A 113,829-nucleotide genomic window follows, 5' to 3' on the forward strand; every position below is an offset into this window, starting at 1 on the left:
GTCTGAGTCTGGGCTCTGTGCGCCTCTGGTTGCGTGTGTTTGTACTTGGTGTATGTATAATTGCAATGTTTGTGTGTGAATCCACGCGCCCATTTGCGCCCCGTAGGTGGAGGGGGTCTTAGACCCCCATCCCTCCCTTCCCAGTGAGATGCGCGCTGGTGGTCATTTCACCCGACTGCGTCCTGGTGACCTTGCTCCGAGGGCTTGGCGCCGCGAAGATTGCTGCGGCTGCTGAGACAGATCCCTGCTCTGAGCAAAGAGTTATTACTGCTTTTAGGAAAGGGCGAGGCCCGGGGGACGCGGGAAAGCGGAAGGGGTCACGCCTTTGCTAGGCTCGAAGGCCCCGCGCACGCCTGCCACCTCCAAGCACCGGCCCCGCGCGCCTGGGCGGGCCAGGCGTCCGCGGACCCTCCGCTCCCAACCTTCGCTTAAATGCCGGAGAGACCTGCTTCTTAGTTCAAGAATTTCTAGTTTCCCCGGCCGCTCCTACTAGCGTCGAGCGCCACCAGGAAGATTCCAGCAGTCCCGGGATGGGACGACCTGACCCGAATTGCTGCTTTCCTCCTCTCCACGCCGCCCGCCTAGAGAGGCCCGAGGTGTGACTGCTCCTCTTCCAAATGAACTTGAAACTTCTCTGGGTCTTGCGATACTCGGTCCCAGTGAAAATGTGGGGGAACTCTACTGCCCGGGCTAAAGCCCCCCTAGAGTTTCACTGGGAAAGTGGGGGAGGAAGGGGTGCCTCCTACTCCGCCCCCCCCCCAGCATCCCGACAGCCACCCCCAAGTACCCGCGGCCTAGCTCACTGCGCGCTCTTGCGTGGCTGAACCTGGCCGAGATAAGGCCTAATTTTACCTGAAATCAGATCGTTACAGTCCGTGGGCAATGACCTCCTTCACTTCTGAGAACAGCCCAGATGGAGAAAGGTGGAGGAAGTTTGGGGGCAGCAGGGGCGTGCTAGCTGCAGTGAATATAAAGCACCAACCTCTCCCATCTTCCTCCCCAGCGGCTCTTCTACCAGGTATATACGCTGCCAGGTTATTCTCCTTAACGCCAGAACTGGATTCAAGTACCTCGTACTTACATGTTCTTGGGAAATCCTGGTTTCAGAATTTCAATATGGGGGTGGGAGGAAACAGATTTCAGTACTAAAGGCACAACTGGGGTATGGAGAGCATCCTGCAGTTTGAGTAGCAGGGCTTGTGGAAGGAATGAAGGAACAACCCAGCCTGGGGCTGGAACACGGGTCAGGTGGGGAGGCTGCCCACCCTTCTTGTGTCACATTTAGGGCTAACAGCTGGCTCCTTTCCCCTTTAACTTGCGGTCCCTCCTGGGGCCTCTGCCTCTCTTCTCTTTCCTTCCTGGGACCACCCTGTTCTCCCCTCTCCACTGTGCACCCTCCTCTAGGGGTTCAGCTTGGTGGGTGGGGGCGTTGACAGGGTTGGAAATGGTCAGCTTTGCATCCTTGGGCTGTGCTCCCAGGTGCTGATGCGCCTGACCAGAGTATGCTAAATCTGGAGCATCTGCTTAGTCCCCGGGCCCATCAATCTGGAAAGAAGGTTTTTGAATGTGGTCAAGCAAATGGGTCATAGTGGAGAAGAAGCTAAGCTAGACCAGGGAGCCTTCCCACTCTGGCCAGAGGCTGACGGTGGTCCTACAAAGACCAGCTGACCTCACCATCCCTGCAGGAGCATCGGTCTCCATGAGAACCAGCTCCCCCAAATGGATGGTTGACTCTAAGAGGCCTTGTGCCCTTCCCACAGCTCAGTGGCAAATAGACCCAGGTGATCGGGTTTGTTGGGAACATCTATTTGCTTTTAAATTTGCCAGAAGAACTTTATACAAACTCTAGACATTTTGTAGTTTTGAAGGAAAGCAAGGACTGGTCTAGGAGAGATGTTTGACTCTTCAACCTTAAAAAAAAAGAATTAAAAAAAAAAAAAACAACTTTGAATGTCCCATCCCAGTAGCAGTGTGGAGGTAAAACCGCTTTCACTCTGTTCCAGCTGCAGCGTGTTGGTAAAATCACCTCTCATACCGTGGCAACGTGGCAACGTTTTCGTTTGCAGAGAAGGAGCTCATTGGGGCTCCTGCCATAGCCCAATTATGAAGAAAGATGGTGTAAGTGTGTGGACTGGGGTAGGGGTGCAGTTTCGTTAGACTCATCACTGACCAAATGCGAGCCAGGAGGTCCAAGTTCTGGTCTGGGCTCTGCCTTAGTGTGAACTGAACAAGGCACCACCCTGTCATACAACTGTTTGGGCAGCTTAAAAGCCATCCCAGGCTTGGCCTTCCAGCCCTAACTGCTGTGGTCTGCCTGTCCTTTCCTCCAGGACACTACTGACCACACCTGAGCAAGGGGCCAGCTGCACTGGAATTGCCTCAAAGCTCCAGGCCTGGCACTGAGTGGCCACTTGGGAGTGTGGTCTGTGGCCAGGCTGACCCGTCCTGGGGTCCACCGTCTTCTCCATCCCAATTCTGCGTCTGCGGGAAACCTGCGAGCACACTCATTGCACGCTCCTGGGGTCCTGGCTCTCCACGGGGAAGTGCATCTGCCCCTACCAGGTTCTATGGCCAACTCAACTCTCAGGGTCACCAAGCATGAGTTCAATGGCCATTGGCCGACTGCAGGCTAAGATGCCTCTGAACTGGTGGAACCACTAAGCCCCAGGCCGATCTCTGCAGCAAAGTGGCTCTGAGGTTTCAGCACTTACCCCCAAAACTCTGTTCCCACCACAGCTGCTAGGCCCTGCTGCACCGGTGGACTGAGGTCCAGCACAGAGATCCCTGACCGTACTGACCACATCACCCAGCCAGCCAAGCAGCCTTTCTTTACAAACCGTAGTAAACATTTTATTTACAAGTTTGTGGCAACCTAAGTGCAGCACGTCTTTGGACTGAGCAGTAGCCGGTCACTGTGTGAGCTGCTTGTATCCGGGGAGCAGTGTCGGCGGGCAGGAGCACTCAGACTCCCACCGCCACTGCGCTCTGCGGGCCAGCGGGGGCTAAGAAGCCAGCGTGCGGAAGGCGTCTCCTTCGCTGCTCTCTGGTCCTGTCCCCGCGGCCATCATAAAGTGGGCACAAGATCCAGCCACGCTGCGAGGCTGGGTGCCTGCACGCAGGACCCGGGTCCCCTCTGCCCTCCGTCCCGTCTATAGCCCTCCGAGGGGCGGCTGCGCGGGCTCGGGGCTTTTGGGAGCGCTGCTGAGGGTGGGCTGGGGCGCAGGGAGCAACTCCGGGGCGACGCCGCTGCCGCCGCCGAGACCGCTGAAGCTGACACTGCCGCTGCCCCCGCTCCCACCACTGCCGCCCGGGAGGAGCGAGCCCGGGACCGGCGCCTTGATAACCGTGGTTGGGTGCGGAGACCGCTCGGCCCCCTCAGTCCGCTCGGTGTCGCTGGGGGCCATGTCCAGAGACTCAGAGTCACTGCTGTCGCTCTCGGCCTCACCCTCCGAGCGGCTGGGGCTCTGCTCCTCCTGCTCGCCGTCAGCAGACGGTGCTCCGCCTGCCGGCTTCTCGCCGGCCTCCTTGTCTTTGTCCTTCTGGGCCTGGGCCTCCTTGGAGTGCCGCCACTTCATCCGCCGGTTCTGGAACCACACCTTCACCTGCTCCGCAAGGCAGACAGAAGCGACACCGAGATGAGACACAGGCTCGCTGCCATCCCACCCTCGCACCCGGAAGAAAAGGCTGGGAAAGCGGCGCTAATTGTTCCCAGCACCTCTAAGACAGGGCAGGCATTGTGCTAGGTGCAGGGGCCCGGAGGCTGCCCGGGGAAAGAACGAGGTCCCGGCCCAACGGATGCACCAGGCCTGTTTCTCAAAGTGTGGCTCTCCAGACCTCCAGCTGAAGTGATTTGGAGACTTGTTGAAAGGCAGCTTCTTGCACCCCACCTGCAAACCACAGAGGGTCTCAACTCTAAATGGATGCTTCCTTAACCCTACTTGAGTTAGGACCCAGGCAAGAATCTGATTATAAAAGTATTGACGCCTGGCCCTGGGTCGGGAGAGCACATCTTCCCAAGATTTTGCACACAATTTCAAGGTTTTGATGAACCAGTGTTAAGAATTCCTGCTAAGTTGGTTCGTCCTCTAATGCCACTAAGGCAAGTCCCTACAAAAGCTATTATTTGTAGGGAGGAACCATAGGAAACACAGGGAGGAAGCGGTTGAAATCACTGACCCCAGTGGGGCGGGGGGGGGGGGCACCACTGGACCTTCAGTAGAAGAGCATTCCAATCAGAAGCTGATTAGGACCCAGCTCCTGCCCAGGATAAATTAATCCTACTGTAGGCTCAGAAAACGTTGGGATTAAACCTGTGCATAAAGGAGGAAGGGGGGTAGGGATGGGGTGGGGACTCTATATAAATATATACGATCCCCTGGGGGACCCAATGCGTTCACACAAGTTCCAGCTTCCCTTTTAAAAATAACATCCACAGCTGGTGGAAAAACGGCTGGGCTCTTCCAGCCTGTATGCTGGGGAGGGGAGCTGTGCAATGGGGAACAGAAAGACAGAGATGGGGGTGCACCTAAGGAAACCCTTCAAAGAGCCTGCTTTGGGCTTCTGCCCTGCTCAGAACATTCAACACCCAGGGAGCAAGGGCCACTGCTGTGGGGTGTGGCAGAACGGCGACTTCCCTAGTTTCAAAACTCAAAAAAGAAAAAGTCCATCCAGCTCTTGAACTGGAGAAAAGAGAAAAAAAATTGAATTCAGACATTGAAGTCAGGCATGATCGATTTGCTATTTTCTTGAAAAGTATTCAAGTATGCAGAACCCAGAACCTGCTGGAATGCTCTTAAGCACCCTAAGAAATCTTTTTTTTCCTTTCTCTCCTTTGCTCCCTCCCCCCCCCCCCCACCTAAGATTTTTTTCCTTCGGAGTTTATGCCGTTAGAAAATCGGACTGTGGCCGCTCCAAGCGGGCTTCTTGCCCTACTGGGGCCAAGTAATTCCGTTTGAAATGATGTTTTCACTTCCTCACAACTGGGGATTTCACAATCCAGCAGCAGCAGCAAAAGGAGGTGGAGGGAGGGACGGTGGGAGGGGAAAAAAAGTCAACAACAATCTCTTGACTTTGGATTTTAATCTCTTCTGAAATAAACTGCTTCCTACAGCGAATTGCACTAGAGTGGAGTACATAATTATTGTCTCCCACAGTCTATTTGCTTTCTCAGCGGTTCTTTTGCCTGTTGGCCAAAATAAACAGACACTGCTTGTTGACATACATCTTTGGGGATGGGCTATGCCTTCCGTTCTTCTCCACCCCCACGCTCCTCTCTCCGGCCTCAAGTTGGGAAGTCCACAAAGTGTCCTGAAATTCAAGATCTCGTGTTTCCCCGGCGGGAAATGGGTCGGGTAGGAGGAGTCCTTGGACTGGGAGGCGACACGCAGGCTGCCCCCGAGGGCTGTGCGCTGGAGCGGTGGCCGGCTTACCTGCGCGTCGGTGAGGCCCAGCATCGCGGCCAGCTGCTTTCGGTCTGGTTTAGTCACGTACTTTTGAATCTCAAATCTCTTCTCCAGGCCTTTCCTCTGCAAGTTGGAGAAGACCGCCCGAGACCAGGAGCGCTTCCTCTTGTACGTCTGGGGCATAGTGTCCTTCGTGAGCACAGCATAGGGACCTGCGGGGAACGTGTCCGGGAGCAGGAGGACCGAGTTAGTGCCCTGTCTGCAGCCTGCCCGCCCGGGGCTTAAACGCTGCTTAAATCTAGTTGGCGTAACAGTCGGCCCGGCCGCACTCCCAGTGCTCTCGTCAGAGGAGGGATTATACAGCTTTTGAGAAAGGCCTAAAGCGAGTGTATAGTGAGTTGAAGCCCAGAGGCTTACAGGCTTGTCCAGGGATTCCAAAGGAAAAATGTAAACTCGACGCTTGGCCATCAGGCTTGTGAAAGGTCGGCGAAAATGTCCCTCGGGCCTGAAGTATCTAGAGATGTCAGAGAGAGAGAGAGACAGAGAGAGAGAGAGAGAGAGAGTGTGTGTGTGTGTGTGTGTGTGTGTGTTTTCACGTGCCCACGCGAGCAGCGTAGATGCTACCTCCTGAGGGAAAGGTTTGAGGTGTGGATGGTAATAAGCAGCCCGTCTTGCGGCCGTATTTTCAAAGCAACCTCTCGCGTGAAAGGACTAGGAAAAGCCCACCCCATCCCACCCGCCGACGCACACACGTTCTTGGCTCGCTGGGCCCCCACCCTTTCCTCCTGGCGCCCACCAGAGAGTGAGCCAGCTCGGGGAGAAGCCTTTCGCTTTCTGTCTCCCGACATAGTGGCCTCTGGCACCAACTCCGGGACGCTGCGCTGCTGTCGCCACCTGAGGCGTCAGTCCTGAGTTTGCTGTCGGGGGCCTCGTCTGTTCCGTACCTGGAAACGTATCTTGAAACTGGTGCTGAATTGAGTTTCTTGGGTTCGAGCTTAAGGGACTGAGGATGGCAGAAGCCTCGCTAATAGGATCTAGAGAAGCGAATAACTGGCCGGCGGAAGGCTGCAGGCCCGGGAGATGCAGCCCCGCCGGCCGCCCGCTCGTTAGCAGGGACGTGAGATCTGGGGACCAAGCAAAAGAAGAGCTGGTTACACTTCAGAGCAGACCCGCATTCTCTGGGCGGGTCTGTCCCTCCCCTTCCCGGAACCCTCTCTTCGGTCTTCCTGGAGCAAAGTCAAAAGGGACCCCTATCTCCACCCGAGACCCCTCGCTCCCCATTGCGGCCAAGGGGCGACACACGACGTGTCCCGTGTGTTTCCCGGTGCCCGTGTCCACGCTGGGAAGAGTGTACATAAAACAGCCAAAAACAAAGTCACTTTCAGGTGCCCTTTAAGAATCCCAAAGCCCTGAACCCTCCGCCGGAAGGAGCCCCCACTCGGCTCCCTCCTCTGGGGAATTGAGTAGATTTGTTTCGCTACATTCTTTGGGTGGAATTTCACTCGAAATCAGATAAGTGGACGGAAAAGTGTTCCCCAAAAGGGCTTTCCCTGACAAATAAATATAGTTTTTTCTCTAGATTTGTGATTAAAGACAAACAGGTAATAGTCATTTTATCAAAATGTTTTTACCCCAATCTTTTTTTATGAATATTGATTCTGTGAAGTGTTTTTAAGGCATTCCTGGAGAAAGCAGGTGCGTTTTAAACCTAGTTTTTCAAAGTCTTCTCACTATTTATTTCCTTCTCCCTCCTTTTACCAATTTGTCCTTAATTGTAAAAAAAAAAAACACTCAAAGGCACCCCAAACTCGCCCCGGGGCCAAGGGTGCCTCAGAGGCCTGCAGCCTCCCCCCCCCCCCCCCCCCCCCGGGACCTACCTCTCAGCGTGTTGCCTTCCTTGACTTTTGGGTCAAATTCTGCGGACAAAATGCGGTCAATTCCAAATTTAAGGTCCTTGCTGGAGGGGGCTGGGGCCGAGCCGCTGTGATGGGGGTTCGGAACCCCCCGTGCCCCGGAGGCTGGGGGCTGTAGGGCGCCGGCCCGGGGCGGAGGCTGCTGCTGCTGCTGCGGTTGTTGCTGCTGCGGCTGTGCGTGATGGTGGTGGTATGCGGCCGAGAGCGGCGACAGCCGCTGCGGGAAACCAGCCGGGACTTCGGAGGGCGCCACCACCGGGGTGGGTCGAAGCGGGGACCTGGCGGCCGCTTGGAAAGAGGCGTGCGGGTGAGCTGAGCCCAAGTGCGCGGTGAGGGCGGCGGCCGAGGCTCCCGCCAGGCCCTCCGGGGCTGCCCCCGGCTCCCCTACCCCGGCGTGCAGGATGTCTGCGATGCAGAAGGAGGGTTTCTTGACCGCGGCGGGGTCTAGGGGGAAGGAGCAGCCACCTGGGCCGGCCGAAGAGCAGTAAGCGGCCGACCAGAGGCTGAAGTTGGAGGCATAGAAGGGAGCCAGCCCGGCGGCGAACATCCTGGCGGGGTGCGCCTAGTGGCCGCCGCGGCCTGGCCGGGGCCGGGCCGGGCCGGGTGGATGGGTGGGTGGATGCGCGGGGAGGGTCGTGCTGAGTCCAGGAAGAGACGGCTGCCCAGCCGAGGACGATCCGCTTTCGCTTCTCCGTCCGCTCTGAAGAGAGGCCAGGGAGCCCTAGCGCCACCGAGGGAGCAGGCGAGGGCCAGATCCCGGCCGGTCACAGGCAGCCCTGACCTCACTTTGAAGGCGGCGCGGGACCCGCGTTCCCCGCGGACTAGAGACGAGCGAGCGCGCAGAAGCCGCTAGCGGCGGGCGCCGCGGCTTCGCACACTCAAGGGAAGCCGGGGAGACAGGGGCCGGGCACCGAAAGAAAAACCCAAACTGCTAAGCCCTAAAGAGCTAAATTTAAAACAACAACAATAATAATCCGTTAGTTAAAGAAAAAAAAAAAAAAGTATTAAGAAGAAAAAAAAAAAACTCCTCTCTAAAAACTCCCAAACTTTTGGCAGGAGCTTTCGAGTCAGACTCAGGGTAGGACCTCAATCTGAGCGCTCATTGGCCACCCTCATGACCAATGGGAGCGAGGAGTGGAGAGACATTGGCAGAGGGGCGTGGCCCCCGTCGGCCACGCCCCAGCCACGCCGAAGCGTTTCGCCGCTGCCGCGTGGGCCGTGCAGGGTCCCCAGCGTCCCTCTCCGCGGCTCCAGGGAATTCTGACCCTCCAGTAACTTCTCCAGCGTTGAACTGGCACCGGACGTGGAGAGTTGGTCATAAAGATACTGGATTACACGCCTGTGGAAACCGACGGTCCCGCGTAATTATCGCGGGTGCAAAGCCCGCCTCTCGGAACGCGCGGGGGGCCCCCCAAGTGTCCTCCTCTTTATATCGCTCGGGCCCGATTTTTCTCCAGACCCGGCCCTTATCGTGAAAATTGGTGTCCTCGCAAGACCCCATCTTTCGCACCTCACGCTGCCCAGCCCCAAGCTCTCCTGCGGGAATGTTGGAGCCCCGGGTACCCGCCCAAGTTAGCACCGCGCCCTCCTAACTGCCTCCGATATCCTCGGGCAAGAGAGGAGGGGCGGTCGCAAATTAGCTTTATTCTGAGCTGTCACACGGTGACAACTTGAACAAGTCACTTTTCAAACAAAATAAGATGGATGTCTCCCAACGACTGCCTTGGACGCAGCCAAACTTTCCCCAGAGCCTCAAAGACAACAAAGCAGGCCGCCGACCGAAACCCGGGAGAGCGGCACGCGCGTCCCCTCCTCGCTGCACCTTGTAGGAAATGTCACCCTCCCTCCTCCGCCACATCCCCGGATCACGTGGGCTCTGTTGTTTTGCAAGTGCCCGCAAGAGCAGATTTCCTCGGGGTTAAAAACTACTTTCAATTCACCGACAGCTTCCCTAGGAACCCCTTGGGCCTGGTCTCAGAGAGAAGCTGCAGGGACCGCCGGCGTGCACCTTTCGCACTTCGGCTCTTTGGAGTGCAGGGTGGGTGCAGTGGGGGGTTTTCTGCAACATCAACATCTCTATTTTAAGAATTCGTTCTCTTTTAAATTATAGTCAGAATGGATTTCCCCACCCCTCTCCCAAACAAACCACAGGCCACCCAGATGAGCTCTTCTTGCACATTTTCAGGAAGAAAATAAAATAATAATAATGAAACCACATAATCTTTTGTTTTCGATTGTCATAATAAGCACCTCTTAACAGAGCAGCTGTAGTTCTGTGGCCTTTTTTTCCCCCAGAAAGACCTTTCAATATAGTTGCAATAAAGCTTCTGTGGCATTTTTAAATTTCACTTCAGCACGAAGGTTTCTTACCAAATAAACCCGGGAAGGCAACTGAACTTGCCGTGCCTATTTCGAGTTTAGGATTTGAGCTAATTAAATTATTTTGTAATGGTTTCTGTCCCTTTGTTGCAGATGTTGTCATTTGAAGCTCTTTCAGTTGGAAAGTTATCGATCACTAATCAATCACTTCGGACCAGACAACACTAAGAACACCCCCGTCCCGTCTGTCCCCCCCCCCTTTTTTTTTTTTTTTTGTTTGTTTGTTTGTCTGCTAAAGGGTTTTCCTGCTCTGCTCTTTGCAGCCAGGGCAGAGGTGGTATTTCTAACGATGGAATGGAGGGATGTGCTGGGCGTAGGGCCCTGGTAACTGGGGCGAGAGACACAGGAAAACCAGCCCTTCTGTTTCTAGCCAGAGGACAAGGAGTGACAAGTATAAAGCCACTTGAGACGTTGGGCCCTCTCTGAAAGCCTCCAGGAGAGGCAATGCAAGCAAAGGCTAAGGATTCAGACGGGAGCCGGGTGGGAGGGAGAGGCCTCTGCACCTCCACAGGCCTCGGCGAAGTCACTAGCGCGAGTGCGTGTTGCTCTTTTCTAGGGTCACTTCCAATTCCGTTGCAATTCCAATTTGACTGCCAACACTCCATCCGCGGCCTAAGCCCAAACTCACGGTTCTAAGAGATGCATTTAAGACCCACCCCAGGACGGCTACCCTCCTTCCCCCCCCCCAATAAAACACGACCTTCAGGGGTGGGCGCGGGGTGCAGACTGGGCGAAATGCGGACCCCCGGGTTTCCCGTGGGACCCAGGACCCGCATCTGCAGCACTTAAAGGACAGATGAGCGGGTCAGGCCGGGCGAAGGTGAGGAAAGAAAGCCAGGTTTCCCCGCGAGATCCCAGCCGGGCCGCGCGCTTCTCTTTCCGCGGAAGGTCCGCGGCGTGACCGTAAATTGCACGTTGGCCTGTACACTCCTGGGCCCTCCCAGACCCTCGGCTTTATTGCAACCTCATTAGCGCCTCCGTGGCCGACACGGAGCTCCCTTTGGGAAATACGAAAAGGGAAACCTTTGGAAGGATCCCCTGCCTCCCCTTCCTCCTCGCCCCTATACACTCCTTCCCCGGGCCCAAGCCTGGTTTCTGCGGGCCCGTAGCCCTCTTCTGAGCCCGCAGGCTCCCCTCCTCCTGACTCCCCACCCTTCTGAACCAAGAAAGCAGCAGGAAACCCTGGGCTCGCCGGAGTTCAGGTCATCTCCTGTTTTTTGATGGGCTCAAACTCGTACCAAATGAGCGGATGTGCCTGCGAGATTGGTCTCAAAATAGACGCGGCCTTAGTATTTTAGGATACTGCAGAAATCCTTATTTCTTCCGGAGAAAAACTCTATAATGACTCCTAGCACTTCCCCTTTTAATATTTGTGCAACTTTATCTCCACCGACAAGTTGCTCGGGTGACGCAAATCCGCCTCTGTGTATTACAACTACCAAAATAAATGCGCGGAAATCAATTCCCTTCTAGCAATGAAAATATATACAGCTGCGACTTTCCCCTTTAATCTTTGCTTTCCGAGAGGCTCCGAGCTGTGGCGAAATGAGCTGGTCCAAGAGCAATTGAGCCTGGCGGGGAGGCTCTGGGGCAGGGACCAGGGTCCCCGGGGCCTGGTAACCACAGGCCCCAGGCTCCGTCCCGCAGGAGGGAAGAGGGCCCGGAGAAAACTAATGGACTTGCGCTTAAAGGTGGCCGCGCTATCTTTGAAGGAAGCTCATTTGTAAAGATGATTTTGTCTGAGACTGCAGAGTTGCCCCAGCAAATTACACTTGACAATGAGAGAGTTCTTTATACTGAAAGATTAAACAGATTTTCTGATCGATTCTGACGACCGTCTTTAATGCATATGACTCTTCCTTCTATATTCCTGGGTGGACACAGCCAAGCTACCTCACCATACTGAGGGTGCACAGTGCCATAGACTGTCCGTTTTATAACATAACAATGCGGTTTAAGGAAGTTTAGGATTGAAAAAAAGGGGCTCAAGTCAGAGGTTTATGCACTGATTGAAGCACGGGAAAGGTCCCATCACCCTTTGGTTGTCCCTGTCTTCAAAGCCTCCATACTTAAATCCCCAGTGCAAATTTTTGTCCTAAACGTGGAGACACAGATAATGCAGCAGTTGAACATAAAAGCTCAATGAGATTGGATGTTGATTTTTGTTTATTACAGTCACATAACTTGGCAAGGGCTCAAGCCATCCAGTTCTGCTATCTGCTTTGTCTTTTCTTATAGATTCTGGGCCAAGTAATGTGCAAGGCAGTTGCTTGTGTACCCCCTCCTCTACCCCACTTTCATTTTAAATATTCTTTCAAACATGGTAACTCCTGGCTTCCAAGGAAGAGAAACAAATATTCAGAGTGAGAAAAAGAAGAAAAGAAAGCATGCCCAGGCATCTGAGGAACTAGAAGATTTGCAGTGATGTTGGAGTCTGCATATAGTCTGCCTGTCATTTTGCCAGGTGAAAATTTATAGATGGCTGGGCCCAGTGCTCAAATTTAGTGGAGGTGTTGGACTTTGTTTGCTTGTTTTGTTTTGGTGGATGCTAGATACTATAGTTTATGACTCTGGAGACTCCTCTCTACACCACCCCCAACCATTGAATTATTCTGAGTAGGCTACAACTCTCTTCTGCTGGAAACTTTAGTATTCCAGAATTATACAGAGTTCCTGTGCCTTTTGAAAGTAGACTTCCATATGGGGTAAGAAAGGCAAGTAACCATGTGATAAGACCATGAGGTCCAAGTCACTTGACTTAGTTCTTTTGCTTTTTCTGACTTCTCACATGTGGCTGTCCCTTTATGTGGCCATAGCCCTGCCCATGACCTCTTGCCCACACATCTGGCTTTAGAGCCTCAGACACCCCTTTGGGTCTGGTCCCATTTGCCTTCCTTTTCCCCATTACTAGGATATACCATTTCACATGCAGGTACCCCTTCTTTCACTCTCTTTCCCTCCCTCTCTCTCTCTCTCTCTCTCTCTCTCTCTCTCTCTCTCTCACACACACACACACACACACGCACACACTGGAGAAGGGTAGGGTTTTCTCCTGCTGCAAACAGCTACCTCTCTCTCTCTCCAAGTCCCTTTCTACAGACCCAGCCAAGAAAGACCTCAGACCTCATAAAACTTAATGTGATACATTGTAACAGAGACTCACATATATTTGCCGTGAAATCATGTCCCTGTAAGACTAAAATATGAGAGCCCATTTTTAACACATGAGAGATTTAGTACTTATTGAACAGGCCTTCTATTTAGTAGTTGAATACAACCCTTTCCTACTCCCAACATATTAGCCACCTGCCTTGGGGAAGCTGGCTTTGTTGCCTGAATTACTGAACCTGAAAGTGGGAGGGGTGGTACCTCTAGTGAGTGAGTTCGATGTTAAGATAGGAGATGGAGGTGTAGGTCTGGCACTGAAAGAAAGAGAGGTAAGTCATTTCCAAAGTAATATTTATCTAAACAAACATAACCTGTCTTTCCTTTGAGACAAATTTCCCAAATTAGAGCACAGGTTTTGAGGACCAGAAGAATAGGGACTAAGAGGCAGAAATAGGAAGAGACCCTATGAAGGTAGAGGATTCCAGAGCCAAAGAGAGGGACTTCGTAGATAGAGCTGAAGGGTTCTCCCATCTCAGTGGTCCCCATCTGTCCACCTGCACCCTACCAAAACTGAGACATCTCTGGACTTAATGGCAGAATCTTGCTGGTCCTGACACAGCCCACTAGGCCCCAGCATCTCCTCCATCCCTTGATGAGCCCACTTAGTACCAAAAGTTGGTTCTCTGCTGACACCTGCTGGGCCATCTCTGCATTGCTGTCTGGCAGTGCTTGTCGGGTGCCAGCAACCTTGTTGTGATGAAAGCTGGCTCTTCCTTTCGGGAAAATGAAGGTTTCTAAAATTGGCTTGGGCCAGCAGCTGTTTCCTTCTATACTGCAGACAATATGGAAAGATCTTGTATTATGTGTTTAAAATCACCAAACAGGGTGAGGGAAGTCGTCACCCTTCAGTGATAACACCTTATATTTCACAGGTCTCGAGGTCAGTTTCCATGTATTAGCCCACGTATTCTTCAACGTAATCAGAGGAGGTATTATCATCCTGATTTGAGTTTAGGAAGTTGATCCTTAGAGAGGTTAAGTGGCTTGCCCAAGGTTACAGAGTTAGGAAATGGTGTTCCAGAAAGAAGAGGCAACATATTCTGACCTACCAACGAGAACTCTACCACTCAGTCAATTTCTTTAGGGGAAAGTTTATTCAAAGGAAAAACTCTCTACTCTCAATCAGAATGTGCATGGGTTTCAGGCATAGGGGCTGAAGAATAGAATTCTAACCTAGAATTGTCACAGGAACACTGGTAAACAAGGACAGATTGGTGGCTGCATCACTAGTTTGTGTTTCAGGGTATTAGGGAGACCCTAAATCACAGTGGGGTTTACCAGGTTTTTCTTTTTTTTTCCATTTGATAAGGGGAATACAGAAAGAGATTCTGCACAAGATACAATCAAGGACACAGGTCTCTTTGGGTCACAGAGGGATGGTGTGGGTATGTTGGGCACAGGTTCCCAGATGGGTGCTGAAGACGGAGAGTGGAGGATGGCATTTTAGAGTTTTTCTTGGGTCTGTGCCCTCTGTCCACAGTGTCATAAATGGTGAGAAGGGAGGAAAGATAGGTCCGCCACACCCTGGAGCTCTGCCATTCACTTCCCCCGACCAGCACCAAATGGCTTTGTAAGAGTTCAATGCCCTATTTGACTCCAAATAAGTAGTTTACTTTTGAAGTTCATAGCCATCCATCAGTATAACTGTATCGTAGCTATTTCGTATAGATACAGGTATTTTCATGGTTGGCGATGGCTCTTTTGTCTGAGTCTTACATATATAAATGCCCAAATACTAGTTTTCAAGGGTCTTGAGGGAGAATTAGACTTATAAAGAAGTAGAAAGGCAAGTCATGGGGTCACAAAGGACTTCAGTGGGACCAGGATCCTGCTAACCAGTGTCTACCTAGTTCAGCCTGGTTATCAAAACTTTGTTCTCTGGACAGAAGCAGGCGAGGTGGGGGTGGTATAGACAGAGACAAAAGTCAAGAATGTCAGCACTGTAGGGGCTGGAAGTGAGAGGATAATCAGTGATTTCATCTTGAAACAGTCCCTATTAGAGACAATATTGTATCAGAACATGCATCTAACTGTTTTCCATCAAAAACTTGTAGACAGAGCACCTGTTGAGAAGTTAGTGGCTCCCAGCTCTAGGGTTAGTTTTTCTCTGGTGTGGTTGCTGCCTTCACCCAGAGATGCTGAAAAAAGCACGCGATTCTTCAACGTGAACAATCATGTTTGACTTTTGAACTGAAGACTGAGAGCTGTGTCTATTTGTAACCGGGAACACATTTTTAAAAAAAGCTGTTAGGTTCAAAACAGAATAGGTATGGGTCATTTGGAATGGCAATAGCCTGTTGAAGAAGTGAAGGCTTGGAACACAAAAGGACTATCTCCATATCCTCACTTTGTAGAAAATAAAAGACAATCGGTACATTTACTCTTGGGGGGGGGTATCTTATTTTTCATTGAGTGGTTAGCTTTAACATTACTGTAACAAATTACATTTCCCTGTCAATTATGACATTACTCTTCCTTTCCACATCCCCACCAGCACTAAACGTTAGTGGTCCTTTAACTTCTACCAATCTGATATTATATTTCAATTGCATTTCCTGACTTCTGCTAAGAGTGCCTGCTTTGCCTACTCTCTGGTTGTAGACATTAATTTTTGCTGTTCTAGAGCACAGATAACTCTCCAAGTGCTCCTCATTTCCAACATGCCCAAGTCAGGAGGGACCCCAAACTCCATGAGCCCTCCACACAGACCTGCCACCTCTCTCCAGCAGTCAGTGAACACGCCACCTTTGGCATCAGGCTGGCCATGATCAGAATTCAATGAGTGGCACAAACTGTGTCCAATCTACATGTTCAAATGACAAGAAGTCACTCTGTTGATATTGAGGCATCTGTGCATTACTAAAAGGGAATCACCCTGAATGTTCATGCTATCCCAGCAACTACGTGTAGTTTGGAAACAGGCCTAGGGAGGCATTTATTCAAATTGTCTCCCCCTCCACTCTCACTCTGAGTCATAACATCCCTGTCACCTTTTTTCCATTGCAACCTGAGAGTGGTGTCTATTTTGGTTGTGGGCTAAGACCCAATGCAAGCTCCAGGACTCAGGCTCTGAGAGCAGCTTCAGATGTTTCCTCCTTTCCCCGCCCCACCCTTCTTTCCACCTCAGCCATGCGTGATAGAAAATTCCACAGGAACAAATTCCACAGGAATCTCGGGTTCTCAAGAGGCAGGAGCTCAAGACACCAGCCTGTTGATTTTAAGAGGCCTCTCTGCAGGTTCCCAAAGACAGCAGGAAGTTCGACACAGACAGTCTTGCCAACCTGCTGGCAAGTAGAAAGGTTTTAGCTACCCTCTCCCTTCTTTCTCCCTTCCTTTCCTCCCACCATGACATGTACAATGTTCACCATAGAGGTCACAGAGAATCTTATTCTGAAATTTCTCTTAGAATTTTCCAAACCAGTTGCCAACCTCCCTGGGTCAATCTCCCTGCCTCACACCTAAGATAAACAAAAATGGGGAGTAGGGGTCCCAGCTCCCTGCTCAGCACTGGCAGACATTATCACTTGTCCCTCTGATCAAGCCCTGGAATAGGCTGTCCTTAGCATTTCCAATTATCCCGGGGAAACCAAGTTTTAAACTGTTAGGTAACTAGGCTGAGGTCACAGTAAGTGATGCACACTGGACTCGAACTGGCTTTTTTTGGCCACTAGGGACCTCATTCATCTCTTCTCCAGTCTCTCTGTGTTCTTGTTCTTTCTATACTTCAAAAATGAATTAGAAATTAAGACATTTTTAGATAGATAAAAATAACTATGCATATAAATAACTATATATATGGATGACAGGAGAGCTAATATGATGTCCTAGAATATGCCTAACACAAAATAAGGCTAGAATAGAGGAACAGAGGAACAAAACCAACATGAGATTGAGACATGCAGAAAACAAAAACATAGGAGATGTAAATCTTACCTTATTCGTAATTATATTAAATGGAAATAGATTAAACATGCCCATCAAAAAGCAGAAATGAGCAGAATGGATTTTAAAAATATATGTTCTTATGCAATCTGCAAAAATCATACTAGACATTCAAAGACATTAACAGATTGCAAGTAAAAAAGTTGAGAATGATATATCTTTTTCAAGTTGCTATACTAATATCACACAAAACATACATTATGACCAAAATTGTTACTAGAGCCAAAGAAAGAATTTTATAATGACAAAAGGGTCAATCCATCAAGAAGACATAATTATAATCACATATGTACTTAACATCAGAGCCCCAAATACACATAGCAAGTAGGGACAGAATTTGAAGGAAAAAATAAATAATTCAGCAGTAATAGTAGAAGTATTCAATACCCCACTTTCAACAATGGATAGAATTAGATAAGAGATCAATGTGAAAAACAAAGACTGGAACAACATTATACATCAACCAGACCTAACAGACATCGATAAAACACTCAACCCAACAATAGAAGGATACGCACTCTTCTCAAGTGCACATGGCATAGTCTCCAGGATAGACCACATGTTAGGCCATAAAACAAGTCTCATAAATTCAGAAGGATTTAAGTCATAAGAAGTCTGTTCTCCTGCCACATGAAGCTAGAAATCAATAACAGAAATAAATTTGGGAAATACATTAATACGTGAAAGTTAAATAACACACCCCCAAATAACCAAAGGGCGAAAAAAGAAGAAAGAACAAAAAAATCACAAGGAAAAATATAGACTATTTTGAGATAAATGAACATAAAATAATATATAACAAACTTACGAGATACAGGAAAAGTGGTGCTTAGAGGAACATGCATAGATATAAACACCTATATCTTTTAAAAAAAAGAAAGATCTCAAATCAATAACCTAACCTTTCACCTTAAGACTGGAGAAAGAAGACAATATTAAATCCAAAGCTAGCAGAAGGAAAGAAATAAGAGCAGAAATAAATAAAATAGAAAATTTTAAAATAGGGGGAAAATCAATAAAACCAAACACTGGCTTTTTGAGAAGTTTGATAAAAACTGACAAACCTTTAGCTAGACTGACCAAGAAAAAGAGAAAAGTCTCAAATTACTAAAATCAAGACTGAAAGAGATGACATTACTACTGACCTTAAAGAATAAAAATAACTATAAGAGAATATTATGGACAATTGTATGACAAAAAATTAGATAAAAGTAGATGAACTGGAGAGAATTCTAGAAAGACACAACCACCAAAACTGATTCAGGAAAAAATAGAAAATTTGAAAAGATGTATAATGAATAAAATTAGTAATAAAAAATATCCCACAATAAAACCTTATGTCAAAGACCTAAATGGGGCCCTGGCCGGTTGGCTCAGTGGTAGAGCATCGGCCTGGCGTGCGGGGGACCCGGGTTCGATTCCCGGCCAGGGCACATAGGAGAAGCGCCCATTTGCTTCTCCACCCCCCCCCCTCCTTCCCCTCTGTCTCTCTCTTCCCCTCCCGCAGCCAAGGCTCCATTGGAGCAAAGATGGCCCGGGCACTGGGGATGGCTCCTTGGCCTCTGCCCCAGGCGCTAGAGTGGCTCTGGTCGTGGCAGAGCGACCCCCCGGAGGGGCAGAGCATCAGCCCCTGGTGGGCAAAGCATCGCCCCTGGTGGGCGTGCCGGGTGGATCCCGGTCGGGCGCATGCGGGAGTCTGTCTGACTATCTCTCCCCGTTTCCAGCTTCAGAAAAATACAAAAAATAAAATAAAATAAAAAAGACCCAAATGGCTTCATTAGTGGATTCTATCAACCCTTTAAAGAATTAACATGTGCTTCACAAACTTTTCCAAAAAATTAAAGGAAGAGATAACACTTCCCCACATGAGGCCATTATTATCTTAATATCTAAATCAGACAAAGACGTCACAAGAAAAGTACACTACAAAAGAAAAGTACACTACAATATCCCTTTAAATATAGATGCAAAAGTCATCAACAAGGGTGACTCTGTTGGTCTTATGAAAGTGTTATTGGGATAGTTTACAGGTTACTAAGATAGATAGATAGATATAGATAGATAGATAGATAGATAGATAGATAGATAGATAGATAGATGATAGATAGATATGTAGTTATAGATATATATATTAGCATTATAGAACTCATATGTGTGTATATCTATATGAATTTCACTGAACTTCAATCTTTTTTCTTATATAATATTTAGATTTCCTTTTTCCTGTACAGATTTCAATATTTATTAATACATGAGAAGCATAAAGTTATTTTAATAAATAATATTTAAGCAATGTATGAGTACTTTATATCTTAAGCAGGATTACTATTTTTCAATGTGCCCCTCATATCTTGAAACGAAGCATTCTTGGCCATTTCAGTGGTCGCCCCTTGCAAAGAGCACTTGGAAAACAGCCCCATGATGTTAATGGGAATTAAACCTGAAGCAGGATTCCTATTAAATGACCAAGTAGAGTTGATGAATATGTTTTTGTGCCACTGACAGAGAAGGACTCTTCTTTCATTTCTCACTCTATTCATTTGTCTGCCATTCTCCACCTTGTTGTGTCTTTTCTTGCTCTCTCTCCCACTCCCCTTCTGTTTTTTTCTCTACGATTCTCCGCCCTCCCCAGCAGGTCTGATGAAGTTATTCCCATCAGGTGCTCCGAACAGACCCTCCTTGGTGGGCCTCCCTCCTGAGAATGAGGTGGCTGTGTCAATGTTTCTGGTGCCTATTTTTACTCTTGTGTTTGTCCAGCGTCTGACGTGGTTCATCAGTCTCTCCAAAGACCCATTGTCCAGCACTTCAAGAAGAATGTTGTTATATTGACTGTTAGTGCGTCAGCCCGGCTCTCTCTGGAGGAACTCTTGGATGAAATTAGATAATTTCCATTAAGAGACTGTGCATTATTAGTCCCTGGTGCCAAACTGGAGAATAAGCCAAGATGACTATTTCTGGCTAGGCTCACCTCAGGAAGGACCTTCTCGGCTTTAATGGGATTTTGCTATTGTTGGTGGCCTTCTGTTTGACACCAGGCCAGCCCGGGGTTGGAAATTGTTTAGAAAGCTGCATGAAATATAATAGAACCCCAGCCATTTGCTGAGGCACATTCCTGCACAATGTTTATTTTGAAGAAGGGGAAAAAAATATATTGTCCTTGGCAGACAACAATTAAAAAAAACACAAAAACACACCGTAACTTGAATCTCTGACCATATGCTTCTTGTTACCAGTTGTGTTTAAAAACTCCCTGTTGGTATCAGAGAATTTCACACCGAAGTGATAAATCTCTTATAATATTTATAAGCATCTTCATTACAGACCCGGGAAGATATTTAAAGTCACCAACATCCTTCAAGGCTGAGGCTGTTTGGGACAGATAGGTGATGAGGAGAGGATCTGAAAGAATATTCCAGGCTCATGCTGGTCCCAGTCTGAGCCCAGATGTCCAGTCCACAAAAGTCCCTCTGCCCTGCTGTCTAGTTAAAACCTTTCTCATGCAGTAGTCGGAGCTGAGGCTCAGGATCCAGTTGTGTTCTGAGCAGAGGTTATTGTTGGAGCAGTAGATAATGGTAGGAATAAACTTCTCCCCAGCCTTGCATACTGGTGAGGGGTTTTGTTTTTTGTTTTTGTTTTTGTTCAATGAAAGTTTGTTCACTATTGGAATTGACTTTGAAGCAAAATTGTCTCAATTTTGCCAGTACTAGTACATGAACTGTCTAAGGATATTGAAATATTAGACATTTTTAAATGAGATTGAAATCCCTAAATTACTTTTTTTTTTTTTTTACAAATTTGTTTAATATCACAGGCTAAGGCCTTCTTTTTATTACAGTAATATTTTGGGCTAAGTGTGTACACATGAAAATGTAAACGGAATAAAACAAAACAAAAAACCTAAGGTAGGATTTCAATAGACAACCCTTGAAAAAGAAATCAGACTCCACTTATGAGTTGCTTGGCTGAATTAAAATGCCACTTCCCAAGTCTGTTTAAAGATCAAATCTTCCCGTCTAGAAGCCGATTCCATCTATTAGCATTTAGACGTCCTCAAACATGTTGCTTTCTTTCAATGATTTGGCATTAGCCTTGGCCTTTTCCTTTTTGGCTCTTTCAATAAATAACATGAACAACTAAGTCTTGAGTGTCAACGATAACAAGGAAGAGGGGAAGCAGAAATAATTAAAAGATAGTCACCAAAGCTAACCACCAAGTCAACTTTGAATGTAAATGTCATCTTTTTCCCATGAAACCTTTCATCAGAAATGCTGACCCGTGGCCAAGACGCACCAACGGGTGGTGGATAAATAATCCTTGCAAGGGGAAGTGGAGATGCACAATCCCGACTGTGTATAGCTCATACCCAGACTCTTCCCTGACCCTGCCTACATAATGAGGTCCTATCTTAACCCAAAGGTGGCCAACAAACACCTCCACAGGCACCAAAAATGAGATCCATGCTGTGGGTAGAATTCTAGGATGGCCCCCAAATTCCACTCCCCACGTATACAGGTCCTCTATTATCCTGGCCCCTTGAGTATGGACAGAACCTATCAATAGGGTAGGGTATCACTTGTGATTAGGGTACATTATACAGCAAAGATGAAGAGATTTTGTAGATGTAATTGAGATCTCAAATAAATTAATTTTGAGTCAATCCAGAGGGAGATTACCTTGAGTGGATCTTACTTAATCAAGTGAAAGATCTTAAAAGGAAGACTACGTCTTTTCTCAAGAAAGAAACATGTTGGGAACAGCTGATGAAAAGGGCAGCATCTCAAAGTTGAGAGGTCCCACAACAGCAAGGAACTGAATTCTGCCAATGACTGGATGAGCTTGGAAGCAAAGCCTGAGCTCCCAATCCAGCAGGCCAACACTCTGACTGCAGCCCATGGACTCTGAGCAGAGGACCCAGCTAGGCTGTGTCTGAATTCCTGACAAGTGAAAACTGTGAGATAACAATGGGTATTGTTTTAAGCCACTAAATTTGGGGTAATTTGTTATGCAGCAATAGATGAGTACAACTGCCCAATGGACTTGACCAGTTTTGAAATGCTAGAAGTCTTCAATTAATGCAGGTCTACAGGTGACAGTTCCTGTATAGGGACGTACCTACAGTGGGGTAGAAGACTTTCCAGGGTCCGTGCCTGAGATTCCCCCAATTGCCTTCAGCTGAACGTGACTGCCTTACTGGAGTTTTGAAACCCTGAGTGACCATTGGCCACTTTGTTCCTTGAAGCATCATTGTGGATAGTGGGAGGAGATGACATATTTTGAGACCACACTTGCCTGGGTTTGAATACCCCCTGCTGATATTCAGTAGCCATGTCACTTGGTCATTTAATCTCTTTGAGTCACTGATTTGGAAAATGGGGATAATAGTATTTTCAGAGTTAGCATGAGAAGTAAATGATATATCTATGGGAAACACCTTGCCCAGAGACTAGATTACATATGTACAAAATATGTTAATGTTCTTCAAGACTTAGCTTACCCTACATCCACTGCCAGCTTTGATTCTGTCCCTGTTGTTTGCTGGTTAAGTTATTTGATTTCTCTCCTCTTCCACAGTGTCATGAGTAAAAGGAACAGAGCATTAGCATTCATCGTATGCAGTTACTGTAAGGATTAAATAATATAGTCCAACTAAAGCATTTATTGCCTGCATGGCACATAGCAATGCTAGTTTGTATTATTATCATCACTCCTCCCCCAGTTCCCAAACTGGAATTCATCACTTCCAATGCCAGGGTCTCAGGAACTTCAATTGCATTTCTAACATAGCACTTCTCCTATTCTCAAATACCTGTGTTGTAAGAAGTCATATGCATCTCTTTCTGTTCCCTTCCATCTTTGACTTTTGAGGGTAGGGACCATGACCCATTCCTGTTGGCAGTCCACCAAAGCTTTGTCCATTACCTTCCACCTAGCAAATGATCAATAAGTATTGATGTGACTGAATTTTCAATGGGAGCTAATGTTGGATCCCACCCCCCCCCCCAAAAAAAAATAGCAGTAATGACCTTATGGGAAACCTCTCAGTCCTTCCTTCTTGGTAAATCAAGTCAGCCAAGATTCGTGTATGCTTAGTCTTGGTTGAAAGACGCCTACATGGGGAGTTGCCCATACTCTTCATCAATTTCTCTGATAATACATAAATCTAATGGATGCTGTGTACCCGAAAAGTAGAAGGCAGTTCCTACCCTCAGAAAGCCTCATGATATCACAGGGAACACTACCCCCTGGACCAGGGATATCACTGACATCCCTCCCTCCCTGCTGCTCTGCTCACACCCTCCCCTCTGAAGCCAGGAGAGCTCCTGAGGACAGCTGCTCCCCATCCTCAGCCACATGACCCTCACATAGTTCAGGCCCATGACGGAGCTGCCCCCCAGCCTGACTTAAGTTTTGCCTCTACAGCAGGGATATTGATGATGACCTGCCAGGAAGGGTGACGGTAAGAAATAACTCATTAAAAAAGGCTTGCTGGATGCAAGGACGGGCTGGAGGAGGCGGCCAAGCAGTGTTCCCCGCACTCCATTCATCTTCCAGGGAAAACAATCCTGGGTCCCAGCTATAGAAAGGACACCGAGGATAAAGTGCGCCCCATTCGCTGCTGCCTCAGGCTATTTGTTTTCAATGAGAACCACCGCCACCCCTTTCACAGCACACTTGTCCTCTGTCCTTTTATTCATGCTGGGTCATTTTCATTGTCTCCTGCTCAGAAATGTTTGATAAGCATCAAGCCTCGGCAGGGAGGAAAATCCGTTTTTCAACAAAGGAACCTGCCATTGTGCCCCCCAGCACTTCAAAGCTCTCACAATATCTTACTTTTATTATTTCTTCTTCTCTCCCCTCCCCCCTCCCCCAAAGAAGCACGAACAATGTGTTTTATATCCTATATTGTCTGTGGGAAAAAAATATTTCTCATTATTTGGATCCTGAGCAGCTGACAGCTAACCAAAAGATACAGTAATTCAAGCTAAGGTTTATAGAAAACGTTTGAAATTCCTTTTTCTTCTAGACAGCGTACAACAGCACTGAGTGGACCTTGTTGCAGACATCAGTGGGAACCAAGGGCCAGGATGTTACAAGGAGATTATTCCAGACTTAATGTTAGCACATCATTATTTAATTATTATTTTATTTTAGTATTTATTTTATTTAATTATTTTATTGATTGATTTTAGAAAGACAGAGAGAGGAAGAGAAAGAGAGAGAGAAGTATTCATCTTGTTGTTCCACTTAGATGTGCCTTGATGCATTCATTGGTGCCTTCCCGTGGGTGCCCTGACCAGGGATGGAACCCGCAACCTTGGTGTTTCGGGGTGATGCTCTGACTGAGCTGACCAGCTAGGGCCTCTTTGTTTGATTCTTTTTTTGTGTGTGACAGAGAAAGAGAGAAACAGATAGGGACAGACAGAAAGAGAGATGAGAAACATCAATTCTTCATTGTGGCACCTTAGTTGTTCACTGATTGTGTTCTCATATGTGCCTTGACCGAGGGGCTACAGCAGAGCCAGTGACCCCTTGCTCAAGCCAGTGACCTTGGCAAGGTCACAAGCTGGCAGGCCTTGCTCAAACCAGATGAGCCCATGCTCAAGCCAGTGACCTCGGGGTTTCAAACCTGAGTCCTCCGTGTCTCAGTCTGATGCTCTATTCACTGCGCCACTGCCCGTCAGGCTTTGATTCTTAACTCAATAGAACTGAGTATTACAAAAGGGGTGAAGAGAGTGGAAAGAGCCTACATGCTGAAAAGAAGGTCCTGACATATCTACCAGACACTATCGTGAAGTATCTGGTACTGGTAACAAGGGCCCTGGGAATGGGATGGACGATGAATGCCACGTTCAAGTGGACCTCAGACTGGCCTGACTCAATTCTCACAATTCTGCAAACCACTCTGACCAGGATAGAGGGCAAGTTGGCAGACCCAGGTAATCAAACAAAACTGCTAACGCATTGCAGATGCTAGGGATTCAGAGGGAGTCCTGCCAATGGCAAGGATGCAGAAATTGAGGGAAAATGATAGTCATTTCCTGGGATCCACTCACAGAAGTCGCACTAATAGTGCAAACTCAGCAAAAAGTGGTTATTCTGGACTTTTCATTTTCCCTGACATCACCCACGGAACTTAGATCCCCTTCGACAGAGCACAAGTCCTGAGGTGGCCCTGTCCCTACCTGTCATACTGTGTGGGCCCATGCACCTCGCCCAGACTTCTTCTCTAGCTTGTGTGACAGACATAGATCCTGGAGGGATTTCTTTCTTGGTCTGGACACTCACAGGCATGAAGATCCACATGGGCAGCCGTGGGCAAACCTGGGAAAACTAGGGAAGGATTTCTGGAGTCGCAAAGGCCTATAGGAGTGCAGCGTGGTGAGTGTGAGAAAGAGGAAGGCCTTGTGCCCCGAGAAAGAGAGTTTCAGTCTACATAGGCTTTTCCTGCGGGATCCGGGCCTATGAAATGAATTTACCTGTTTGTCGCAATTTTCCGAGAAGAAGCAAGGAATGTTTGAGTTTCCCCATGAGATCCATCCCTGCCTTTTCCATTTGAAAAAACTGAGGCTGATAGAGGGGAAGGGCCTTGGCCAATGTCACATAGCAAGGTCAGGAACAAGGTCAACTCCTTCTCTATCTGGCTTATTACTACACCGGAGAAATCAAGAGAATGAGAAAAAAGGCAGGTGTGGGGAAACAGTACAGAAATCCGGGACACGTGGTCGGCTTTTAGAATAATCAGAACTTTGAGATCACAGGGGTTCTTTTCTTCTTTTCCAAGAAAGAAATGTGTTTTTATAATCCTACTTCATGGCTGGTGGGAAAGATGTCCCCCCATCCCCAAGGACTGTTAGGAAAACCTCCATTAAATTCAAGTCTTCAATCTGGCTGAGTCATAATGACTATAATAAACTCTAGGTTTCTCTTCCAGCCCATCACTTAAGGGGGACGAGGGGTATTGGCAAAAAGGAACAGGCAGGTTTTCCAAATATAATAAAATGCACCAATTGGGATGGGTTTATAATAAGCAGAGCCTCTCGGTGTCTAGTCAAGAGACTGTCTTCTTCCAGGGGTGGGTCAGAGTGGGTTGGGGGTCGATAGGCTATTTATGGCATTATGTCCTTCCTGATGGAGGAATGGATACATGCATGCTCCCTTTGCTGGAACGGTGGTCCCCGCTGCTGACCCCGACCACCAGCGCCCCCTTCCCTGGGCTGGCATTACTGTTTAGGGCTCAGCTGAAATGTTGCCGTGGCTCCCTGCACTTCCCCTTTGTAACATTCCTCACCCTTGCAAATACAGATGTCCCCCACTTTTTGAAAGTTTGTACTATGCCTTTGTTTTTTTTTAACTTAGAACTTTTTAATTAAAGTAGAGTCAATATACAACATTACATTAGGTTCAGGTGAACATAGGGCTTCAACATTTATACAACTTACAATGGAATCATCCCAATCAGTCTAGTAAGCATCACACTTCCACTGTGTGTGTGTGAGAGAGAGAGAGAGAGAGAGAGACAGAGACAGAGACAGAGAGAGACAGAGAGTGTCAGGAGAGGGATAGAAAGAGACAGACAGACAGGAAGGGAGAGAGATGAGAAACATCAATTCTTCGTTGCGACACCTTAGTTGTTCATTGATTGCTTTCTCATATGTGCCTTGACCAAGGGGCTCCAGCAGACCAAGTAACCCCTTGCTCGAGCCAGCGACCTTAGGCTCAAGCTGGTGAGCCTTGCTCAAACCATATGAGCCCTCACTCAAGCTGGCGACGTCGGGGTCTTGAACCTGGGTCCTCCACATCCCAGTTCGACGCTCTATCCACTGCGCCACCACCTGGTCAGGCACACACCTCTACTTTTATGAAAAATCTACATTATCCTGTTTTCGGTAACTTTCAGATATCCATAGAGAATCTTCACTTTTACAAAAAAAGGCAAAAAGTGATAATAGTGTTCAGTGTTTGTTTTGCAATTTGCAAAGTGCTTTTAACATACACACCAGCATCCTCTGCATTGAATTCTTTCTCTGGGGATCTCTCTTGTTCTTTGTGGCGAGAATATGGAAAAAAGGGAACCCTCATGCCCTGCTTGTGGGAATGCAGACTGGTGCAGCCACTGTGGAAAATAGTATAAAGTTTTCTCAAAAAATTAAAATGGAAGCCAGCCATCCCACTTTTAGGGAATATATCCGAAGAACCCGAAACACTAATTTGAAAGAAGATATGCACCCCTATGTTCACTGCAGCATTATTTACAACAGCCAAAACCTGGAAACAACCCAAGTGCCCATCAGATGAGCAGAAAAAATATGTGATATACTTATACAATGAAATACTATTCAGCCAATAAAAAAAAAAAAGAAATCTTACCTTTTGCAACAGCATGGATAGGCCTGGAGATTATTAAGCTAAGTGAAATAAACCAGCCAGAGAAAGACAAGTACCACATGATCTCACTTAGATGTGGAATCTTATGAACAAAATAAACTGAGGAACAAAATAGAAACAGAGGCATGGATACTTGGAGCAGACTGACAGCTGTCAGAGGGCAGAGGGGTGAGGGGACTGGACAAAAAGGAGAAGGGATTAGGCAAAAAGCATATATACATAACACATAGACACAGACAGCAGTATGGTGACAGCCAGAGGGAGAGGCGGTGGGGGAGGTAGAGGTGGGCAGAGGGGGCATGAACCGGCACAGAGACTTTGCTTGAGGCGATGGGCACACGATGCCCTGGGCAGATGGTGTTTTGTGGAATTGTACACTTGAAACCTGTATGGTTTTGGGAACCAATGTCACCCCAATACATTCAATTAATAAAAAAACATACAAGCCAGCAGAGCCTCATGCACACATGAGGAACTATCGTTGTCATATGACACGTGTCATGTTACTATCATCATCTCTGTTCTATGGGTGCCTGGACGAAGTCCCAGGAGGGTTAGGAATCCTGTCCCTGATCACACAGCCAGAGCTGGGCTGGGACAGGTTCCTTTCCTGTCACCTGCCAGTTCCATCCTACCTGTCTCCCGAGGTCCAAAGTTTCTCCAAGGGAACTGGTTCATGTTGACACAGGAAGCTGGAGCACTGCCCTCTGGCAGGCAAGCAGACCTGGACATCAGTGTGGGACCAATGTCATCATTTCTGGGTGCGACCCAAGGAAAGAAAAGCTTCCTACAGGTCAACAACACTGCTACTGAGCACTCTTGACCTGTGACCCTATAGTGACCCCAACATTCAGCCTCTCAAGGCATGGGGGCGCTAGGCATGTAGCCTTGGCTCTTGGCACCAGTAGAGGTGGAGGCTTGTGGAAAGCCAACCAACTGTGGCAAGTTCACGGCCGAGGGGAAGGTGCAGGGCCAGCAGCTGGTTTTCAGAACCAGCCCCCAGGCTGTTGTCCCCAGAAGAGATCTCAGGGGAGACCTCATTCCTGAGCACAAAACAAAAGGGTGGTAAGGGAGGAAGCAAGTGAAAACGGCTTATATCATTTATTTATTCTTTCTCCCTCATTTCCGCTTAGGCTCCTTTATCCCAAGTCCCCCTGCCTCTGGTCCCCCCCCTCATCTGACTAATAGCCTCCCACGTGAGCAGCCCACCCCCCTCTGCCCCTAATCACTTCTCCAGGCTGGCTCAGGGCTGCATTTACCCCTACAGGGTTTCCGTAGGTGATGACTGCAGAGCAGTCCCTCCCGGCTGTCCCTGCTGTCCTGGGGGGTGCCTATTTACAGCTAGCCAAGAATTCTAAACTCTCCCAAGAATGTGAGTGTCCTGAGGTGTCTCACCTACCCCCACAGCTGACCCAGCCTCCTGGTAAGCAACACCTCACCCTCATGTTCCCCCTGCCCAGTCTTTTAAGCATGTGACTGTTCCAAATAGAAGGATGGGAGACAAGGTCCCAAGGTCATTTCTTCAAGGTGAGTCACTCACTGACAAATACCTCCTCTGAGGATTGCAGGGAGGGACCTCCAGAGGCCACCAATCCAGGTCTCCTTGACAGGCCTCGTCAAGCAAGGTCCCACAGGAAGGGGACACTGTGTCCCCTGGTAGCCCTCCTCACGGAGCACGCACCCACACCACCACATTCACACGCTGCAGGGCTGATAGTGTAACACTCAGAAAACGTCTCTACCTCATGGGGTGATTGTCTTTTGACTTTGTGTTGCTTTGGAGTGCACGTTCAGAAAAGTACACAAGTCACAAACTCAATAAAGGTTCACAAAGTGGACACACAGAGGTAACTACAATAGCTCAAACCAGTTCGAGAATCTCTCCTACATCCAGAAGGTCTGTCTGTCTTATATCTCAACCCAACCACTGTGCTCCTCCCTGACAGCAGCCCCTGGCCACCACTGTCCTGACGTCCACTGCCAGAGGCCAGCTGAGCCTGGTTTAAGATGCGGGGGTCCACAGGTGCACAGAAGAGACGCCAATTTTCCTTCCTCGACAGCATCTGGGAAGGCGGGGAGCTCACTGAGCCCAATCTGGGTGCTCTATTTTATTTCAAACTGCCAAGATCTCTGAGTACTTAACACCACATACCCAGTGAGGAATTTGGGGGAGTTATCTTGGAGGGGGGACTTAGCAGTGCAGAATGCCAAGTGTGCGGGGAAACGTGGAGTGAGATAAAAGGGCGGAGGCATTGGAGGGAGGCGGGGCTGCCCGGAGCTGAGGCCGCAGCAGGCTGAAACACGTGAGGGTATTTTGACCGTAAAGAGAGCTGAGCCGCCTTTTGCCCACACTCACCTCGCTCCACTTCTTCCCTAACATCTAGACACAGTTTTAAGCAAAGCCACACCTTTGACCCCTTGGCCTTAAACAGGCAGAGAACAGCATAAAGTATAATAATGTGAGCCTAGTGTGTAATTCCTATTTCTGGGGTGTGTTAGAATACACATGACATAAAATGTACGATTAGTGACATTTAGTATAGTCACAATATTCTGCACCACCACTGACTTGGTCCAGAGTATTTCTGTCACCCCAGAAGGCAAACTTGCAAATCAGTCACTCTCCTTTTTCAAAACAATGGTTTGATGTCACCAAGTCCGTGACAATGTCTTAACTGTGTGTTCTACAGGCCCGGGGGCTCTTTGCGCCCTTGTCGAGGGGCCGGCTAAGCTTCTCAATTTTTAAATTTTCTAGTGGCCCTGTTCAAAAGGTAAAAAAAGGAATGAATGAAATTAATTCTAATAATTAGTGTAACCCAATTTATTTCAAGGGTTATCATTGCAACATGTCATCATGACAAAAAATAATTGCTGATATAGCAGCCGCTTTTTTCTTTGTACAAGTCTTTGAAGTCTTGTGTGTATCTGACACACATAGCACGTCCGACTCAGCCCTGCCTCATTCAATGCCTCCATGTGGCTGACGGCCAGCGTGTGAGACAGTCACCCTAAATCACCTTCTCAAAAGGTGATTATTGCATCCATAAACGTTCCCAGGCTGTAGTCTTATTTTAAATATGAATTTATTTTCTTAATTATAAAAAATAATGTTTGGAAATAACAGGAAGAAAAAGTACCCATGACCGCCAACACTAGAAAAAAATTATGATGACTTTGCAACACTTGGTATGCTAGGACTTCTTCGTTGACCTTTTCGTGTCACTGTCTGCAGCATGTAGCGGCACAACCGTCACAGGAAGCTGGAGGACTGGGATCAATGGACCGGCTACCAGAGGAAAACGTGAAGTTTCTCCCAGGATCGAGGTTGTCATTACACAGGGCCACAGACATGACCTGGGTAATGAGAAAGTGGGTGAACTAGCTTTTGACTAAGATCTCTCCCAACCCAAACATTCCAGGGAGTTAGGATCCCATTCATCCCCTCCACCCGACAGACAGAGAGACAGATAGATACACACACACAGAGCCCAGGTCTCCACTGTCACCCCCAGAACAGCCTGCAAAGGAGCAAGACGGCCTCTACCAGCCTAGCAAGCTTGCTGGGCACACAGACAGCTCAACAGAACTTGAATTTAGCATAAATGGTCAGAAAGAAGAAAACCTAGCTAAAACCAGACTCAGTATCCAACACAATAAAAAGTTTTTTTGTTGTTTTTTTTACATTCCCAGCAGCTTCATGCCATCATGGCCCAAGCTGAAACAAATGTGCCATTTCATACATTTATAACAGCATCTGATTTAACGTTATACAGTTTTGCTTCATCCCAAACCAGAACAAATACTTTCAGATTTACGACATCCTTCTATTCGGAGACCTAAGGTATCATATAGTTAATACCATGGCCCTTCCAAAGCCCGGGGAAAAGCTTTATAATTCTTCGGGCCTGAAGATTCCTGAGAGACAGGTTATTTTAGAGAAGGATTTAAGGTTTTAAAGTGCTCGATGATGCCTGAAATTCATCTTTTCCAGTACACATACAAAGAGTTTCTCCTGAAGCTTGGCTGGGAGGTGGAAGGAGAGAAAAACCAGTGGGCACACAACCTCCCCGGCTCTTAGACAGCGGGCAATCACTCATCAGTGTTCTGAATCCTAACCTTGTCTTAAAAACAAAACAAAAAACCCCATACCATTGGCTGTCATGTTCTCTACGTTGTTGATGTTCTAGTTTGAGCTTCTTACTTATCGGTTGATTCATTAAAAGACACTAATTGATTTTTGAAAAGGAGCAGATATTATTACAAAGCATCCTTTCTCGTTTATCGATGCCTCTTATGCACATACAGGCATTTGGTACAAATTTTTACACAATTGTTATGCCCCAAGTATAACCCCTTTCTGGCTAAATTAAGTCAGGATTAGCTTATGATAGGGTCGTTAGCTCAACTGCTTGGAGGCCCAAGATAATAGGTACCCTGCCACCAAATCTTCGTTGTTTCAAGGCACAGATGGTCCCCCATACATCCCAAAATGGGCATGTTCTTACCCATGATATATTCGAGTGAGTTTTATTTTTCTAAGAGAGCCAGTATTTACACATCATTAAAGAGAATGTCAACACTACAGTGGGGTAAGAATGTGTGGAGAACTTGATCTACAGAAAGTCAGGTAAGTGTTTACAACAGTCAGGTCCTTATTAAAAAAAAAAAGAGAGAGAGAGAGTGAATTCCTGGGTCCCTCTGAAGACCCACTTTGGGATGTCTGAGTATCAGATACAGAAATATCCACTTGAAGCAAGGTTTCCAGGATATAGTACCGCTTACATACACCAGTTTTAAAATTTCTTTCATGACATCATTAGCAAAGTTTTCAAAACAAGATTGTAGGATTCAACCAGTTTTGGGAACTACCACTCTTTGGATTAATTCTTGCTAAACTCATTGACTGGCAAGATCAATTGCATTTAGCAGCATGTGGCCAGAAGGCAAAAGCCTTGAGTTCTAATTCTAACCCATCACCTTTAACTCCAGGCAAGTTACTTAACCTTATCAACCTCACTGACGGGATTTAGGCAATTAGGGAAGAGTGTGATTATCATTCTGAAGCAGCTTACAAAAGGCTTTTTACATGCATCTGACCTCCCTGGATTGTCAGAAAGAACAAACAGCACACGGGGTGGAAGCCCTCTACAGACTTCATGTGCTCTATGTATGCATGTAAAACACAATTAGAATTAGACGCACTTGTAGATTTTTTTAAAAGTCCTAATTATTTATTTTTTATATCAAAATATCTATTTATCACTGATAAAAGCTAGGCTGGAGAATATGACATAGGGCTATAGAAGCAATGGAATTTCTAAGATGGGTCAGTACAGTCCATTACATTCTTCAAGACCTTTCTGTAGTCAAGAAGAGAAACGTAGATCTTGTATTTTCCAAATCAAATTATTTCTAGCCACACTGATCAACACAATCTATCGAGGTTTATGCAGTGAAACCCAGTGATATACGGGCACCCTGACAATAAGATGTTCTGCACTTGAACTGAAATCCTCTCAAAATATCAAACTACCAGGGAGTCCCAAGGTTGAAAGTAAATCCCCTTACAAGTTAAGGTCCAAGGAATTAAAACAAACAAAAAATTAAAGCCTGAAGTTCAATGATCTCACCCTCAATCAAAATTGAGTTCTAAGACATTATGTTCCAATTTCTTATTCTCTTTAGTCTCAGCAAGAAAAGCTCTGGGTGTTCTGGGTGGGGTGGTGTTGTTTTCAATGGCTGAGGCCTGGACTCTCTTTCCAGGAAAGGCCCTTAAGAGTTTAGATTAGTTCAACTCCAAGTCTCTGATGTATCTCACTTGATTTTTTTTTCTTGTTTTTTAATTGTGGTTATATACACTTATAATATACCCTCTTCACCATTTTTAAATGGCATAATGCAGTGTACTACATACAGTCACATTGTTGTGCAACCATCACCATCATCCGTCTCCAGAACTCTTTTCATCTTGCAAAACTCCAACTATGTCCCCATTAAACAATAATTGCCATTCTCCTCTCCCCCAGCCCCTGGAAGTTACCATCCTACTTTCTGTCTCTATGAATCGGACTATTCTGGGCTCCTTGTATAAATGGAGTTATACAGTATTTGTCTTTTTGTGTCTGGCTTATTACCTTTAAGCATAATGTCCTCAAGGTACATCCATATTGTAACACGCATCACAATGAACTTCCTTTTTAAGTCTCGATTATATTCCATTGTACAGATGGACCACATTTTGTCTATTCCCTCATCTGTTGATAGACACTTAATTTGCTTCCATCTTTGGCTTTTGTGAATGGTGCTGCTATGAACATGGAAGTCTGTGCCTTACTTTTTTTTTTTTATTCAGTGAGAGGAGGGAGGCAGAAAGACAGATTCCCACATGTGCCCTGACAAAGATCCACCCAGCAAGCCTAGTAAGGGGTGATCTGGGGCGTTGCTTTGTTGCTCAGCAACCGAGCTCTTCTTAGCACCTAAGATGTAGGCTATGGAGCCATTCTCAGCTCCTCGAGCCAACTCACTCTCATCGAGCTGTGGCTGCAGGAGGGGAAGAGAGAGAGAGAGAGAGAGAGAGAGAGAGAGAGAAATGAAAGGAAGAGGGGTGGAGAAGCAGATGGGCGCTTCTCCTGTGTGCCCTGACTGGGAATTGAACCAGGACACCCACACGCCAGGCCAATGTTCTACCATTGAGCCAACTGGCCAGGACCCATGTCTCACTTTTTAAAGAGATCAAAACATTTAAACCACACAGGGTATCACCGACAAAATTTCAAAAATAATTCAACTCCTAGTCCCAGAGACATTCCAGGCAAAATCCTATTAATAACACCCAACATGTGTTGTTGGCAAAGGCCATACTGAGTCAGAAGGGAAGACTTATCTGAAAAGATTCTTCTTAGGGAAGAAGGGTAAATGGTCTTATTTGACGTGCTCATCACTCATTGCCAGGTGACTACAATCCCCAGGGAGGTCAACTGTGGCACTGTGTTTATCATATCCTGGGAGGCGAATTCACCCCTGCAACCAGTCTGCTTTCTCAGCGAGGAGCGGACACGTGACTGCCTGAAACACATTGCCATGGTTCAAAATCAAAACATAACTAACAAGGGTTTCTCAGACGAGGATTTATATCCTGCCTGAGAAGCTTAAAATATGGCCACCACGAATAAAGGCCAGTGCTTCTGAGTGTGACAGAACAAAGAGGAAGGCAGAGTGTTTGATCCGCCTGCAGCCCATGCCCAGAACACCAGCTGCCAGCACGTGGACTGCCAACTGGAATGATGCTCCGAGTCAAAAACATCTGAGGGAGGGAAAGGGATGCCTCCCACCCAAAGACCAATGTTGGGGTGAGGGAGGCTTAAGATAATTAAAACTCTAAGAAGCCATGGAATTCAAGGAAATGTGGTTGGGCAATACACCGCTAAGACTTGAAATCTTCATTTTGTTTCTTTTCAAAATCCCGGTGAGCATCCTGAGAAGAATGTCTTTAAGAACTAAGATTCACCCCACCATGCACTAATGGCGTCCAGAAACTGTGTGAACAATCTTACTCGACGTCCCAAGACGTTTATATCTGTCCAATGTGAAACCAGAGGGGGAGACGTTCATTTTCTCAGCCGTCTGATAGTAGGTATACAAGATGTCTCAGCCCCACAAAAAGCTCCAAATATATTCTCCAGGACTTCAACAGCCTTAAAATATAGACTTGCATTTATCTTGGCCACATTAACGAGATCTGTTTGACCAATACATTTATATTTATGACGACTAAGGGCAGATTACGGCTGTTAAAATTTGTCCCTGGGACATGAAAACACTCCTCTGTCATTAATACATTTTGTAATATAAACTATGATGTCAGGTCAACGTAAAGGGTAAAAACGTTCCGAAAGTATGCACACATCATTTTTTTAAAGCAATTGAGCCTAATGGAATAACAAAGGTCATCATAACAAACCATTACAGCCTTGGTCTTGGCAACTCTAGCCCCAGAAGAATCTCCAAGAAACGATCATCATTCCTCCAATGTTATGGCATCCAGACGACAGGAATGGCTCGCAAATGAGTCATACGGGCTCAGATCCTCGGTAGCTATGTGAGCGCTGGAAGATCAATTATTCATGTGTTTACAGAGAGCTTTCTTGGTTGATGTTAACCAGAGCCGCTTGCAAAGAAGAGTTCTCCAGCTGTCCTCGGCCGTCCCGGGCCTCCGACTAATGAGCCGCTCTAATTGCTAGGCAGGTCATCTGGAAGGTGCCCCTCCCCAAGACCAAGCAAATACAATCTGTCCAAGACTTTATGAGGTGTAAAAATAGGCATCTAAAATAAGGAGGACAGCAATGCTTGATTGACAATACTCCCAGCAGACCCCAGAGAGAGACAGGAGTCAGGCTTGACTAAGAGCCCACAGGGCCCCACTGGGACTGGGGTCTGGACTTGCAGACACAGGTCAGGGATGGGTGGAGGGGAGAGAGAAGGGAACCAAAGAGATAAATCAGGGCCTGTGGGCTTATGAGGGAGGTAGAAGGAAAAGCAGTCTAGAACATTCCATGAAGGTTAGGGACCAAGACTGAGGACCACCAAGGGCCATTAGATCAGGTTGGTTAATAACCAAACGTGAGTGAATTGGCCCCACCCATTAGCCTTGGAAGAAGTAGGATGGGAAGTCATTTCTCAGCCCCTCTGTTACTTAATACAACCTATAACCTGGCAGGCAGACTAATAATGTGATTAAGGCAGCTCCTTCTCCTCAGCTAGAGGCAGAGCGTGGAACCAGGGCACCACCCCCCCGGCCCCTATTGGCTATGTTTGAGGGACAGCTGGGTCAGTCAAAGCTGTGGCCTGGGCCTCCTCCCCCGAAGAGAGAGCCGACATTGAGATCCCTCAGATACATTTTTAAAAACATACATTTTTATTAACCCAGTTCCAAAAACATTTGTGGTGCCGAGCCAGATTCTTCCCCTTGCTGGAAACGGGGTAAGTCAAGATGCTATCATAACTCACTTGTCCATCTCTAAGAACATGGTGGAAGCAAATAGTGTCTGCTGTGGCTGATACGAGATCATAGCATAAAGTGCATGTTTATGTCCCGCCAGGGGCAATAGGAGCCCTGTGGTCATTGTGCTTCCTGTTGTGGGGGCAACTCTGTTTGGGAGGAGTTGCCCCAGGAGGTAAGGCTAGCAGACGAGAAGATGGTGCCCCCCCCCCAGCACACTGAGCATCCTGGACCACTTACCTTATGTGGTGTGGATGGAAGGCAAGAACAGAGAGTCAGTGCCCCACTTCTCACCCAAATCCATCCGATCCATCTCTGAATGCAGCTTAGAAAAGGAGACCAAAGAATAAGACTGCTTCTCCCTAAGACTAGGAGAGCTGGTCTAAGATACCCTCTCCACACCTCTCATCTGTCACCAAGGGAGAAGACGAGAGGAAGGACCTCAAGAGAGGCCTCCCCCATGTGACCTGGGGCCTTTTAACCTCCTCAGCTTTTCCATGGCCTCCTCTCCTGTGAACCACAATTCCTTGCCCTGGCCAGCTCCCCAGAGCCCACGGCAGTTTTCTCAAAGGGGATCAGAAACAGAACGCCCTCAGGGAGGGTGGTGGACATGCCGGCGGAACTCTTCCCCACAGGTCTCCTTTGCAGAGAGGAGTGAGGTGTGCAAGGCACCGAAAGTCACCGGCCTGCAGACTTCTTTGAGGGGCGTCCTTCCAGGCCAACTTCCATAACTGCACAGACCAATCAATTCAGGGGAGCGCACTGTCACACCTGGTCCAAGAGCCACTCTGGCACCTCTGAGTGACCCTTACTTCTCTGCTGTTCACTCTTCAGGATTGTTTGAACTTGTCACACTCTCAGAGTTCTGGGGGCACCTGCCTGGCATGCCAGCATGGTAGTAACAGCCCCACAGATGGTTTCCCAGTCACATTTGGCCAGGCAAGCTCCTGGCCTCCGCCCATAGTTCAACCAACCGGGCAGTCCGCCCACAGGCATAACCCCTTGCCCTAGCCCTAAATCACTAGAGGGGAGGGAAAGGAGAAAGATCTCATCGCTGGACCACTGCCCCACTTCCGGTAGCCCACCTGGGTTTCCTGCTTCTATTTCCTGGTTGCAAATTTCTAAATTCTTCTGCAGAGCCCCTCCACCGCCTGCCCAGGGCCCCCCACACTGTCCTTTGTAAGGTGTCCAGCTCTGGCTTTGTAACCTTGCGTGACTGTGACCAGAAGTCGCCACCCACAACGAAGCACCCATCTAGGCTGGAGGTTTGGACCTCGTCCATCCACCAGCTGCAGCTCGAAGACCTTTCTGAGAGGCCAGGATGGGCTATATCCCTGATCCTATACTTCAAGCACAACTGTGTGCAAATGTTCAGTATCCAGAATAAATGAGACATCAGCCCTGCCGTTAGCATTAACCAACTCATAAACATAAAATAAACACAAGTAAATGGTTTTCAAATCTCACTGGCAGAAAGCTTCGCAGATTCTAGAGGTCACTGGAACCTCTCTCTTTGATTCAGAATCAACTCCACACTCTGAGGAACAGAAGGTTCCCCCCAAAATGAGGAGAGTGTCCTAACACCTCCTCCAATTTGAGGATTATGCTGCAAGGCAGAGGACGATGGGGTCTGCATACAATGTGGTTTTGCACAGACCGGGTCACAGGGAAAGTGGGTTACAGTTCACAGGGGTTAAAAATTGACGTCTAAGACATTTAGCTTGCCACTGGTTACAGGTCTCGGAACAGCCACCAAAGTGACCTTGAGTTTCTCATTGGTTCCTAACTACCAGTTACTCTCACAAAGCCAACATTCACATGGTTTCTTAAATCCTGCGGGCTTTTCCTCGTGGGCTGCCGAGGTCCTGCTAGTGACAATGCTGGCTGAATTCTTATTTTTGCCTCCATCTAGGTGTAGTTTCAACATATAGTGGATTTCTTGGGAAAGCAGATGGGCCAGGTTATTGGGTTAATTCCTCACCTCATACCAAATGTGCAGAAAGCCAACTGCAACAATTCACCGTCCAGAAAACATATATATTGATACATATGGTAATGTTACCTCAGAGCTGGGCTCCATTCCAGTGATTTCTGACCCCGTTTACAAAACCTGTGAAAAATGCACAGCTTTTAGTAAGAGCACATTCACTGGACAGTCCTTCAAAATGGGTGGTTGGCCCAAGGAGGCTGTCTGTGGGCAAACCCATCTGTGGGAGACCCGGCATTGTCCATTCATCAGTCGGCTGTCCAAGGCTGCTTCTGCACCAAGAATTTAGTAAGATCGGAAACTAGCCAATGTAGCTTCGTTTTATTTACATTTTTTTGAAACATTTCTTTCATGACTTCATTAGCTTCCTAATACAATCAAAGGACAAAATGGCCATGGCATACTTCATCAGGATTTAGTTAGATAATTTCATCAACAGGAAAGATTAGGTAGTGGTTTTTAAATGAACGGATCTATGTGTCCCTTTCATTCTGTCAAAGGTCTTCGGTGGTTTGTTTCTAATCATGTGTCTTCTCCTCTGTGGATGTTCCTCACCCTGAACTTGAAGGGGAGCATCCAGTCATGAATTGATGAGACCAGCAAGGATCCAGGAGGACCCCATGACAGTACAGAGACCCTTTTAGGAAATCATATGACTCTAGCAGAGAAGCAGAAATCACCTGTAGGGTGCCTGCCAAGGAAGGAAGGAAGGAAGGAAGGAAGGGAGAGAGGGAGGGAGGGAGGGAAGGAAAGAGGATATTCTAAAATAGAAAACTAAAACTCATCCACAGGTATTTTTTCAATCTTTTCAACAGCATGGGCTGAGCTGCCCTTCAACACCACTAGATGGCACCATCTCCTTTCAAGAAGGTTCTTTTTTGCTCTTACCTGAAGTGTGTGTGTGTGTGGGGGGGGGGGGGGTGCGCCATCATTTATTACCTGGGCAACATCAAACAGCGTCTCAGACAGCATCAAACCAGGGCACTCCCCCTCTCCAGTGCAACTCTTCACTCTCAGGTCAGGAGATATATTTGCTATTCTGCCTCATGGCAAGGATGTTTTTGTTGTTTTGCTTCTCACATAGTTCGTATCAGAGTGTGACAGCAATGTTGCTCTCATGAGTTAATTGTCCAGTCTGACGTTCCTGCTGTCCCACAGCCCAGAGGCACTGTGTGCTGCGAAGGACTCATCAAATCCTCACAGACCCTGTCTGAGAAGCACTGCGCCAGACCCAATAAGGGCTATGGTCCTTATGTGTTTCCTGAAGGTCATGTTCTTTATGCCCTTACCAAAGCTAGCCTGGGGCGTGGGGAGAAAAGCAAAGTGACATTCCAGCCTTATCTGGGGAGCTATTTGGTTTCCATTGCATGCCCAGTGCATGTAGTAATATTAAAACCTTCCAGAACATTCCTCTCACTCACTCACTCTTCCTCTTTCTCTTCTCTTTCCCTAAGGAGTGGTAATGAGATGATGGAGGTTAGTGCTCTGGGTAGATTAACAAAGAAGAAGGAGAAAGAATTATTCAACAATCATACATAGTTAAACATGGAGCTTTCAGAATCTTGTCATTTAAGTGACTTCCTGAGGTCCGACTTAATTATTGACACTATATTTCTTTGTTTTGAGCACCAGGACACTGAAAGCCTGGTGAGACACAAAGAAGTCCAAAAGAGGAAGACTTGGAAATCCCAGGTCTAAAGAAAAGGCAGAGGTGTCCATTCTAAAACATTGTACGTCAAGTGTTGGCATTTCTGAGGATATTGTTTTAAAGGCATCTGATAGTCCAGGACCTGTGATTCCTCTTAGTGGCCCAGCAGGTACACAGGGTCTCCCACTCTGATGGTCCCTGGGTTTTCCAGAACAAAATACTGTCCAAAGAGAGGTGATTTTCCATATAATTTCTGCTCGGAAGGGTCACACAGGCGATAACTATAGTGGGAGAGAGATCATGATGAGTCACAGACACAAAGATGCAAGAAGAGCTCAACCAGCAGGTGGTTTCCTCTGGGCTAAGGCAAGAGTCCACCCCCAGCCCTGTTGCCCAGCTCCAGAGAGCGCCATTCCCATCCAAGTCTAACAGAACAGCGCCTCCTGGTGCACACACTACAGAAGTGCAATCAACCACCATATCCCTTCATCTTTTCTCTAGAAGTTGGTTCCCTGTACTTGGTATGTTTCGACATGCTATCATCCCCCCCTCCCAGACTTCTCTCCTCCTGACTCCTCATGTCTGTCACCAGAACCCTGTTCTATTAGTCATCTGGAGCCCATCTCCTGTACCTTTGCCCTGGCTGTCCACAGCTTGTCCATGCTTGCCAGTCCTGATGTTCTTCCTGCTCCCCACCATTTGAATTTGCTCCCATCTCCCACTAGCCCAAGCTTGCTTCAAGCATGCTCAGACAATGGGACTAACTTCTCACCCCCCTTCTCTTCTTCCTTCTCTCTCCCCCTCCCTTCTAGTTCATTGTTGACACTACACTATATTACTTTAATTCTGCTCTCTTCTGATCATTCTAGGCTCAGAAATTTTTAATGGCCCTCCAGTGCCTAAAGAGTAACATTCCAACTCTTCACCAAGCATGCAAGGGCCTCCACCTGGCCCTCGCCAGCCTTTTCAAACCTGTCACCCCCAGCTCCTTACGTGTTCCTAAGCAGCTCTGCCCTGGACTCCTTGATGTCCTGTCTGTCCCCTTTGCATTCTACTGGCTCGGTGATTGCTGAGATCCCCTCCCAGCTCCCCATGTGTTAGAATCCTACTTGTCCTCAAGGCCCAGCTCAAAGGGCACACCTCTCAGGGAGGAAGCCCAGGGAGGAACTGACAGGCAGAGTTCTATGCCCACGCTCTGACAGTTTATAAAGAACATCACACATATGCCTTCTTAATCTCTACCACAAGCCTTCATGGGAATTACTGCTGTCTCCATTTTACAGGTGGGTCTCGGAGGAGTCACCGACCTGCCAGATCTAAGTTGGTCAGGGCGAGGCTGGAACCCAGAACTGGCTGACTCTGTAGCCAGGATCTTCCCGCCAGGGATGTGACCTCTGGGCATCTACAGCCCTCCTGAGTGCATGCAGAGACCTGGGGAGAACTGAGATGGGGAGGCTTATCTAGAGGAAGGTGGAGCCACTCAGGGGTCTCCCCAAATCCTGCTCATCAACCACATACTTCACACTCACTCCCCCACCAGGTCACTCTGCGGTGGGGGACCCAACGAGCCCTTCACACTACATGGGGTTGGTTTGTACAAGCACAACTCTGATCATCTGGTTTGCAGGTGACGGTCCATGTGACAGTCCATCTCCCTATCTTGGAATAGAAATGGAAGTACTACGGGAGTACAGAAGTGGCTCTCGATGGCTCCGCCTGTCATGGCTTCCCTAGGAGTCATCTGGCCCTGCTCACCCTCCCGCACTCTTGCCCCACCTCCAGTTCCTCCTAAAACTACCCCTGCAGGGCTGCAGGTAGGAAGACTTCATAAACGCGATCAGCAGCGCCCTCTTGTGGGCATGAGGAGGCATGGTAAGCGGTTACAAATTGCTGTGCACACCAGGCTTTTGTTCAACAGACCAAACAGTATTTTCTCGTACATGGATCTTGTATGATTTTTTTCAAATATATTTTTTGGGGAGATTAATAAATTATAAATCATTTAAAAGCTTATTTCCTTGCATATTTTTTCTTACAGTGAATACAAAACAGACAACTACTCCAATGAGCAGGAGGCCCAAGCCATTTTGTTTAGCTTAGACAGAGGTCTCCACACATCAGGGGTGCAGTGTGAGCGGAATCCCTCTTACCTGGAGAGTGCTGTGCACCAGGAAGGCCTTCTCCTTACCTACAGTGCCTGGTTTACTCGATAACTGGTCAGTGCCCCGGCCTCTACTACGTAGGGCCTCTGGTCATTGTGGGGTCCCCGCCAGGGTCACAGGCCCCTGCTGAGACCTCATTACCTGCCTCCTCTATGGCCAGAAGACCTAACCAGTGCTGTGACAGTCTACGGAGAGAGGAGTGTCAGAGGCCAGGCCAGTTGGGGCTGGGCTCAGACAACTCCAAAAGGTGTCTCTGGGCTTCTACCCATACAAAGTGTCAAGTTCATCGATGACCATAGCCTACGGTCATGGTATACAATACTTTATCATCCATTTTTTAAAAGTCATATTTATTGCCTTGTTCAGATCAACCAGGACAGGTATTATTAGCCCAATTTTTGCAAATAAAGAAGCGGAGACTACGGGAAGCTAAGTGATCTGTCAATGGCCCACAATGGGCGGTGATGATGCGGCTCGGGGTCGGCTGTGTCACACACCACTCCCCCATCCACCTTGCACTCAACACAGCACAACCTAGCACAAGTGGCCAGTGCCATATGTACTTATTGTCACAGTAATCACTCATCCAACCAAACTGTTGCGCCCACAAAGCAAACGTGGTTCTTCCTTTCTATTCGGAGCAAGATGTTTTGGAAGCAAAGAATAACCTCCCAGATCTGCATGGTAGCCCCTGCTCGTTAAGAAAGAAAAGATTAATTCCATCTTCACAATTTCCTGCCAGTGATAGCCCTCCCCAGAGCCTCCCACCTGACTGCTTTACCAACAAAGGTTCCCCTGCGCCTGTGGCCGGTGGGTGACAAGAAACAGTAGGCCAGGCCAGCAGAGGGGCCTCCCTGCTGAGATCTTGCACTTGGAAGCAACACATCCCTTAGGCACCACAAGGACACAGAGGAGGGAAAACAGTGTGACCTTGGCTTCCTGCCCCCAAGCCGGGAGGGCGCTCTGGACACCACTGTTTGCTTCTCTTCCTGTGATTTATGTCACGCGGCCGGGCCTTGTTCTACCCAATTTATGACCACCTGTCCCAGGAGAACATAAATTACTACCTCTATGGCAGTGTAAACCTCAGTGAGAGACAGAAGACACCTAGGCTGACTGCTTTGTCTGCTGGGGCTCGGGGGCAATTAGGGGGGACTGTGGGGCTGCAGACGTCTGCAGGGGGCCAGAGAGCTGCCTTTTCCCCATGACCCCTGCGCGCCTGCCCTCACTCTGTGTTTGGGATCAATTATCCTCTATAAACACAGGCTCCCAGTGGGGGCAGGGGGGCACTGAAGATTCAGAAGAAGGCTCTCAGGAGGCTACTCCTGCCCAGGCAGACACTATCCCCATCCAGAGGGGAAGGTACCCAACACCAAGCGACGTGTTGGTGGCATAGAGAACAAGATGTATAAAAGGGATGACGGTCAATTCCCCCAGTCACTTGGCTGGTTTGACACAGAATCGTCCAGTCGTGTGGGGCAGAGCTGGGGTTCCCGACAGGAAGGGTCACTCACATCAGCTTCTGAGAGAGAGAGGATGGAAGGGGCGGCAGCAGGATTCACCTTCGGGGGGGGGGGGGTCTAGTCCCACAAACCCCACGTTTCGCTTCCCTCACCTAATGCGCCCTTTCATGGTGGTTCTGAGGCCAGGTTGCCACACTGCCACCTCGGTCCTTCCCCAAGTCCTCCAGGGAGTCAACCTAAGCTGAGGTCACTGCCCTCCATGCCTTCCCCCCACGCTCTACAAGTGACACACCAGGGCACAAGTCAGGGTCAAGGCTGAGGGTCTCAGAGGCTGCAGCGATGAGACCTGGCACTCTACCGTGACGCTGCGCTCAACATGGAGGGATCAATGAAAACGAGCATCCTTAGTTCACTTTCTGAGTCTCACCAATACCTCGTCCCAGATGTGACAGATAACAGCATAGAAGTGCGTGAACCCTGGATTGTACTAGCAAAGGCATGTGGGTTGGTTGTAGGACATTTAGAGATGACAGATAAAAACACGCATATTCTTTTCTCATAATTCTGTGACCCCGAGAGCACCTCCATTGACACTTTGGCTCATAGCCTTCCAGCCTTTTATCTATTCGTGTGCATTTATACAATTTAAAAAGTAAAATCAAAGAAACAAAAAAAGCAAATATGATATAGGCCATTTTGGGGCCAGCTTTTAAAAATTAATGTCATCCTAACTTTCTATGCATTAAGCGTTTTTTCTGTAATTGTCTCTCACTTAAAACATTTTTATTATGAAAATTGTAAAAGAAACATAAAAGTGGAAGAATTGTCATCCAGATTCTACTGATCAAGACTGACACATTTTTCCTGTGTCTTTTTTTTTTTCTTTTACCAAAATAATCTACAGCATGTCCCAAACATCAATGTCATTTCCTCTACATACTTCAAAACATACGGACATTTCTTATATCAACACAATACCATTATCACACCTAATACATTTTTGGTGTCATCTGATACTCATTCTATAATTTAATTTGCCAAAATAACTAAACAATGTTTTTAAAAAAAATTGGTTTGCTTGAATCATAAATTCTCAATGAAAACTAAGATCGTATGTGCGAGCAGGCATTCTAGGACCAAAGCATCCAGGAACATGTCCCAGATTATCAGTCACCAGGACCCTGTCAGCCCCAAGACTGTGTACATGGTGGCATGTCACTGCCTCCTCTTAGAGAAAATAAATGGTCTATTCCTACCTCTTCAGGGTGTCCAGGGGCTCCTTCCTGCTCATGACGCCAGTGTCCGGGTCCACTGTGGTTAAAATACACCTGGACACAGACCCACAGAGCATCATACAAGAGTCGGAGTGACCCTTTCCCGCACCCCCTCTTCCCCGCAGCAGCAGAAGCGCCTTACCTGGTGCAAGCCATCACCCTCTTCAGCTCCACGTCACCGATGAGAAGCTCGCTCCACAAATCCTAGGAGATAGAACACAAAATTCACCTGAGCCCTCACCCTGACTTGTCACATCAAAGATGGCAGACTCTACATTATCCAGAGCAGCCACACACCTTCCTGTCCCTTCTCTCTGTCTTTGATGTTTCCGTTCCTTCACATGTAATGAAATGCTCCCTCTCATCTCATTTGTCAAACTGGGATTGAGGCCCACCTCCTTCAGGAAGTCTCCCTGATTGATCCTGCCTCACTCAAAGGGGGCAGGGAAAAAGTGGGCAGAAGAAATGGAGTAGGTGAAAGGGAGTAGGGGGTATGGAGAGCTTGTCAGATCACATTGTGCATAATCAAGGTAGATTAAGACCCTTATGTCAGCCTGACCAGGCGGTGGCACAGTGGATAGAGCATTGGACTGGGATGCAGAGGACCCAGGTTCAAAACCCCAAGGTCACTGGCTTGAGCACGGGCTCCTCCAGCTTGAGCATGGGCTCACCAGCTTGAGCACGGGGTCACTGGCTTGAGTGTGGGATCATAGACATGACCCCATGGTCACTGGCTTGAGCTCATGGATCGCTGGCTTAAAGTCCCAGGTCACTGGCTTGAGCCCAGGGTCCCTGGCTTGAGTAGGTGGTCACTTACTCTGCTGCAGCCCCCCCCCCCGCCACCGTCAAGGCACATATGCGAAAGCAATCAATGAACAACTAAAGAGACTAAGAAGCAGCAACGAAGAATTGATGCTTCTCATCTCGCTCCCTTCCTGTATATCTCTGTCTCTGTCACAAAATGAATAAATAAATAAATAAATAAATTTAAAAAAAACCTACGTCATTGCACATGTGAGCCCGTGTTCCCCTGGCCAGATATGAACACACAACAGCGGGCCCAATAGCCATGTTCTCTGTGCACCTCCACTGGAGGCTCACAAACGCACCAGCTCAGGAGGCCCCCAGGCACCTCATCTGTCTACAGCTGGCCAGAGTCACTGGTGCCTAACTCTCAGGACAAATCAAATCAGCGAACTGCACCCCCACAATCCCAGCAGGGGTGATACAACATACATATATGACAGGTTAATGATCAATGTTGTTTTAAAAAGCCCCAGAAAAAAACTGAAGGTATCATGGCATGTCCTGGTTTAACTGTGTAGGAGAACACTGCTCGGGTGGGTTAGAGAGCAAATCTTCAGGCACAGTGCTCACAGGGGGTTTATGAAAAAGGAGGGATCTCAACTGTGTCTTGCAGGGCGGAGATTTTTTTGAAAGGCACAAAAGAGACATAAGGGAACTCTGAGATATCACTAGAAGGAAGGACAGTGGGGAGACAAGAGCATCTGACTATTCCTGACCTGAACCTCAAAAGAGCCGGGCCAGCAGCCTGTGGGCTGAACACAAAAACCGTGAGTTAAAACAAACCTTCTTTGTTGACCATAGACAGAGTTCCAGGCTCAGAATCTGAACTCTAATAGTGTGCATTACTCTCCATAATTGTATCCCAGACTTTTCTTTTAAATCGTTGGAATGGGTCTCTGAACCGCATTCGCTTCCCAACAGTCCAGAAAGGCGACACCTCCATTTAGAGCAGCCTCAGCCTGTTCTGTGGACATTTCTCCACCAGGGGGCACTGTCATCATATAAAAAAAAAATGGAAAAGATCCAAAAGAGAGAAATGCGAGTTCCAATTAGGAAGTTAATTTATGAAATCTTTCCAGTGCCCCTTGAATGTGTAATAAAAACTGCTAGAAATTGATTCACAGATAAACTAGGTAAAAAAAAGTGCACCGTATAAGGAAAGAATCTATTTGACAAAGGGGAAGGACAGGAGAAACTGCTGTATGTTCCATGCACGCTTTGGGCCCCAAACTGCATTAAACACTAGGGAAGAGCCTGCAAAAGTCTTCCTACCAGAACACGGCACCTGGAGGGGAAAGGAAATTTAAACAGGACAGGCTGGCTATGGGAGAGGGAGGCAACTCTTTTGGGTCTAGCAGTCAGAGACAACTTTTCAGGGGAAGAGGCTTGTAATCTGGGACTTTAAAGAAGGCCAGGGATTTCTAAGTAGGACAAGGGGCAAGATTCAAGGTGACCAGCAGGGAGTGAAAGAGGTAAGGGAGTGAGCCATGCAGATATGTGAGGAAGGTATGCCAAGCAGCAGCACCAGCAAGTGCAAAGGTCCTGGGGTGGAAAGGAAGCCAGTGTGGCTGGAGCAGAGTGAGAGAGCACAAAAAGAGGGTCAGGAAGGCCCTGGCCGGTTGGCTCAGCAGTAGAGCATTGGCCTGGTGTGTGGAAGTCCCGGGTTCAATTCCTGGCCAGGGCACACAGGAGAAGTGCCCATCTGCTTCTCCACCCTTCCACATCTCCTTCCTCTCTGTCTCTCTCTTCCCCTCCCACAGCCAAGGCTCTATTGGAGCAAAGTTGGCCCGGTCACTGAGGACGGCTCCATGGCCTCCGCCTGAGGCACTAGAATGGCTCTGGTTGCATCGGAGCAACACCCCAGAGGGGCAGAGCATCGCCCCCTGGTGGACATGCCGGGTGATCCTGGTCAGGCACATGCGGGAGTCTGTCTGACTGCCTCCCCACTTCTAACTTCTGAAAAATACAAAAAAGAGAGAGAGAGAGAGAGAGAGAGACAGGACATAAAGCCCAAGAGCCAGCAGAGTGCGGGGTCACGTAGGGCCTTGACAGTCATCAGGAAGGTCCCGTTTCTACTTGAAGAGAGATGGAAGATCATGAGAGGGTTCTGAGTAGGAGAATGACAATGTGACTCACAGGCTTACTTTCACCAATGTGTGGAGAACAAACTGTGCACAATGGTCAATCAAGTTGGTCAGGCTAGGTGCAGTGAGATCAGTGAAGAAAGGCTATTGCAATAAACCACACGACAGAGGAGGCGACATGACCCAGAGAGGGAGAGGAAGAGAATAGGAAGAGGACACAGCCACCAACATTTGTCCATCACTTGAACGAGAGAAGTGAGAGAAAGAAGCAAACTCGGGGAGTCGTCCTACACCAAGCCAGACAACAATGGGCAGAGCGGGCACCTGCATGCAAATTCAGCCCTCAGCCTTAAACATCTGGAAGGGGAGATTAAGCATCCACGTCAAAATATGGAGAAGGCAGTAAGGACAGTAGGAGGTCCTCAGGGTAAAGAAGCTTCTGAAGAACAGACCAGAAGCAGAGATTGCTACAGACTGACCATATGTGTCCTCCCCACATTCTCAGGTTAAAACTAAGCCTCGAGCAAGCACAGTGTGAATGCCTTCCCCAAAAGGGCCAGGACCACATAGAAAAAGCCATCTTTAATGAGACAGGAGCACACCCCGTCTCCATTCCATGGTTCGTACACCTTGTGTGCTCTCTGCTAAGGAAATTGGGCTCAAAAACTCATCTGCTTCCTGGGAGTTCCCCGAAAAGGCTCAGACCCTGACCTGCTCCTTAGAGCCCCAAGGAACATTCCTGCCTCACCAATAGCTGTATCCCCCATGCTGATCAGATGCTTAGGAAATGGAAATATTGCCTGCTGTGTCATTTAAATCAGTGGTCCCCAACCTTTTTTGGGCCACAGACCGGTTTAATGTCAGAAAATATTTTCACAGACCAGCCTTTAGGGTGGGACGGATAAATGTATCACGTGACCGAGACAAGCGTCAAGAGTGAGTCTTAGACGGATGTAACAGAGGGAATCTGGTCATTTTTAAAAAATAAAACATCGTTCAGACTTAAATATAAATAAAATGGAAATAATGTAAGTTATTTATTCTTTCTCTGTGTACCGGTACCAAATGGCCCACGGACTGGTATTGGTCCGCGGCCCGGGGGTTGGGGACCACTGGATAATGCAGCTTTAGAAATAATCTAGTCTAACACCAAAGACTCGTATACCTTTAAAGAAAAAAAATGAAATCTATGGGAAAGGGCAAGGGGGCATAGTGTTACCTCTGCATATACACCACACCCTGAAACTACGATATTGGGCCGGAAGTTAGTTGCTTTCACTTTCTTCTCTAGCCTGGAGTTCAGATCGGCCAGCGAAGCCTCGGAAAGGACCAAGAGGGGGCTGGCATCAGCGTACGCGATCTGTTAACGAGACAGACGGTTATACACACACGGCACACAAAGGAATTTCCCAGAGGGCCCATGGGTCTCGTTCTTGGGGCCCCTCCTCTCATACCCCTCCCCAGCCTTCATTATTTCTCTGGTTCTTTTTCTAGAAAAATCACAGTGATTCAGAAGCTGTAGAGAGCCTTGCAGAAAACAGGGATTATATGATGGAGTGAAGAGGAGGTGACCCTGGGATCCCAGAGCTGCCCAAAGTGGGACATCACTCCAACTTTTCCAGCCTCTCGTTTCTCATGTGTTCAGTGGGGCGGTTGGGTTCGATGACCTCATTATGTGTGAATAAAAAAATGATTCACTGATTCCCCGGATATTTAATTTTCACGCTACCTGAACATCAGGGTTAAGGACTTGTGCCGACCACAATTCTTTTCATGGCTCTACTAACTGAACTATGTAGCATTGTGCTACCAATCCTAGTGTTACAAAGAGGCCTTATTCCCGTAAAGGATAGCGGGTCATTTTGAGCCAGTGAATGACCGTACCCACACTCATCTGCCCCACTGTGATCTGAGCCCGATTGTGGTTCTATGGAATGGTCACAAGGCTGGACGCCATGTGCAATGGCAGAATGGAGTAGAAAAGACACGGCCACAGAACAGTTTGGAAACCCTAACAGCAGCAAGCTCATGTAAATAGCATGGTAGATGCTCATGGCCGAGAATGCTAGAGTCTCCCCCAAATCAAAGGATGCTCCCAAGGGAAGGGCTATATGTCTGCCTATTGCTGTTGCCGGGGGGGTGCCCAGCAACACAACAGAGCTGAGCTCGGCAGACATGCATGCTGCCCCATGGGCTGCAGACAGTGCTTTCAGGCCCCGAGGAAGCCTGCCCAAAGTCCGAGCCCAGGGATGTTCCTCTGACCTGGTCCATGGGCCGGAACACATTCTTTATCTGGTGAGACTTTCTCGATCGCATGTGAGGCTCAAACTGCACCAGGCGGTAAGGTTGGGTCTTCAGGAAGCCGGTGACCCACTGGGCGGCAGCCTCGCCACAGTCCCTGCCCTCGATCTCCAGGCCGTGCACTCTGCAGGGGGCGGGGGGATGGGGCTGAGCATGGGTATGGCTTTAGAAATCAGGCTGCCCCTCTCTGTTCTAGCCAGGTCAGCCTGGGACGCCACTGTCATTCCTAATTATCAGGAGACATCATTTTAACCTGTCTCTGTCCTAAAGTCAGAGGGCTGAAGTCCACATGCTGGGAGCACACAGTAACGAGATCCTTTGACTAACAAACACCAGGAGCGACTATCTGCCTTACTCTTTGTTGGGTCAAGATGAAGAATAAAGAAAATGCATAAAATAAAAATGCCCAAAACTCATCCATCCAAATGCATACTGCCTTTCAAAGCGGTCGCCTTGGGGAGCAATGCAATCATTCTACACTAACCCTGACCACCTTGGAAGACTTCCCAGCACCGAGTCCCTCCACTTTAGGTCAAACCCCATTTTCTAAAAAAGAAAATAAATCCTCTTATGTAGCTTGATCACCTCCTTGTTCACACAACTTAGTTCCAAGCGACCTTGGTGTTTTTTCCAAATGCCAGATCCACCATAAGAAGGTCAAGATTTCCAGAACTGAGTATGTGTGAGAGGGTTAGCCAGTGTGTGTGTGCATGTGCGTGCATGTGTGGAATGGAATACCTAAAATGTTCATTTCTGGAGCATCCCGAGCAATGGCAGTGTCACCCAAATCCATGTATAAAGACGACCTGGAAGGTCATCTCCCTGTTAGAACTCTCTTTTCTGGTGCCTGCACAAGAAAAATAGCCTCCTTCCTCCAGAGTCAAACTCTGACTGCCATCAAGGCCCTGTCTCCGCCCGCCTCCAGCAGCCGATGGCCTTTCGTTGGCTGCCTGCACAGGAGGCTGGAGGGGCGGGCAGCAGGGACGGTGGAGAGGAAGGCTGCTCTGGACTCCAGCTGACAATGATGATGGCTACTAAGTGAATGCATTTGCATCTACCCTCAATTATTGCAAGAACCGATGACATGATACTTATTATTTCCATGGCAACCTCTAGGTGTAGGTCTTGGGGTTCAGGTTCATATAGACACCCAGAACCCAAGGTTGCTAAACGAACAGAGCTGTGTTCTGTGCCTTCTTCCTTCTCCTCCTCCACTTATCTTTGTTCTGAGCAGCCTTCAAAGAATCCTACCCCCCCTCCCCAACTAAAGTCCAACTATTCTTAAAACCTTTGACAAAGGCAATGTTCCTAAGTAAGCCTCCCAAAGGCCCTAATTCTCTGTATCCCAAATGTGATTGGCAGGGCTTGTGAGAAAATCCAGCAACCACCTCCACTGTGAAAACAGGTGCATTGGCTATGATCACAACCTTTTGAAAAGTGATCCTGGGGCCCCCAAAAGTCAAAAGAAATCTTTAGGACACTATGGGCTGAAACTACAACTTCCCCACAAGAGAACGGCCTGGGCTATAACGGAAACCTAAGCCAAGTGGGTTCTTGACATCTCTGCCCCAGGAGTCCAAGCATTTCTTACTTTGCAATTTCCAAACATGTTCTTGTTTATAACATGGGCATGGCCCAAAGCCTGTACAGGACCATGCAGAAGGTTTCCACACCATTGCAAATGGATTAGAAATGAAATGGAAAACATGCTTACCACAAGAATTATGGCTAAAGACCTAACTGTGGCTGAGAAACAGGAAACAGGATATGGACAAATGTGAAATACAAATTGTATTAGGCATATTAAAAATGCAAACTAAATCAACAAGTAATTCCCACATTCCCCACACAACCAGCAAAATATTTTTCAACACAATGGTCAGAATGTAAGTGGAGAGATATGCCTAATAAATTGCTCGTGGCCACAAAGCTGGCATAACCATTCTGCAAAAACAATTTAGCAACATAGATCAAAAAGTCACTAGGATCCACTCTTGTTTGTAATAATACCACTGCTAAAATTTCTCCCCCTAAGGAAATAATAAGAGACAGGAACAAATGTTTATGCCAAGATATTTATCACATTTTTTTCATATCTGGAAAAACATTAAAAATAATTCAAATGTTTACATGTGGGCACATGTTAAAATGCACAGGGGGCACCCACAGCAGGACACATTGTGCCAACATGAAAATTGGTATTTTTGAAGATTTCTTTTTTGACAATATGAGAAAATAGACAACATATTAACTTAAGTTTGTCACAGTATTCAAGACTGATTTTTTGTCTTGTTTCAATTTGGTTTTAAAAGCATCAGCCATAGAAACAGAAAGAAATTTTGTTATAATATTAACATTATTTTAAATGGGCTATGTTTTATTTATTTTATTTTTTGGTATTTTCCAATTTTTCAACTATGAATATATAAGTGTTTTATAATTAGAAAAAACCACCAAATTATAATAGAAACATATTATTATGTTGAAAACCCTCGGATGTTTTAGAAATTATATTGGAATTTCATTTTATGAACTTTGGGGGGTCTTCAGACACTCTTCAGCTCACTACATTTTTTGATGTGATAACCTCCTAAAATAGGGCATGGATTACATTTAGCATTCTAATTCAAAATGCAGAAACTGGAACAAAAGGTATAATTAGACCAAATTTAATTTTTTCCATAAGGGGATAAACAGATCAAGTCTTGACATGATTTCTTAGAAGCAGTGCTAGCATTCTGGGATTAGGGCTTCCCTGCAGCCTCCCTGATGTTGGGGGAAGAGCTCAGTACAGGGCTCCATCCCGGCTGGACCACCTTGCTCACAGGGACTCAGACCCCTCGGTACCTGCAGGTCGGATGGCTCTTGTCACACTTGCTTGTTGCTATTGTGGTACTTCCTTTTATTAGACCAAAGTATCACCAGGTCACACAGCTATTTGTGACATCTTTTCTAACTCTGAGTTGGAAGGTTCCCAGTCTTTCCAGGCAAAGCAGGGCAAGTCCTAAGGTCACCTCTTCCAGGACACTCTCCCCAGTCCCTCCCACCACATTTTGGTCCTTTAGCCTTTGATGGTGGTATCTGTCCCTTGCTGACATGTCAATATGCTTTTTTCTCCAGGATTTCTTTTTTTATTTTTTTTTTTTGGTGGCAGAGAGAGTCAGAGAGAGGGACAGATAGGGACAGACAGACAGGAAGGGAGAGAGATGAGAAATATCAATTCTTCATTGTGGCTCCTTAGTTGTTCATTGATTGATTTCTCATATGTGCCTTGACCACGGGCCTTCAGCAGACTGAGTGACCCCTTGCTCGAGCCAGCGACCCTGGGTTCAAGCTGGTGAGCTTTGCTCAAACCAGATGAGCCCGTACTCAAGCTGGCGGGAGAGCTCGGGTCTCGAACCTGGGTCCTCAGCATCCCAGTTCGACGCTTTATCCACTGCGCCACCGCCTGGTCAGGCTTTTCCCCCAGGATTTCTGATGTGGGACTTTTATGCCTGTGAATCCCACATAAACCTATGTTTCTGAAGCTGCTTCCTCATTCCTCCTTCCTTTAGATCATCACGACGTTGAGGACCTGACCCTATACATGGTGCACCTTTCTCAGTATATTTATGTATCGAATAATAGTAGCCTCCCTAATTCAAATTCTCTTGAAACTGCATGAATCAACACTCAGGCCAAAGCTAAGAACGGCCTTTTCCTTACCTGCACTTGAACAGTGAGTTTGTAGTGGGCATCTTAATGGGCAGTGACAGGTCCTTCATGTAGACTGCACTGAGGGTCAGGGTGTCCCCCTCACAGGTCAGGGACATCAGGACCAGGCGAGGTTCCTGGCGAGCAGTCACCATATTCCCTGTCTCGTCGATCACCAGCCAAAACCTGCCATTTTCAAAACATAAGTTGATGCACGACCACCATGACGGGCTGCAGGTGGACAGGCCCTTCGGTCACGCCCTGTCCTCTCTGAATTCCTCTGCGTGAGCCTGGCGTGTGTGTGAGTCTGCGCATGTCTGTCTGTCCGAAATATCAACTCAGCAGCCCAGCAAGACTGAGTCTGTCAGTTCATTTCAAAGGGTTTAATGACCACTCAAGCATCTGACATAATTCCTACAGAACATTTTGAGCTCCTTGATGGCACAGAAATCAAAGATGTGAATTATATTTTCATCTCAATTGCCAGAAAGCCTGATCACTTTCATACAACCTGCCCCAGGAAATGACAGTAATGTATTTCCCAGTAAGGGCCCCCGATGCCGGATGAGCAGTAGGCAATGGCTCCTACCAGGTGAAATAACAAGGCTTTCACTGTATTGTTTGCAGAGCTGGGAGCTCACCTGATCACATTCAATGTCACGTACACCTTGCCAAATCCATCCTTTCCTTAAAAAAAAAAAATCACTGTTCCCGTATTCAGAACTATGAATTCTGCAATTTACTGAAAGGTCCGTTGTTAATATGGACAATATTAATTCTGGCCAGGATGCCTGGTCTAGCGGTACTTCTCGGGGAGGGTGGGGGTGGGAAATAAAAGAAGAAATAAAAGCAATAGAAAGAACCATTTCCACAAAAAGAACAAAGCAGTCTGTGTACATTGCCTCTCAGCTACAGAGAAAGCTAGACATACTTATGTTTCATTAATTTAGACTCACACTAAATTGGATGATTACCATTGTAGATGTAAGCTTGTGCTTTGGGGATCCAAACACATTAAAAAATATACATGGTAGGCATGTTGGGTCAACACCTCCAGCCAGTCACCATGGTGGAGGTAGACAGCCCACGAGAAGGAGGAGGCTAATGCAAGCATTTCCTGAGCTGGCCTTTATCGCCCTTCATCCTGGACGTGGACAGAGCTCTGCCCAGTGCCACATCCTTGGGACCAGCCCCTGAATATTCTTTCTAGTCACTCTCCCTAGTAACACTGGCAGTCTGCTCTTCCTCAGACACAAATCTGATCATGTCATTGCCTCATGCAAAGTCCCGCCACAGTTCCCGCTTTCAGGATAAAACCCCAACTCTTCAGCAAGGCAGGTACTGTCACTTCCTCGTGCCCTTACACCTGCCGGCCTTTCTCTTTCTTTTTAACCTTTTATTGCAGTAGAATATATACAGCATCAGATCCCTGACACACTTTTAGATGTACACCCAAAAGATCTGAAAACAGGGACTCAAACAGATACTTGTGCACAAATGTTCCCAGCAGTATTACCCACAAAGCCAAAGGGTAGAAACAACCTAAGTGCCCATAAATAGAGACTGAAAAAAAATTTTTAATGCATCTTGAACCATTGTTAAGCGCAGAACTTGGTGGCACTAAGCACATTCACAATGTTGTGCAACCACCACCACCATCCACTTCCAAAACTTTTCCCCATCTCAAACAGAAACTCTGTAACCATTAAGCAATACCCCCCCTTTACCCTCCCCCACTCCTGGTAACCTCTAATCTAGCTCTATGAATTTGTCATTCAGAGCGGTTCTGAACATCGTTTCTTCATCCATAAAAGCGTGCTTGGGAGACTTGGGGAGAATAATCTATGCAACAGCAGTTCTTAAGATGCAAGCAACTTAAGCGTCCACTGCTGTCCTTTCGATGCGACCATCCCATCGTGTGCTGGGCCTCCCTGCGATCTGAGGACTGGGCTCCACCGCTCCAAGTTGTCCCCAAGTTCTCCAGAGACAGCGGCTAACAACAGAGAGGCGGAGACCAATCCTGGCTCGCAGCTTCTGCTAGACGGAGTTCAAAGTTCGCTTGTGCACTGGTGACACCTAGGCACCGGTGCGCACCTCACTAGGAGCGCAAGATGTGACGGAGCCCTTGGGAGGTGGAGAGACAGCCACCACGGAAGAGCAGCTCCGGACCCTGGGGTGCCCTCTGGGAGGTGATGGAACCCTTTTCTCTTGTTCCTTGTCCCCAGCCAGCTCTCGGTTACTGGCAGGGCCGGTGAGCGGACTCTGCAGGCTGCCCCCGCCCCACCCTCACCCACTCCCGGGCTCCCCATACCTGTCCCGCAGGTGGCCGCTGCGCAGCCCCAAGGCGGTGCACTCGGCCTCGCTCACCGCCACCCCCTTGCAGGACTTGATCGGGAAGATCCAGAGCTGCGCCACGGTGCCCACCTGCTGCAGCCGCCGGCGCCGCCTGGGCCGCGCGCGGCGCCAGACGACCGTCCCCAGCGCCACCGCGGCCAGTCCCGCTGCGGCCACCGCGAGCCAGGTGGGCCTGGGGTTCGCGGGGAGGCGTGACGCCGGGACTCGGAGGAGGTTCAGCGCCGCTGAGACCGCAGCGCCCATAGCCGAGAGATTGCAGGAGTGGCGGCAGCTGGGTTGGGTCACCGCCGCCCTGTGCCAGCCGCAGTCCGGGGCTGCCGCGGTCGCAGTGACCCTTGGCGGGAGCCCAGAAGGAGCGCAGCTCCGGAACCATTCCGAGCCTATCAGAGTGCGCGCCCTTCCCGGGAGGGGTGGGCCCTGGGCGCCGGGGGTGGGATCTGGTGTTCGGCCTCTAGGGTCTTCCATCCGTCTTCCGCCGCCGCGCTGCAAGGCGGGAAGTCCTACCCTGCGAACGGTGCAAGCGACCGATCGGGTTATTTACGTTTTTGTGGATCGCTTATTTAACCTGACATAAACGAAAAGAAAATTTGCAAGACAAAACGCGATTTCGAGTTATGGGTCAGATTCCAAGACCGTGGGGAGTCGGTGGGCACCACGTGGCCTGCAGTGCGCCCAGCTGTCCTCCGCCACCCTCCCCGCGTGCCTCCCGGAGCCCGGAGCTTGCAGTCAATGTCCTAACCTATCCTATTCATTTTCCAACCTGAGGTCACCCTCTCCCACTCCTGTGAAATCCAGGGTACTCGGGTCAGTGTTGCTTCAGCTATTGGGGTACAACCATGAGCTCACTTCTCCCAGGAATGAGCTGGAAGAAGGGTCTTGGATCAATCTAGCCCCCACCCCCCGCCTCCGCAACTGTTGAATGATGTGTTCCTGGTGGGATGGAGTGAACTACATCACGTCTCAGAACGAGGCAGCACTTTGGGCCCTATATTCTTCATAGAAAAAGACAGCTCAGAGACTTTAAACTGTATGTATTTGTTTCCTTCTCTCCCTAATTTCTCTTCAGACATTTAAAGGGAAAATATTGCTTCCCTGTGTTGATGGCTGACTGTGAAGTTAGCATGATTTTTCAATTTCATCATTTCCAAAATGTACCAAGGAACATGGCTAAGTGAACACCTTCCCCTTAAGGGAAATAGGGGTGAATTTCAGTCCCAGAATCCAGCAAAGGAAAACAGCTGCTCCTCGCTGGCCACTGGGACAGTCTCCTCCCAGCCACCTGCCACTATGCTGCAGGTAGGCTGCCTGTGTCCTTCCTGATGTCCCCTGCCCCCACCAATAAGAGGTAATGTGCGTGGAGTCCCACTGAATCTCTGCTAAGCAATCAAAAAGGCTGGATGACAGTGACTGAAGTTCTAATACGAAACAGATTCATAAGTGCCAAAGAAAAAGTATAAGGAGATTCACATTTATTAGTATTAAAGAAACCACAAAATCATAAGTAGAATAATTCATTCACCTATGACTCCAATGATAATTTTTTAGTTATACACCAAAAGAGTTCATTTATCTTTGTTACCAAAAATATATATATATTATTTGCACCTAAAAAAATATGTGCAACTTACCGTCTTCCCACTCCAACTCTCAAAACTCTGCTCTATTCTCTTATCATACCTGGAATTACCATGCACACAATTACTTTTCCACGGACTAACAGAAGCATGACTGACTATAAAAACAAGGTCTATAAAATAATTGCCGTACTCAAGAACAACCTGAGGGTCGGGTCAAAAGTACATGAGTGGAAAGTCAATAGGACTCAACAGCCATGTAAAAACCAACTAACAGAATTTTGTGTCCTCCAATGAAGGCACATCAGGAACCTGTTGTTCCTCATTTTGCCTAAAATATGGAATGGTACGTAACATAATGTAAACATTTAGGAAAAATTTCGCAACTTTCCAGAGGATTCTTTATACTTTCTTAACCCATCAAAATTAATGTCAGAGGTGTAAGAGCTATGGTAACATTCAAAGTAATTTTATAGACAATTTCATTTATTTTAAAAGTCTTTCCTTATCTAAAAATCTACACAACCTTCTTATTCCCAAATCACCTCTAATACTTTCCCTGCACTAACTTGGAGCATATATAATTCCCCAAAATCAAAAACATTCATTTCCAGGGTGAAGATGATCAGAGGCTGAGTGACGAGGATTGGCCCAGGTGGCACTGCTGTTGTAGTTAAAATCCTGATCAAGGTCTCCTGGACGCGGAAACCTGAATAAATAATAAGAATCTCTGATTATTTGCTTATTTCTCCAAGGGTCATACATAATTAAATACTCACCAACTGCTTCTTATTGAAATGCAGGAATATAAACCGAGTCTTGCACCAAATTACCCTAATGGAAAAAAGCAGCATTAAGACCCAGTTCTGGCTACCATCAGGGTGTCTCTCACATGACATGGGGGGTGGGGGGGTACAAAGGAAGAGCCCTTTTGAAAGCGATTGTTGAGATGCTAAAAAATATACAGTACAGTATATGCCTATACCCCATGAGTCAATAATTCTACTTTAAGAATTTCACTTACAGAAAAACACTTTTTCAATGTTCTGCATACGAACACATGCACTACAATATTATTTAAAACAAAATTGGATATATCGTTAGTTCGAGTGTCAAGTACTGTAAAAGGGTGTTTAAAAAGGGTTATATTTATACAATGTAATGTCATGAAGCCATCAGGAATGACATGTGAATAGTTTGAAGGGCTATGAAAGTGTTTATGATACATACTTCTGTGTAGATATATATATATATATATCATGTGATAGATACATGACATAATATATATGTGTATATATAGTATATAATATATATTTATATATATATCTATATGGTGTATATGATATATAATTATGTATATTACACAGCTACATTAAATACACACAAAAAAACCAACCAGAATAAAATTTATAACACAGACAATGGGTCACTTTTTTCTTCTACTTTTCTCTTTTTTTTTTTTTTTTCATATGAGCCTTGACTGTAGGGCTACAGCAGACCGAGTAACCCCTTGCTCGAGCCAGTGACCTTGGGTCCAAGCTGGTGAGCTTTACTCAAACCAGATGAGCCTGCGCTCAAGCTGGTGACCTTGGGGTCTCAAACCTGGGTCCTCTGCATCCCAGTCCGGCGCTCTATCCACTGTGCCACCGCCCAGTCAGGCTCTTCTACTTTTCTCATATTTTCTAAATTTGCCATGGTAAGCATGTCTTGCATTGATAATGGAACAGACGAACTTTTACAAAATTAAATTTTAAACGGATAAATAGACAACATGAGAAACCCTGGTGAATGTAGGATCTGCTATTTATTTTAAAGGCTTTAGAGTTGGCATGGCTCAGGCTGGGCCCAACTTTCCCCAGGCGGGGCCTTGGAAACGAGAGGCACTTAGAAATTTCATGGTTTCCACTCCAGTATTTACTGGACTTCATCAAATCCTAAAATGGACCATTATTTTTTATGCATCACCAAGATGTTTTTATTTACATCCTGAATGTTATAAGCTTGTTGATTTCAAAGAGGTTAAAATGTAGGAAAAGCTTGCATTTTAGAAGTGATGAAATATGGTTATAGTTACACAAATACCTGATCATAACAGGCCACTGAGGGAAACGTCTCTTGGTCTTGCTCACCACACGGGCAGAGCCTGTCTCCTCTGTACACCACAGTGGGATCTGAGACTGGGAGTAGCTGTTGGAAATGATGCCAGTGAAAAGCATACCTAACATTTATTATTTTCTGTTTTGGTGGCAATGCTACAACTTTATGTGAATTAATTTCCAAATAATGTTTATTGGTTTGGGGGAGTGTTATCATTCTTCCCACATTGCATATAAGGGTCTTGGGGTTTAAAGAGTTCAGTTAAGTAACTCAACTGTGTTGAAAATGTTATTTCTGTGATTATGAATCCAAGTCTGCTGAATGCAGACTGTCTGGACCACTATCCCACGCTGTCCACAAGGATGGTCAGGCAGATGGTGAGAAGTCAGGCCATAGAGAGGCAGAAAGTTGAGAGTTTTGGACATTAGGTAACTTTAAGACCTGGGTTATGGATTTGAAGAGAAAAGCTACTTAAAAACCTCTATTTGAAGTCTTGACACCCATTTTCCTATAATTTGGGGGTCAGGCCTTATGCCCTAGGGGGTCAGGGTTTTACTTGGCCCAATGACATCCATGTGAGAGCATTATTTTTCATCTTGCGATGCAGAATCCAGGCAGCCTGGTGCGCTGGCTTTTCTTTCAAGCTTTAAACCATATTTCAAAACCTCATTTGATACAAAGCATTTAACACTCCCCCCCCAAGTTGATTTTGACTGCTTTTAATGTTTCCCCTTTGCTTTTCTGTCAGAGACAGAAAATAATAAGCATGTGATTCTTGAGGGTCGCCCACCTTCCTGTTCCTATTCCTGAGTAGTGTTCCTCAATGAGCTGGCACACAGATACCTGTCTTTCCACAGGGGCACCAGCATCAGATTTTATAATTGAATGGGGAAGTGGACTGGGGAGGGCTGGGTAGGAGAATACAGAGGACTTGGGGGGAGTGTTAAAAAAAATAAAGGGCATTTTCCATCTTCAAAGATCAGAACACAAGCTGCTAGCTCTCCGGACTGTTAAAGCAGCAAAACGTAAAAACATCTCAATGTGAGAGAAGGGGGCAGTGACTTCAAGGCACTGCCTTCCAGAAGCAAAGCTGGCCCTTTACCGTGTCACCCCCATGGATGCGTCACTATACCATCTGGTACACAGGGTCACCGACTTTCAAGCTTCCAGTTCTTTCCACCGAATAATAGATCCCAAAAAGTGGGGACGACTTGTATATCTTCTGCTCAGAAGGGTCACACAGGCGGTAGCTGAAAAAAGCAAAAACCCACCATCAGGCACAAAAAAGGAATAATAATCTAAGTGCTGTCAACAGAATTCAAGCTCCCATCGCCAGGTTAATTATAAATACATGGCCGGTGTTTCTTTTTGACATGATGACAGAGAAGTTTAGGGGCCATTAGTCAAACTGCAAATAACTAGTTTTTCGAGAAGTATCCTGAAAGTCTGAACAATTTTCCCATGGCTCCAGTTTGAGACCAAAAAGGAAAGAAACTTTCAGACGTTGCTTAAATACTTAGTTGACATGTGTACCTCCAATTCCACAACTCATTGAAACAGATGCTCAGGCAACCTCAAGAAAAGTGAGCCTCACTGCATCTTAAACAGCAAAACAAAACTGAATTGTAAATCTGAATGCTTCAAGAAATAATGTCTAACCTAAACTCTTTAGGAGCCAACAACAAAGCAGAGGAAAGGGAGAGAAAATAAACAGCATCTCCCCAAAAATGTTAACTTTGGCTTAAAAACACATTTTATATGGAGTCAGCCCAAATTCTTTAAGTCACAAAATGGAACAAATGCAGATACCCTGGAATACAAAAAGCCCCTGGATAAACAAACTGACAATGCATTATATTTTTTTCTAAAATTTTAAGGAAACAACTTCAATTATTTTCATAGTCCTTGATATTGGTTCTAATAAAGAAATGTGAGTTGCAGTAAAAATAGTGTTTGAGGTCTTCATTTGGAATAACATGTGGAAATGTTTTTAAAAATTGATATGAGAGACATGAAAACTTCAAAACATACTATTATACCATTAAAGATTCATCAAAAGTACTAGAAGATGGCGTCCAGAAAGAAAAAAAAAAGAGGAAGCCATGCTCACACACATCAACCTATAGACAAACCAACCAGCAGGCAGAGTGGAGGGGGCCCTGTCTGGGACTCGGGGGTAGGGGGTGTTAAAAAAAATAAAGGGCGTTTTCCATCTTCAAAGATCATAACACAAGCTGCTAGTTCTCTGGACCGTTAAAGCAGCAAAACATAAAAACATCTCCCCCCAGACAGGGCCCCCTCCACTCACAGGTAGTTCTAGGTGGGGGTAATATTAAAAATAAACCAGACATTTGTTCTACCTCTTCAGGGTTTCCAATGGCTCCTTCCTGTCTATCACTCCGGTATCTGGGTCCACCGTGGTCAAAACGCACCTGTCAGGCAGTTAACCAAGGGTTAGGTGATAATTAGGAGCCAACCCCAGACTTGAGTCTCCCAAGGGTTCTTACCTGGGGCAAGCTAGAACCTTTTTCATTTCTGTGTTGCCAATTAGGATTTCATCCCAGGTATCCTAGGAGGAAAGGAAACACTATCTGTTGAATTAAGGCTGTGTTAGTCTTTAAAGCAGTTTATTCTTTGGTTGGTGCTAGTTACAAAGCTAGTAGAAGAAAGAGGTGCAGGAAGATGCCAAGAAATATCTCCCAAAAGGACTCACAGGTGGGTGGCATGCTGGTGAGTCCAGGCTCCGCCCCTTGACTCACGGGCTCAGAAACCTGGCCCTCAGCATCTAGAGCAGAACTCTGGGGGGCAATCGCCCTGAGAATAATTAACTCAAAAGCAAATTTATGGATATAGAATGAGAAACATAGAGCTTGCAAGACAAGTCCACTCTCCCCTCACAGCTCAGCTACAATGGAAGCCAAGTTAAAACTGGACATATTTCTGATGAGTAGGACATTACCAAAGAGAAGTCAATCATTCCACACTTCCCGCCTCCACACAGAGGCAGCCTGACCACCGGTCACGGCTCCACTCTTCCTGTCTCTTTTTTATTGACCTCAACCATCTTGCCTCCCCCAGAGACAAAGGCCTGCCCTCCCGCCCCCGCCTGCAGAGTGCATGGGGGCTAAGAGCAATTTTGCCAGGTGACCTGGCAGTGGCTGGACTTCTGACAGGCAGCTGAAACACAAGTCCTCACCTGGCCACCCATTAGCTGTGTGACCCTGAGCAAATTCGAATTCTCTGAGTCTCAGTTTCCACATCTGGAAAGTACTGCTCACCTCAGTGACTATCAAGCGTTTTCTACTGTGAAGCAAGGTAGAAAATGACATTTTTAAATTGCCAAAACTTGGGCCTGCCCAGGCGGTAGCACAGTGGATACAGTGTCATACTGGGATGCAGAGGACTCAAATTTGAAACCCCGAGGTCACCAGCTTGAGCGCGGGCTTATCTGGTTTGAACAAGGCTCACCACCTGGAAGCCCAAGGTTGCTGGCTAGAGCAAGGGGTCACTCGCTCTGCTGTACCCCCCCCCCCCCGGTCAAGGCACATATGAGAAAGCAATCAATGAACAACTAAGGTGCCACAAGAAAGAATTGATGCTTTTCATATCTCTCTCTTCCTGACTGTCTGTCCCTATCTGTCCCTCTCTTTGCCTCTCTGTCTCTGTCACACACACACACACACACACACACACACACACACACACAGTTACAATTGCCAAAACTTGGAAGCAACCAAGATGTCCTTCAGTAGGTGAATATAACAGGAGGGGTGATATGGGCAATCTCTCCACCTTCTCAATTTTATCATAAATCTAAAATGGTTCTAAAATATAGTCTTTAAAAAGTTACATTTTATATTGTTTCTTAATACTCTTTTACAAACATCCCCAAGATGTAACTTAAAAGTTTTGCAAAACAATTGTTACTGTTTCTTCATATAGTTTACTCTGATATCTTGTATTCTTTTTTTTTTTTTAATGCTGGTCAGCACCCACTGAAGTTACATTATAACACAATGATGTCTTGTGAGCTGCAGAATGGAAAGGGTAACCAGGAGGATTAAATGTAATAAGGCAGGTCATGGGTCTGGTAGAAAATTACATTTTACAATTGCCTGTTATATACAAGCATTTGATAATTGTGAGCCATAACTGTTATCATTACTTTTGTTGTTGTTTTGCATATCGTTACTTTTATTGTTGCTACTTTGGAAATCCTTGAAGCTGGGAGACTTTTTATCTGAGCATCTGAATAAAATCCTAACTCATCCCGACTCTGGTTGTTAGATACTGAAAAGTTTGGGAATGATTGTTTTTCAACAGCTGTGAAGTATCTTGCTAGGAGGACTGGTATTCAAACCACAGCTGTCCGGCTTCAAAATCCACTGCCTCTCTAGAAGCTTCTTGAAGAAGCACTTCTCCAGGGACAACTACTACACTGATGGTTTTCTGCAAGGTTCTCCACTGTTCTTTCATAATGTGGGATCAGGAATGATACAAACAGGCCAGTGCAAAAAAGAAAAGAATGTCGAGCCCTGCTTAGCAAGACAGCAAGCAAAGTTCAGGAAACAGTGAGCCCACGCTGGTCAACTAGGGATTAGAAGCATTGGTCAATTTTAGTATTTTTCAATTTCACTGCTCTGCCTTCCCGGAACTCAAACACACTACAATGGCCCAAGGGAAACAGCCTTTTAAAATCCGCTTAATATTCTGAATTACACGAAGAAAGTACAAAGTACTTTGGGTCACAAACAGTAAAATTGCACACCACATTATCCTATTACTCTATATTTTTGCAGTAAATAATGGTCTGAATTTTAGTACCATGCTATTGATGTGCCTTATCATTTTACATTAATATTTAACTAAGTCTCACTAATTGTAACCATGCGATGGTGCCAGGTAGATGGGTTAATGCATCAGGCCACTGTGGGGCTTCCTAATTTAAGGGAGAATAAATCAGCAACATTAGCATCATTTATAGTAAGGACCCTTTTTTCTTTTTTTTTCTTTTTTTTTCTTTTTTTTTTATTTATTCATTTTAGACAGGAGAGAGGGAGAGACAGAGAGAGAGGAGAGACAGAGAGAGAGAAGAGGGGAGGAGCTGGAAGCATCAACTCCCATATGTGCCTTGACCAGGCAAGCCCAGGGTTTCGAACCGGCAACCTCAGCATTTCCAGGTCGACAATTTATCCACTGCGCCACCACAGGTCAGGCCAGGACCTTTTTTTCTTAATGCACATAACTAGAGGACTTCTCTAGGAAAATTAGAATATTCTAGAAAAATATGAGTATTTCTATTTCTGCAAGCCCACTGCAATGAAAATATAAAACAAATGGACTTGGGAACATAATGTTATAAAAAAGAAAAAGAAAGACTCTGAAATTGCCTAAGGGAACAGGATTAGGCTTGCATTAGCCTTAGGTTCAGCTTGACAAGTTATAGGAAAGCAAAAATTCTTCAGGCAGGAATGAGACCACCTTTTCTTCTTATTCCCCCAGCTCAAGATCTTAAACTAAAATCAATATCAACATACTTCTTCTCTCAATGGAGACAAATCACAAAAAACCGTATTCCTTAAAAGAAAGTTTTGACACTTGATCTTAGCCAAGAGGCTGAGAAGCTATTTAAAAAAAAAAAAAAAGTTCTCAGAAAATAATGGCCCAATTATAGGATTCCTGTGAAAGATTTCCTTCTTTATGAACAAATTTCAAACCCAGTGTTTAGTAACACACGTCGCTTACACGGAACACTAATTTCATTCCACGTTCAAGAAGTGTCTTACAACCCCATACTTATGCACAGTCCTCGGGAAGGTAGAAAGGGGGAGACAGGTGTATTTACTGAAAAGCTAGTGAGCCTTCAGCCTCTGCTGGGCTACATGCACTGGACCTTTACAGGACCTGCACCTAATTTTATTATATATATTTTTTCTTAAAGAGGTCTCCAATTAAATAAACTTCAGGTCCTGTCAAATCTGTATGTATTCCTGGGGAGAGAACTCAAGCCCCTCCCCTCGAGGAGCCAGTGGCCTGAGGTCAGCACCTTCCTCTCCGGCCCCACCATACCCCCCACCCCACCCCTCAGAGGCCCCGCCCCTAAGTTTGCTTCTCGAGGCACCAGTGACCTGGGGATTGACCTGGGACAGTGTGGCCAAGGCCGAGTCCCGGGCCTCATCACCGTTCTGATGTTGGTTCCAGGGAAGGCCTGCTAATCTGCAGTTTTCCCGAAAGACCCTCTGGCGACTAAGCATGGGACCGCCATTCCTGCCTGGGGATGTACATTAGAGAGCGTCGCCAGAGCAACGTCACGCCTGGCATCCTGCGGGCATCCGCAGTTGTCTGAGGATCACAACTCATTAATGACCGCCTTGTTCAAAATCAATACTAGCTCCTCAGTATCCACAACAGCAGATTTACCTTCCTCGGCATGGTGGCCGGGTCTCCTGAACACACTAACACACACACCCACGCACGCACATGGCACAGCTTTGGGGTAGCGTCATCTGACCCCTCCCAGCGCTCACCACCCTCTCTCCCCCACCGTTGAGGCTTTTCTCCTTCTAAGCATCCTTGCCACCTGCGCATAATAGGTGATCAATTAAAACACATTTTTAACAAATGTTAACAGGAACTGAAGAAAATAGGTAACAAATGACAGGAAAACATCAACAAGTAGACGACTTCTGTATACTTTGCTATTTTTTAATCTAATAATACAAAGTGTCTACATGGGCAAGGATTTCCATTGGGCTCCCTGCAAAGGCTGATCCTAAAGGACACATTTTAAAGAGTGTCAAATCTCTGAAAGCACTCCTGAGTGGTACAGGGAAGGGAGAGATGGCTATTCTCCATTTCTCTTCAGTTATCTCTGAGCTATGATCATATATGGTAACCTTGTCCCAGGCTGGTTGTAATTTGAATTTCCCTTTGCTTGCTTTAGGGCCTGAGCATTAAAGGGCGAGCAGCGCCCCCTTCAGGCTGGTGAGGAGATGGCGGCAGCAGTGCAGGAAGGGGTGCACTTAGGTTCAGCACCCCTCGGGAAAGGGGTGTCCCTGCACTGCCAGCTCTGAAGGGTCAGAGTGGACGCTGGCTAAAGGAGACAGCAGTTCTGTTGGTGTCTTGAACAGCATGTCTGAGCGTAACGTGCAGAAACAGTGCGCCTCTTACCTCCTCAAAAGCACCACAGCCTCTGATCACAATATTTGGCCTGAATTGCTCCATTTTCACTTTCTTCTCCAGCCTGGTATTCAGATCTGCCAGGGAGGCTTCCGAGAGGACCATGAGCGGGCTGTAGTCCGGGTAGGCCACCTGCGCCAAGAGCACGGCCCCGTCAGGCCTCCCTGTCCCATGAAGTTCCTTTGGGCAACTGCACAGCTAAGCAAAGTCTACAAGCAAAACCAGCTGAGTGCAAAAGGGGACAGTGGTGTCCAGGAAGGAGAGTTGATATCAGCTCTGGGCTTTGGGAAGGGCTCTTCGTCTACCCAATGAGGGCAGCAGGCAGGCTCGGGGCCAACCTTCCCCTCCAGCTCCGCCATCTTCCTTGCTCCTCACTCCAGGGCCCAACAGGTCACACACACACACACACCCATCACTATCATCAGACAGCATAGGGTCTGCGGCCAATCAGCTTTACTCTAGTATGACTTCTTCCGGCCACCACCGCCATTCATTTATAAGCTCCTACTAGGTACCAGGTATAATAGGTGGTGACACTGTAGAGGGCAAAGCCCATAAAATGCCATGCATTCAAGGAGCTTGTGGAGCGAGCAATCTGATTGGGGAGTCTGGGGTAGACTTCCTGAGGAGCTTGCATTTTAAACCTTATCTCACTGCAGACTCAAAGACACAGAGAGCAGTGTCCTTCAGGAGGGGGGCCTTCCCAGCACCCGAAAAAACCATCCTGTACTGACTGTGAAGGCAGCATTTGGAGAATGCTGTAATTTTAAGTATTCTGTAATTTTAAGCAACCTGGAGTTAATCCCAAACAAACCTCTCACTTTCACCTCCCACCCCACCCCCCAGCCTGTTTTCTCCTGAGCTCCCATCTCCCTGGGAGACCCTGGCTTCCCCTGCACTGATATGGCCCACATCCCATCCTCTGTGCATCCTGGAGAGCCCTAGGCTCTGGTACCCACTCAGTCTCCATCCGCAACACCTGCCCGGATGGCACCCTCAGTGCCACTCCCCAGAGCCATGACTACTTCCCTAACTGGGCCCCCCAGAGGGGCTCCCTGGGGGCCAACAAGAAAGCGGGAAGAGAAGAGTGACTGGTGGGAATGAAGGGAAGCTCACCTGGTAATTCTGCACAGAATTTGGGAACAGCTTCCTCGATGGCCTTCCCTTCATGTTCTTTTCAAACTGAACCAACCGGAAAGCTTCCCTTTTCAAATAGTTGGTGAACCACTGCGCTGCTTCATCGCCACAGTCCCTGCCCTTAATGTCAAGACCAAAAATCCTGGAAGGGTGACAACAGAGACCAGGGTTACTTCCTGAATCAACAGGTTCTGGGTCAATAGGTTGGAGCCTGAGGCTCTGCGTTCAGAACAAGCTTCAAGATGCCTAAGAATGTAGAACACTTTCAGAAGGGAAGAAGGATGCAGTCGCGTGTGGCAGATGCAGCCTGAGGTTGGAGTTTGCAGACTTAGTTCAAACTAGAACTCTAGTCTGTGGCCTTCAGCAAGACATGTAACTCCTCTGACCTTCTGTCTCCAGTAGGAAGTAGTAGATAATAATATAGCACCAACCCTACATGATGGGCAGATTTCATAGATAAAATAATGGTTTCAAGTTTATTTTGCTTGAGTACCCCTAAAAGAATTTTTTTAAAGCTGTGTACCCCTCACAGAATTTTAGGATGAAATAGAAACTTTTTATAAGTTTATTTGGTTATGAAAGGTAGAATTTCCATTGAAGTATAAATATTAACACTCAAAATTATATTATAAAGTATATTATATTAATATTTAAATATAAAAATATGTTAAAATCAAATCATGCTTTTAAAAGTATGCAATGGAATCTAAACGCTCTCCACCCTTCTTCATTTTTTTTTTTTTTTTTTGTGACTGAGACAGAGGGAGACAGATAGAGGGACAGACAGGGACAGACAGACAGGAAGAGAAAGAGATGAGAAGCTTCAATTCTTTGTTGTCACTCCTTAATTGTTCATTGCTTTCTCATATGTGCCTTGAGTGGGGGGCTACAGCAGAGTGAGTGACCCCTTGCTCAAGCCAGCAACCTTGGGCTCAAGCCAGTGACCTAGGGCTGCAAGCCAGTGATCTTTGGGCTCAACCCAGCGATAGCGAGGTCATGTCTATGATCCTACGCACAAGCCAGCGACCCTGCACTGAAGCTGGTGAGCCCACGCTCAAGCTGGCGACCTCAGAGTTTCGGACTTGGGTCCTCTGCATCCCAGTCCAACGCTCTATCCACTGTGCCACTGACTGGTCAGGCCACCCCTCTCCATTTTTTAAAATACATGAGTAGGGTCTTCTTTTATGGTCCACATTAAAAAAATATTTTTTCCAATTTTATTGTGATATAACTGAAACATAGCATTATATAAATTTAAGGCAGCGGTTCTCAACCTGTGGGTCGCGACCCCAGCGGGGTCGAACGACCAAAACACAGGGATCGCCTAAAGCCATTGGATTTAAGGTGTACAGCATGGTGACTTGACTTACATATATTGTGAAATGATTACAATAAGTTTAGTTAACATCCATCATCTCATAATGGTAAAAAAGAAAAAAGATTTTTGTGGTTTTTTTTCTTTTTGTGATGAGAACTCTTAGGATCAACTCTCTTAACTATTTCAAATATACCACACAGCAGTGTTAGCCTGGGTCACCATGCTGCATATGACATCCCTAGTATTCATTTTCTCTTATATCTGGAAGTTTGTACCTTGTGACCATCTTCCTCCAATTCCCTTTCTGGTCACCACAATCTGACCTCTATTTCTATGAGTCTGATTTTTGGGGTTTTGGGGAGAAATCGTTTTGTTTACTTGTTTGTTGTTTGTTTGATTCCACATATTAGTAAGATCACACAGTATTGGTCTTTCCCTGGCTGACTTATGTCACTTAGCATATTGCCTGCAAAGTTTACCCTTGTCGCAAATGTGAGACTTTTCTTTTTTTTTGTATTTTTCCAAAGTGAGAAGCTGGGAGGCAGACAGACAGACTCCCGCATGCACCCAACCATCTGGGCTGTAGTTGTGTTGCGACTGGAGCCATTCTAGTGCCTGAGGCAGAGGCCATGGAGCCATCCTCAGCACCTGGGCCAACTTTGCTCCAATGGAGCCTTGGCTGCGGGAGGGGAAGAGAGAGACAGAGAGGAAAGAGAGGGGGAGGGGTGGAGAAGCAGATGGGTGCTTCTCCTGTGTGCCCTGGCCGGAAATCGAACCCAGGACTTCCACACACCAGGCTGATGCTCTACCGCTGAGCCAACCAGCCAGGGCCAGACTTTTCTTCTTTTTCATGGCTGAATGAAAGGACTGGACACAAGAACTGGCTGATAAGGACATGACACATTGAACTCTCTGATTCTGATTAAAGATGCACTGGTACAACAATTTGGGGAAACTACTTGGCATTTTCTTATAAAAATCAGCATATGCTACTCAGTTCATATGGTTGTGTCAAAGGAATTCCTTTACTGTCTCCCAGCTTGAGGTTGTTGGTTCATTTTAGTTTAGTTGATTGAGCTGGCTGTGGACATCACTGTTTGTCACTTACTATCTACTTTATATCAGTTCTCCAGTTGCTATGACAAGCAATGCATTAAAAATAGCTTGTAAAGCCAGGCCACGCTGGTCACAGCAGGTCTGTCTGACTAGCTGCAGAAGGAAGGGTGCTGACTGCATCCTCCCCCCCCCCCCATGTCAGTCTAGACTCACAGCTCCCAGCACTGGGTTCTCCAGACTCCCAGGGTTCTCTGAGCCCATGTCGTCCAGAAACACATATTGAACATAATTATGTAAGGACAGGTTTCGCCTTGGTGCCCTTTTGAGACCTGTATCAACCCTCCTATTAAGGGAAGGGGGCTGTGTCCTCCTGGAGTTCTGCAGGTTCAGCCAGATAGTGCAGTAAGGTGGAATCTTGTTTAGTGTCAATGACAAGTGGATCTGCAAGGTCCCCTCCTTATCTGTCACTCAACACCTGCCCATGGAACATTTACCCATGAGCTTCAAATGCCCTCAGTAACGTTGAGATGGCTACGGTTTTTCTCTGCAATAAATTTCTTTATTAGACCTGCAATGCACAGAAAAGCCTTTCTATTTCTTGCACGTGAAGGCATTAAGAGCCACCGCTAGGAGGCCGGTGGATTCGAATCCCAACTCTGCCTCACAGGACAGTGCCCTGAGTTTTGGTTTCCTTGTTTGTAAAGTGGAGTGAATGGGATCCATCCCATAGGCTTGCTGAGATATGTAACGGAAATCTTGTATTCAATGAATTATTGCTTCAGGGTTTTGAAATTTTGGAATTTTGAGCCTACCAGGTTTCAGCTCAGAGTCTTTGCTTGTAAAAAAGCAGAGAAGGGCACAGGGAGCGATGTGCATTCGCCCATGAGCCTGGAGGCCTTTGGACAATGCTCACTCCCACATGCTGAGATGCTCGGGTGGCTACAAAGGGATCCAGAGCTTCCCAGGACAAGTGTCTCAGCCTCTAGGACTTCCTGACAGCACAGGACAAGACCTTGGAAAGCCACAGACCTGGACAGCCCTGCAGGGCTCCCGGGCTGAGAGGAAACCCAGGCCTGAAGCTTGCCTCTGTGCAGAGGTGGAAATCTCTATGTTTGACGGTTGCTGGGGGCACCTGCGTCTCAGTCCCAGACTTTGGAGGCTGCAGAGTCAGCTCGAGAAGCTCTAGCATCCTTCCCACACACCCCTGAGACACACCTGGTGATTTCCCCGTTAATTCCCTCATCTACCTGGCCTGAGACCTGGCAACTCTGAACAGCAGACCATTCTACTTGTTAAAAACAGGCAAACCCTAAACACTGGCTCTTTGTATTCCCTCTAAGTTTATATTAATCTTACTTTTTCACTTTCTATATTTTTGATGCTTTGACATCTTGGAGCCTTACTGATTCCAGAGAAAGTGCCCTTCCCGGGACTAGTCAATTCCTAGAGATGGTAAACCACTAAGCTTCCACACACACTCCAAACAGTCCAGAGGCCCCAGCCCCAGCCCCCTCCTCTGTTTCTCTCTTACACTCCAGGTCATGATCCCCTGCCCTAATCACTCAGAGCCAGGTACCAGACAATAGGGGACAGCCCCTGTGGGCTAGCATACTAGCCAATCCTAAGCTTTTATCCTCCTTGAAGTCCTTCCTTCAGAAACCCCAATGAAGGCTCTTGCTTACACTTTTCCTGTTCCCACTGCCTCCTGACCAATCCTGAGGCTCCCCCACGTGGCTCCGCATGGCATAAGCCCCCTGTTTCTAGGGATCTCAAATACTTAAAAAAGCTTCTTTTTCTATGACAGACATTTTCTTGTCTACATGTCTTACCACATCTGATTAAAACAATTCCCAGGTACCCTGAAAGCAATACTCTGCACCATCTACTCACACCTGCCCACTGGCTTGATCCCAACCCAGAAAAAACATCTCATAAATATTTCCTCCACCAACCTCATCACCCACTGTTCACACTGTAACAAGACAGAGTGCAGGGGAGCAGTCTAATGGGAACCAGGCCTGTCGCAGGCCCCCAGGGCCCCAAGCACAGCACCTGCAGTCATGGAGTATGTTGGAGGAAGGCAGCTTGCTCGGCAAAACCAACTGGTCCATGCCTGGAGCCCTGAGGATCAGGCGATCGTCCTCATAGGTGACGGAGACCAGGACGAGGCGAGGCTCCTGCCGGGCCGTGACCATGTGCCCATCTTCCTTAACCACCAGCCAAAACCTGCCAAGAAACAAACGAGGCTCACTCAGGAATTCCTCTTCCGCACTCTCGATAGCTTGCCTCTGGTGTCCCATCTCATCAAAACCCTCTGCCTGCCTAACTTGGAAACAACCTTTCTTTTTTCTAGACAATTATTCAGACCCAGCCAAATCGTTTGGGTCCAAAATAAGTTGGTGTCCCCAAAAGGAGCCCGTTTGGCAGAAACCGAGAATATCTGGCCAACATAGGAAAGTGCCCAGTTCTGAAACTTCAGAAAATGAGGCCAGTTCAAGAGGCTTCCTTTGCTGCTCATACAACTGTGGTGCTTATTTGAGGCCTCTGCTTTGAACAGAAACCTTCCTAGGACCCCACCACCGAGAGGAGGAGGAGGGTACAGACAGGAAGAATCCAAGAGAATAGAGCATTCAGTATTATAAACTTAGGGAATTCATTTCTCCAAGAGATAATAATAGTCTGTGCAGAAGAAATAAGGGGCTGACTTCAGCAAGGATTTGGACAGATTTATAAACAACCGAGTCCTGCGTGACTGCTAAGGAGAGGAGGGGTTTACAGTGCCATGGATGACGGCTGTGCCTGTGCCAGGCAGCCTGTGCCAGGGCTCAGCTAGGCAGACTTTGAACCTGCTCAAAGCTCAGGGTGTTCAAGCTGAGCATTCACAGATAATGTTCAGAGCTTTGATGAAACTACCTCTAGAAATGTGAGACATAGAGGAAGATTCCAGCTTCTTAGAACAGTTCCAAAGGTACAGATTCAAAATGGAATTAAATAAAAGAGGCCTTTTCTTACATTCAGACTTTATAGTTTTGTGTTTGAAATCTCAGTTTGAGACACCATTAGAGGTCATTTAGCAGAGTTTTTTCCAGCCTGCTATCGAGTTTCAACAATCCTTTCATTTAAAAAAAGATCTAGATTAGATAGAGTTATAGAGATCATCAAGTTCAAACTCTTTCTTTTGCAAATGAAGAGAGGTTAATGACTTTGCCCAAGGTCCCCTGATCCTGTTCTACCCTCCTTGAACTTTCAAACCACAGATCAGTTTCACAGGAAGAGTGTGAAAGCTGTACTCACAGAGATTTGAGTTCAAATCCTTCCAGAACATAACGGTTTTGTGATTTGGGGTGAGTTACAGCAGGTCCTCAAATAGCATTGTTTTGTTCAATGATGTTTTGTTATGACATTAGTGAGATGCCATAGTGTTTGATAGGACAAGGGTCTCGAGGTCTGGGAATTTCAAAAAGAAACCTTTCCTAGTCCTTCACATTTGCATAAACTTTAAACATGATACTAATGGTCCCAGACAAACCCTTTACTTTGAGCATCAGAGTCACTTAGGAGATGTTGAATTCACTCGGTGATTCTGGTTCCATAGGCCTAGGATGGGAGTCTCAGGAAATACAGTTTTAAGAAACTTCCCAGGATTAGACATCTGCAGTGCAGGGGAATGGACAATCCCCTGTGCGTTACACAGTCTGCATACAGAACCAGCCAGGGAGGCACAATCTTCAGTTTCCAGTGGAAAGGGAAAGTGCACTCCCAGAGCCAGAGAGAAGCTGGTTTCTATGGACAGAATTCCCTGTCCCAGTCCCTGATTCCTGTGTCCTTACGCAAATTTTTTTTTTGATTGGTCCAAAAGGCACTGTCCTGATTGGTCAGAATAGAGCTACTCTCCAATTGGATGGTAAAAGCCTCAGTCTTATTGGTTGGCCCTGGATTCCAACACCATTATAAGGGCTGGCACAGATAGCAGAAGCGCAGTGCATGCAGACCTCTCCCTGAAGCACAGTTTGTGTGAGACTCCAGTGCAGAAACGGCTTCTAGGCTTTGTTTGCTTGTTTGTTTGTTTGTTTGTTTGTTTGTTTGTTTTTGAGCCCAGTTAGCCATCAGGAGCCCTTCTTAGTAGGCATCTTCTTTTGCGAGGTTTATATCATTCTTTCTAGGGTTTGTCAGCCTTCACTGTCAAGAGAACCTTCCTGGTATCCTGCTGCATAATTCTGTTAGTACTGTGTGTCTGTGCCTCACCTTTGGCGTGACTTAAATGACAAGATACCTTTTCTTTTCAGAAGGAGGAGAACGAAATATTTATATGTCAGGCCCTATGTGGGTAGAAATTTTACCAAAAGTTCTTCCCTGAGGACCACTCTGCTTCCGGGAGAAGAAAGACACACCGTTATTCCCTCTCCCCATCAGAAGACTCACTCTGTTCAACACTCATTCAAGGGGATCAGGTGTCCCCACCTCATGGGTCTCCCAGGCACCTTGCCCAGGACTGGAAAGGTGAGGAATACGCCCCAGCAAGGTCAAATCCAGTGTCCTTGAACAAGACTTGGTTTCAGCACTGCTCCAGGTTGCCCACGAGGGCCAATGGCCTTTTTATGTATCAACTATATTATGGCATTTTATGTTTACGCCATGAACTAAGAATGTTTAGAACTCACAGGCGCCATAGAGATAACCAGGTCAGATTCAGTCCTTTTGCACATTAGGAAGTGTGCCACTACCTATCTTTCCAAATCTGAATCAGACATGAACTTGACCTTCCCAGCTAAAGGATCAAAGGATCAAAGGCAGAGGCTCCAACAAGCAGCTCCGGAAACCCAGGTGGCAAACCTCCATTGTCCTGTGTGCGAGTGAAGGAGGGAGGAACGGCAACCTCCCTCCCCGCACCCCCACCCCACCGCATCCCCCGCAGGTCCCCGCCTACCCCCACCCTCATGCACTCCCGGGCTCCCCATACCTGTCCCGCAGGTGGCCGCTGCGCAGCCCCATGTTGGTGCACTCGGCCTCGCTCACCGCCACCCCCTTGCAGGACTTGATCGGGAAGATCCAGAGCTGCGCCACGGTGCCCACCTGCTGCAGCCGCCGGCGCCTCCTGGGCCGCGCGCGGCGCCAGACGACCGTCCCCAGCGCCACCGCGGCCAGTCCCGTTACGGCCACCCCGAGCCAGGCAAGCCTGGGGTGCGCGAGGCGGTGCGACACGAAGCGGGCCAGCATCGACGAGCCCGCGACGCCCATGGCACTAGCAGTTGCGGGAAATGAACGGAAGGAGGGGGCCCGAGAGCGCTGAAGGCCCTGTAGCAGGGAGGAGCCAGAGTTGTCCCAACCCCTGGCCCTGACACCCTGGCCGCGCACGCGCCGAGGTGGCTTAACCGGTTATGCACCGAGTGGGAACCAACGCACGTACCAGCACCGCAGAGCCACGGGGAAAAAGAGGCAGAGCGCGGCCGCGTACCATGCGCCCCGGGGAGGCAATTGCGATGCTCAGAGCAAGTGGGCTAACCTCCCGCTTAATCTGGGCTGGTCACTTTCGCTTAATTTCTTCCCTCTTCCCGTCCCCTGAGGTGCCAATCACCACTAGCTAAACCGCCCCCCCCCCTGCCCCATGACCCCCGACGACCGTGCACTTGGTTGCTTAACTGAAGCCAGCCTAAAGGGATTGCTGCTTTCAAATGTGAGATTTAAAAACGTGTAGGAACTACTGTTGTCAGATCGCTCCGAGAAAGGCAGAACTTTCTTCCAGTCACACTCTGGGGAAACTTCTGCGCTGTGTCCAAACTCCAGCGAGGCTTCTTGCAGCCCAAGGCCAAGCCTAGGATGACCCTGTTAGATAGGGCAAGGGTCTCAAGACCTGGGCAGTTCTAAGTGTTATTGCTTGCTAAATGTTAAAATGTCACATAGTATTTTGTGGATGCAGCAGGGGAAAAAAGTTGAGCGGACAGGAACTCAAGGGATAAAAGCAACGAACTGCAAAGAAGACATCAACGTGGTTGACCGGACAGTGTATGTGAGCAATGACTAAGCCTCCCTTTGAGGAGGCAAAGCTTTGAATGTGAAGCCCCTGTCTCCTTTACTTGCTGCAAGTAAATTAAACTACCTGGCAGCTGCCACATCTCATTCTTAAATAGAGCACCCCAAGTAGTGAACCCCTTAAAGTCCACAACAACCCCAGCCCCCAACCCACTCCATTAACATGCCTGCAGCAGAAAGCTCCTGGCTGCCTGGAGGTTTCACAATTTGTTCCAGTCACCTTGGGAAGAGAGGCCCCTGACCAACTGCCTTTCCTCAGGGTCCTTCCTATGTCCCTTGGATTTGTATATGTATGGCAACAGCTCAGAAATATCTTTCTCAAAGGTCTGGGGCCAATTCCTTGCAATTGTAGTCAGCACAAAGGTCAGGGCTTGTCTCCCAGTGTCTGTGGGAGCACAGTCAGACCTTCAGTGATTGCCAGCAGACCCAGTGAACCCAGCAGGTCTAACCCACTTTCATGGAGCCCCTGCTGTCTCCCCCTCCCGACTCTTCGATCATCCCTTTAAGAGACCCGGCCACCTTCCGGCAAATCAGATGCAGCTCAGCTCTTCCCCTTGCTGTTAGTAGTTGCCAAATAAAATGTTTTCACTAATGTCTGGCTTGTTTACCTTTCACAGTTCCACTCAAACAGGCTATTTGGTGATCAGTGGATTTTCTTAGACAAGTCAAGGTGTGAGGTCATTGGTTTATTTTTCAAACATTGTCCCTTGCGTTGTGGGTGTAGGGGGGATCTTAAGGGGACAGCCAGTGTGCCACCTCACAAATGTGGATTGGTCACTGTCTGGTAAAGGGGTCTGTCCTCCACAGGTAGGAGGAGACTAGAAAAGAAAGGGATCCAGAGGAGGGAAGCTCCCATTGGTTCCTCCTTCGTGAATTGGAAGTCAAAACTGGCCTAAATCCCCCCCACCCCGAACAGCCCCTGTTTGAAATCCCTGGCCAGTGAAATCTGCCTCTCCAATAAACACACGTTCTCCTTATGCACAGTGGCCAAGATGTGGGTTTCTTTTGCAAGCGTGGTGCTGATGTGAGGTGCGTGCAGACTCACACCTGACCCCCTCGGCCTTGCCAGCCATGCCAGCCACTCGAGGTGGTCGGAGCCTTCCCTCTACTCAAGCCTGCTCTCAGAACAAATTTAAGTTCCTAAAATGTATTTAGAAAAACCAAATAGGCCCTGGCCAGGTAGCTCAATTGGTTAGAGCGTCATCCTACTATACCAATGTTGCAGGTTCAATCCCTGGTCAGGGCACATACAAGAATTAATCAATGGGTGCATAAATAAGTGGAACAACAAATCGATGTTTTTCTCTCTTTCTCTAAAATCAATATAAAATTTTTTTAAAAAAGTTAGGTTACACGGAGAAAACAGCTGGAAAAGGGGACTCTTGGAAGCCACTGGACACTGGGCACCCACTGGGAACAGAGACATTGCGGCCAGGCTGATGAGGGACACGTCGCTAAATGAAGAGAGGGCAGGGGAGAGGGTGACAGAATGTGGCTAGATTCCATGCAGGCTCAGGAGCAGAGGGCAAAGGGGTGTAGGGGGAGGATTGGAAAGACAAACAAGCCCAGATGGGAGAAAGAATTACACTCTGTGGAAAGGAATGTGGACTTCATCCAGAGGATATAAAAAAATAAGTAACATTATTTACTGATTAGAAGAGAAACAGGGTGGCTGAGAAACACAGGGGGAGATGGAAACTCCACTTCTCTATGCGGTTACATCTTTTGAGTTTTGTACCATGACATTATTCCTTAGTCCCAAAATTCAAAATTAAAATGGCTTTACAATATACTTTAAAACTACCTTACTTACAATTAGTCTGATGATTGTGTTTGGCTCTGGGTGAGCAAAATAGACAGCAAATCTATGTTACCAGCTTCTAATCTATGAGGTGTTTTCAAAGCTTTATATCTGTGAGTAGATTTCAAAAGACATACAAAGAAATAATCATAACATATGCATGATGATTGTTATATCAAAGATACAGGCTTAGAACTTTGAAAGCACAGGCTGGGGGTAAGTAGCTTACTATTCCTGAAGACTTGGGGAGGTATTATGTCCACAGGCTTTTGGTGAGTAGTAACATGTGAACTGGGTTTTGAAAAATGCATAGAAGTTTTTTAAAATGGAAAAGTGAGGAAGAGCACCTTAAAGAGAAATAGAAATTTCTGAAAAAGCCTGAAGCATTCTTGGAGGAAAACGGTTTGGAGTGATGGTCAGGGCAGCACAGGAAATTGTAGGAGGTGAGTCTGTCAGGCAGGATGAGGCCAAGTTGTCCAGGCTCCACACGTTGGATTAAAGAATATGAATTTCTTCCCTAAAACGTTCAAATACAGCTTCACGGACATGCGTACTCTGGGAGCTGGTAAATATGTACCTTTAGGGTAATAGGTTTATTTTCTCAATAGCAAAACTAAATGAAAATATACTTTTCTATTTTGAGTTTTTCTTTCCATAATTTTTACTGAAACCTAGTCTCTGCTGGTTAATATAAGAATTAAAAAAGAAATCAGTGTAACAAGCAAATATAGATGGAAAACTCAGAAGTGAGTGAATAAACTTGTTCTTTTTTCTCCTTGTCAAATATGTTCCCAGTTGTGGCTTTTATGTTTTATGTAGCATGTTTCTGTGACCAGGACTGCTCCTCGTTTATGTGTTGGGATTAACTATGATTACTGTTTCATCTTTCCCACCAAAATCAAGGATTCCTGATGGTGTGCAGCCCCAAGCTTTGGCTTACCTCCTGTTTGCTTTGCTTTGTCCAGTGGGTTTTGTTTTTGTTTTTCAATAGGAAAGTTTCTAGCTTGTCTTGAAAAAATAAAATACCTGATGATGCGAGATCTATATGGTTCATAACAACAATCGGCTGGAGTTGGAAGGAACGTGACCCCTTTGGGCATCACCCCTGTAATGTAACACCCCAGAGTTCAACCTCGCCCTTTTCGCCTTTGGGTAGAACAAGGCTTTCCCAGGTAGTTGCTCCAGATTTCCACCAGGGGGCGCTGCTACCAGCGTTTTGGAGAGAAGGGCGGGAAGGAAGTCCTGGCAGCTGGTACTTGGGGGCAGAGAAAGGAAGCCGTCCTTTCCTTCCTGGAGAGCACGTTCTAAGGCACAACTTCCCTTGACCCAACTCAGGGAAGGGTGGGGACTCACAGTCGCATGGAGGCCAAGTGTTTTGAAATACACTGAAGACAAAGCAAGCCACACTTCACACTACTCCTGACATGTGAACACTGAGCTGCAGTCCTAAAGGTCTATGAGACAATGTCATTGGGTCCTCACAACAATCCTGTGTCAGACAGAGGATAAGGTGTCTATTCCTGTACTGGCCGAGACCTTCAGAATCCCTTGTCTCCCCTAAGAACCTCCATCCAGCAAGTCGGAGGCTGGTACCCACCATGGTGGCTTCCTCACACTTGCCTTTTTTGGATAGAGGAGGAAGATAAAAGTCCTGGGCATAGTTAGGGTGCCAAGTATAGGTGGCTTGGGGAAGGGAGCAAAGAATGGCCAAGCCAGACAAAAGAAGTTGAGACGTGTCTGTCACAGCCATCTCACTGTCACCAGCTAGGACTTTTGTGTCTACTTCTATAGCTTGGACATAGTAAAATATCAGTTTGTACTTGATTAAAAAATAGATGCTCTAAGGACTTTGTTGGTATGGGAAGGTCACCTGTCTTCCTTTGACATCAAAGTCAAAGTTGTGGGGTCTTAAATTGATGACCCTGAGGTCCAGGAACCTTCTCACCTCTGGCCAACTGGTCCCCTGAGCTTCAACAACCACGACCGTAGCCTGTCTTTGCAGCTTTGACTTTGAGGGTGTTATCAGCCAGGATGCAGAATCCTGCTTCCTCTCTCCCCACTCAGTTGCTGTTTTCAATTGTTTTCTTTGGCGTCTGCAGGGAGATTTCGCTTTTCATCTCCACGGCATGTGCGCCGCTTGCTCAGAGTAAAGGAGGAAAGACTGTGACCAGATACAGTGTCTGGGAAGGGAGAGAACGTCCTCACCTGCTGATATGTCCCTCCAGCCCCATGAAAATACAATACAAAGTGTCTCCCCACCTGTGGTTGCTCACAGAATAACCTCCATTTCCCGGGCTCCTTTTCGTTTTATGTATTTATTACCTGCCAAAGCCTTGACCATCTTGAATGTGGGGAGAAAGTTGCCCAGATTTCTGGGGAGGAGGAATTCCACAGAGACTTCCTAATAGTTTGAGCCTATTGTTGTTGTGGGAGCCACCCAAGGTCCCGTATTAAGACACCTGGACAGCCAGCATCAGCTATGTGGGGGTGGAGGAGGAGGAGCAGGGTCAAAGCAGGAAAAGCTTTTCGGTTCCCTCAGAAGAAAAGCAAGACTAAGAGGTGGGGTTTGGGATCGACAGGACCTGAGCTGTCCTCTGGAAAGCCCGATGTGCTAGGGAGGCCTCTCTGCCTCCATGTCCATGTTTCAGGAACGAGGATCACGATGTTCATGTCATTGTGTTGTCATGAGGATTGAACCATGTGGTATTAAATATTAAACACCTAGGCCTGGATTTTCCTGCTGCAAGGCTGTGACTCATTCCCACACAACCCTGCCTCTCATCAGACACCCCACGCCCACCCCCTGGGGACTGGAATGTGCCTTTCAGCAGACTCCAATGCCAGGACAGACCCAGGAGGAGCCTGCAGGAGGTGCCCGCCTCCCCCAAGAGGCAAGCTCACACAGACTGGGCCTGTCCTGGAACTGACCAGGCTTCCAGGTAAAACATGACAACAAGAACTCAGGAAATACTGTGCTGCTGCAGAAAACCCTATGTCTGGGTTTTGTACGTTGTATTTCTGCCCCAGTAAAGAGGCACTGTACAAATGAAATAAACAGCCATCTTGGCCTTGAGCTCCAAAGACTCCAGGCATCCCTCTATGTCTCCCTGTAGCTGGTGCCCTTTCTGTTGCTCCAGCTGGAGGCAGAGAATTCTGAGTTCTCTCTTTCCTTCCCCCTGTACCCACCTTGGCGAATCTTGTCCCTCTGTTTCCTCAACAGGATCCGGGGACCTGGCTTCTTCCCATCACCCCAGGTGGCATACTGTCTCTGCTGGACCCCTCAGCAATGCCCCCCACCTGTCCCAGGCCCACCTGACCCCTCTGCAGCTCGAAGGGAGGGGATTCTTTGCAAACCATGGAATGAATCCCATCATCACCCACCCCCACAAAGATCCCATCAGACAGTTTCCCTTTATTCACCCTCATTGCTGGGTGTTCTTCTGACAGCTCGTGCAGCCCTCTGCCCATCTGGGACACCTGGCTGCCGTGTTCCCTGACAGGCCTCCCTGTTCACCCACTGGAAACCCCGGACCCCAGACTTGTTTCCTCTGTAACAGTTAATGCATTGTCTTTTCTCTTTGTTCTGCCCGTCACTGAGAGGCAAGGGGCGGGCCCCCAACCTGGGTTACTGTGGACTGCTGGGCTCAGGGTCAAGGACACAGCTGGCACTCAGAACGCTTGTTGGAAGAGTGTCTGGGTGACTGGAGCTGTGACAGAAGGAAGGGAGAGATAAGGGGATGACACCAGATCACCAGACACCCTCCTCTGACTCTCCAAGGTGGGGTCGAGACAGGGACAAGCAGATACCCACATATCTGATCTCCGGCCAGCTCAGAGTCCAAGGAATTCTCAGGGGAATGCTGAGTGCTGAGTCTTCAGAGAGAGTGCTGCACCCAGGACACCAGCTGCTCCTGCTGGGCATCTGTCCTTGTCTGCTCATCACAGAGGTCCACTGAACTCCACTACATGTCAGGCTTTGCCAAGGCACCAAGGATTCAGCCATGAGCCAAACAGTCCTCCTGTCATGGAGTTTGCATTCATGGGGGGGGGCAGTTAGACCCCAAACAAGGCATCTGATGCAGAAGTAAATGCAGAGGGGGACAGCAGGAAGCGGGTGCTGGCATGGAGTCACACACCTAGATGGGGGCCGGGGTTGGGCAAGCTCCTCACCTTCTTGACCTCAGTCCCCTCATCTGTGAAATGGGCTGATAACAGCCCCTCACCACAGGAAACTGCTAACACACAGATCAGTCCCTGCCCTCATCTGCTCAGAGTCTGCAAAGGTATCTCTTCTCACTCTGTGACAGCTATTCCCAGCTTCCTGAATTCATCCCCTGCCCCCTCTGTCCCCAAACTCCCTCTGAGCATTTGTCCTCATTCAAGCCGGGAAGTGCACAGGATCCTCCCCCTTCCAGACCACGGGCAGCCATATGGTCAGAACCCAGGGCTGGCTGGTCAGGGTCCTGCCTTCCCACCACCCACACACAACTCCTATACACTCGGGACAAAGGGCAGCTAAGGAGCTAAGGGCAACAGTAGGTTCATTCCAAGTGACCTTTCTAGTGCGGTCAGCAATTACACAGGAGACCTTGCTAATAGACTTTCCTGTGCAGGGCTGGCCATGGTCCTGGCCAGGGCCACACACGGGCCACAGATTTTTGCTTGCTGTGCTCCGTTGGCCAGAAAATGACAAACAGTGACCAATTTTGCCCTAGAAGCACCACCCAGCTTCCCGCAGAAATCTGTGCTAATTCTTTTCTTTTCATCCTCCTTTTCTCTCTTCCTTCTCCCCTTCCACTCACATTCTCCAACCACTTACTCAGCACCTACCATGTGCAAACAGAGACTGGGGACAGTATGGAGGGATCTAATTGTAACACAGAGCAGAAAAAAGGGGGCTAGGACTCAGGACACACACAATGCTGCCGTGTCCAAAAAACCCGGTCCCTTCCAGCAGCTGGACCAGGAAAGGCGTCAAGGAGGAAGTGACCTGGAGCCAAGTCTTGAGAGAGAAGCAGCACTCTAAGCACAGGGCTGGGGCAAAGGGCAAGGTGGGCTCTCCTGGCCAATTCTTCTGCCATGGGGAGAAGGGACAGCAGGGCTGAGAGTAGGAAACAGCAGCCTGGGAGGGGGCGCAGAAGCTGCTGAGGAAGTGGTTCCTATTGTTCCCATTTCCTCTGGGGCTGCTGACCACCCAGAGCTCCTTAAGAGGTCAAGAGGGAGGCAGAATAGGAAATGAACACCTTGAAGAAATGTCCTCAGACTCAGAATACCAGAGCAAGGATGGAATAATGTACCTCAACCTCATTTCACAGAAGGGGCCAGGTCCAGAGAGGGCAAGTCACTAGCTCAAGGCCACACAGCGACATACTTTCCTAAACCCCTGTGTGGTTCTCAAGTGATATTCTGGGCCTGTGAGCAAGAGATAGGGGCCTGGATCCCTTCTTCCTCCATCCTATGTTGGCAGAAGATGGCTCTCAATTCCCCACCAAGCGGGCAGCCCCTGCCCTGATGTCCCTAAAGATTTCATGACCCCGGGCCTCGGGGACTCCAAACTGGTCTGTTGAATAAATGAATGAACACAGATAAGAGGCCCCTTGGGTGATGAATGAAAGAGCAGATCTGCCTTCCTGGTTCTCACAGTTGTTATGACTGAGTTAGTAGGTCCTGGGTCCTGTGCGTGTTTGTAATAAACGTGGGTGGAGACCCCTGCCATCCTTCCTAGGAGACCCCAGCAGCCCATTGGCCCTCAGCAGCCTGTTGGTCCTCTAAACACTGTGCACGGTGAATTGACAGGACTTCTGCATCCCTACGGCACAGGTGAGACAGTTCCGGTGTTAGGAAACCAGCACCCAGACTCTTTCTGGTGGGTTTCGAACTATATACTTGGATCCCCATGCAAGCTGAAAGCGATCCCAACTTAGGTTTCCTCTTCCTCCCAGCCACTGGCTGTAACCAGATCTTGGGAGGAAACAGAAGAGAGAGGCAGGGGGAAGTAGCAGAGAGAACAGGTGAGGGTCCTGGTTTCACAGCCTCCTGACCACAGCATTGGAGTAGAATTCCCTACCTCTCTGAAACTTCAGTTTTCAAATGAAACCCCCAATAGGAAGAACAGTATCTATGGAGGAAAGAGTAAGGAAATAAAATAGAGTCGCAATAGTCAAGCTGGTAAATTACTAAAATCAAGTAAGTAGATTGAGGCATGAGGAAACTATTCTATTCTTGCTCAAACTAGCCTGGGAACTTCATCTTTTGAACTTTCCAGTTATGTCTGGAGCTATACACACATAAATCCTATAGCTAACCCTCCTGATTACCCTCTGGAGGACTAAGAAAAGAGTGTTCCTGTGTCCAGACTGCCTAACATCAATTATCTAGACTCACTGGACGTCTGGAAGACCAATTCAGAGGCTGAGAATACAGGATGAGTCTTCCCAATAATGTACTTTTTGCTGTAAAAAATCTTAGTTTTTCTTTCTTCTTTGGAAAACTCTGGGTATTACATAGTCATTGACAATGTTAGATAATCTAGGCTTCCATCAATAAATGAATGGGTAAAGAAATTGTGGTCTATATAAACAATGGAATATTGCTATACTCCATAAAAAAGAACGATGTCTTACCATTTGTGACATGGATGGACCTAGAGGGTATTACGTTAAGTGAAAAAAGTCAGACAGAGAAAGACAAGTACCAAATGATTTCACTTATATCTGTGGAAGCTAATGAACAAAATAAATGAACAAACAAAATAGGGGAGAAAAAAGACTGAATGACTCTCTGATTTATTGCAATGAAAACATTGAAAGACAAATTCAAGTCTGATTTTCTACAGAAAATATGAAGGCAATAAAAAATTTTCATTGATAACTTATATGCCCTTTTCTCCTCGACTCTAAAGATCTCACAGGCAAAACAAAGTGTCTCTGTTTCCTAGCTCTGACTGTGAGTGTGATCGTAATACCTAACTCAAGGTTCTTTCAATGATTAAAGATAAATGTGTATAGTTTTTTTCCCCAAGGCTAAGTCCATTGCAAAAAGAAAAAAAAAAGTGTTATCTCACTAGTTTCTACTTCTGCAGCAATTCTAAACATCTCTACCAAGAAGCAAAAACAAACCAAAAGAAATAGTTTCTCTCCACTTCACACAGAGAAGGTGAATCCGGACGGAGAACGGAGGTAGCTCACTCTGAAAGGAACTGGTGTCAGGAAGGGTGACCTCTTGGTTCTCTCTGTCTGCCAGCACTTTTGCCCTGATTTTACATCTGCTCTGAACCGGACACTTGTTTAGAGCCTTGTCAACAGGTTATGCAAGAAGAATCACCTGAGCAACACCTTTAAACAAAGCAACGCCAGTCTTGGAGGTGTTGAATTCTGATTCTCATCTGAATCAATGGAGTACAGGGAGGAAGTCATTGAGCACCCCCGGTGCAGGGACTCAGTGAATGGGCACCACGCACATGCCCAGCATGGGGCTGGCACCCAGCAGGTTCCCCTTTTCCCCCTGCTCAGGCCAGACTGCAGGCTCCTACCTGGGAGCCCCCTGGCACTTGCAAACGTCAGCAGTCCCTGGAGGCCAGCATTCCCCAGCTCAGGGAGAGCCACAGCTTCTTCAGAATCTTCTGATCTACTTGCGGGAAATCTCTAAATCCACATTGGAGGGTCTGGACATTTCTGCTGGGCTTCTAGAGAATAGGCCCACCTTCAACACCCAGGTGAGTCAGGGCCTCGCCCTGTCCCTGGGCATCAGAGTGGCACTGGGCTTCTCTTGGCATGTCCCACCGAGGTCCATGCCTGGCCCTTGCCTGCTGTATGAAGTCCTCAGCCATGGCAGGACACTGCAGCGTCTCTCTAAGGTGAGGCTAGAATGTCAGGGGGCAAAATAATCTTCATACACAGAAAATTAAACCAGCTGGGAGTTTTATTTACATAATTGGGCAAGAAAAGGATACAAAAGAAGCCTCAAAGTCAAGCATTTAGAAAAAAAAAGCTCTAACACTCAATTCTCATGAGGGTGTGGACCTGGATATTAAAAACAAATTGAAGAGAAAGAAAAGGCATAAAAGGTCACGTGCAACATGGGTGGCCCTTCCTGGAGTATAGAACAACTCAGGCTGAGCCACAATCTGAAGATCATCCTCTGTCCCATGAATCTGGTTCCCAGGACAATCCCTGTGAGCTTTTAACTTTTGAAATTTCTGGGTTAATTCTTAACTAGACGTCAGGAGGTTCAGAGCCAAATGCATTTGGCCTGATGGTGTCTGCAGTTACAGGAGGGCAGGGTGGGGAAGGTGTGTTTGAACAGACCTCAGTAGCTCTTGTCCCTTCCTTGGCTCATGTTTCTTGGGCTCAAAGGGCAACTCTGGGGCTGCTCAGTATCCCTGGGCCACCAGAGAGAGGCGTCCTCCAAGCCCTCCACAGCCCCTCCCACATGCCTTCCTGTGACCAGCAGGCTCGACTCTCCCACTAAACATCTCTCTGCTTTTCCTTCCTTGTTCATCTTTCTCTCCCACCCCCCAACTCCCTGTGTGGCCGGGCAAGCTATAATTATCTCATGTGTGTGAAAACGTGCCATTATCAGCTTTCATCATCTGGGCTCAAACAAGCACATTCACTTTTCCTTTCCCTCACAAATATTAACGATGCAGGAATTGGATCCAAGTTCATCTCAGCATGAGCCTCCAAAGTGTGAAGCTGTGTCCAGTTTCGCAGATACAACTTTCTCCTCCACCCTCTCCTTTTTCTGTCTGTCTGTCTGTCTTCCCACCTCCTCCTCTGCCCAGTGCCACCTGGTTGAGCTTAACTGATGAGACATAAGCACTGAGGCCTCCTTTGCATGGCCTGGAAAATTCTAGGGGCAATAGGCAGGTGTTGCCACGAATTTGACAGGCTGATCCTGTCAATAACTACCTTGGACTTTTGGAATGTTCTGGAAACAAAGTCAGAACAATGGCTGATCGTGGGAGCTGGCAGAGGGCATAGGATGAGAGGTCTCCTCTTTCTTCCTCCTCCCTCTCCAGTGGTCCAAAGTCAGTCAGTGGGTCATCCTTGGGGAGTGTCAGGACCATGCTCACCCTGAACTGCAAATCCAGTGAGATGCAGTCAATGTGGGCAGCACAGTAGAGGAAGGGAGGTTACAAAGGCAGACGACGTGAGCTCGTGGGCCTCAGAGGGTCTTCACACACCAACCAAGGCACCTCTGGGCGTCAAGCTTCCTCGGGCTCCTTCCTAGAGCCTCTCCAGGAAAATGTAGCAAATTATCTCGCTCCAGGTAAAAATCCTTTCTCCCCTCATAGTCACCACTCTGCTGCTGAAGGCCAGGCCACCAAAGGTTTCCCAATGCTGATAACCCAGATGTGGGTCCTGTGTCTCCACTTCTCTTGTCCAGTGTCATTCTTGTCTTGTTTCTACGTCCCTTGCACCTGTCTCCTACTTTCTGGTTTCTTCTCTACATCATACACTTCCATTTCCATATGTAGTCTCTCCCTTGCTCCTGAGACAAAGCACCCTCTGATGGCTTGGCACAGAGGTGCTGAGCTGACGCTGTTGGGCACCTGAGTCAGGAGGCCCACGACACCAGCCAGCTCATGTGTACAGGTGAGTCTGGCCAGCCCCAGGCATGGGCTGGGTCAGACTGGGCTGCACAAGGCACATCAGCCCTCAGGAGCACTACCTCGCCCAACCTTTCCGACCACACAGCCTGCATTTAAACTTGCCTTTCTTCCTCCTCTCGTCTGCACTGCACATTCATGTCAGAGAACGGTGACAATGACAAGCTTTTATCTACTTTAAACAGTCACGAGGCGTTGTCAACACAGTTTCAAAGTGTCATGGCCTTTGAAGAGATTTTTCTTCCTTCCTTCTTCCCAAGCCTGTAATTACACTCCTGGTGACAAAGGGTGGAGGAGGAAATAGGGGGCATGACTTCAGAAACATGCTGCTCCTTCGGTGCCCTCAGAACCGAGGCCACCAAGGGCTATGAGCGACCTGTGACCTCTCCAGGAAAATGTAGCAAATTATCTCACTCCAGGTAAAAATCCTTTCTCCCCTCATAGTCACCACTCTGCTGCCCACCCAGGGTGCACACACCTGGCTGGCGTCACATGAAGGGTCCCGTGCGAGCCAACTAAACTCTGACCTCAAACCTAACATCAGCCTAATTCTCTGTGGGATCGCCCACCGGGATCACCCGAGTCTGAGAGATGGGGAGAGCTCAGCAGGTGGGCAGACACATCCCATTCGCAACACTCATCCTATTCAACAGAGCAAGACTACTTTTCTTCCAAATGCTTTGTGGCTTCAAGTCGGAGATGCTTCTGGGTTTGCACAGCTCCCAGTAGGGGAGGCTTCTAGCCTTGTGGAGGTGTCTGTCCCCTTCCCAGCAGCTCCCAGCAGCTTCCTAGCGGACAAATGACACCACGCTGGTGGCCACTCCAAACGGGGCAGAGTAGGCCGCGGCGAACCCCTGCAGCCCGATGACCACGTAGCGGCATCCTTTAGTGATGACCTTCCCAACGTTCTATTGTTAGGAATCAAGAAAAAAAGGGAAAAGAATTAGGTTGGGCAACTTTTGAACACAGGTGATATACCTAAGTAATCATTTTGCTTTATTAGCAAGTTACCATGTTTGTCTCCCCCTACCCCCAGCCTGGGAACATGGTGGGGAGGGGCTCAGGACAGACATCACCAGAGAGCTCGCAAACATCGCATATTCCTGGATAATTCAGAGAGGCCGCTAGTTCGAAAACCAATCCAATTTTGTTTTATTTCTTAACCAAAGCCAACTCCTCTTCCCTGTTACAGCTAAGCTACCCAGTCATCTGAAGGCTGGGTCAAGGTTTCCTTTATTCACCTTATCCAAAAGCCCAGCCTGTCCTCTCTTAGCCTCCAGGACATATCCCTGTCTGACCCACACATTGGCTTCTTTAAAGTCTCTGATCGCTGCAACCACAGAAGTCTCACGTTCTAGAGACAGTCACTAGTTCCTTCAGGGTAAGGACAGGGCCACCCTTTCCTGATCTCTACTCCTCTTCCTCCTTTTCTGCAAGACCTGGTGCAAGACTGGAGGCTCCATGGATTCCAATGAAATCACAACAGAAAAGCTAAGACCATCACCAGAGACTAACATCGATCGTGTTGCTGTCCTCAGCCATCCTCTCCTCACTCCCAGCCCTCCGAGTCACTCTTGATGACGTCCATGCTCATGCAGGTGACCCACCTCATCATCCACCCTGTCCCTCAGCCCCACGGCGTGTCCGACTCCAATAACCAGATGACCAGGTTTCACGTAAAATCCCTGATCGCAATCACAAGCCTCACAGACTTCCAACACTGTCTGTCCAGCCGGCTGGCTGTCCCTCTCTCCCAGGTACTATTTCCTATGCCTTGCCTTCTCTGCAGGTCTCCACACGCACCGCACACACACAGACATGGACTGTCTCCATGCCCTCCTTAGGTGATCCCACTCCATCGTTCACTGAAAAGATCAGACGTCATCGAGGAAGCCATTCACGCTCCCATCACTGTCCTCACACCCACACTGACTCGGCTCCTCCCCCCTTCAGGTGTCCCGGTGCACAAAATGGTCCTCTTCCCCCAAAGACACCTGCTGTCGGTGCCCTTGGTCACCTAGGCCTGGCTTTCCCCTCTCCAGAACCATCATTCTCAGACTCCGCTTTAGGCATTCCCTGGTCTCCACTTCCCTCTCTAGGTCCTCTGGGGTCTCCACGCTCATCATATCAAACCAGCAGTAGAGCCCTACCCACACACTGCCTCCTCCCTGGCTCCTACCCAACCCCCGATCCAAGACTGCGTGGCCACGGCAACCTGCCACCGCCATGCTGCCTGATTTAATGGACACTTTCTGTCTTCCCCTCCCACCTTTCAGCAGCTTGAGACACACTTCATGGAATGAGATCACTTGGCCTTCCCGACGCCATATTATCTTGGTGTCCCCCTGCCTCACAGGCAGATGCCTCCTCAGCCTTCTCTACTGGCTTATCCCTTCTACAGAACTTAGTTCTGTAGTTCTTCAGTACTTAGCCCTAGGTCCCCTCCTTCCCTCCCACCCTCCTTCTCTCCTTTCTCTTTCTTTCCTTATTTGCCTAAAATCTCTCCTTAGGTGGTCTCATCCATTTCCACTGACAAGTATTTCCCGAATACTGATAACACCCAAATTTATATCTTCGGCTCAGACTCAAATATTCAACTCTCCATGTGAGGTCCCCATGCCTTGAGGCCTTGTGAGTCCTCTGGTGCAGTCCTGCTCACTGCACCAAGCAGAGAACCCTACCTCAGTTTGGCTACTGGTATGTGCTTGGTGGCCGTTGGTCATCGGGCTTCCACAAGAAGATAGGACAGAGGAGTTACATTTATCCACAATTATACAGCTGGGAAGAGGCAGAGCTGAAGTTCGGCCCCAAAGAAAGCTCTTCTCAGGGCCCTTGTCCTTAATGCCCTTATTATATTTTCTCTCCTTAATGAAGGCAGGGTGTGAGCTTGTAATTAACTGCTTGCAGTCTGGGCTTAACTTCCAGCTCAATCACTTCCTTAACTTGGCCTCAGTTTTCTCACCTATAAAATGGGACTAGGTAGCAACTACCTATTGGGTTGTTAAGAGGATGAAACGGGCTTCTAAGAGGAAAGCACTTAGGACTATGTCTGGCAGTACAGTCAGTCATTCCAACTGTAAAACAACATTGGCCTCTTTTTTTTTTTTTTTTCATTTTTCTGAAGCTGGAAACAGGGAGAGACAGACAGACAGACTCCCGCATGCGCCCGACCAGGATCCACCCGGCACGCCCACCAGGGGCGACGCTCTGCCCATCCTGAGCGTCGCCATGTTGCGACCAGAGCCACTCTAGCACCTGAGGCAGAGGCCACGGAGCCATCCCCAGCGCCCGGGCCATCTTTGCTCCAATGGAGCCTTGGCTGCGGGAGGGGAAGAGAGAGACAGAGAGGGAAAGCGCGGTGGAGGGGTGGAGAAGCAAATGGGCGCTTCTCCTGTGTGCCCTGGCCGGGAATCAAACCCGGGTCCTCCGCACGCTAGGCTGACGCTCTACCGCTGAGCCAACCGGCCAGGGCCAACATTGGCCTCTTTTTACTCCATAGCAATCTAGGTTTGTGGTGGTAATACACAAAACTAAGATGTTTCATTATCTGTTCCAGAAAGTTTCTGAAGAGTATACTTTCCTATGATAGTCCTTGCAACAACGGAAGTGGGGGGACTTTATACCATGTCCCCAGCACTCAGAAAGCGCCTTGTTGTTTCCTTTGCTTGCTCTGAGGCTAATGGAGGAGCATTGGGAACATCAAATCACATCAATGGCTTCTCTAGACACTGATCCCCAGAACACTGCCCTGCCGACTTCTCAATGAGACACTGGGGTGCATCCATGCATGTGCATGCATGTATGTGTGTGCGTGCAACTGTGTGTGCGTGTGTTTGTGTTGGGGGTGATGTTGCTGAAAGATGCATTTATACAGATGTGTAATAAGATCCAGCAGAATTTCACTTACCTATTTGAAATAACGACAATGACAAAAGTGTCCTCTGGGAGCAAGTCTAATGGTCAAGAGCATCCTTTATAAAGCAATGCCACCAGAAATCCTGGATGGCCTGCATTCAACTTGACATTTGGGCTATTTGTGTCTCCGTTTTTCCTCCACCTGCTATTTAAAAAAAAACCCTGCCTGTCACTTCATCTTTGTGATTTATCAAAAGAAAAAATATATACTAAAATAGCTCATTAGCAGGAACACTGTCAAAGCACAGACTTGAGAAAATGGGAAGAAAAGAATGTGAAACATTGATCAATGGTCACCCAACATCATTTGAGAGAGATTTGGGATTCTTTGATCAACACAAATAATCTCTCTGAGGGGGAGAAGGGCATGGGGGAGCATGGGAGAATGTGACAGGTTGAATATTGAGCCCCCCCAAGATGCCCATGCCCTACCCCCCAAAATCAGGTAACATGTTCCCTTATATGACAAAAGGGACTTTGCAGATTTGATTAAATCAAGGGTCTTAAAATGGGGAGACTATCTTGAATTGTCATGTGGGTTCAGTCATTATAAGGATCCTTATGTCCTTATCAGACTCCATGTAAGGACCACGGTCCTTGGAAGAGGGATGTGGGAGGAGGCAGAAGGAAGGAGAGGGACAGAGAGAATGAGGTTTGCAGATGCAACACCACCGGCTGTGAGGACGGAGGAAGCTGGAGCGAGCAAAGCACTTGGTTCCTTCCTGGGGCTTCCAGAAGGCAGCGGGCCTGCTACCGCCGACTGTAGCTCAGGGAGACTGAATTTGGAGCTCTGGACTCCAGAACTGTGGAGAATAAACATGTGTTGTCTTAAACAGCCACATTTGCGGTCATCTGACACAGCAGTCATAGGAAACTATTACAAGGAGTGAGGCTTTCTGAAGGTTCCTGGCTATTCAGCGAACCCCCAGGGATGTCAGGGATCCCCGGCCCCCTCCAATTTCAATAAAGAAACCATTTCTCAATAAATCTCACTCTCCCTTAGGCATCAAGATGAAGTCTTCAGCTGTGACATTTTGTCAGGAGCCAGGCACAAAGCTGAGGTGCACAGTCAGCTAGGGAAGGGTTAGTCATTAGAAACCGATCAGAAAAAAATGTCCCATGGAGCCTCTCCTCCACCCGTTGAGCCAAGGATATAAAACCCTTGTCACATGCCAGATTTGCTTGAAGACGTCCACATGTGTCTGCTCATTCACCCCCACCACAACCCTAGTATTAGTCCGTGTTGCAGACGAGAAAACTGAGGCGGAGAGAGGTGAGCATAGCCGGAGGTCAGCCTATGCTTTCCTTCTCCAAATCTCTCCTAGCTGCTTGATTGACACAGTTTAATTACTTTCCTTCTCTACACCCCTTCCATGGCTATCACAGGTGCCTGGGAAAGGCCCCTCTTATTTTAAGCTAAATTTAGAGATTAGTTCTCTCACCTCAACTGCTTCAGCATGGGCAGGGGCCAGGTGACACTCTGCCTTCTGCCCTCCTGTTCTCTAGCTGTGCCACCTTGAACAAGCAGCTTAACGACCATAAAATCCACTTTCCTTTGCTGCAAAATGGGGTCCTCATTTTCCCAAGGTTGTCGCGAGGGGTCACACATAACCTGTGCACAGAGCACTCGGCATTTCTGGGGAGTGCAGCAAATGCATGTCCCTTCCCCTCCCCCTAGCCCCCAAAACAGCACTGTAACAATGAATGCACCATGTGAACACAGCTTTGTTACTTAAAATCAACTGGGAACATCTCCCCAGACATGCAGCCTTCCAATCGTACAGCCTCCTGGGAGAGGCTGGACCAGCCCAGCCTGGTTGATTCCTGGTGGGGGCCACGGGGCAGCAGGGGTGTGTGACCCAATCTTTTCATGTTTCACAAAAGCCAAACATTTCTCTTTACACAGAAGCAGGAAGGGACTTGGGTGAAGAATGTGAGCGTTCGATGCACAAGAACTTTAATCACCTTTCCTTGAAGGAAAAGCCAGCCATCCATGGAAACAATGAAAATAACTTCTGGGAAATGCATCATGAGGCGATTTTACTGTTGTGCGAACATCACGGCATGCACTCACACAAGCCTACGTGGTCTAGTCTGCTGCACACCCAACCTACATGTTATAGCCCACAGCTCCTAGGCTACAAGCTTGTACAGACTGTGACTATAGGGGACACTGGGGGCAATCATTACCCAGTGATGAGTCAAGTACTCGCCCCTGACTGGCAGCAAGTGCTAATTTCTCCACCTCCCCACCAACACTTGTTATTTTCTGTAGTGTATGGTGTGTGTATGTGTGTGTGTGTATGTGTGTGTGTGTGTGTGTGTGTGTTGACAATAACCATCCTAGAGGGTGGAAAGCAGTTTCTCACTGTTAACCTGTGAAACCTTAACTCATCCTCTGTGCCCAGTCTCATGTCACCATTGATTTGACTTTATAGCCTCATCCCTGAGGACTACCTGCCTGGGCTCTGATCCACGCAGCCCCAGCTATGCCTGGAGAGGCTTTGAACTTCTCCGGGGCAGGGCTACATCATACGTACCATTTTTATCTCTAGCGCTTAGCACAATGCCTGGCACACAGTAAGAACAACAACAAAAACAGCACATTCTGAGCCAGCCTCGGCGCTGAGATTTCCACATTGTCAGCTCACCATTTGCTGAGAAGCAAAGGATGACTTCTTTGCGTTCCATGGGCCCCAGGAAGAAGGATGATAAGTCCTAGTATGACTTTCAGCCTGCCAGTCGCAGCTTTATAGATTTTATTCATGTGTTTTACAACTGCCTGCTTGTATACTGCTCCCAAAGCTGCTGACATACTTTCAGAGAGGATGATACACCTAAGCTTCTAAGCTATGGCGACGGGCTGGCTTCAAGTACGATAAGAGCCACTGGAGGACACAGATAAAGGCAATAAATCTGATGGGGCCTTTGGCCTTTGGCTATGACGCAATTAATTTGGGATTTTATTCTAAGTGACTGTGTCCAGCCCTGGGGAGCAGGGGCCCCAGTAGCTTCCAAGGCTTCTAGGCTGATCCCCAAGGAGGAAACTGTCATTTTATTCCATATTCATGTCCATATCTGTTCTCTCTCTGTCTCTTCACCCCCACACCCTAACCCAGGCACATGGCAGTACATTTAGAGGCCCCAGAGCCCACAGATAACTGTGCATATTTGTGTATGTGTTGAGCTCGTAGGCCCTTGGAATAACTTTGGGACTATTTGGGGCAATAACTCAAACAATTCTCAGCTGGTGGGATATCCTGGTCAGGATGTTGCCGGAAACAGATACCCTGGGCTGCAACTCAGAATTTTCCAACTGAGTCACCTTCTACAAGTCACCAGACCATTGCCCAGGCCTCAGTACTCCCACCTGTAAAACAGGGACACCGGTTTCTGTCCTGCCCACCACACAAGGGAGTGTAAGACACACCTAGGATAAGAACCATCTCGATAAGGGACCCTTAGAACTGTCGTTAACCAGCCAGCAGCGAAACAGCAGGTGGACCTGTGCCGGTGACGCCTTTGCTTTAGTTTCTATCATTACTTGAAACTTTCCCCTCACTTTCCAGGTCACAGAACAGTTTGGGGACTTTAGTAGTGAGTGCTGAAGAGAGGGTGGTTGTGCGGGGCTGAAGGGGACACACAGAGGGAGCTCAGAGAAGCTGAGCGCAGTCACACGGTGGAGACCGGACTCCAGCTCTCCATCGGGACAGTCGGGGAGCCCGGGGACTCCAGGGCGGTGGCAGGGGGCCTACCTTGCCGTACTTCTTCAGCTTCTGCCGGTACTTCTTCTTGGGCTTGTCGCTGGGCGCCTGCTCCTCTAGCGGCTCGTAGTGCTCCGGAAGGACGGCCAGGTGCACCCGCCGTGCGCTCCGGGCCCCCGGGCGCCCCGCGCTCGCCGCGCCCTCGGCCACCTCGTCTTCCAGCTCTAGGTGCTCCAGGATGGCGGTGGCCTCCTCGTCCCCCCGCGTCCGCCCCCGCGTCCCGCGGCGCAGGAGGCCGCTCGCCGCCTTGCTCCGCAGCCTGGCTCCCACCGTCATGATGCCGCGGCCCCTTCGGCGAAAGTCGGGATGTAAAGACATCAACCTTTGCTAGGCGCCCGCGGCACCCCCCCCCCTCCCGCCCCAGCCCGGACGGGGCGAGCGACTTGAGGACACAACGCCCCCTGGCAGTGGGGCCCGGAATCGCTGCGGCTCCACCTGGGCCTGGCCACCGGATGACCATCGCGCTGAGCCCCACTTGCCACCTCGCCTCCCGTCCTGGGGGTCAAAGGTGTGAAAGACACCCCGAAAGGTCACTGCACCATGAACTTCCAAACCACGTCTAACCGCACTTGGCACAAAATAGGTGAATCCCAAATAGTGAGTCAGACTTCATTTGTCCACGTGCAAACTGACAGCGATGACGATGGTGATGATGACAATGATGATGATAAAGATTACTATACTCCGTGCTGGTAAAGATGCAGCGAGAGGATCGTGACAATAAATGTCATGGGATGCAAACTGGTGACAAGCTTTTGGAAAGGCAATCAGAAAATAGTTGTCAAGAGTCCTGAAAAACAGTCACACTTTTCCAGTCACCTGTTCTAACGAAACAGTCAGAAAGGCAAAGCAGTGTGTCCACGGTGTCAGTCACAGTCTAACCCAGTGACAAAGTGGAGCAGACTGAAGGGGATGGGCTAGCTGAATTCTGGTGCAGACACATGACATCAGGTGATGTCATAATTGAAATCAGATGACCCTGGTGGACATACATTCTCAGTACCTGTAATCTCCACCTGTTTACCATGCCTGATTTCCTTATGTGGGCTTGCAATTCTTGGCAACTTATGGTTAAATATAAAATCATACAGGTTATGATTTCATTAATATTTTAATATTATTAAAACTTGTGATACATTTAAGAATTATTTGGAAATACTGCTATAAAGACATAAAACCTTTATAATTTAGCATGTTAGAATATTAAACACCAGCTTTGTGATTCCAACTTAAAATGTATAATCAAGTAATGACTTAGACTTTTAAGTTCAATCAAAAAGAATACAAAAATAAGTTTAATTTATTATGTATAAGAATTAGTCTTATGTTGAAATACTTGAAAAGAAAATCAAATACACCAAGTTTGCAAGTCACTTAAAATGTTTAAAAAATTAAATTAAGTGAATGGTTAAAAGCCCCTTATAGTAATTGTTAAATTTACAATTGCTTTATAAACTAAAGCAGACCCTAATGGTCCCTTTTCTGTGTACAAAGCTGACTTCAGAGACCCCCAGATTGCCTGTCAAATGAAGACCAAGGTGAAATGCTCATGAGATCTAACATGAGCTATGCAAAATATTTTTCAAATATCACAGCATTAGCTTGCCTGTTAATTCCTTGTAATACTCAGAATCTTGAACTTGATGCAAAGTTAATCCTCTCTCTTCTATTGGGCAGCACGTGCTGTGTGTGTGGGGGGGGTGTAAGTGTGTGTGGGGGGGGTGGAGTGTAAGGTTGGTAGAGAAGCACCAGGTTTCTCTTCTGTTTTCCCCACTTGAGGAGCCTCAGCTCTCAAATGTGCAAACTGGTTTCCGGCCCTTCTGAGGGTAAAACAGATAAGAGGACAGAAACGTTTTTCCTTCACTGGGACTGCTCCAGACATTGTACCCTCTGGGCCTGGCAGGTGTTTGGAGCTGACATTTCCATTGGTTCTGTAGGCGCGCCCACTGAACAATCTGTGTGACTGGCCACGGCCCAGCAAATGCCTTCTCCCTTCCCCATTACTCCTCGCTCATCTCCATCAGTTCTGTGGTTCAGCTCTGGCTTTCCTATCCTTAGCCTCTGTGCCCTTCTAGATGGCCACATGGGACAGGATTTAGTATACGGATCCATGCTTCCAAATGGCCAAAGGGCAGGCTGTACACGGGGCCAATTCCACAGAAACCTCTAGAACCACTGCAGAGCTGTCATTTGTCCTGCAGTCAGGAAGCTGGGGCACCAGGACAACACCTCCAGGGCCACTGGCTGCGAGTACACACTACCGTAGCTGCCAGCCAGGGATCCTCCAAGGCCCATGCCATTAGCTCCAGCCATGGCTGATGGGTCTATGCTAGCAAAAGACTCACATCTCTGCCAGTCTCTTGAGACTCATGAGCCTGGGGACCAGATCCCGACATCTAGCACAGAAGAATCCCACACCTGCAGGACTATGTTTATTTTACTAGCAGAAGCAGCAAAAATAGCAGAAGCATTGCTTTCACCCACTTTGCCTTCCAAAGCTCTGGGGGGTGCACCTGATTAGAAGCTAATTTGCTTAATTCCCTCCAGGACCCAAGGGACTCTGGGATGTGTTTGCTTTCCCCAGCGTCTGCACACAGGAAAGAGGGTGAGAAGGATGCTGAGTGCTAACCCATAGGAATCTTTCCTTGTTGGTAAAAACTAGGGACCTGCCCTCCAAAGGAACAAAACACTGGAGAGCTAAGGTTCATGAAAATACATCAGTTATTGAGGGGAAAAATGTTCAGAGACCTCAGAGTCTTAAAAACAACCGCTTATTTGGAAACTTGCATAAAAATAGTTACAGATATTTAATTGAAAACAGTCTGTTCTAGACATAGAAAGACTATTTATGCTTTAATCTTTTGTAATAAATGTGCAAGTCTGGAAAGAAAAAAAAAAACGAGGGAGGGGTCTGTATGGACCTGAAGTTTTATAATTTAAAGTAACTCTTATTTTTATAGGAAAGGCTTATTAGGCTCAGGAAGAAATATTGCTGGAGCTGATGAGAACTGGTTACAAACAATGGAACAGTTACAACAGCCTTAGTTTTCAAAGTCTGCAACTTAAAGTGAGGGAAGGGGAGCAGTTCTGAATCCCAGCTGAGTTCTAGTATTTTTTGAGCAGCCTCTCCCCAAGGGCAAGATGGTTGACCCCACCACCTCTCAGGTTAAAAACTTAATTTTTTAAAGATTATTTTTAGTTTCGGGTCTTCTATATTAACTATTTTTCAGTTCAAAATGTGATTAAAAAAAACAGATGGCATAATAGCAGAGAAATTTAACATTTGCATTTAAGTTTTTGAGTATCTGTGGTAATCGCACTTGACAGATCTTATAGAATGCAAAATTGTGGATTTGGGGCATAGCACATTTTTATTTCACTCAAAGGGGTTGGACTTCAACACTAACGATGGAGGAAAGAGGAGATCAATACAATGTAAACACGGGATTCCAGTTAAAGTACGTGACAACTAAAATTTGCTACAAGGGTCTTCCAGAAATTGTTTCTCCTGGAATCCAGGGATTTTTTTAAAAAATTCTGTTTTCTCTTTCCGAGAGAGGGTAAACTGTTTCTGTCCTATGGCTGCTGTGAGGGGCTGACATTGGGCCACCTGAGTGAGCAGAGTGGGGGCAGCTGGCCACAGCTCTGATTGCACGGAGCTCAGCTCTGGTTAACCAGGTTTCAGCCTCCTGGGCAGCGGCAAGGGCCCAGCCTTTGACCTTCGCAGTATTTGAGCAGGGGGGGGCTGGTTCACCTTTGGCTTCCACTCCAGCCCTGACATCAACCACTGGGCAAACGCCCCCGAAAGCTCGCTGGTGCTCCTCCTCTGCTCTTTCTCAGCACAATCCTGGGGAACAGGGGGCAGTTGCAGGGCTACGTGGTTTAAAATTTTTTTTTTTTTTGCTGCGCTTCCAGATTCCTCCAGTCTAGCCTGCCAGGCCACACGGCACTATTTACAAAACATGCTTGGCGGGTCTCCTCCCTGCCCCACACTGTCACTTCTCCTTGCCAGGCATGCCTCTGCTGCCCACCAGCTCAGTGGCTTTTCCAGGAATGCAAGCGGCTGCGGCGCGCTGTGAGTCTGTGATGCCCCCTTCTGGAACTCCGTTCACCTTCAGGATGTCCCTGCGACCACCACTGCCCAGATACCACCGAAGTGTGTCATTCTTATTTGAGCCTCCTCAGATTCAATCCCGTGTTATCCCCAGATCCAGGGTCCTTGGAATCATTTGGAAGCATTTTCCATCCGAGGCAGAACCAGAAGTGGCCAAAGCTTTAAAATGGGACTGCTAACATTTAAAAGAATTCTTTAACAATATTACAGAATTAACTTTTACTGAGCCAAAGGACTCGGAAGATTTGGAAAACTACTGGGCTGTTTGCCCTGGCTAGTATTGAGAATAGAAGAATATATGTATAGAGAAATAAGGTCAGAATTATGTTTTTATAAGTTAAAAGACTATTTCTGATAAAACCTGAAAATCCTACATTGCTATATATCCATTCTTGCCAACAATATTCCATTCTAATACATATACTGTATGCATATACATATGCATATTCTAATACATATATGTGGGTATATATGTGTATGTATATATATTGATACATATAAATTTTCTCTCCTGAAGGTAGATTAAGATATCTTAACTGGTACTGCATTTAGGAAAATGCATCATGAAAACTATGTTGGCTTACATATGTATTAAAACTACATAAGTTATGACTACAATCGATAGGACACAACAGCATGCGTGATATATTGATTAGAAGGGAAAAGCTACTACATATGACAAAGAAAAGAATTAGTCGAAGCTATGGGTAGGGGGGCATGCAGGAAGATGACTCATTGAAATGTTTTCAAATAAGATAGGATATAATACAATTAAATTTTAATTGGAGACACAGAACTATAGAGTGTAAAAACATTAGTAAAAGCTGAATAGAAGTCAGAATGGGTTTGTCCAGGTTTGTTGAGAATGCACATGTAACCATGCAATGAATGAGTCATTGCAGGTGAGGCAGATAGAAGCCAAACGAATGGTCAGTGCATTTTGAAGACCAAACTGTTGCAGTATCTCTATCTTCAGGATGTGAACCAATAAACTGACTTACCCTTCGGCCAAGGACTGATTACAGCCACATACTAGAAAGCAGAAGCTACAATCCGAAGAACTCAGAACTATCAAATGTCGACCCCTTCCAAAGGAAAACGAATGGAAACCTTTGGACAGAACTTCTAAAACCCAGAGTGAGAAATTATTTCAGAGTTCTCTAGACCAAAGTAATTTTACTCTATATCTTATGGTATACTCTAAGGACCAATAAATATTTGAATTTCATTTAGCAGTTTTACAGTTAGTCCTTTGAGTGGTAAGTTTTCTGTTAACCCTTTGACTTGAGGACATACATAAACGTTCGTACTACTCAGAGGGTTAGTATTAGTACTGGTATCACTATTTTGAAGCTATATTTTTATTGCCAAGTAATATAAGTAAGTTATGTTAGCTTTATTATAAACTAAGAGCTTCAGAATGACAATTAATGAGTTTACTATGAAAGGAGGCATAATTATCATTTGAACATAGGATTAATAATTTAAACTGGTTGTACAGTAATCTTAGTACTAAACTGAAAATGGATATGAAGTTCTTACATGTCTGTGTATGTATATGCATGTATTTTTGCATCTCTGCCCACTGAAAGGCCCTACAAGTCACAGTATTCAAGTAGCACCAAGTTAGATAAGCAACCCTAGAGTTCCCAGTTTGGTCTCTAATACCCCTAGAGTTCCTAGTTTGTTTCTACTAAAAGAAATGGAGCCTTAAAAAATTGGTGGATGGCATGTCTTGGTCAGAAAAGGTATAAGATGAGCCTGGGATATCTTGTTAGTAGACAGCAAAGACACTTTAAAAATGTGTGTATTTTCATCAGAGTGTACCAGTGAAAGGATTCCTTTGGCTAAATTATGACATTTTGATCACCCTAAAAGCACTCATGACTAAAAACAATGGAAACAAATTGAGTCAATGTAAAGCCATCAGTCCATCCCAGTGTTCTAAGAGAAATAAGGCTAGGATATAAAAAGGACATGGCTATAAAAGACTATATATTGTTTTCCAGTATCATCTTAATTATCTCCATGATTTTTGGCCCTGCTAGACATGCACAATATGAAAAAAACAATGCAGAATTCCACTGAGTCCTAGAAAATTTATGAAAGCACTACATTTGGATATGAGGGATTTCGTGGGATGGAATTAGGTGCCTTTGTAAGCAGATGGAAAGATACTTAAATAACCCACATGAATGAAAACAATTACAAAATCCAACTGAGGCAGTGAAGGCCGGTAGTGTCAAAGCTGTGAGTAGACAGAACCAGATGTGCTATTCATTAAATCTAGGGAATGTGGGCCATGAGAGCAAAGACTTCTGAGGGGCAATGGGGTGTCTGTTTTATAGACAGGTCCACAGGGTTCCAACTGCTGTTGGATGATAGGATCAAGTGGTGATTCTGGACAGGGGTTTTCTCTGCCCCCTAGTGGTTCTGTCTGGTAGTAACTGGAACCAACAAGTGCACTGTGTCAAAAAGTTTACAAGGTGACCTGAAGATGGCAGCAGAGTAGGCAGACACACAGTCTCCCAGCTCACACCACCGAACTGGATTATAAACTAATTTATGAACAATCAGCGTGATAAACCATATCTGGACTATAAGAACAGCTTTCAAAAATCAAGGAGCAAAGAAGAAGCCACAACAAACTTGGTAGGGAGCGCCTGAACCTCACCTGCTTACAGGAATGGGGGGGGGGGGCGGAGGGGGAGGTTGGGCTCTAACTCCAAGGAAAAGAGCAGTAAATACTGCTCACAGCCACTTGCCTGGCGACCAGGGAGCGAGTTGTGTTGAAAGGGCCCGCTTATTTTCGAAAAAGAAAGAAGAAAGAGAGAGACAGATGGTGAGGGGGAGAGGAATATAGGTGATGACATAAAAAGCTGACTCATTCAGTGCTGGAGGCAGCCATAACTGGGGGAGGGGTGATCCTTCCATAAAGCAAAATACAAAAGTACTTCCAGGTCACAGAGATACAGACATCTCTCCAGCTCCAATCAGTGCAACAAGACACAGCTGAAAACAAGAAGTGGGGAGGAGGGGCAGTAACTCAGGTCTCCATGGAAATCTGAGATACACCTCCCCTACTGAAGCTGAGAAAGCAACCCGCCCCCAGAGAGATTAACTGGCAGAAGAGGACTTCAGAGCCTCAGGTCACACCCACCGCATTCCTGGATACCTGTTCAAATAAACCCCCTGCTGAGGTCAGCAAACAAGACAATCACCTGTTAAGAAAACAAACAAATCAAGACTTCAAAGCAGCCCCAATCCTAAAGTGGATTACAAATAATAGCTAATGCCAACCCAAGAAGACCTAGAACAGGGGTCCCCAAACTACGGCCCCGCAGGCCACATGCGGCCCCCTGAGGCCATTTATCCGGCTCCTGCCGCACTTCTGGAAGGGTACCTCTTTCATTGGTGGTCAGTGAGAGGAGCATAGTTCCCATTGAAATATTGGTCAGTTTGTTGATTTAAATTTATTTGTTCTTTATTTTAAATATTGTATTTGTTCCCGTTTTGTTTTTATACTTTAAAATAAGATATGTGCAGTGTGCATAGGAATTTGTTCATAGTTTTTTTTTATAGTCCGGACCTCCAACGGTCTGAGGGACAGTGAACTGGTCCCCTGTGTAAAAAGTTTGGGGACCCCTGACCTAGAAACAACACAAGCAAAAACTAGAGGCAGACAACACCAAGCCTAGACTCAACCAGCTCTACAAAGAAAACACCCAGACACCCAGGCACAATGTGAAGACAAAGAACTGCAATCCAAATGAAACCACAAGAGAGACCTTCAGGAGATGAACTGAGTGATATGAAAATAATCAAACTTCCGGATGCGGAGTTTAAAATAATGATTGTAAGGATGCTTAGGGATCTTAGAACAACAATGGATGGTCATCACAAACACCTAAATAAAGAAATAGCAAGTATAAAAAAGGATATTGAAATATTAAAAAAAAATCAGTCAGAGATGACAAATACACTATCAGAAATGAAGACTACAATGGAAGGAATTAAAAACAGGATGGATGGAGCTGAGGATCGAATCAGTAAGTTGGAGGACAACTGGAATGAAGGGATGAAAGCAGAGAAGAAAAAAGAAAAGAGACTCAAAAAGTCTGAGGAAACTCTTAGAGAGCTCTGTGACAACATAAAGAGAAATAACATCCACATCATAGGGGTTCCTGAAGAAGAAGAGAAAGAACAAGGGATAGAGGCTTTATTCAATCATATCATAGCTGAAAACTTCCCTAAATTAATTCAGGGAGAAACTCTCACAAATTCAAGAAGCACAGAGAACTCCACTAAAAAGAAACCCAAAGAAACCTACACCAAGACACATCATAATTAAAATACCAAAGCTAAGTGATAAAGAGAAAATATTAAAAGCTGTGAGAGAAAAAAAGGCTATCAACTACAAAGGAGCCCCATAAGGAAGACATCAGACTTCTCAACAGAAACTTTTGAAGCCAGAATGGCAAGAAATATTCAAAGTAATGCAGAACAAGAACCTACAACCAAGACTACTTTATCCAGCAAGGCTATCATTTAAAATTGAAGGAAAAATAAAAAGTTTCCCAGACCAAAAAAAAAAAAAAAACAAAACTCAAGGAATTCATTACAACCAAACCAATGCTGCAGAAAATGTTAAGGGACATGGTGTAAACAGATCAAAGTGGGAAAAGAATATAGCAAAAGAGGAATACAGCTTTAAAGAATAAAATGGCAATAAACAACTACATGTCAATAATAACCTTAAATGTAAATGGATTAAATGATCCAATCAAAAGGCATAGGGTGGCTGCATGGATAAGAAAACAGGACCCATACATATGCTGTCTACAAAAGACACACCTTAAAACAAAAGATGCACATAGGTTGAAGGTAAAAGGATGAAAAAAAACATTTCATGCAAATGGAATGAAAAAAAAGCTGGGGTAGCAATACTTAAATCAGACAAAATGGACTTTAAAACAAAGACTATAGTAAGAGATAAAGAAGGCCACTACATAATGATAAAGGGAGCAATCCAACAGGAAGATATAATTATTATAAATATCTACACACCTAATATAGAAGCACCTAAATATATAAAGCTGACTTTGATGGATATAAAGAGCGAGATCAACAGCAATACTATAATAGTAGGGGATTTCATTTTTTTTTATTTCTTTTTTTAATTTCTTTTTATTTTTTTAATTAAAATTTGTTATTTTATTTTACTTATTCATTTTTAGAGAGGAGAGAGAGAGGGAGAGAGAGACAGAGAGGGAGAGAGAGGAGAGAGAGACAGAGAGAGAAGGGGGAGGAGCTGGAAGCATCAACTCCCATATGTGCCTTGACCAGGCAAGCCTAGGGTTTCGAACCAGCGACCTCAGCATTTCTAGGTCGATGCTTTATCCACTGCGCCACCACAGGTCAGGCAATAGTAAGGGATTTTAATACCCCACTAACATCACTAGATAGATCCTCAAGAAAGAAAATTAACAAAGAAACAGCAGACTTAAAGGACACACTAGATCAACTCGATTTAATAGATATCTACAGAACCTTTCACCCTAAAGCAGCAGAATATACATTCTTTTCAAGTGCTCATGGTACATTCTCTAGGATAGACCACATGTTAGGGCACAAAAGTGGTCTCAACAAATTTAAGAAGATTGAAAACATATCAAGCACTTTCTCTTATCATAATGGCATGAAACTAGAAATCAACCACAACTGAAAAGCTCAAAAGTTCTCAAACACATGGAAACTAAATAGCAGGTTGTTAAATAATGAATGGCTTAAGAATGAGATCAAAGAAGAAATAAAAAAAATTCCTAGAAACGAATGATAACGAGCATACAACTCAAAATTTATGGGACACAGCAAAAGCAGTACTGAGAGGGAAGCTCATAGCACTACAGGCACACTTTCAGAAGCTAGAAAAAGCTCAAATAAACAACTTAACCCTGCATCTAAAAGAACTAGAAAAATAACAACAAGTAAAGCCCAAATGTAGTAGAAGGAAGGAAATAATAAAGGTCACAGCAGAAATAAATGACATAGAGACTAAAGAAACAATACAGAGGATCAATGAAACTAGGAGCTGGTTCTTTGAAAAGGTAAACAAGATTGATGAACCTTTAACTAGACTCACCAAGAAAAAGAGAGAGAGGACTCAAATAAATAAAATTAGAAATGAGAGAGGAGAAATAACTGACACAACAGAAATACAAAGGATTGTAAGAAAATACTATGAAGAATTGTATGCCAAAAAACTAGACAACCTAGATGAAATGGAAAAATTCCTTGAAACATACAATCTTTCAAAAACCAGTCTGCAAGAATCAGAAAACTTAAACAGACCAATTACACCAAATGAGATCAAAATAGTTATCAAAAAACTCCCAACAAAGAAAAGTCCTGAGCCAGATGGCTTCACAAGTGAATTCTCCCAACTATTCAAAGAAGAACTAACTCCTATCCTTCTCAAGCTATTTCAAAAAATTCAAGAGGAAGGAAGACTTCCAAGCTCCTTTTATGAGGCGAGCATAATTCTGTTTCCAAAACCAGGCAAAGACAACACAAAGAAAGAAAATTATAGGCCAATATCCCTGATGAATATAGATGCTAAAATCCACAACAAAATATTAGCAAACCGGATCCAACAATATATGGAAAAAATCATACACCATGATCAAGTGGGATTTATTCTGGGGAGGCAAGTCTGGTACAATATTCGCAAATCTATCAATGTTATTCATCACATAAATGAAAGGAAGGAGAAAAACCACATGATAATTTCAATAGATGCAGAAAAAGCATTTGATAAAATCCAGCACCCATTCATGATCAAAACTCTCAGCAAAGTGGGAATACAGGGAACATACCTCAACATAATAAATGCCATTAATGACAAACCCACACCCCACATCATACTCAATGGGCAAAAATTAAAAGCAATCCCCTTAAAATCAGGAACAAGGCAGGGGTGCCCCCTTTCACCACTCTTATTCAACATAGTCCTGGAAGTCCTAGCCACAGCAATCAGACAAGAAGAAGAAATAAAAGGCATTCAAGTTGGAAAAGAAGAAGTAAAGCTATCATTATTTGCAGATGATATGATATTGTATATAGAAAATCCTAAAGTCTCAGTCAAAAAACTACTGGACCTGATAAATGTATTCAGCAAGGTGGCAGGATATAAAATTAATACTCAGAAATCTGGCCCAGGCCGGTTGGCTCAGCGGTAGAGCGTCGGCCTGGCGTGCGGGGGACCTGGGTTCGATTCCCAGCCAGGGCACATAGGAGAAGCGCCCATTTGCTTCTCCATCCCCCCCTCCTTCCTCTCTGTCTCTCTCTTCCCCTCCCGCAGCCAAGGCTCCATTGGAGCAAAGATGGCCTGGGCACTGGGGATGGCTCCTTGGCCTCTGCCCCAGGTGCTAGAGTGGCTCTGGTCGCGGCAGAGCGAGGCCCCAGAGGGGCAGAGCATCGCCCCTGGTGGGCGTGCCGGGTGGATCCCGGTCGGGGCGCATGCGGGAGTCTGTCTGACTGTCTCTCCCCGTTTCCAGCTTCAGAAAAAAACAAAAACAAAAAAAAAAACCTCAGAAATCAGAGGCATTTTTATACACCAACAATGAACAGTCAGAAAGAGAAATTAAGGAAACAATCTCCTCCACTATTACAACCAAAAAAATAAAGTACCTAGGAGTACATTTAACCAAGGAGACTAAAGACTTGTACTTGGAAAATTATAAAACATTGATAAAAGAAATCAAGGAAGATACAAACAAGTGAAAGCATATACCATGCTCATGATTAGGAAGAATAAACATCATTAAAATGTCTATATTACCCAAAGCAATTTATAAATTCAATGCAATACCAATTAAAATACCAATGACATACTTTAAAGATATAGATCACATATTCCAAAAATTTATATTGAACCAGAAAAGAACATGAATAGCCTCAGCAATCTTATAAAAGAAGAATAAAGTGGGAGGTATCACACTTCCTGATATCAAGCTATATTACAAGGCCATTGTACTCAAAACAGCCTGGTACTGGCATAAGAACAGGCACATAGATCAATGGAACAGAACAGAGAACCCAGAAATAAACCCATAGCTCTATGGACAACTGATATTTGACAAAGGAGGTAAGGAAATACATTGGAGTAAAGACAGCCTCTTCAACAAATGGTGTTGGGAAAATTGGACAGCAACCTGCAAAAAAATGAAACTAGACCACCAACTTATACCATTCACAAAAATAAACTCAAAATGGATAAAAGACTTAAATGTAAGGCATGAAACCATAAGCATCTTAGAAGAAAACATAGGCAGTAAGCTCTCCGACATCTCTCGCAGAGATATATTTGCTGATTTATCTCCACAGGTAAGGGAAATAAAAGACAGGATAAACAAATGGGACTATATCAAACTAAAAAGCTTCTGCACAGCTAAAGACAATAAGAACAGAATAAAAAGACAAACTACACAATGGGAGAATATATTTGACAACACGTCTGATAAGGGGTTAATAACCAAAATTTATAAATAACTTGTAAAACTCAATACCAGGAAGACAAACAATCCAATCCAAATATGGGCAAAAGAAATGAATAGACACTTCTCCAAAGAGGACATACAGATGGCCAATAGGCATATGAAAAAATGCTCAACATCACTAATCATTAGAGAAATGCAAATTAAAACCACAATGAGATATCACCTAACACCAGCCAGAATGGTGCTCATCAACAAAACAACACAGAATAAGTGCTGGCGAGGATGTGGAGAAAAGGGAACCCTCCTGCACTGCTGGTGGGAATGCAGACTGGTGTAGCCTCTGTGGAAAACAGTATGGAGATTCCTCAAAAAATTGAAAATCGAACTGCCTTTTGACCCAGCCATCCCACTTTTAGGAATATACCCCAAGGACACCATAGAACGGTTCCAGAAGGAGAAATGCACCCCATGTTTATAGCAGCATTGTTCACAATAGCGAAGATCTGGAAACAGCCCAAGTGTCCGTCAGAAGACAAGTGGATTAAAAAACTTTGGTACATATATACTATGGAATACTACTAAGCCGTAAGAAATGATGACATCGGATCATTTACAATAACATGGATGGACCTTGATAACATTATACAGAGTTAATTAAGTAAATCAGAAAAAAACTAAGAACTATATGAACCCATGCCTAGATGGGACATAAAAATGAGACTCAGAGACATGGACAAGAATGTGATGGTAACAGGGAGTGGGGTGGACGGGTGGGGAGGGGGCGAGGAAGGAGAGTTAGGGAGTGGGGGGAGGGTAGGGGCACAAAGAAAACCAGATAGAAGGTGACGGAGGACAATTTGACTTTGAGTGAGGGGTATGCAGCATAATCAAAGGTCAAAATAATCTGGAGATGTTTTCTCGGAATATATGTACCCTGATTTATCAATGTCACTGCATTAAAATTAATAAAAATAAGATTAAAAAGAAGTTTATAAGGCATGGTGTGGCCCTTCTGTGCTGTTGGCTGGAACTCTATTGTACTCAGTCTGGTAGTAGGACTGTATCACACTGACCAGAATCTATGAGTGACAAATGTATTACTACTGACATGCATCTTGAGAGACCAAACTTTCTAATATTGGGTTCACAAAGAGGAGGGTAAAGGGGGTTGTTGGAGATAAAAATGGTGCAAAGCACAGCAAGCTGGGATTCCAGAAATGAGGATGCAAAACCTTGCTGGGCCAGGCTGTGGACTAGATCACTTACAACATCTTTGAGCAGCTTCCTCAGCAGTGAAACGAGGGTCTGAATGACATGGTTTCTCGGGCCGCTTCTCTCCCTGGTATTCCGAGAAGACCAAGTGTAGACGTTTAAACACGTGAACCAACTCCTCAGTCTGGATTCATTTCTTTTCAGGTTAAGTAAAACCTTTTCACACATGGGATCATATTTTAAAGGAAAGAAAACATTACTGCTTAAGTTTGAGAACTCACTCTGCACTGAGCCTCTGAAGTACAGGGCTTGGATCAGTCCATCCTCTCCAGCCCTTTATAAACAAGTGAGGAAAAAAAATTATCAGCTGTAGGCCTAGGTGGAGGCCATTTAATTTTCAAATAATAGTAACAGTAGTAAGAATGCATTTTTGCTTTGATGGGGGAAATAGCTGCAGGAAAGGCACAGGGAAAGTGGAAAAAGGAACTGTCATTTTAGGGAGGATGGAAGTAACAGTGATGCTGGAGGTCCCTAACTGCCATCGGGGAAGATTCCCAGCATCAAGTTTTCTAGAACTTCCAGGTATTCTTTCTGCAAATCAGTTCACTCTATAGAGAAAAAAGGGAGACATTGTAGTGCAAAGTCACTCAAAAGTATAAATTGGGAATGACCTATCTTAAAAGAACATCAGAAGAGGCTCACTCCATCAAGCCACAAGGTACTGAATTATATATACTGGTTTTAGAAAACAACAGTATTTCTTTCTTTCTTTCTTTCTTTTGTTTGTGTTTTTCTGAAGTTGGAAACAGGGAGGCAGTCAGACTCCCGCATGCGCCAGACCAGGATCCACCCGGCATGCCCACCAGGGAGCGATGCTCTGCCCATCTGGGGCGCTGCTCTGTTGCATCCAGAGCCATTCTAGCGCCTGAGGCAGAGGCCATAGAGCCATCCTCAGTGCCCAGGCCAACTTTGTTCCAATGGAGCCTTGGCTGCGGGAGGGGAAGAGAGAGATAGAGAGGAAGGAGAGGGGGAGGGGTGGAGAAGCAGATGGGTGCTTCTCCTGTGTGCCCTGGCTGGGAATCGAACCCAGGACTCCTGCATGCCAGGCTGATGCTCTACCACTGAGCCAACCGGCCAGGGCCAACAACAATTTCTTAAGAGCACATGTCTACCTAGGGTGAGGGCATGACTCCTAGGAGCTGGCGTTCTTCCTGCCCTTTGTTGCTGTGGATATTTTTTTTCTCTCTTAATTGTTGGAAAGTAAACATAAAATTAACCATCTTAACTATTTGTAAGTGTTCAAGGCTGTTGAGTACTTTCACATTACTGTGTAACCAATCTGCAGAAATCTTTTCATCTTACAAATCTGCAACTCTTACACGCATTAAACACTAACTATCCCTCCCCCACCCCAAAGCACCTGGCATCCACCATTCCACTGTCTGGCTCATGAACCTGGCTATTAGCCACCTCATATAAGTGGGATCGTACAGTATTTTTCTTTTTTTATTTTTTTTTAATTTTATTTATTTATTTATTTATTTAATTTATTTATTCATTTTAGAAAGGAGAGAGGGAGAGAAGAGAGAGACAGAGAGAGAGAAGGGGGAGGAGCAGGAAGCATCAACTCCCATATGTGCCTTGACCAGGCAAGCCCAGGGTTTTGAACTGGCGACCTCAGCATTTCCAGGTCGACGCTTTATCCACTGTGCCACTACAGGTCAGGTGTATTTTTCTTTTTGTAGCTGACCGCTCTTAGGATCATATCCTTCGAGGTTCATTGTGCTGTATTGTGTGTCAGAATTCCCTTCCTGTTTAAGGCCGAATCATCTCCCATTGTTTACCTATTCCTCTTTGTTTATCCATTCATCTATCTACGGACACTTGGGTTGCTTCCACCTTTGGCCTATTGTGAACACCAGTGTACAAGTATCCATTTGAGTCCCTGTTTTCAGTTCTTTTGAGCCCTATTACTAGACAGTGAGTCCTGTCTGGTAATAAATGGAACTAATAACAATTTCAATGTGTCAAAAAGTTTATAAGAAATGGTATGGCCTAGGAGTGGAATTCCTGGATCACATAGTAATTCTATTTTTCTTTTTCTTTTTTTTAGCTTTATTAGGTATAATGAGAAATACAACAAATTTTAAGTGTATGATGTGATGACTTTCTATATGTATACGTCATGAAAGGATTCTTACCATTGAGTTAAATAACATAACATATACACCACTTCATATGTTGTACTTTCATTTTTGGTGAGAACACTTGAGATCTACTATCTCAGCAAAATTCAATCACACAATACAATATTATCAAACTCTAAGTCACTGTGCTGTATATTAGAGCCTCAGACATTATTCATCTTATATAGAAGTTTGTACCCTTTTACCAAGCTCTCCCCATTTTCCCCACCTCCCAGCCCCTGGCCACCACTGTTTTATTCTGTGTCTACAATTTTGACTCTTTTTCTTTTTTTCAAATTTCACACAGAAGCAATACCATGCAGTCTGTCTTTCTGCCTGGCTTATTTCACTTAGCGTTATGTCCTCCAGATTCATTTATGTTGTCACAATGGCAAGATTGCTTTTAAGGCTCAGGGATATTTCATTGTATGTATACATACCATCAAAACACTTTCTCTGGGCCCTGGCCGGTTGGCTCAGCGGTAGAGCGTCGGCCTAGCGTGCGGAGGACCAGGGTTCGATTCCCGGCCAGGGCACATAGGAGAAGCGCCCATTTGCTTCTCCACCCCTCCGCCGCGCCTTCCTCTCTGTCTCTCTCTTCCCCTCCCGCAGCCAAGGCTCCATTGGAGCAAAGATGGCCCGGGCGCTGGGGATGGCTCCTTGGCCTCTGCCCCAGGCGCTAGAGTGGCTCTGGTCGCAACATGGCGACACCCAGGAGGGTCGCAACATGGCGATGCCCAGGATGGGCAGAGCATCGCCCCCTGGTGGGCAGAGCGTTGCCCCTGGTGGGCGTGCCGGGTGGATCCCGGTCGGGCGCATGCGGGAGTCTGTCTGACTGTCTCTCCCTGTTTCCAGCTTCAGAAAAATGCAAAAAAAAAACAAAAAACAAAACACTTTCTCTGTTCGTTCGTTCATGCATTCATTCATTCATTCATTGTTGGACACTTAGGTTATTTCTATATTTTGGCTATTGTGAATAATGCTGCAGGGTAGAGCTGTCTTCGAGATAATGATTTTGTTTCTTCTGGAAATATATCCAGAACTGGCATTGCTGGATCATATAGTAGTCCTTATTTGTAATTTCTTGAGGAAGCTCCATATTGCTTTCTATAGTGGCTTCACTAATTTACATTGCCCCCAACAGAGTACACAAGGGCTGCCTTTCTCCACCTTCTCACTAGCATTATTTCCGGTGGCAGTCATTATCTACTTCTTAAATTTTATCCATTGTATCCACCCTTTACATCCCTCAAAAGGCCTTTCTCATGTTCACACAAAATTCAACCTTTAGAACCCGTTGTTGGTGCTTGCTGGAACACTTTCATTGTTTCCTATTTGGGCAGGGTTTTTTTGTTGTGAATGTTTACACTTGGTCTTCCCAAATGGACCAAAATCTTGGAGAAGAGGGATCATCTTTTGACAATGCCTTTGTATTTCTTAGTACATACCAATAGATATTTTAAAAATTAAGTCCGAGATCATCTTGATCAACTTACACATACTGATAGAATCACTTTATTTACAGTGAACTTGGGCCTCATTCATCATGTTTAATTTTGTTGCCCACACGGCAAAATGGTATTGTGGGTGAAATCACTTCATAAGGCTTTTAGGGTTTTAAATCAAATTCTACCTTAGAGAATATTATTGAGTCAATGTTCTAGAACATATTTCCTATTATTTACCAAATTTTAATTTCTCAAATTAATACTGTGCCCCGGTCTCTAATAATTAATTCAATATTAGGGGTTATATCAAATAATATTTAAACAGAGACCAAGGATATCCTGATATCCCATAGCCATGAACATAAACTGCTATTTATGTACACGAACATATTATTAATTTCCTCTAAATTTGCAAGAAAAGTTATGTTGTGCCTGACCAGGTGGTGGCGCAGTGGATAAAGTGTCGGATTGGGATGCGGAAGGACCCAGGTTCGAGATGCCGAGGTCACCAGCTTGAGCGCGGGCTCATCTGGCTTGAGCAAAGAGCTCACCAGCTTAGACCCAAGGTCGCTGGCTCCAGCAGGGGGTTACTCGGTCTGCTGAAGGCCCGCGGTCAAGGCACATGTGAGAAAGCAATCAATGAACAACTAAGAAGTCGCAACGCACAACGAGAAACTGATGATTGATGCTTCTCATCTCTCTCCATTCCTGTCTGTCTGTCCCTGTCTATCTCTGCCTCTGTAAAAAAGAAAAAGAAAAAAGAAAAAGAAAGAGAAAAGGTATGTTGTTATGAAGATATAAAACCAGAGATCTAAAGTGAATATCAAGATTTCATTTTTGGTCCCTTAAAAATATGAAAATAAATGTCTTTACCACAAATACAGAAGAGTTGATCAGAGTGAGAGAATGTAAAAAAACACCAGTTTCT

General features: G+C 46.6%; 4 protein-coding genes, 1 long non-coding RNA gene and 1 other non-coding gene across 17 annotated transcripts; 1 reads left to right on the forward strand and 5 right to left on the reverse strand.

The window, feature by feature from the left end:
* Positions 1 to 2,847: 2,847 nt before the first annotated feature.
* HLX (H2.0 like homeobox) lies at positions 2,848 to 8,632 on the reverse strand. The gene is made up of 4 exons (XM_066237900.1): positions 7,280 to 8,632; positions 6,347 to 6,526; positions 5,430 to 5,614; positions 2,848 to 3,602 (listed from the first exon to the last, which is right to left on the reverse strand). Exons 1-4 carry the CDS (start codon positions 7,860 to 7,862, stop codon positions 3,150 to 3,152), a joined length of 1,401 nt encoding a protein of 466 aa, XP_066093997.1. The 5' UTR covers positions 7,863 to 8,632; the 3' UTR covers positions 2,848 to 3,149.
* A 6,681-nt stretch (positions 8,633 to 15,313) lies between these two features.
* On the reverse strand, positions 15,314 to 56,751 carry MTARC1 (mitochondrial amidoxime reducing component 1). 7 transcript variants are annotated; one of them, XM_066237942.1, is made up of 9 exons: positions 55,919 to 56,751; positions 53,620 to 53,793; positions 49,876 to 50,038; positions 48,833 to 48,973; positions 44,865 to 44,926; positions 44,705 to 44,776; positions 38,251 to 38,298; positions 35,151 to 35,295; positions 30,416 to 30,544 (listed from the first exon to the last, which is right to left on the reverse strand). In XM_066237942.1, the coding sequence occupies exons 1-8, from the start codon at positions 56,425 to 56,427 to the stop codon at positions 35,208 to 35,210; spliced, it is 1,257 nt and encodes a 418-aa protein (XP_066094039.1). In that variant the 5' UTR covers positions 56,428 to 56,751; the 3' UTR covers positions 30,416 to 30,544; positions 35,151 to 35,207. The 7 variants fall into 7 exon arrangements, with proteins under 7 accessions (XP_066094066.1, XP_066094009.1, XP_066094018.1 ...); XM_066237962.1 differs by lacking the exon at positions 35,151 to 35,295 and adding an exon at positions 39,115 to 40,104 and having other exon boundaries at positions 30,463 to 30,544; XM_066237912.1 differs by lacking the exon at positions 35,151 to 35,295 and having other exon boundaries at positions 30,145 to 30,544.
* On the reverse strand, positions 29,821 to 29,943 carry LOC136321338 (U6atac minor spliceosomal RNA). The gene has a single exon (XR_010728599.1). It is a non-coding gene; the product is annotated as a U6atac minor spliceosomal RNA (small nuclear RNA).
* LOC136309601 (uncharacterized) lies at positions 55,495 to 57,788 on the forward strand. 2 transcript variants are annotated; one of them, XR_010726316.1, is made up of 3 exons: positions 55,495 to 55,796; positions 55,991 to 56,128; positions 57,029 to 57,788. It is a non-coding gene; the product is annotated as an uncharacterized lncRNA (long non-coding RNA). The 2 variants fall into 2 exon arrangements; XR_010726317.1 differs by lacking the exon at positions 57,029 to 57,788 and adding an exon at positions 56,758 to 57,016.
* Positions 57,415 to 75,637, reverse strand: MTARC2 (mitochondrial amidoxime reducing component 2). Of its 5 annotated transcripts, none has more exons than XM_066237990.1 (9): positions 75,284 to 75,632; positions 72,376 to 72,549; positions 67,929 to 68,091; positions 66,804 to 66,944; positions 62,141 to 62,202; positions 61,994 to 62,065; positions 60,766 to 60,883; positions 59,619 to 59,723; positions 57,415 to 58,245 (listed from the first exon to the last, which is right to left on the reverse strand). In XM_066237990.1, exons 1-9 carry the CDS (start codon positions 75,559 to 75,561, stop codon positions 58,222 to 58,224), a joined length of 1,137 nt encoding a protein of 378 aa, XP_066094087.1. In that variant the 5' UTR covers positions 75,562 to 75,632; the 3' UTR covers positions 57,415 to 58,221. The 5 variants fall into 5 exon arrangements, with proteins under 5 accessions (XP_066094087.1, XP_066094095.1, XP_066094114.1 ...); XM_066237979.1 differs by lacking the exon at positions 57,415 to 58,245 and adding an exon at positions 58,311 to 58,370 and having other exon boundaries at positions 75,284 to 75,633; XM_066237998.1 differs by lacking the exon at positions 59,619 to 59,723 and having other exon boundaries at positions 75,284 to 75,631.
* Positions 75,638 to 86,056: 10,419 nt separating this feature from the next.
* Positions 86,057 to 95,788, reverse strand: C1H1orf115 (chromosome 1 C1orf115 homolog). Its single transcript, XM_066238044.1, has 2 exons — positions 95,435 to 95,788; positions 86,057 to 88,672 (listed from the first exon to the last, which is right to left on the reverse strand). Exons 1-2 carry the CDS (start codon positions 95,759 to 95,761, stop codon positions 88,553 to 88,555), a joined length of 447 nt encoding a protein of 148 aa, XP_066094141.1. The 5' UTR covers positions 95,762 to 95,788; the 3' UTR covers positions 86,057 to 88,552.
* Between the last annotated feature and the right edge of the window lie 18,041 nt (positions 95,789 to 113,829).

This window comes from Saccopteryx bilineata, chromosome 1 (assembly GCF_036850765.1).
Source record: "Saccopteryx bilineata isolate mSacBil1 chromosome 1, mSacBil1_pri_phased_curated, whole genome shotgun sequence".
Taxonomy (NCBI): domain Eukaryota; kingdom Metazoa; phylum Chordata; class Mammalia; order Chiroptera; family Emballonuridae; genus Saccopteryx; species Saccopteryx bilineata.

Excerpts from the sequence above, each read along its gene's own strand:
- HLX (XM_066237900.1), bottom strand. The coding sequence starts at position 7,862 with ATGTTCGCCGCCGGGCTGGCTCCCTTCTATGCCTCCAACTTCAGCCTC. Across the intron at positions 6,527-7,279 it reads GGAAGGCAACACGCTGAGAG|ATCTCACGTCCCTGCTAACG; the intron begins GTAGGTCCCGGG and ends CTTGGTCCCCAG. Across the intron at positions 5,615-6,346 it reads GTTTCAAGATACGTTTCCAG|GTCCCTATGCTGTGCTCACG; the intron begins GTACGGAACAGA and ends CGTTCCCCGCAG.
- MTARC1 (XM_066237912.1), bottom strand. The coding sequence starts at position 56,427 with ATGGAAGACCCTAGAGGCCGAACACCAGATCCCACCCCCGGCGCCCAG. Across the intron at positions 50,039-53,619 it reads AACTCACTGTTCAAGTGCAG|AGTGCACGGCCTGGAGATCG; the intron begins GTAAGGAAAAGG and ends CGCCCCCTGCAG. Across the intron at positions 48,974-49,875 it reads TGTTCCGGCCCATGGACCAG|ATCGCGTACGCTGATGCCAG; the intron begins GTCAGAGGAACA and ends TCTCGTTAACAG.
- MTARC2 (XM_066237979.1), bottom strand. The coding sequence starts at position 75,561 with ATGGGCGTCGCGGGCTCGTCGATGCTGGCCCGCTTCGTGTCGCACCGC. Across the intron at positions 62,066-62,140 it reads AAGGTTCTAGCTTGCCCCAG|GTGCGTTTTGACCACGGTGG; the intron begins GTAAGAACCCTT and ends ACTGCCTGACAG. Across the intron at positions 58,371-59,618 it reads CAGTGGCCTGTTATGATCAG|GGTAATTTGGTGCAAGACTC; the intron begins GTATTTGTGTAA and ends TTTTTCCATTAG.
- C1H1orf115 (XM_066238044.1), bottom strand. The coding sequence starts at position 95,761 with ATGTCTTTACATCCCGACTTTCGCCGAAGGGGCCGCGGCATCATGACG. Across the intron at positions 88,673-95,434 it reads AGCTGAAGAAGTACGGCAAG|AACGTTGGGAAGGTCATCAC; the intron begins GTAGGCCCCCTG and ends TCCTAACAATAG.